General features: G+C 41.3%; 1 protein-coding gene across 3 annotated transcripts; it reads left to right on the plus strand.

Annotated features, from left to right (window-relative positions):
• The first annotated feature begins 4,742 nt into the window (after positions 1–4,742).
• Positions 4,743–113,191, plus strand: LOC124596530. Of its 3 annotated transcripts, none has more exons than XM_047135700.1 (8): positions 4,743–4,877; positions 14,237–15,227; positions 16,715–17,363; positions 31,158–31,507; positions 48,981–49,098; positions 64,816–65,037; positions 65,723–66,008; positions 107,121–113,191. In XM_047135700.1, the coding sequence occupies exons 2-8, from the start codon at positions 14,599–14,601 to the stop codon at positions 107,297–107,299; spliced, it is 2,433 nt and encodes an 810-aa protein (XP_046991656.1). In that variant the 5' UTR covers positions 4,743–4,877; positions 14,237–14,598; the 3' UTR covers positions 107,300–113,191. The 3 variants fall into 3 exon arrangements, with proteins under 3 accessions (XP_046991656.1, XP_046991657.1, XP_046991658.1); XM_047135701.1 differs by lacking the exon at positions 4,743–4,877 and adding an exon at positions 5,001–5,085; XM_047135702.1 differs by lacking the exon at positions 4,743–4,877 and adding an exon at positions 5,244–5,294.
• The last annotated feature ends 30,988 nt before the right edge of the window (positions 113,192–144,179 follow it).

Below are 144,179 nucleotides of genomic sequence, written 5' to 3' on the forward strand. Positions count from 1 at the left end.
CATACTCCGGAAGCCACCGTGGTGAATGGCGGAGGACACTTCTAGTCATTTCCTTTCCTGTTCAGCCGGCCGCGGTGGTCGAGCGGTTCTAGGCGCTTCAGTCCGGGACCGCGCGACTGCTACGGTCGCAGGTTCGAATCCTGCCTCGGGCACGGATGTGTGTGACGGCCTTAGGTTAGTTAGGTTTAAGTAGTTCTAAGTTCTAGGGGACTGATGACCTCCGATGTTAAGTCCCATAGTGCTCACAAGGCAACATCCCCATCGCACCCCCCTCAGATTTAGCTATAAGTTGGCACAGTGGATAGGCCTTGAAAAACTGAACACAGATCAATCGAGAAAACAGGAAGAAGTTGTGTGGAACTATGAAAAAATAAGCAAAATATACAAACTGGGCCGTCCATGCGTAAGATAGGCAATATTAAGGGCAATGTGAGGCGAGGAGCGCCGTGGTACCGTGGTTAGTGTGAACAGCTGCGGAACGAGAGGTCCTTGGTTCAAATCTGCCCTCGCGTGAAAATTTTGCTTTCTTTATTTTCGCAAAGTTATGATCTGTCCGTTCGTTCATTGACGTCTCTGTTCACTGTAATAAGTTTAGTGTCTGTGTTTTGCGACCGCACCGCAAAACCGTGTGATTAGTTGACGAAAGGACGTGCCTCTCCAATGGGAACCGAAAACATTTGATCGCAAGGTCATAGGTCAACCAATTCCTCCACAGGAAAACACGTCTGATATTTTGTATACGACACTGGTGACAGCATGTGCGTCACATGACAGGAATATGTTGTCGACCCACCTAACTAGTACACTTGACGAATGGGTGAAAAGATTCTTCTACCTTGCCCGATTTAGGTTTTCTTGTGGATGTAATAATCACTCCAAAAAAAGTGATGAAAACATAAGAGTTTTTCACGTAAACTGAAAATAAAAAGTTAAAATTTTCGGTCGAGGGAAGATTTGAACTTTTTTTCATTTTTTGTTTTTTTCTTATTTTTATCGTTTTTTTTTCTTTATTCCTTTTTTTTCTTTTTTCTATTTTTTTTAATAATTCTTGCAGTGGAACCGCATCCTATTACTCAGTTACTCTCTCTCTAACTTTCTTCGTTTTTTTCCCTTTTTTTCCCATATGATCATATGTATACTAGTTTATATGTAGGCATATTACAAGGATTGACCGATACATGGAGACTGATTTTGTTTCATCAACTGACGCTAACTATTTAGTTAGACTTATTTTTGCTAGACCAACATGTAAGACCCACGAATGAGTTTCAGGTACACGAATTATCAACACTCAATTGCGATACTAATTGGACAATTGGCAGAATTGAGAGGAGTTCGCACACATTTTAAAGTTGTTTTGCATACGCATGATGCAATGCAGCTGATAAGAAATTGGCAAAGTATTCATAGTGTTTTTCATTGTTTTTGATCTTAGCATATTCTTCCCAAAAGTAAGTCAAAAAGGTGAATGCATCGTGGATTTGCCGGTCGATAAGGGCGTAAAGAGTGTGGCCCAACAACCATACAGCAGTATTGTGTTTTGCACGCGGGATATATTTAAAATCGGGTACAATGACACTATCAACTGAGACGTGCGCCGGAGTAGTTCGCGTGATGAGAGCCACCATTACCTGGCAAGTCCTCCACACATCAGAAACAGCTTGACATTGCAGGCGGTGTTCTCTGGTGTCAAGCACGCCACACCTGCTACAGTTGGGGGAGGCGAGAAGCTGAATATCGGCTAAACGCTGATTGGTGGGCAGTGTGTTGTTGACTAGTTTGTGCCATAAGGCAGACACACCGGACGGCAGAATATTGTTATTGATATTTGACCACACTTGCTTCCAGTTTACGGTAGGTAAGCGGACTTCCAATTTATTAAGGGGAGGTTGTCCCATCAATTCAATATAGAGTTGCCGTGCTGTCCTGTGTGGATTCGTGGCCGTGCAGATGACGTAGCTTCTATTTAGGGTATACTCTCGTACAAAGGACATGCGGTAAGGGATGTTGGCCACCGATACTGGGGCGCTTTCAGATTCTGGCCGATAGATTTCTAGCAGGGATGCTGTCGATCCATCGGGAAAGCCGGCCTGCATTTCAGCGGTGCGGTTGACAAGCAACGCTGCACATTTGCGACTGAAGTCTACTAGCCCGAGTCCTCCATGTGACGAGTCCAAGACACAAACTGTTGCTCGCACTTTAAAAATTTCGTGACGCCAGAGTAGCCAGTATACTGCTTGAGGTATAGCGCGTCCTATTTGTTTTGGCACGCTAAGCAACTGCGCCATATACCACGCCTTAGAAAGTATAAAGGAATTGATTAGTTTGACTTTCTGGTGCAAGTTAAGGTGCCGGGTTGCGTGGCTTTTGCAGAGGCCCTTAATGGAGTTGAGAATTCTTCTCCAATTGAAGACCTCTCGTTCTGCAGCTGTTCACATTAACCACGGGACCACGGCGCTCCTCGTTTTATACCGACCTTAATATTGCCTATATTACACATGGACGACCCAGTTTGTATATTTTGCTTATTTTTTCATAGTTACACACAACTTCTTCCTGTTTTCTCGATCGATCTGTGTTCAGTTTTTCAAGGCCTATCCACTGTGCCAACTTATAACTAAATCTTAGGGGGGTGCGATGGGGATGTTCCCTTGTCAGAACCATTTGAACCTTTCCTCTTCACTCACAAATGGAGCGAGGGATAAACGAATGTCCTCCGTACGAGCCCTGATTTCTGTATCTTGTCTTCACGGTCCTTACGCGATATATACGTTAGTGGCAGTAGAATCGGTTTGCAGTCAGCTTTGAATTCCGGTTCTCTCTGTTGGTTGCACAAGACAACACAGACCTTATTATCCTTCCTTAACGATCTATCGTCTGGGTGCTAACCGTAAGGAATAATGAAAAGACGCACTTCAAGACATGCCAAACTGCCAGAGAACGGATTATTGTGCGTGACAGTATACACTCATTGCATTTTAAGGAATGCGATTGTAACTGTGCTTCAAGCAAGATGTCACAGTGTTTCAAGAATCACTAACCTTTCGGAAACGGAGAGCTTCATGTTGAAATTCTGCCATACAGGTTAAACTTTTCCGTGATTTCGAAAAGAAAGAACTCCATGCGAAAGCCATGGTGGATTTAATAAAGTCCTGGTGAATTCCTCATTATGTCCTTTTCCGCATCGATCTCTATATGGAGATGCTTTTAGCACTAACCTTCATTTCTCCTTTGCATATTTTATGCTGCGTCGACTCATTTAACGACGGTCATCACTGAACTACAAGGCTAAGGATTTTTGTTATAAAATAAAAGGTCTGTGTGAGACACTGAACGCTGACTCCACGTGTATAAGGAAGAATGAATGTTGAATTTCTTAATAAGTTCAAATGTTCAAATGTGTGTGAAATCTTATGGGACTTAGCTGCTAAGGTCATCAGTCCCTAAGCTTACGCACTACTTAATCTAAATTATCCTAAGAACAAACACACACACCCATGCCCGAGGGAGAACTCGAACATCCACCAGGACCGGTCTTAATAAGTCCTTTCGATGAAATTTTAAAATTTATTCGGTTTTGGATGTTTTTTATTGCACTTTGTCCATCGTTCATGAATGGAATTCTGTTTATTTATCAATTTTCATGTTAAGTATTCTTTTGAGGCAAATGTTTGCTGAAAATTTTACTTTTCTGAATTACATATTTCCAGTACAGATTGCTGTTACCAAGGGTTTCAGGCACTTATACAACGAATCGAGACAGTTGTAAGTACCGACATTAAAGTAACTGTACGTACTCGATCATTCTTCCAAAATAAATAGTTTTCAAATCACGAAACTGAAACAACAAGGTAAAAAATATCATCACTGGCATTAACAAAGTAAAAAAAAATCGTTTCACAAGGAATTCTGAAACGTAGGCTAGCAGATGAGTTTACAGCTAATTTCTGAAGTGACATTAGTATGGCAATAAGAACGTACTTGGATACAAACGAGGGAAAAAAAAGACTTCATTCAGTTATAGAAATCAGACACGACATGTAACTGAACAATTCCTTAGCGCTTTTTGCGATTGTCATGGATTTCTGGTTTTCTACAAAAGATTTTATAGCGTGTGGCAGACGTTTAGAAGAAATATTAACAACAGTTACATTAGCGTAGCTGCGGTAGATCTCTCACTTTACGACCTGGTGGTCTCACAAAAGCCACAATGAAAGGCGAAGAGTAAAAGATGTGGTGTCGTGAAGTACGAGGGATTCCAAGTGTTGCCCATGTGATGCAGGTTTGGTTTTCGGATTTTTCCGTAGAAGCCTGATTTGGAACATTAAAGTAAATTTTTCCGTTTATTGTGAATTGACAAACGACAGCAATGTTGGGACACAATAATTAAACCGTTGTGATAATGCTGTACAGAGTCTTCGGGTACAATTTCATGTAAAACTACATTATTGGATAAAGGTTCTTGTCTACATTGAATCCGGAACTGACTTCGACAATGCGAGGAATATAATCTTTATGTATACGATGCTGCTTATTTGATTCCGACAGCCACATCGTAGGTTTCAGATCCAGCATGATTCATTGCTTTGCATTCCCAATTTCTCAGTCTGCTACAGATGGAGAAGAAAATTAAACTGCAGCGCATTATTTCGTGGCGCGCCTGTAATCGAAGAATTAGTTCCACAAGTCACCGCAGAGGCTCCTACGCCAGCGATAGTACCGCCACGGCGACTTTTGCTAGCCGTCAGTCGTAACAACTGACACTGCTGCGTGAGTGATACTTCGTTGCTAGTTTCGAAGATAGGTGAGTGGTCTTTCACAAGAAAAACCGTCCTCAGCGTCAAGGGCAGCACACCTGCAGTTTGTGGATGAGCCACGTAAGTTATTGTCATCTTCATTAGCCTAAACTTAATTGTAGCAGTGTTTGAATGCTCCTGTTTGACTGCAACCCGCCTAGCCATCAACTGTAACCTCTTGATATGTGGTGTCTTTGAGAAAGGCTTTATGTGCATTCTTCTATAGCGAAAATTAGTGCTTTGTACGGTAATGAGTGTGATGAGAAACGTCAACAATGAAATGTTGCAGGTAAAGTTGCTTGAATCTATGAAGACTATCTCAAGGCATATTTTATCGTTTTTGTGAACATATCAACAATCTTGTGCTCTTACGAAACTAAGTTTCGAATCACTCTGTTATTGTTGTTGTTCTGTACTCTCAGAGATGCGCTGCGAAATATTTTGAATAGTACGCCCAGTATAGCTTTTCTTTCCGCATAGGAAATACATATTGCATCAGTAAGTAGCTAACATTTTATTCGAACTCTACGAAACTGACATTGTATTAATGTAACGTTTGTGATGTTGAGTTCCTCAGTGATGTCAGGACGGTAAACAAAACTGTTCGTAAACTGAAACTCAGCAGAGGAAAATGTGAGAAACTAAGTGACAGACATTATTTACTCAAGCGCACAAAGCGTCCTGGTTTTTAATAGTACCGTAGCAATGTTTATGTCAGTGGCTGCTCGGACGGATCTCAGCTCTGACACCTTGGTCAGGCTGACATACATTATTTTGCAATAACTATTTTTATTGTCTGTGATAACTCCATCCGGAGTATAATATCGGAGTGTATGCTACTTTTAATGAACAATTGATTTGTCTACTGTTGTGACTATTCTTTGAATTAGTTAATAATTTTCAGTTTCCCATTTTCTTTCATAATGCTTCATCTTATAATTTGGAAGTAGTGTAATGCAAACGTGAACTGTCGAGTGTGCGCTCTCTCTCTCTCTCTCTCTCTCTCTCTCTCTCTCTCTCCCTGTGTGTGTGTGTGTGTGTGTGTGTGTGTGTGTGTGAAATGAACATATTAATCTGTGTATGTTAGCTTTTATAAGAATGTTTATTTTGAAGTGTACCATGCACTTACTGTGAGCTGTGTGTTTGTAATGATACAAAGTTCTAACTTATCAGTCTACCAATGGTTTCTTTGGTTAGCCTCTATGTGTAAGGCTGGATCTCTGCAATGATGAGTATTGGATAGGTAATTAATTAATGTTGTATGTAAATTTGGTTGTTACATAAATAGTAATGTTTGTATTTTGTACCTGTGATGTTTGCTGTTGTTTATGCAATACAAAATTGACAGAAGATCTCAACTTTTGGCTAAAAAATGTCCATTATTTTTAAGGATATGTGCACATAAGATAGCGAGCCATGTTGGAATGATATTCATTAGGGTGATTTTCAGTTGTGGACTGGGGGAATTAGACATTGGAGCATAACCCATCATGGCAGTTGAGTATAGTACAAATTACTAAATAATTGGAAGCTAGTAATGTGTGGGCGTTAGTACAAACTTTCAACATAGTTGTGTAGTGAATGTCAATCACTGCTGCAAGTACCAGTATAAATGCATATGCTGTGTTGCTTTTATACATGGTTACATAGGAAAGATGGGATAATAAGGTAGTATAGATTTCTAATAATATAGAATACATTTGATGCACCTGACTGGTAATGACATTAATGGAATCACCAGGTGTGGTAGTAGGTTGCCCAAGTATGTTGTGCTTCTGAAATTACCTTTTGGTGCTCTATATTGGATATTTGCTTACCGACACTTTTTTAACAAATTCCTGGGGGTTAGTGAACAGCAGCCCATATTACTTGTTATCTACTCTCCTGCTGTTTATGGTCTTCCATCTACTTCTTTGTCACTACTACTACTTTCTTTTTACTATTTCTCCAACTTTCAAATTCAATTATATGCCACTCATTCATGTGTCTTAATTTGTTTTTGTGCAACAGATTTCAAAAATATAAGCTAATAACCTATCCACTATAATGCATTCCCCCTATTATTCTACAGTACTGAAAACTTTGGCATGTGGTGGTATGTGCTCAGCTGAACCTACAAATGCCAGATATTGGCTTTGTCTCATAATTTGATTATTGTGCTATGGGGTGTCATATGTGTACAAATAAAAAGAGAATAACACACTGTAAATATTTGTTTTGTGTCTGTGTTAGTTTTTGGCAAGTTAACAGCAATACTGATCTATACCATAGCCTGAGGTCTAGATTAGGTTGAAAAGCAAATGGTCAGTTGTCAGTAGTTGAAGTGGTATCAAACACTTCAGCTAATCTGTGCTGTGTGTGTACTTCAGATGTGTGTCTCTGTATTATTGAGTTTCTTCATAGTCCTGCTTTTTCTTCTATTCTTCTGATTTATTTCCTTTATGCAAAGGTTTAGCCTCTTGCTGTAAGTGCAGTGACCCTCTAATAAAAACTTACTCTATTCAGTTTCTCAGATAAAATTTGTTGTTCATTAGTTCATGTAGGATAACTTTGTGGACTTCTCAAGTATGAGTTAGCAACTTGCAGAATGGCTTGAACAAAAATTGTCTTGTTTTAATTCTCGTAGCTCTGAAAAGATGATTGAAGTAGATATGTGTTGTAGGTGTTGAAAAGCAGCTGAAATCGTTAAAACTGAACAACGCCCCAAGGCTCGATGGAATACCTGTCAGTGTCTGTATACCATTTTTTCCACTGATTTAGCCCTTTTGTTAACTTTAATCGCCTACGGATTTCTTGAACAAAAAACCCTGCCTAATAGTTGGGGGAAAAAAGCACAGGTCACACCTATGTACAAGAACAACAACAGAAGTGATCCTCAAAGCTACCATCCAGTATCTTTGAAATCCATTTGTTGTAGGATCTTAGAGCTGAGCTCAAGCATAGTGAGGTATCTGTAACACAATTACCTTCTCCATACCCAGAATGGATTGCAAAAATGTCGATCATATAAAACCTGACATGCATTTTTCTCATATGATATCCACGAAGCCATGGATCAAGACAGTCGGATAGATCCAATATTTCTTGATTTCTGGGGAAAAAGAAACCATGACTCAGTACAACATCTACGGTTCTTTTAAAAAATATGATTGTATGGGGTATCTAGTGAAATTTGTGACTGGATTAAAATATTTTGGTAGAGAGGATGCAGCAAATTATCTTGAATAGAGAATCTTGGATAGCTGTTGATGTAACTTCGGGTGTACCCAGGGAAGTGTGTTTGATCCATTGCTGAACCTCAGAACTTTTCACAGATGACACATTTATCTACAATGAAGTACATTCTGAAAATTGCACAGATATTCGGTCAGATTTGGTAGTCTTTCAAAGTGGTGCACAAATTGACAGTTTGCTTTAAATATTCAAAAGTGTAAAATTGTGCAATTCATCAATTCATAAAGAAAAAAAAAATCCTGTCACTACAGTATCGTCATGTCAGTTGGAATTGGCAAATGCGTACAAGTACCCGGGTTAACACTTTGTAGGACATGAAATGGAATGTTGATGTAGTCCATCGTGGGTGGAGCAGATAGCACAGGTTTAGTTGTAGAATACTAGGGAAATGCAATCAGTCTACAGAGGAGACTGCTTAAGATTCATTTGTGTGACAAATCCAGGCATGTAGTTAGTGTGGGGGACTGACAGGGGTATGGAATGTATATAGAGAAGAGCAGCATGGAAGGTCACAGGTTTGACTTGTTGGAGAATGTTGCAGAGATGTTCAAGTACTAAAATGGCACACAGTTGTACATAGATGTAAACTGTCCCGAAAAAGCCTACTTAACAAAGTTTCAAGAACCGACCTTAACTGATGGTTCTACAAATATACTACTACCCTCCTACAAGTCACTTCATATGGATCATGAGGACAAGATTATGTTACTTAACAGCACACACAGAGGCATTTAAACAGTGATTTTTCCAGTATTCCGTACGTGAATGGAACAGGGCAGGGGAACCTTATTAGTTCTAAGGGACGTAAGGTACCCTCTGCCATGCAATTCAGTGGTCTGTAGAGTATAGATGTAGATGTAGAATGCTTTATAATGCAGAATGGTATGAAGTAAAATGCTTTGCTATGGAGGGTTCTATTATAGGAGATTTGCTGTTGTCATTCTCCAATTTGTAGGACCTTATTGATTATGAACAATCACTGGAAGGAACCACATATATTAAAAATAGGCAGTTGTGCATGCAAAGTGATTTAAAATGGAACGACGACATAAAACTACTTACGGGTAAAGAAAATGTCAGACAAAGATTTGTTGAAAGGATCTTCAGGAAGTGTAGACCCATGACAAAAGGGGTAGGGCTAGGTTACAAAACCTTTCAACCAATTGCTTGCCGGTTTGGAGTCCACACCATATAGCACTGAAAGAGGAAACAGGGAAGATCCAAAGAAGTGCTGCAAGTTCTGTCCCAGTTTCATGTTGTAAGTGTGGAGTCAGGGAGGTGCTCTGCCAACTCTAGTGGCAGATGCTACAAGGGAGGTGTATCATGGTGTGGTTTACTGTTAAAATTCTTAGAACATATGTTTATAGAAGAGTCGGCATATATTGCTCCCTTCAGTGTATATCTCTCAAAAAGAGAGTGAATGTAAAATTAGAGATATTAGAGGTCACACAAAGGGTTTGCCAACATTTATTCTTCACTTGGACGGTTTGGGCCTGGAACAGAAAAAGGGACGGTAACAGTAGTCCACAAAGTACACTCCACCATACTCCATAATACAGCTTGTGGTGTATCTACGTAGGTGATAGCATACTCTACAAATTATTAGAAATTGCGTGAGTTTAAGATAGTGTCTGAACAGTTTGCAGGCTTTGCAGTAAATGATCCTGTGCACAAGCAGGCTCAGTGCATTTGCCAAATTATACGCTATTGAATTTTTTTTGTAAACCTGCATTTGTGATGCAGCAGTACGCACCACTTATAAAGTTTATATATGACAACTTTTCGGTGTGTATCATTCATTAGTCAAGTCTACATTAAAATAGTGGAAATCGAACAATGGAAAATCCAGGATGGAATGTAACAATATTAGAGAAGGAAAGTTGCTGGAGATGCTGAATCACGGATAGGCTCAACAAACATATTCTCACAATTATAGCTTTTGGCCATTTTTTAAGGCCTTTGTCAACAACATCAATTACCCCCCCCCCCCCCCCCCCCCACCACACACACACATACACACACACACACTTGGGTGCTAGCTTCTATCTTCTGCATCCCTCATCACTGTTTAAAATCTCAAGAAAATGTATGCATTCATGATACGTGGCATCACAGAGGAAATGCTCCTCCCTGTTAGGAAACTGTATCTGTAATGAACATGTATGCCATATTGAAACGGTGCTGTAGTTTGACTACAACAAAATGTTGTGGCTGTGAGCTGTTAAGCACATTTAGTATATGTTATGGCTTGACTGAATGTTTTACCTTTTCACTGTTTCCCATAAGTACCATTTAGTCGTCACAGGGATTCAACCACAATGATGGAGGACTAGCACTGTGGGGCGAAAGGTGTAATTGATATAATTCAGCCCAAAATAACATTGTGTTGAAGTTAAATTTACAGTGTTTTCCTTTCTCTCTGTATATGAAGTCTAGCAGTGAGACAGAAGATCCTCTGCGGACCTTCGAGAGTATGAGAGAAAAGTGACAAGTTGAAATTTGTCAGTCCATGAGACATGCACCTGTTGTGTAATTGGTAGTGCACTACCTCGGAAAGTTTTGAGTTCTGCTGAAATCCTAGTATGGCAAAAACAAAATATAAATAAGTAAAATAAAAGTCATAAATTATTCAGAGTTCAAGTAAATGAGACAGACAGGGATGGAAGACATATCTCTACCATTCTTGAGAATGTAAGCCTTAGGTGTGACAAGTTTCTCTATTCCAGCAATGTTATGGTGCTGATTGCTACAAATTATGCACCACTACTTGAAAAACAGTGCTTTCCCTGTACCTCAGTCAAAACAACAAAGTGATTGACAGCCAAGTGTGGTAGTGGTCGATGTTGTTGGTTTATATTTGTGTGCTGTATTAGCAGCCGATTGTCTTGTTCTGGTTACTTTCATGCACAGTGTGTTTACGTGCAGTGTTGAATTTGCTTTGAAGAGTAGTAATGGTCTTAAAACTTCTCTGCACACTATTGCAACTAGTATAGGACATCCATACTGCAAAATAGAGGTGTGAGCTTATAATGCCGAGAAATGGAGAAATTGTAAGGGAAATGTTGAAAGGAAACTATATTATTTCAAGGCAAGGGGAAGACAAAGATGATAAATAACTTGAGAAAAAGCATTGCAAAGTTGGGAATAGACAACAGGGGGAAAGGCAACTGGAGCTTTGTTGATGATACAAAAGACTGACTGACAGTGACATCCATTAATTAAATTGGTGTTCATGCAATGGTATGAATAACATTTGTGTTCCGTAACCATCTTGATTCCGTAACCATCCGACTAGAAGTAAAATTTTGAGACACTGTTAGTAGAACATAACCCTCTGGAGGAATAGTCAGAAAATTTAAAATTTCAAAATTTACCTTTTATATCAAGCAAAACTTATTATTTCAAAATTATTTTACCATTAGCATAGGTTCATTTCAAATTGCCATGAGGTGTGATACACTAAGTTACGGTGCTGCATTTCATCAGTGGGATGTTGGAAGTGTTTAGGGGTTGCATACTGCTTTCATAATAGCTCAGTGACAGTCGGTGCTGCTCAGCATTGATGGTGCAGTGGCCAAATCTGCACATTGCATATGTGCTGGGGACAAAATTGGGAAATTGGTAGCCCAAAGTTGCAATAATTGCTGTGCTGAAGATTAGCACCCACTTTCATGGGCCATCTGAACATTATCTAAATGTACTTCGTGATGGTGGCTATAACTTCATTGTGGCAATGATTATTGGAATATTCGCTTTTAGCACCTGCCAGTAAATTTATGGACTATAGTTAAGCGTGCATGAGATACTTACCGTCTCTAACTAGACCTTCAGGATGATGGCTGGTATCAGTGGACAGTGTGTGACCTCCAGTAATCTGTGGCAATAGTTGGTTAAAATTGACACTACATTCTATAGATGTAGAGCTATCACCACCTCAATGAGAAAACACACACACACACATATATATATATATAGAAAATGGAAGGAAACATTCCACGTGGGAAAAATTATATATAAAAACAAAGATGAGGTGACTTACCGAACAAAAGCGCTGGCAGGTCGATAGACACACAAACATACACACAAAATTCAAGCTTTCGCAACAAACTGTTGCCTCATCAGGAAAGAGGGAAGGAGAGGGGAAGACGAAAGGAAGTGGGTTTTAAGGGAGAGGGTAAGGAGTCATTCCAATCCCGGGAGCGGAAAGACTTACCTTAGGGGGAAAAAAGGAGGAAAAAAGGACAGGTATACACTCGCACACACGCACATATCCATCCAACATACAGACACAAGCAGACATATTTAAAGACCAAATATGTCTGCTTGTGTCTGTATGTGTGGATGGATATGTGCGTGTGTGCGAGTGTATACCTGTCCTTTTTTCCCCCTAAGGTAAGTCTTTCCGCTCCCGGGATTGGAATGACTCCTTACCCTCTCCCTTAAAACCCACTTCCTTTCGTCTTCCCCTCTCCTTCCCTCTTTCCTGATGAGGCAACAGTAAGTTGCGAAAGCTTGAATTTTGTGTGTATGTTTGTGTTTGTTTGTGTGTCTGTCGACCTGCCAGCGCTTTTGTTCGGTAAGTCACCTCATCTTTGTTTTTATATATAATTTTTCCCACGTGGAATGTTTCCTTCCATTATATATATATATAAAAACAAAGATGAGGTGACTTACCGAACAAAAGCGCTGGCAGGTCGATAGACACACAAACAAACACAAACATACACACAAAATTCAAGCTTTCGCAACAAACTGTTGCCTCATCAGGAAAGAGGGAAGGAGAGGGGAAGACGAAAGGAAGTGGGTTTTAAAGGAGAGGGTAAGGAGTCATTCCAATCCTGGGAGCGGAAAGACTTACCTTAGGGGGAAAGAAGGACAGGTATACACTCGCGCGCACACACACACATATCCATCCACACATACAGACACAAGCAAACATATTTCAATATGTCTGCTTGTGTCTGTATGTGTGGATGGATATGTGTGTGTGTGCGAGTGTATACCTGTCCTTCTTTCCCCCTAAGGTAAGTCTTTCCGCTCCCGGGATTGGAATGACTCCTTACCCTCTCCTTTAAAACCCACTTCCTTTCGTCTTCCTCTCTCCTTCCCTCTTTCCTGATGAGGCAACAGTTTGTTGCGAAAGCTTGAATTTTGTGTGTATGTTTGTGTTTGTTTGTGTGTCTATCGACCTGCCAGCGCTTTTGTTCGGTAAGTCACCTCATCTTTGTTTTTTTTGAGGCTGTAACTTACCAAACGATAAAGTAATGGTTGATAGACACACCTGTCCTTAACTGCAGCAGTGATCACCTGCATGTCAAAAAATATGTATGTTGAATTTAAATGTTGCACAAGTCTGTCATATCGCCATACCATGTTTGAAGCTTAATGTTACTTTGTATGCAAAAGAGGAACATATAAGACTGACTGTTAGGGCACCACCTTAAAACTTCACACTACTGTTAGTATCACTGTTGATACAGCAAAAAAATGTTTTAACATAGCTATGAACAGTAAACAAAGAATGGATAAAGGGGATTTATTTCATGTGCTGTTGTGCCGACAGAATCTGGAGAGAGTTTTGCGTTTCTTCTTGTGGTACAGAACTTGCGTAACTTTTGGTTTTGTAATGTTAGGTAGTCAGTTCATCAGCCGTTCTATGTGACACCCAGTGCCAATGGAAAAGCAATTTTTATTCGCATTACGGATTCTTAGATTTTCAATTACTAAAGCAACCTTGAGTAAGCATGTTGTGCTATTTAATTCGAGGACACTTCTGTGTCCCAGCAATTATTGAGGGTCTGTGTAACTATATTTTGAAAGTAGATCCATCGGCAAATCTGGCTTATTCCATGTTCAATCCTTACCGTCAGTAGATGAACTTGAATTAAATATTGCTGTGCTACACCAATTTGTGCCATTTATGTAGAACCATTGACATAAAATCACGCTTTAATAAGAACTAAAATTATTTTTTTCTGTTGACACTGGGTGTTGGATAAAACAAGCCTCTATTCAGGCTGAGTCCATACAAATTGCAAAAATAAATCCAAGAATTTCTTCTGTAACACTAGTGGAATGCCATATGACCACACATGGAGGAAACCTGATGAAGAGTTACAATGTTCGTAATTATACTACTTTGTGTAAGCATTTACACGTTAGTTTAAAAATTTCACACTTTAATGAAGATTGCTTTGTTCTTGCAGGTGTTGCCATTCAGAGACACACCGCATGGTGGCCACCAAAACTGTGAATTGCTCGCCTCACGTGCTCCTTGGACCACGCCAGTGGTCCTTTATGTGCTCTTGGCCACAGTTATTGGGCAAATGTTATCCTATTACGAAGTTACTGCAGGGCTGGCCCAGACAATGGACAGAAATGGTGTTCAAAATCCCTCTAAATTGACTTGGTGCTCCAATGGTGGAAACATTAGGGAATGGATTTAAACAAGAACATAGAATTACCATGATGCTACAAGTTACCAATAACTGATCTTATTTATTTGTTGTTTCAAAATTCCTTATTTTTAGTGCATTGAGAAATAAGTGTATAAACTACCCGCTTCGTTATGGTGACTCCACCATCAGAGGAAACACCTACAGATGCATCACACCAGAAACGGTTGTCAGTGGATTTGTCATTGCCAGCCCGTTGCCATGGTGTAGATATTGCTTTCGATGTGAGAGAAATAATTCCTCGTGACAAACTAAAACAGGAATTTAATGGTAAACTGGCTCAATATGACAACTTTCCAGATTTCAAAAACGATTTTAGAAATTCTTACCCATCTCAAGTGTCAGATACATCTCCAATCTTGGAGCCCATCTCCACCATTTCATTACACACTGACCAGAAAGCAATCAGTGACACAGCAAATTGTGCAGTTAAATTTGAAGAAGGTACAAAATCATCAGCAGACAAAAATTCAGAAAAGGATAGCATCTGCAGCAGTAGCCCCTCCAGCAAGGATCATTCAGAGAAGACCAAAGTGCCGGATGGAGGTTGGGGCTGGGTGGTTGTGATTGCATCACTTGTCATCAGCATGATTGCTGATGGTGTAAGTTTCTCCTTTGGGTTATTATTCATACAGTTGCTGGATCATTTTGGTGAGAGCAAGAGCAAAACATCTTGGATTGGAAGTCTGTTCATGGCAGTCCCACTTTTATCTGGACCGGTTGGAAGTGCTTTGGTAGACAGGTGAGCACAAATAAATTTCTTGAATATTGTTGGTACTATTCAGATATTATTTTCATCTCAATATTAATAGATTTTGAACAGTTAAAACACCTGGATCAGAATAACAGTGACAGCTAGTTGTTTATGGAACAGCTACCGTGGCAGCAACCAAAGCAAGAGTGTGTTCGTACCTCCTCCTGTCCCATGCACAGTCACGTCATATTGCTCTGCTATCTCAGCTGCAAGTTAAGTCAGTTATTGACAACAGTTGTGATTCATTACGTAATTGTTGTTTTGTTCTTGGATGCTTTGTTTGTGTGCGATATTTTTGTACTATAGAGTGTGTGAAACTAACTACAAAATTTCTTTAGAAAGTGATAAGACCTACAAAGTTAACTCAGTACGACACATTAACAGAAAACATATGAACGTGCTCAGTATGGAACTGCACAGCTGCTGCTACCGGAGCAATATTGCTCTTGCATGCTACGGCGAACCATAATCGTCTCCTGCCACCCCTTTCTGTGCTTATGTCAGTCATTCATTATTCTGATCCTGTTATAGTGTAAATATTTAATCTGAAATGTATGTGTGTGGAACTTAAATGTCTTAAAAGAAAGACCCCAGATGAATATCATCTAGAGAGTAATGACAGAAATTAATTGCGAGACTGGCAGTGTGTTTGTTATATTGGATAATTTGTAGTCAGTTCTGGCATTAATTTGCCGGTATCTTCTCACTACTCAGTACAGTTTGTTCCCATCTCTCAGAAGAAGCTTTGGTTTTTAACATCCACTTAACAGTGTGGTCAAATCTATATTTAATTCTGTTGGAATTCTGTGGCATTTGCTAATTTTGGAAAAAAGTAGCTCTTTTTCTGGGAATGTTATTTAAAAGTTTTCATCCGACATGGCAGCTATCACCACTTATTCTCTAGTTCTATTCACAGGAGCTGCAGAAAAGGCAATCATATGCGAAATTGTTAAATGTTACTGTATGATTTTGGAAGACAATTGTAGACTCATTAACAGTTAAGGAAAGAACAAAAAATGGAATTGTAGCTCGTTTTTGTGTAATATTAATAACTAAATAATGTTTGGGAGGAGGTCAGGAGGAGTATGTTATTTTTGTTGAGTGTTACTCTCTCAGCTTCTCCAGTGCCAATGTAGGAATTCCATGTAGCAGACTGTGATTATTGCTTTTTGATTTCTAAATGTTTCTTAATTTCAGGCTTTGTAACCTTTTATTTTTTTAAATTCTTGAAACAGGACATTTGGCTGCCTGAACTTAGATTTCATTTTACTGTTTTTCCTCTTAAGCAAGTGACTTAAGATACTTGCAGAAGCCCTTTCAGCTACAAAATTTGTCTAATTTTGCTGGAAGTATGTTGTAAAAAATATTTTTATAGACTAAATAAACTTACTTTTAGTAACAGTAACAATACATTTTCTTATTCTGACAATTCCAGTAATTTGTAAAATGTTTCTCATTGGCTGTTAACTTTTTAGGTATGGCTGCCGTTGGATGACCATTATAGGAGGCATTGTTTCTGGCATAGGTCTTACATTGAGTGCGTTTGCTGATTCTGTGGAGATGTTGTACATTACATTTGGTCTGATTGCTGGCTTGGGATTAGGACTGTGTTACGTGACAGCAATTGTTAGCATTGCTTACTGGTTTGATAAGAAGAGGACTTTGGCGACTGGTCTGGGCTCATGTGGCACTGGAATTGGTACCTTCATCTATGCACCAATGACGACTTACTTTATTGAAGAGTATGGATGGCGTGGGACGACGTTGCTCCTAGCTGGTACATTCTTCAACATGTGTGTATGTGGAGCACTGATGCGTGATCCAGATTGGTTGGTGCTTGAGCAGAGAAAGCAAGCCACAAGCCACTTGTACAAATCTGGACGAGCATCTTCAAGTTGTGCCTCTGTATCTGGCCGATCAGATAATGCTGGTGACTTCCCGGGTGTAGATGGGATCCGCAAAATGCTCTCAAGTGGCCATTCACCAGAATATGTGCTGACAACATTAGCTGCTAATTTGCAGGACACAGACTTACCCCCAGGAGAATCGGAGGTGGATGGTACAAAAACTCCAGCTTATAGTTCAGTTGTAAATCTCCCCACATTCATTCATAGAAGTGAGAAGGTATGTACTGAAACACTAATATGCAATCTTTCAAAAAATTGCCATAGTCGATAGGTTGCATGTGAACATGGAATAAATTCTTGTTACAAGGGCTAGTGCCATAATAATGGTGTTATTGGCTGTGTTAAAACATCCAATTAGCATTTTAACTGAAAGAGAGAATTCACCATCATTATGTTTCAGAAATGACTTGAATTAGTGTACCAGAGAATTGTCGGACAAACAGTATTAAAATTTAATAATTATAGAGATATCTTTCTACATTGTACAATCATGTGTGGTTATTTCACAAGTTTTCATCTTTCTTAAAATGTAACTTTGTGGGACAAGTATTTAGTTCTGCATATAACTTTATTTAAAAGTGTAGCTGTACCAACTGTATAGGAGAAAAGTATTGGCAGAGGGAGCCAGGGGTTTCTGTTTTCGTAAGTTGTGCGATATCACTCAATAGAACAAAATTTAATGTGACATGCTGAGAATCCTTTGAACATGTTTCAAAAGTTGATACCATATCAGTGAATGTTGAGTCTGTGTTTTGAGCTGCTCTAATAGAATGAGCTGCATTTTTACATTGTAGAGCAGCTACATTTTGATATTAAAATGGTTACACATTTTTAAAAATTACTTGCCATAAAAAACATAAGGAGATGAATTCTAAAAGTGGTGAATTCCCATAAACCACAAACATGTAATTCTTCAGAATTTTTGTAGTTGGAAATGTATATAATCCATGGCGCCCCCCTACACACACACACACACACACACACACACACACACACACACACACACACACACTCACTTTCTGGGGAAAATAAAATAATACTTTCGCAGAAAGAAAGGCTATTGGGCTGCTAACATGTAGAATTTAAGTGGAGAAAGAAAGAATGAGAATGTTTAATACTGTCACCACATAAATAACAGTAGTACCCCCGCTTTAACCTTCCCAGAATTAACATTTTCCCGTTGTTTATGACATTTTTTATCGGTCCCAACAAATTTCCTATGCCCACAATATTAATTTGCACCTGATTTTGCGTCAACATATTTATAATTTTCCCACGATTTATGCATTATGAAAAAATGTTTGTGGAGAAAATATGATGCTGGCATAATGTTGGCTGTCCAGTACGGTAGTGTTTACAAATATTAAGTGGTTAAGTTTCTTGACACCAGGGCACTTGATTCAGCGGATTTTAATGGGTAAACGAGCAAAAGTTGTAACAATTTGTGCCGTATCTCCCGCTGCTGCCAAGCTCTGTGGCGTGGTGGCTGGTGGGAGTATATAACGAGGTTCATTCGAATGAAGATATCATGGCCAATTACAAACATTTCCAAACTGTCTCTACTGCGCAAATGCAGTTCCGTGATTGTTGTGATCATTGTGACACCTTTGTCAAAGCGTATTTAGCGGTTTCGGCATATGGCCACGTGGAGCACTAGTTGGCACAGTCATTCACTTTGTGTTGCTGAAATGTTTTTAGTGTAAACACAGCGCTGGTTATGTATTGTATTCATGCTGAGCAAAACGTGTTTCAAGAATTTTTTCTTGTTGTCAAGTGAAGTATTTGCGTAAGTATTTTTTTGTGATGTTACATAAACCAACAATGTAAGTGTTTGTTTGTTTGTTTGTTTGTGTGTGTGTGTGTGTGTGTGTGTGTGTGTGTGTGTGTGTGTGTGTGTGTTCTTTCTACATAACTGATGAGGCACAGTACCTGGTAACCTTAAAAGACGAGTACAGTGCAAGAGACGCAGAATAACACATATTTAAACACAATACAAAATACTTATTTACATATTTGCACTTGACAACGAGAAAAAATTCCCAAAACACGTCGTGCTAAGCATGAAAAAGTACATAACTAGTGCAGTATTTCATTTAAGTAATGCATGACAGATGCAGGCTTTCCAAAAACATTGATTATGATGTTTGAAACTAAAAATTCTTGAAATGCGTCGTTAAGCATGACAAAATACGTAACTAGTGCAGTATTTCATTATTTAAATAATAAATGGCAGCTGCAAGCTTTCCAAAAACATCGATTATGATGTTTGAAATTAGGTCAAACGTTTCCACTTCCCAGACAGTTATCAATTCCAGTTACATCAGCAGTTTTTATTAGCTAATAGACCTTTATTAGATGATAAAAAAGTCACTGACAAATCTTTTGATGCCTGCTATGTACATACATCATACATAAAGTGCCAGGGGGTTGTTTATGGTGTCTGTAGAAAAAATTCTTATATTTACTATTTGTTATTGGATAGCTGATCAGTCGTGGATATGTCCTCTCTGGGCTTAACAAAAGTGTCATAAGCTCATGGAAATGATTTGTTCTGGTGTATTGTGCTTGCCAATATAAATTAAATTGTCTGTGGCTATGCAGCATTTCTTGAACAGCTCTTCCATTGTATGTCAACCCATAAGTGTTTGCTACAGTCAACCATAGCTGCAGAACTTATGCAAAATGACAATTGGACTGCTAACATGATTAACCAGAGGTATGTCACATATGTAACTTCACTAATCAAAAATAGTCTTTGGCTGGCTCAGTTGTTGGCAGTTGATTGAATTTTACATTGCTCATATATTGATGAGCTCTTCTATATGAGACCTCACTTACACATGTGGTGTACTCATAAATTTATGACCATGTGACTGCATTTCTGCCACCTTTCTGTTGTTCAAATGTTCTCCATATCAGACTCCAAAGGCTATCCTCAGATGCTACAATAGAGAATAGAAAAGCTTAAATTAATACCTAAAGCAAGTGCAGTTATTTTTGGTAGATCTTTACTGGTAAAGTTAGGAAAGTGGTACTAAAATGCACATGGTTCTTACCTGTGGATGGTATTTGATGAATAAGAGTTCATGAATTCTTAACTAAATATAAAATCAGAAATCAGGAAATTACGACATACAACCATGTATACTTCCCTTTTCCCACTCTTTGCACTAGTTGCATGTGTCCTTATAAGAAAAATCTCAGCAGTTTTACTGACAGTTACAAGAATATTTCATTCAGTTATCACAAATTGTGAAAGTAAATACATGTCATTAAAACAGTAAAATCTATTTACGACAAAATGAGGCCTTTTGAAATAAGAATAGCAATCTTTATGGTGTATTTTTTGGTTGTGGTGATGCTGTGCTTCAGGCTGCTAGATGTGTACACCACTGCACATAGGACGATGAGAGCAGTTTCTTATTGCAGCTCCCTGACACTCTTCTTCCAGCTGCACGGTGTTCATATTGGGTGGGTAGATGTTAGGAAGCGCAGACGTGACCCAGACAGCACAGTGTGGCACTCGTTCACAAGGTGGCTCATGACCAGCTGGAGGATGTGTGCAGGAATCGGCAACTAACTTGACTAAGTAAATTGTTACAAATGTTAAAATATGCATTAGGTACAAACACAGTTCATACATTGAGGAGTTTATCCAGTTCTTTGTGTTACATGGTGTAAATCTCCAGTTCTAAAAGGTTGTGGAGGAGGAAGAGGAGACGACAATGACGACTTGGGTTAAGGCTCCTCAGTTGCCCCTGTAGGTGCCAGATCCCCTCACACATTTGGATTCTTAACTGATGTTTGTGGATGTGATTCCATCCCCGCTGGTGGCGGGCAGTGAGCCTCCAGCGTGACTTGTGACTCTTTCGTGTTAACCTGCTTCAGTCAGGGTCATTCGGTGGAATTGTAATGGGTACTACTATCACCTCATGGACCACCACCACCTTATTTCCTCTTCTCCAGTTTTCATCGCTCTCCAGAAAAACTTTTCACTGATGACCATTCTCCTATGCTCCGTGGTTATTGTGTGTTCTGTTGCAACTGTGTCGGTCCCTAGAGGGCATATGGATGGTCTGTACTTTTCATACAGATGGCGTCAGCGATTGGATTCCCCTTCATACCTTGTTGGAGGCAGTAGCGGTGCGGGTGCAAACAAGCTTAATGTTACCTTTTAAATGTTTACATACCTCCAGGTGGGCTACTCACGTTGAATTGACTACATAAATCAAACAGCTTTTCTCCCATTTCTCCTGCTTGGGGACTTGAACACACACCACTGCGTGTGGCAGAGTACCACTTTGTCTGAGAGGGGCCTTCTAATTTACCAACGAGCCATCCCTTTTACGCCGTCTCAACTCTGTCCATCATCAGGGGATACGTCTTGCGACCGGGACATTGTATATTAGTCCCGTCGAGAGTCTTTATGCTGAAGCTGCCGAATTACCATTGACCTACAGGCGTGACATACTGCTTTGTCGGTATGCCTGCCGGCTGTTGTCAATGCCCGACCACCCTTCGTATCAGTCCTTCTTCGACGATTCTCTCGACTGTCAGTATAGGTTATATGTGTCTGCCCTGCTACCCACTGGAGTCCGCTTTCGTCGCCTGCTTCGACAATTGGATTTTGCCCTTCCTACCACCTTCAAAGAGGGTGAGAGCCCGACACCACCTTGGCTCCAGGCTCCGGTTCACATTCATCGTGACCTCAGCACGCCCCTGAAGGAGGGTACTCCAGATGCAGTGTATTGCTCACAGTTTGTCGAACTTTGTGCGCGACTCTCCAGTAACACCTTTATTTACACTGATGGTTCCAAAACTGACGATGGTGTCGGCTGTGCCTTTGTCGTCGGGGACGTCACCTTTAAATAGCGGCTCCTCGACCAGTGTTCCAGCTTTACGGCCGAGCTTTTTGCTCTCTATCAGGCCGTTCAGTATGTCCACCGCCACCGCCATTCTCCGTATGTACTCTGCTCTGATTCACTCAGTGCTCTTCAGAGAGTGCTCTTCAGAGCCTTGGAGCTCCATATCCAGTCCATCCCTTGGTGCAACGGATCCAGCAATGCCTCCATTCTTTTGCTGCTGATGGCTCTCCTGTTAGCTTTATGTGAGTTCCAGGCCATGTAGGAGTGCCTGGGAATGAAGCTGCTGATGATGCGGCCGAGGCTCCAGTCCTCCTGCCTCGGCCAGCCTCCCTTTGTGTCCCATCGTCTGACATTAGTGAGGTTGTTTGTAAGAGGTTTGTGTCACTTCAAGAAAATAAGCTCCGGGCCATAAAGCCGTTTCCAACAGCTTGGCGAGAGGAGGTCATTTTGGTCAGGTTGCGGATTTGGCGTTGCCGGTTTAGCCACCGCTACCTGCTATCCAGTAACCCTGCCCCGCAGTGCCCTTGTGGTCATGCATTGACAGTGCGCCATGTTTTATTGTCGTGTCCCCGTTTTAATCAATCTCGTGTTTTCCTGTCTCTGCCATCTGCCTTACAGGAAATTTTAGCTGATGACGCTCGAGCAGCTGCTCGTGTTCTTCGTTTTATTACTTTGACGGACTTGTCCAAAGACATCCAACTCTTTTAATTATTTTATCTGCATCTTTGTAAGAACTTTCTGGTGCCCCCACCCCCCCTCGCCTAGTTTTACCAGATTATATGTGCACTTACATTTGTGATTGGGCGCTAATGACCTTAGTAGTTGAGCGCCCTAAAACCCCACAAATAATAATAATAATAATAATAATAATAATAATAATAATAATAATAATAATAATAATAATAATAAGTGAGACAGAAGGATTCATGATTGCAATACAGGATCAAACAATAAACACCAGGTATTACAGCAAGCATATTATTAAAGATCCCAATACCACAACGGATAAATGCAGACTTTGTAAACAACAAATAGAAACAGTAGATCACATCACAAGCGGATGTACAATACTAGCAAATACAGAATACCCCAGAAGACATGACAATGTCGCAAAAATAATACATCAACAGCTTGCCTTACAACATAAACTTTTAAAACAACACGTTCCTACATACAAGTATACACCACAAAATGTACTGGAGAATGATGAATACAAATTATACTGGAACAGAACCATTATAACAGATAAAACAACGCCACATAACAAACCTGACATCATACTCACCAATAAAAAGAAGAAATTAACACAACTAATCGAAATATCCATACCCAATACAACAAATATACAAAAGAAAACAGGAGAAAAAATTGAAAAATACATCCAACTGGCTGAGGAAGTCAAAGACATGTGGCATCAGGATAAAGTTGACATCATACCAATTATACTATCAACTACAGGAGTCATACCACACAATACCCACCAGTACATCAATGCAATACAGCTACATCCAAACATATATATACAGCTACAGAAATCCGTAATTATTGATACATGTTCAATTACCCGAAAGTTCCTAAATGCAATATAACACATACCGTACAGTTAAAAGTTAGTGACGCTTGATCAAGGTCCGCGTCACTCCATTTTTAACCGGACTTAACGTCTGAGAAAGTGAAGAAAAAAATAATAATAATTTACCAACATCTCACAGACCATGATCTGTGACTCATAGGTGATAGTTCTACCCATTTCAGTGCTGTCCATGGCTCCGTTTCAACTATAGATCAAATGATCGCCTGTCCTAATCTTGCAGATTCACTATATTGTTCAATTCATGATAACCTGTGTGACAGGGACCACTTTCTGGCACTTCAGAGCAAACTGGTTTTTGTATGCCTCTGCTGTTACATTCACCACCTCTATCGTTTGATCGTATTGATGAGATGTGCAGTGCATCTGATGTGATCACTCGGACCGCTGGAACTACTTTTCCCCTTTCTACAAGTCCCCCTTAATGTTGTCCAGTGCTTTGGTGTAAAAGAGACATTGCTGTAGCTATTCAGGATCGCTGCCGAGCCCTGCAACAATTCAAACAATATCTTTTGCAGACCAACCTTATCACTTTTAATTGACTTCATGCTAAGGCACAATATTTAATCAAATGTAATAAGAAGGAATGCTGAGAGATGTGTATCTTCTCCCTGGGAACGTCTACCTCTTCATCTCAGATGTGGGTCAACCTCCAGGGTCTTATGAGCCACTACTGATGAACTACTGTTCTGGGTCTTGTCCCACAGGGTGGTTTCTGTACAGATTCATCAGTTCTTGCAGAACACCTGGCGACCCATTTTACGCCAGCATAGGTATCCTCTTCCTATCCTGCTACATTTCTACTGTTTAATTCTTCACCAGCTGATTCCGCAATGAACCATTCACTGACTGAGAACTACTTCAGGCTCGTGCCTCGACACATGACACAGCCCCAGGCTCTGATTAAATTCATAATCAGGTGATCCCTAAATGTTGCTAAAATCAGCATCTCCGCTAGGTCTTAAACTGTATGTGAATCCAATGTACCTTCCCCCTGCAGTGGCAAGATTGCATAGTTGTCCCAGTCCTTGAGCCAGGCAAGAACCAAATGTCCCTTGACAGTTACTGGTTGATTAGCATGACCAGTGTATTCTATAAGGTGTTGGAGAGGATGTTTCGCTCACACATTATGCTGGGTTCTTGAATGTTTGGGCCTTTTGTCCCCCTATAAGTGTGGTTTGTGGAAGGGGCGATCAACAACCGTCCATCTGCTTAGGTTTGAAGAAGCAATCTGATAGTCTCCTTCTAAATGCCAACATCTATCACAGTCTTCTTTTTGATCTGTTGACCTGCATAAGGTGTACAAGATTGCTTGGAGTCATCGCATTTTACTTACTCTCAATGCCCTCGATGACTGGTGCGTTTGAGACCCCCTACTGAATTTTATTAGTTACTTTTTATCCCACCGGTTGTTCCAGTTTAGAATTGGCACTTCACTGACCTCCTCGTGGGTCCAAGAGAGAGGCGTCCCACAGGGCTGTGTGTTGAGTGTTCTCTCTTCCTAATTGCCTTCTATGGGCTTGTGTCCTCAGTTGGGTGACTGGTCATCCCCTGCGTAGTACGTCGACTTTTGCGTTTAGTACAGCTCCCAGTCCATAGCCTCTGCAGCACCACCTTCAAAGCGCTACAGGGTGCTGCTGTCTTTTACACTGATGACTCTAAAACAGTGTATCAGACCAAATACATTTTTACGTCTCCTACTGGTATGGAACTACTGGGAACATGGAGTGTGTTCTTGGAAGAGCAGACAGCCGTTAGCACAGCCCTCTATTTTTTAAACATGCGGCCGTTGGCAATGTTTTACTATGTACTGATTCGGCGTAGTCTTTCCCCAAATGGACGATATTGAGGCGGAAAAGGGGCTTGTGTGTTTCCAACAAAATGGCGCCCTACCTCATTGCAACAACCATGTGTGTGCGGATCTTGATGCTCGCTTTCCTTGAAGGTGGATAGGCAGGGCTGGCCCAATACTTTGGCCAGCACGAAGCCCCGACTTAAGCCCAGTGGACTTTCTCTTTTAGGGCCACATGAAAAATGTTGTCTACAGTGAAAAGATCAGAGACATCAATCATTTACAGGAAAGAATCGCCACAGTGGTTGGGACAGTTAAACCTGAAATGTTGGTGAGTATGTGGCGACAAGTGGAATATTGTCTCAAGGGCAACAAATGGATCCCACATCGATACTCATTGATGTATTTTTTCATTAATTTCCCCATTAAATTTATGCTTAAAACCAGGGAGTTCTTTATCAAACACCCTGTATAACACATTTAGAAATTGCCACTCGTGGAAGTTGAACAGTGTACACAAAGAACTAGAAGTGGGAATTTGATAAAAGCTTTGAAATTGAGTGACCAGAGATGAATGCAGTGAATGGAATGGACAATAGCTCACTACTGGATAAAGTATGATGGAAATAGAAGAGTAATGAGTGACCACTGTAAAAAAGAACGAGGCAGAGAGAATTAGACCAAAGGAGGAATAAGGAATGCCAGAACTAAATGAGAAATTGTTGACCACCTGAAAAAGTATGTTACCAATCAAGGGAGACCAGTCTGAAGAGAACAGTGGAAAACAGTTCCGTAGATGTCATTCCTTGGCCTTTGCTCTGTTTTTACTAAACCTGTTGCTTTGGACCTGTTTCTTTGTAAACGACTGATCTCTAATGTGATGTGGACATTTACTTGCCATAGAACTGAGTAAAGACAGTGTTTAGCCAATTTGTAAGTAGTTTAAGGCTCTTTTTTTCAAGTCATCAATCTTCTGACTGGTTTGGTGCGGCCCGTCCCGAATTCCTCTCCTGTGCCAACCTTTTCATCTCAATAGTAGCAGTTGCAACCCAAGTCCACACCACATCTGAGGCTCCAATTCTATTCAGCTCTGGTTTTCTCACAGTCAGTGTTTCACTACCATACAATACTATGCTCCAAACGTACATTCTCATACATTTCTTCCAGAAATTAAGAGCTATGTTTCATACTAGTTGACTCTTGGGGAGGAAAGCTCTTTTTGCCAGTGCTAGTCTGCTTTTGATGTCCTCCTTGCTCCGTCCGTCATTGGTTAGTTTTCTGCCTAGGTAGCTGAATTCTTTAACTTCATCTACTTCATGACCATCAGTCCTGACGTTAAGTTTCTCGCTGTTGTCATTTCTGCTACTTCTCATTACTTTAGTGTTTCTTCGATTTACACTGCCCATATTCTGTACTCATTAGACTGTTCTTTCTATTCAGCTTATTCTTGTTAGCAATGCGTGAGCTGTTACGCTGATTGTTCGATAATTCTCTCACTTGTCAGCTCTTGCAGTCTTCAGAATTGTGTGGATGATATTTTTCCGTCAGTCAGATAGTATTTCGCCAGACGCATACATTCTACACACCAATGTGAATAGTCATTTCGTTGCCACTTCCCCCCAATGATTCTTGAAATTCTGGTGGAATGTTACCTATCCTTTCTGCGTTACTTGATCTTAAGTCCTCCAAAGCACTCGCAAATTCTGATTCTAATAGTGAATCTCCCATCTCTTCTAAATAGACTTTCGTTTCTTCTTCTGTCATATCAGACAAATCTTCCTCCTCATAGTCGTCCAATGTACTCTTTCCACCCGTCCGCTCTCTCCTCCACATTTAACAGTGGAATTCCCATTGCATTCGTAATGTTACCCCCTTGCTTTTAATTTCACCTAATGTTGTTTTAACTTTCCTATTTACTGAATCAGTCCTTCTGACAATGATTTCTTTTTTGATTTCTTCACATTTTTCATGCAGCCATTTCACCTTAGCTTTCCTGTACTTCATTAATCAGCGACTTGTATTTCTGTATTCCTGAATTTCCCTGAACATTTTTGTACTTTCTTCTTTCATTGATCAACTGAAGTATTTCTTATGTTACCCATGGTTTCTTTGCAGTTACCCTCTGTGATCGTCTTTCCAACTTCTGTGATTGCCCCTTTTATAGATGTTGATTCCTCTTCAACTGTACTGCCTACTGAGTGACTCCTTATTGCTGTATCTGTAGCCTTAGAGAACTTAAGTGTATATAGTCATTCCTTAGTACTTCTTTGCATATTGATTGTTCCTTTCTAATCTCTTATACTTGAGCCTAATCTTAATCACTACTGCATAGTGATTTGAGTCTGTATCTGCTCCTGTGGACACCTTACAATCCAGTATCTGATTTTGGAATCTATCTGACCATGTTGTAATGTAACTGCAATCTTCGTGTATCACTCAGCCTTTTCCAAGTATTCCTTCTCTTCTTGTGATTCTTGAACAGAGTATTTGCTATTACTAGCTGAAATTTATTACAGAACTCGATTAGTCTTTCTCCTCTCTCATTCCTTGTCCCAAGCCCATATTCTCCTATAGACTTCTTCTTCTATTCCTTCCCCTACAACTGCATTCCAGTCTCCCATGACTATTAGATTTTCATCTCCATTTATGTACTGTATTACCCTTTCAATATCCTCTTATACTTTCTCTGTCTCATCTTCAGTTTGTGATGTCAGCACCTATATCTGAACTATTGTTGTCGGTGTTAGTTTACTGTTGATTCTGATAACACAGTAACCCTATCACTGAACTGTTCACAGTAATACTCTTCTGCCCAATCTTCCTATTCATAACGAATCTTACTCCCATTATACTATTGTCTGCTGGTGTTAATATTACCCTATACTCATTTGACCAGAAAACCTTGTCTTCTTTCCATTTCACTTCACTGACCTCTACTATACCCAGATTGAGCTTCTGCATTTCGCTTTTCAGATTTTCTAGCTTCCGTACCACAACCAAGCTTCTGATGTTCCATACACCAACTCTTAGAATGTTATCCTTTTGTTGGGTGTAGAATATTTTTCTCATAGTCGGCTTTCCCTTGGCAACCCCCTCCTAGAGATCCAAATGGAGGACTATTCTGGAATCTTTTGCCGACGGAGAGATGATCATGACATGTTTTCAGTTACAGACTACATGTCCGATAGATACAGGTTGTGTGTGTGTAATGCTCCAGTAGTGCTCTGAATAGGTCATATAGACATGAATTCCATGTGAATCATGGTCAGTTTGTACAACCTAAGTGGAACTAATTTCTGTGGTCTCATTCTCTTGGTTACCTCCTTTAATAGTGTTAGGAGTGAAAAGTGTTAGTGTTTCATAATGTCACATAATAATACTGTATAGACCTCCTTCGGCCACAGCTTTGTATTGATCTATCACAAGGTCCGAAAGACTTGGTTCAGCCCGAGGCCCTCCACCAGCAGTTTTTTCCATCCCAGGGTTCAGAAGTAGTCTATACTGATAGCTTGATGGTTGTTGGTCATGTAGTCTTTGCTTGTGCTGAATTGTGCTCCTTGCCAGATACAGTGGCTGTAGTATTTTCCCTGTTGGGTTGGTAGCCATCTCTTGTGCTTTTGAGCGTATCCATTTGTGCACCGGTGAGTCCTTTCTCATCTTCTGCAACTCCTTGAACAGTTTTCAAGCTCTCAACTGGTTTTACCACCACCATCCCTTGGTCATGCTAATTTAGGATTCCCTATGTGCCCTTGAACAATGTGGATATCAGTGACCTGTGTCTGTTACCTGGGCCACGTTTGGATCCTGGGGAATAAACTCACTGATAGCAAAATTGGCTACCAGTATGCCGACTCTTGAGGTCAGTATTCTGTAAACAGACCTCCAATCGGTATTACGCCATCAAGTTTTAGAAACTGGAATGGCTCATTTCGACTTCACCAAACTAACTACGGGCGATAAAGGAGACTACGAATCTGTGGAGGTCCCGCAAGCAGGCATCTTGGGAAGACTGTCCTTTGCTGGCTCAGCATTGGCCACACTTTGATTACTCGTCATCTCCTCCATCATGAGGACCCACCCCACTGTTGTGGTGGTTCTCATTTGATGGTGGTCCACATTTTGCTGGTCTTTCCCAACATAGTCGCCCTGCGGCAGACTCTAGATCTCCCTTACCCACTACCCCTGGTGATAGGAGATGATGCCTCAGCAGCTGACTTACTTTTACATCTTATTAATTGGCAGAAAACTCTGTTGCCTCCTCTGCCTAGACCACGCTGTGGCTGTCTGGGCTTAGTGATCTACCCCAGCCATCACCCTACCTGCACTTCTGCTCTTCCTTCCCTCCTCTCGCATGATCTGTTCAATTTGTTCGTCTCATGTCTTTCTGTGCTTCTCTTGCCCTGTTTGTGTTGCTAGTCTTTCCTAGGCAATTTCTGAGTGCTGTACCTCTCGTAAGTGGTGGGTGATGTATGTTCTCTCATCGCAGTCTGCTTTCGAGGGCTTCCGGCTGCTCCCTAGATAGGACACCTTGCCGCCTTTCTTCCTGTATCCCCCCTTTCCTCATTTTTTTCCCCCCTTACCTAGCCTTTGTTGACCTTTGGTAGACCTTGGGGTTTTCTTCTCATTGGTTTTGCGCAGTAGGCCATCTCTGATGTTGAGACACGTTGACCTCTCTGTTCAAGGAAAAAGGGACTGATGACCTAGTAGTGTGCTCCCTTTAATCAACCAACCAACCTCCCGTGGCTTGATCAAAATGTTAACTTTATCTGCTTTGAGTATGTGGTATCCACATCTGCTCATAAGTCAAGGGTGGCTGCTCTCTCCATAGGTGAAATGTTATTGTAGGGTGACCCATGTAAACACTTGACAAAATTACCTACAAATTTTCTCTGATGCATCTGCTGTTATTAAATTACAAGAGAATTGCTGGATATCAGAAATTGCCTATCATATTTCAGCACAGTCTTCTGGTCACTGATAAAGTATTGTTAAGTTCCTCTATTAAGACCCTACTGGTACGTGTGTTGGGTACTTCTAAATCACTGCAGGAGTGTACTTGGGGAAAGTTCTCCTTATCAATATCAGGTGAATCAGATTCTGCAGAATCACAGCAAAACATTAGTGATGTGGAACGTGAAGTTTCCCAGTGACGGCATTCTAGGTTGTGTGCAGGTGGTAGTCATAATTTTGATGAATACAAGTTTTCTGGCAGTTGTATTACCACTGATTCAACAACATTGGAATTGCAGAAGTTTGTTGTATGTGCCACAGTGTTTGTTCCATTATAATCCATTGAATGACAGGAAACAGAAAATGTCTGGTACTTGAGAATTTGCTGCCTTGTGAAGGAATTGAATAGCTTCCAGTTGCCTGTTTGACTTATATAACACAGTGTATTTGTACGGTAATATTATATTCCTGTGCACATTTCCTGCTGAAGGATGCTTGTGTGTCAGATATATCAGTAGATAAATATTTTAATCATGTTAGCAGCTACATAAAGTAGATAATGAAAACTGTAGAACTTAATTGTGAGCTTGTTAGCTGCAAAGTTTTATGTGCACTATTTATGAGGTACATCTCATATTTAATGATTTGTTAAAATATTTTTTACATCTGTATCTTTTTTGAAAACATGACTTGTCACTATCTGAAACTGTTGTAGCCATAAATAATTGCGCAGCCAATCTTGTTCTGTTGCTACATAGTTTTACAGTTCAGGAATTAAAGTAATCATAAATAACACAGTTAACCGTTTTACAGGTTCCACTGGAAGTGCTGGAATCACTCTGCACTAAGAGGAGGGTGTTCAGTGTAATAATGGAAAATTATCCAAGCCTACTTTCGTGCAGAAGTATGTCAGATAAAGGTATCAACAAGCTTCCTGTAACATCACACTCAGTTTCTCACCGTATCCCAGTGTCAATGGAGGTGCACATTCCCAAGAAAGAAGAATCAATTCCAGCTTGCGAGTACGAAGGAAACGATGCAGAAAAACGTACTCAGCAGGCTACATCACCACTGCTGCCTAATGGAGGAGTGACACAGCCAATGAATATAATTCCACTGGCTACAGGGCCTTCAAACTACCTGAAAGGCATCCGTATGCACAGGTGATAAGTGTATGATTGCACAGATATGTTTTCTTGTTGTATATGAATGCAGGTGTGTGTGTGTGTGTGTGTGTGTGTGTGTGTGTGTGTGTGTTTAAATTCTGTAATGTTATATCCGTATTAGTTGTATCAGAAGTATGTGAATTTTGCGTGGAGGAGAATAGGCAAATGGGGAACCACATTATGTTTCCTGAATACATGCATTTCTCTTACTGGGAGTGAATGGCGATCTACGATCTGTACAGAAACCAGATGGCAGCTATACGAGTCGAGATGGCAAACAGTGATTGGGAAGGGAGTGAGACAGGGTTGTAGCCTATCCCCGATGTTATTCAATCTATATATTGAGCAAGCAGTAAAGGAAACAAAAGAAAAATTTGTAATAGGGATTAAAATCCATGGAGAAGAAATAAAAACTTTGAAGTTTGCCAATGCCATTGTAATTCTGTCAGAGTCAGCAAAGGACCCGGAAGAGCAGTTGAACGGAATGGACAGAGTCTTGGAAGGAGGATATAAGATGAACATCACAAAAGCAAAATTAGGATAATGGAATGTAGTCGAATTAAATCAGGTGATGCTGAGGGAATTGTATCAGGAAATGAGAGACTTAAAGTAGTAAATGAGTTTTGCTATCTGGGGTGCAAAATAACTGATAATGGTCAAAGTAGAGACGATATAAAATGTAGACTGCCAATTGCAAGGAAAGCGTTTCTGAAGAAGAGAAATTTGTTTACATCGAGTATAGATTTAAGTTCAGGAAGTCGTTTCTGAAAGTATTTGTATGGAAGTGAAACATGGATGATAAATAGTTTATACAAGAAGAGCGTAGAAGCTTTTGAAATGTGGTGCTACAGAAGAATGCTGAAGATCGGATGGGTAGATCACATAACTAATGAGGAGGTACTGAACAGAATTGGGGAGAAGAGGACTTCGTGGGACAGCTTGACTGGAAGGGATAGGTTGATAGGACATATTCTGAGGCATCAAGGGATCACCAATTTAGTACTGGAGGGCAGAGTGGAGGGTAAACATTGTAGAGGGAGACTAAAGAGATGAATACACTTTGCAGATTCAGAAGGATGTAGGTTGCAGTAGGTACTTGGAGATGAAGCTTGCACAGGATAGAGTAGCATGGAGAGCTACATCAGACCAGTCTCTCAACTGAAGACAACAGCAAAACAAATGTGTACATACCAACCAAGGGTGTGGATGATAGGGACATTGAAGAAACTCGTGATAATATCATTGACCTAACAAAATATGTTTAAAGATCTGATGGAATAGCCTTAAATTTGTTAAAAATGCAGCAGTAAAGGTACTAGTATTCAAAAAAACATTACGAATAATAGTTGAGATACTAGATTTAATATGTAATGAAAAAGTAAAAATGTTGAAAGTGAACGGGAAGAAGTCACCCAGAAATGAAATTAGCTGTATATATAGACATTCTAGAGAAGAGCTGATGGCAAATAGTTGTCAAAGATAAGTACTTACATTAAAGCATGGAACTGTAGATGCTTCACATAGGCTATTTAATAATAACCACAGGGATCACAGAATAAGGAGCATAATGATGAAAAAACGTTTAAGATAATTGGGTAGTGGAAATAGAAGAAACACTGGGGTAAACTTTAGAGTTGACCAGAAGAAATTCTCGATAGAAAAAGTTTGCTAAAATAATATGCAACTCTTATGGGCATCAGGCCATAGGACAAAGGAAGAATTATTGACTGGTAAGTTTTGGTAGAATTTAAATACTTTAAGGCATAAAGACCACTCACCAAAAAGCAGAAGTACTGCCTTAGATATACAAAACAAAGAATACATCAGAGCTTGCAGAGTAAATCCTTTCTTGAGCTAGAGTAAGAGTACACACGAAGAGATAGAGAGAGAGAGAGAGAGAGAGAGAGAGAGAGAGAGAGAGAGAGAGAGCGCGTACGCATGCACTCGCACTCGCACACGCACACGTACTTACATACACACAGTCCCCTACATCGTGTCGACTGGATGCACAATGCCAGGACTGCAGATACATGAAATAATGTAGGGTTAGGGAGGGTTGTGCTAGGTGGGGTGGGTAGAGAGGGGGAGGTGTAGAAGGCAGGAAGAGGGGTTTGGGTGGGTAGCTAGTGGCTCTGGGGGAGGTAGCTAGTTGGCTGGTAGGAATGTGGGAGGGACAGGTGCCAAGGTGCCATAGGCTAGGCATTTGATGCATAGATGTTGAAATCAGGAGGGGGCACACAATGAAGGTGACCAGGGGCACGAACTAGGAGGGGTTGGAAGGATGGAGGAAGGGGAAACTGTTGGGTGAATGGTGGGGGACAGTGGACAGGTTGTATATGCCCTGGGATGACTGGAAAATCTGGGAAAAACCCAGGAACTTTTTCATCTAGGAGAAAACTGGGAAAAACCTGGTAATTTTATGGAATTCTGGGAGTTTTTCACTGTTTCAGTCTTCAGTCAATTTTTTTTGTAATTTTGACTGGTAAGAACTGGTACTCTAGCAAAGAATATTACTGTATCCCACTACTGCAGAATAATACTGCAGCAGTAAACATAAATGAGAAAAAACCAAAATATAACTTGAATTGCAATGGAAATGCACCATTTACAACAACGAAACACAGTGCACACACTAGTGTGTGCTAACAGCAAAAAATGTCAAAGGCTTTAGGATGAAGACTGTGCGATACTTCATAACAACAAATGGCTTCCAATGAGTGTGATGACACAACTGTTTACATTAGGTTCATTTGAGCAGTTGCCAGCGGGCTTATGTGCTTGTGCTGTAGAGTCATGTATGAGCAGCACCTTCTTCTGCTTCTGGCTGCTTGAAGTGTTGCTGTTAGCTGTATTGGTAGTAGCAGCAAGTAGCTGGATGCTAACAGGAAAACATTTTATGGTGTGCCCAAGCTGCCAGATTTGTATATGCGCAGAGCAGTCTTGAGTAGTTGTTTGGGGGGGGGGGGGGTGGTAAGTCTGTTAGTCTCCATGTGATCCATGCTTACATTTAGTGATTTTGCTGTTTCCTCTTTTTTTACAGGTCTCACGTCAAATGAAAACAAAATAGATTTTTGTGGCTGGGAGCTATCAAGTGAATTAAAATACATTCACATAATTATGGAAGGTTAAAATATGTTATTAGTTCAGTTTTCTGATTTTATTTTATTTCCACGTTTCTGGCACTAATCGCCTTGCAAAACAATGAAGTTATTTATGTTTGTTGCTAAAGAAATTTGGCTGTTATTAATCTTTCTCACTGAGGCAATTAATTTATTTGAAACGAAGTGTTTCATTCAACAATACTGGCTTGTGTCAACTGTTGGCTGAATTTCAAATGCATGCTTTCATGTTCTTGCATGTGTAGCATTATGCCATAATAAAGAACCAAACATGAGACGATAAAGTACTTCTACTCCAAGAAAATTTACATCCTGAAAACCGCAATGAAAAACTTAATATCTGGTTGGGGTGTACTTCATTGGGAATCTGCACATACGACTGAGCACTGAAAACCAAATTGTGCATTTTGTGTCCTGTTTCTTTTAGACATAATGTAAGATCTCTTACTGCTTTATACTCATAAACATATATGCTTCCTCCCTCATCGTAGCTGTGCACGCACAGCAACGCCTGTTTTTTTTTTTGTGCTCTCTGGCAACTGCTGAAATGAACCTATTTCTAACAGGTCACAGGGAAATATTGTAAATGATGGTTTGAGAAGCATTACTGTAAAGTGAATCTCCTTTTACACAACATGAATTATGTTATGTATGAGAATTTGCGATGAATTTTTTATATCACAGAGCATTTGACTCTCATTTAAGACTTAATACTTTGAGGACCACCCACTTAGAAGAATTTCCATCCCAGAAGACCAGACATTTATGTTATCATTTTAAATTTCGTGGCACATTCGTGTGATACATTTTAACCCATTGAGTGCTGCACTGACGTGTGCGGCTGGCTGTGTCAAGCCTGCCCTTGGGACCGCCTAATTTGTGTACCTGCGGGGGGAACTTTTTTTACCATTTAACAGATTTACACACAGATGCAACAGAGTTTAATAGGATATCGTAGTGGTCTACTGCTCCCATATTTGCATTGTAATCAACAACACATTGCAGCTTCATTACTTTTTCGCCAGTCATCCTGTCTGTCCTTCCCGTGTCACGCATTTCTGTAGTGTTGCAGGTAATCAGCTTGAACACTTCTCTTGTCGCACCACTTGATGGCAAGCATTGCGTCAGTTGACATAAGCTCAACTACTCCTCGTTTGTTTCTTTTGTAGCTTTGGAAAGTTGTGCTTGTTCTTACGTACAGTACCGCATGCTGCTGTTCTGATTGTGAAGCCAGAGGAACAAGGCTGGTCTTGTATACCAATTGTCGACATACAGGGTAAGTCCACGTTCAAGGTATTGCTTCATTAGTGTTGCCACAATATCGCCAGAATTCTCCAAATTGTGGACTTCAATTTCTGTTGTTGTGCCTGTGAATACAATGAAATCAAAGATGTATCCAGTTCTACAGTCACAGAGCACGGATGTTTTGATTCCAAATCTACTTCGTTTTGAAGGAATGCATTGTTTAAAAAGATGAGACCTTTGAACAGTAATAGACTTTCATTGACATGAGTTTTTTATATGGATTAAATGCACTGTGGAACACCACACGAACTGTATCAGTTATTTTCCTAATTTTAAACAAACTGTCATCTCCATGATTGACCGAGTTGTCACTAAAATGCAACATTCTCAAAAGTAACATAAAACAGTCACGAGACATAACTTCGCCAAAAATTGGAGTACTCAGAAGTTCATCTCTGGACCAGTATTCCTTTATTCTCAACTTTTTAACACGAGCCATGAGAAGTCAAATACCAATGAAGCTATACATTTCCTCAAAACCTGTATCTTTCCAGGTGGATAGCCAAGAATGAACAGATTCAGACGAATTTGCCATGGTGAAAGTGAAAAATCGCTTCGTTTAAAGTGCTACAAATATCAACAGATATTTTGATAGAAATAGCATGAAAAAGGATAGAACGCTTGAATCAGGCGCTAGCTGGCATTTATGTCCTGAAGATGAGTCATCAGATGCATGAAGTACTGGACTGAAATCACGTTTGTGCCCATCAGACTTCTCATTCTCACTGTGGAGTGGCCTTTTACGGGTTGATTTGTCTTCACTTTCAGACTCTAAAGAAGAACTGTCCTGGCGAGCTCTGCTAGGTGAAGTACGAGGGGCATTTGAAAAGTCCGTGCAAAAATAAAAACTACGTACGTGTGTGGGGTAAACCTTTTTTATTTTTTGACATAGTCTCCTTTTAGACTTTTGCACTTTGTCCAGCGCTGTTCTAATTTGTTGATCCCTTCCGAATAATAGGAATTGTTAAAGTCTGGAAAATAGCTATTAGTTGCTGCAGTCACCTCCTCGTTTGAATAAAATCTATGTCCTGCCAGCCATTTCTTCAAATTGGGGAGCAAATAGTAGTCAGAGGGAGCTAAGTCTGAAGAATAGGGGGGATGTGAAACGAGTTGCAATCCTCTTTCCAATAATTGCGACCACAACTGCTGAGGTGTGTGCTGGTGCATTGTGATGGAAAAGGACTTTTTTGCGGTCCAATCGCTGGCGTTTTTCTTGCAGCTCGGTTTTCAGATGGTCCAATAACACTGAATAATATGCACCTGTATGGTCTTCACCTTTTCTGGTGCAGAATCTCCCTTGGTAACCCATTGTTTAGACAGTTGTTTCTTCTGAGTATAGTAATATATCCATGTTTCATCCACAGTGACGAAACTATGCTTAAAGTCCTGTGGATTCTTCCTGAGCAGCTGCAAATCATCCTTGAAACAAGTCACACGATTCCGTTTTTGGTCAAGTGTGAGCAATCGTGGAACCCATCTTGGGGATAGCTTTCTCATGTCCAAATGTGTATGCAAAATATTATGTACCCTTTCATTTGAGATGCCCACTGCACTGGCAATCTCACGCACCTTAACTCTTCTGTCATCCATCTTCATATCATGGATTTTATCAATGATTTCTCGAGTCATAACCTCCACTGGGTGCCCAGAACGTTCAGCATCACATGGGCCCATATGGCCATTCCTAAAATTTTGGAACAACTTATAAACTGTTCTAATCGAAGGTGCAGAGTCACTGCAATGTTTATCAAGCTTCTCTTTAGTCTCCTGAGGCATTTGCCTTTCATAAAGTAATGTTTAATCACCACACGATATTCTTTTTCGTCCATTTTTTGACACTGACTCGACTTCCTTGATTCACACGAACACCAAATACAAAGAAATAGACCAATATGGCTGAAACTTGGTGTTGTCTTTCCAAAGATGGTACTAACTAAACATGGGCTCGATACGCGCCGGTGGTGCCATCACTCAGACGCCACTCGTATGTGGAGGTTTATTACTACGAGATTCTTCTGATGAATCTTCATTGTCACTACATTCATTGAAGATGCTACACTCCCTGTCACTCCCTGTCAGTATCTCCAGTATCTGTTCGTCAGTGCAACGACGCTGATGTGCCATTTGTCTATGGAACTCAAAAGTGACAGCACTCTAAAAATCCTGATGAAATGGCAGATAGCTAAACGACACCACAGAAGAAGAATGCAGAAGATCACATGAATCCGCTAGCACGAATGTCGAATAGCAACTGCGGAATCCGTAGCAGAGTGTTTCTCATATAGCAGGGACAGTGGCACAGAACAACAAATAGGGTAAATCCATCCCAGGGAGTGCACGGGACAAAATAACTTGCGATGGGCCGGCATGTAGCCCTGAGCGGCTACTGACATCAGCAGGCCCACAGCCAGTGGAACCGACTGCGGTATAAGCCGTCATAGGACTCAAGTACTGGCCAGGCTGCGTGGCGAATGCCGTCTGCAGGGCCCATGGGAAAGCCCATTTCAGCAGCAAACAACGTCCACAGGCCCCGCGGCAAGGTGGAGTGCCACGGCATATCACATCTGCAGTACTCAAAGGGTTAAAGTGCAACACATAAAAATACATGTGAAAGCTTAGCATTTCTTGTTAGGTACATTGTGTACATTGATTTAAATCATTAACTTTTCATATTTGTGTGTTCATGTTACTTAACAGTGATGTTGCTATTGGCTGAGGCTAAATAAATCACATGTCATATGCTCTGAATATCTGCTGTCATTGGCAGAGAGGATCACGTGACATGAGCTATGATTGGCTTACAAAAGGGCATCACAATCTCTGGAATCAAATTTATACTTTCATAATACCGAAATATGCAGCATATTGTAATACAAAAATATGCAGCATACATGTTGCTGAACATCAAAGATCTTCCAAGATCATATTTTTGCAGGGTTTTGTTTTCTACAGTGCTGGAAAGTTCTATGCCGCTGTATAAAACCGTAGCCATTCATAGGGTTGATAAAATTCCAAGGGAAAGTATACTGTCTCTTAACACGGAAAAAGTGTATTTTGAACAGGGAACTCTGGAAAAAATCTGATTTTTCTTTTCCATTTTTTGTTAATTACTGAAGGTAGAGGCCAAGAAATGTTGTGGGAGCAAAGGATACGTTGCCAAGGTAATTCCCACCCGTGTAGCTCAGGAAAGATAGTGGCGGAGGGAGGACTCCAAATGGCCTGGGTTGTGAAGCAGCCACTGAAATTCAGCATGTTATGCTCAGCTGCATGTTGTGTGTGCAACCAGATGGTCAGCTTTGTTCTTGGCCACAGTTTGGCAGTGTGGATTTATCCCGATGCGTAGCTGTTTGGTTGTCTTACAGACATAAAAGCTGTGCAGTGATGACACAGAGTTGGTATACAACATGTCTGCTTTTACAAGTGTCCTGGCCTCCAGTAGGACAGGATAAGCCTATTAAAGGATGGCAGTGGGTTGTGATGAGTGGGTGGATTGGGCAGGTCCTGCATCAGTCTTTCACTGGGATGTGATCCCTATTGAAAGGGGTTGTGGATCAGAGTGGTTTAGGAATGGACTAGGATGTTGTGTAGGTTGGGTGGACGACAAAACACCACTTCAGAAGGAGTGGAAGGGTCTCTGGTAAGATGTCTCTCATTTCGTGGTGTGATGACAGATATGTAGGCGCCCTGGTGGTCCCGGTCGCCTACAGTGGACTGGATGGCCGAGCGGTGACCTCTCCAGTTGTCAGGATGCTAGGAAATGGCTGTAGAAGCGTCAGAAACGCCAAAGAAACATTATTAATTCATAACACCTTTATTCCTGCCGAGTAAAATGTGGCTTGGTGATATCAATGACCTTCCCCGAGTCCTCGGTGAGTCGTAGCGATGACACCAGATCCAGGCCGCGCAGTCTTGCTAGCGCAGCGCCGTGTGCTGTGACGTAGCGGAGGAATGTCCTTACTTCGGCCGCGCATGGCTGGCGGCGCCCGACTGGCCGGCCGGCTCGCGGCAGACAGCAGGCTGCTGCGCGTAGAGGCTCCGGGTTGGAGTCCCTGGCACTGTCGGCACTAGAAGTGTTCTCGTAGTGCGGAGTGTACTCTATCCCACCCCGTCTTCTTCCTTGCTCCTCCTGGTGGCTCGCCCATGGTGGACGGGCGAAACGTGCTGCAGTCCCCCAACATCGTCGGCTCACCCGGTTGTGACGGCAGATGCACAGGGCCTAGGCCCCGCATGATCTTGACGACAGCTCACTCATATGGTCAGCATTGGCGGCGAGCGAGTCTGCCGCGATGTCTGCTAATCCTGGGTTGATGATTGACAGCGGCAGCAGAGAGGACCAGAGCTGGTACTGTCCCCACACGTCTGCTGCTGGATGGGCCGCCCTTACTGCATCTCCTTAATAAAGATTAACATGTCGATCACCGAGCTGAGCGCTACGCAGCGACCCAGTAAACATCTAACTGTGAGTGCGAGTGCCTTGTTGCTATCAAAGCTGGCGTATTTAAAGGAAGCACGAGCAACGTCCTGACGTCATGCTCGTTTGTAATGACCGCACTCATTCCACTTATACTGCTGATTCATCTGTTGTATTTGCCCCTTAGGTGTTCTTGCGACAGAGTTACGTGTTGTTGCGGTAGACTTACGCGAAGTTGTGAAATGCAGTACAGCTGACGCTATACCTCTGTCTTGCACTCTACGAAAGTCTCCGTCTAACACGAACCCGCATGCTAAGAGATTCTCTCTCGCCTGCTGTGTGTAACCAGGCCATTGCCCTCCTGCGTGACAATACATTCCGATATATGTGCAATCCTCTTAGCTAACTTACTGCCTCTGGCTCTCGGCATAGGCAACGAAACTTTGACAATATTCCACTTTTCCAAGTCTTTACTATTCCGCGACACTACAGATAATCAAAGTGCTGACGAACAGTATGGCTCATTGTTCCAATCGAGGGGGACACTTGGTGACTTTTGGGGGGAGGATGGGGGGGGGGGGGGGGGTTGAACTCCTTAGTAGCTGATACTTGGGATAGTGGGAGCATTAGGGGTCTGTGAGGATGTGACACAGGGTGCTAGGTTTAGGGTTCAATGCCTCTATGAAGGCCTTTGTGAGGCCTTCAGCACACTGGGCAACGGAGCTCTTGCCACGGCAGAAAAACCATGCATGGGTCACCAGACTGTAAGGGAGGAATTTTTTAGTGTGGAGAAAAAACCAAAATATAACTTGAATTGCATTTGGAAATGCACCATTTACAACAACGAAACACAGTGCACATATGTGGATAGAGCCATCAGAGAGGTTGTCAGGATCTAGGAAGCTGGCATGTTGGGTTGAGGAGGACCATGTGAAGCAGGTGGGAGAACAGATCAGTCATGGAATCCTCCCCCCCCCCCCCCCCCCCCTTTCACGACAATATTCGCCTTTCAGATTTTGCCTGTCCCTTGTTGTGGTCTTCAGCCTGGTTTGATGCAGCTCTCCATGACTACTAGATCCTATCTGGGCCTCATTGTCTGCGAACAACTACTGCAATTTACATAATTCTGAATCTACTTTACTTTATTTCTCTCTTGCTCTCTCTAAGTCTCTAAGGCAGGCGCCCCCCCCCCCCCCCCCCACACACACACACACACACACACACTCTCTCTCTCCCCTTCAACACTAAATTGTGATCCCTAGATGCCTCGGAATGTATCCTATCAACCGATGATCCCTTCTTCTAGTCTGGTTGTGCCACAAATTTCTTGTCTCCCCAATTTTGTTCAGTTCCTCCTTGTTAGTTACGTGAGCAACCCACCTAATCTTCAGCATTCTTCTGTAGCACCACATTTGAAAAGCTTCTGTACTCCTCGTGTCCAAGCTGCTTTTCACCCACGTTTCACTTCCATACAAGGCCACCACAGAAATACTTTCAGGAAAGACTTCCAGCATGATGTTAACAAATTTCTCTTCTTCAGAAACACTTTCCTTGCCATTGGTAGTGTACCTTTGATATCCTCTCTACATAGCCCATCATCAGTTATTTTGCTGCACAAATAGCAACACTTATCTACTACTTTGTTTCTTGTTTCCTAATTTAATTCCCTCAGCATCACCCAATTTAATTAGACTACATTCAATTATTCTACTTTTGCTTTTGTTGATGTTCATCTTATATCCTCCTTTCAAGACACTGTCCATTCTGTTCAGCTGCACTTTAAGGTCCTTTGCTGTCTCTGATAAAATTAAGTCATCGCCAGTCACTCGCAAACCTGACACTTCAGAATCACTTCCTCACTACATACACAAAGTCTCCAAAATGGAAACCCTTACACTGGCCGCTGTGACCGAGCGGTTCTAGGCGCTTCAGTCTGGAACTGCTGCTACCGTCACAGGTTCAAATCCTGCCTCGGACATGGATGTGTGTGATGTCCTTAGGGTAGATAGGTTTAAGTAGTTCTAAGTCTAGGTGACTGATGACCTCAGATGTTAAGTTCCATAGTGCATAGAGCCATTTGAAACCCTTCCAGATGCCATTCCCATAAATTTTCCAACCTGTTGACATTCTGCTCCACCACTCATAGGATACAGATCTTGCTTAGCTGACCTTTTCCAGTTTACCACATCCGCCAAAACTCCCTCTCGACACTCCAAAAAATCCAGAACCCAGTCAGACCCACAAAGCACTGTTGTTAATCTTTCCACCAAAAACCTCAATCCCACATAATTCTCAGTCCTCTCCATAGGCTTCACTTTCAGATCCACACGGAAGTATAACCATGATGGACTTGTCAAAGACCCACTTTCCTTCTGCCATTCTGTCCAGTGGAAACGCCTGCCACCAACTCCTCCAAAGCTAACGTGAAGCCTCACACAGTTCATATCACCATCCAACTTTAATATTTCCATCTAACCATGCCGTAATCACCTTCCAGAAACTCCTTACATCCAACTTGGTGTCGTCATCCTTCCCCAAGTCCATTCCAAAGAACAAAAACCTTTCAGCAGACAAAAGGACAACCATACACAACCTCTCAACAGATCCTGGCCTAATAATGCTCCTTTGCAGACAAAGGCTCCACAACTGTCTTGATGAGCATGACAGAAGGCTTCTGCCAACTGTCTTGACTCCTTCAAATAAAAGTTCTACCATAATGATTCCATCCCTACTGAAATACTTCAGCCCATCCCAGAACCTCTTACCTACTTGCCCTGATGACATCCTACACACTCACCTTCTAGTTGCTGCCAAATGTGCAGACCAACACTACTTGATGCCCCACTGTAGCTGGTTATTGTGCTCCTCTAGAATTTTAGCTCTTGTTGACCAACACCTCCAACCAGTTCCCCAAACCCTATCTACCCACATTAGAGGTATTAACCACATCCTTCACCAACTCCCCACCATCCCTACCGCTGTATCTCCAGTATCCCACCTCGTCACTGCAGTAGTAGTAGTAGTAGTCACATTTCTATTCACCAACATCCCTCATGCCTGTAGCCTTGCTGCTACCGAACACTCCCCTCTCTTATTGTGCTTCAGGTTTCAAATCCCCTCATACAAACTGTAGCCTGACCCAAAACTACTACTTCTTTGAAGTGAAGGTATATAAACAAATCTGGCGCAGTCATGGGCACCTGCATGACACCCTCCTTGGTCAATCTATTTGTGGGCCATCTAGAGGGAACCTTCCTAGCCTTCCAAAACTCCAAATCCTGGTCTGGTTGAAGTTCAGTGATGATATCTTCATGATTTAGATTGAAAAGCAAGACACACTATCCTCCTTCCTTCGCAACCCCAACATGTACTCTCCCATCTGTTTCACCAGGTCCTCCTCAAGTCGAGGTGTCAACCTCCAGGAGTTGTGATGGCTCCAACCACACCTCTGTCCACATTACCGTATTTACTCGAATCTGAGCCGCACTTTTTTTTCCAGTTTTTGTAATCCAAAAAACTGCCTGCAGCTTAGAATCGAGTGCAAAGTAAGCGGAAGTTCTTAAAAATGTTGGTAGGTGCCACCACAACTAACTTCTGCTGTCGAATATATGTAGCGCTACACTGGCATGCTTTGCAGGCACAAAGATAAATACTGGCACCAAAACCTCTGCGTCAGTAAAAAAAAAAAAAAAAAAAAAAAAAAAAAAAAAAAAAAAATGGAAGACGAAATTTTTTTCTCCGCCCCGAGTTTTGACCACTGCATTTTCATACATTATCCAATGAAGTAAATACAAATTCCGTATTGTTCATCTTCGAAAGTAGCAGCATTTCAATGTACTACGAAAATCCAACGGGCAAGACTGTTTTGGATGTTTGTCAATATGGCCAACTCTATGTTCTGAATTTTTTCCTACCTGTGAGAAGAGATGGTTGCTAATAGGAACTTTTATGAATTGTGAATCACATGCAGTATTCTCTTAACCATAAGAATAATATGAATATAAACATTTTGCCATGTATTCTTTCGTGTTTGCTGCTATCTCATTTGAATCCTGTCTGCCTAATAAACTACGAAACTAGAGTGAGACAACAGCAAATGCGGAAGAATATACATATCGTGTCCTGTATATATTCGTATTATTCTTATGCCTAATACTGATACAGTCAGAAATGAAGCACGGCAATTGACTAGATTTTTAAATCTAAGATGACTCTAATTTCTGTGCAGAATGTAACGTACTAAAGAGGCGTCTGCAGAGATTTTCAAACAAAGAAAAATTTTCGCTAAACTCTCGTTCAGAACATCTTCTATCATACGCAGTCTATTATTTGGTTCTTGTTGATCATTATCAAAGAAAGCATCAGTGTAAGTAACAACAAATAGCAGTCTCTTGCCATTGTTTCGCCAATGAAGCGATTCCTCTCTTCTTTTTTTTTTATTGTAAGCAGCGGTAGCACGCACAAAAGCAAGCGATGCCGCGAGCGGTGACAGGTTGTAAACACTCATCAGAATGCAACAAACAATGCATGACCCAGTACAGTAATGAATTTTCAGCTTAGAGTGACGTAAACGCCTATAACAAAGAAAACGGCACTTATCAGATCAAAGAAAAATAAGCAATCAATTCAAATCAAACGAAGCACGTGAAAAAGGAAGGGTACCCGTATAAATACGGACGGAGCGCCTGACGCATAGCAATGGCTACCTGATAAAGCTAAACTGCTAAGCTTACGACTCAAACCAAACTACTGTATCGTCATTCATTCGACCTAAATTGTGTCTCATATTACAATGGACCAACTTTGTTTAGATTTGGAGGTGCGGCCTAAAACTTTTCTCTCCCCTTGAATTTCGAGTCTCAAATTTCAGGTGCGGCTTAGATTCGGGAAAAATTTTTTTTCCTTGATTTCGAGTCTCATTTTTCAGGTGTGGCTTAGATTCGAGTAAATACGGTAAACCCGCCAAGCACCAACAGTTCCTGCATCTTGACAGCTGCCATATGAAAGAAATCCCTTCCATGGACAGTGTATTTGCAGTGACAAGAACTCCCTTGTCCAGTACACCGAAGGCCTCAAGCGGATGTTCACAGACAAGCACTACCCCATAAACCCACTCGGCAAACGGATTTCCCATGCCATATTCTCGCACATCATCGTCACACAGTATGACACTCGGCTGGAACTACTGAACCCTATCTTCCCAAGATCCTTCCCACTTCTCCTAAAGTGGTGTTTTGTTACATACCCAACATGCACAACATCCTAGTCCATCTCTATGCCACTTCTGCACCCAACCCTTTGCCACGGGGATCAGATATCTGTTGAAGACCCACGTGCAAGACCTGTCCAGTTCAGGCACCCAAAACTGCGTGCTCCAGTTCTGTAACAGTCTTATCCTGTCCTATTGGAGGTCAGGACACATGTGAAAGCAGCCATGTCGTATAGCAACTCTTGGAAATCTCTGCACAGCTTTTCATGTTGGTATCCCAACCAAACAGGTGTTGACTAGGATGAATGGTAAACTGCCAAACAGGCCAAGAACAAAGTTGACTACATGACTGCACAACATACAGCTTGATCATAACATGCTAGACTTAAGTGGTTGCTTCATAGCCCAGGTCACCTGGATTCTTCTCTCCACCACAACAAGCTTTAATGAACTACACAGATGTGATTTATTCTTGCAGTATATCCTTCACTGTCACAACCCTTCAGGCCTCTGTCTCAGGTCCCCACAACCTGCATCCATTAGTTTCCCCTTCCTCTGTCCCATCATCCCCTCCCAGTCCACATCTCCTGGTCTCCTTCATTGTGCAGCCCTTCCCAGTGGCCTCAACATCAGTGCATCACAGGCTTCGCCCTTGCACTTGCCACATGTCCCTGTTGCATTACCCTCTCACTGCCTCCCACCTTTTCCCTCAGTCCACCCCACCCCACCCGACAGCCCCCACCTCAACTTGTTCCACATCTCAGTCTGCAGTTGTGGCATTGTGTGTCCAGCTGACACAGGTGTGTGTGTGTGTGTGTGTGTGTGTGTGTCTGTGTGTGTGTGTGTGTGTGTGTGCGCGCGCGTGTGTGTAAACAGAATGTGATTCTGAAAAGAATGTAACTGTTACACTTTCAAAGAAAGCTTAAGTGGATAGATACCTACCACATAATATGTCTAGTGCGTATAACAAGTGTTAATTCTCAAACACAATTCTATCCAATGAATGGATGCAAAAATGATTGTATGGAGAGCTGCAGTGTAGTTCCATGAGAAGTAGGAGATACAAAAATACTGGGCGTAGTGACAGAACAGACTTAGAAAAAACAAGAAAATGTACAGTACATTATTGGTTTAGAGAAGGCGATTATATTGAACAAAGTAAAATATCTTCCATTCGTAGGCAGTGGGGTATCTACTGTAAGGCTGTAAGTATACTCCCATCTCCTTATGTGAAGGAGATTGGATTAATTAGCACTGATGGAATGATAAGAGACCAAAATCAGTTAAAGTATGAGGCAGGGTTTCTGTGTTACCACTGATATTTAATTTGTATTTAGAAGAGTCAATTGATGAAATTTAAGACCATCTGGTTTTGGGGCTCATCTTTCCGTGGACAGAAAAGATGCAGTTTGCTGCTGAAATATGGCAGCAGTTGTTTGGAATGAATAGGAACTTAGTTGGAGACTTAATGAAATGCAGTAGAATGCTAACAAGTGAATGCTCCATCTTGTAATGTTTTCAACCCAGTTTGATTTTTTTTATTTCACTGTTAGTCAGCCTTGCAAAACTTCATTAAGCAAACTTCTATGTGCCAACATGATCTAGGTGTTTGCTATGGAAAGTGTGAATTAGAACATCTTTCTCATGGCTTCCACACTTGAAACTACCTGCACTTTGTTAGTGCTTTCATGTCACTACGTACATTGATTTGCGAGGAGACTGTTGTATCACATCTTGAAAGATAATTGTATATTTGTGGAGAACTATCTCAAATTTTACCCATTATGTTCTTTTCAAAGTAGTAAGGAGTATAGACAAATAAACACAAGATTTCTATAATCTCAGCATTATTTTTTTTCTCAGAACTACTGCAAAAGTGTGAAATATTGATGCAGTTAACTGTGAACATGCAGTGAAAGCAATCCGACAATAATTTTAGTTGCAGACTGACTTTAATCATTTACTGTGTCAGAGTTAACAATGAATGTAGTCTAACGTACACACATTTTAAGAACTAGCGCATATACATTTAATCAGGTTTTGAAACTGAGTAGAGGAAAACCTCTAATGTACTAGTGATGGAGCCTTAAGGATATTATAGACTGGAAATTGCAGTGATATATCCACAAACTTGTCTTTTAAGATTCTGTGAAATGCCTTACAGTGGTGGAAAATTTCTCAAGCTAACAGTTGAAATACAGTAGTTTTATCAGATGGAATAAGTTATTCTACTAAGTTGTCAGGATAAGTTTGAAATATATCTGATGGCTCAGAATTTTTAAGACCTGGCAAAGAATCTATGAAAAGAAGATATGCTCCCACAAAACAGATGCAGAGCTTGGTGTATGAAAAAGATGAAGTGTTGCTTTGCCATTTTACCAGCCTTCAGTGAGATCACCACAACAGTTAAAGTACGGAATATGTGCTCCAAAGTTCCCCATCGCTTCTTGAAGACAAACATGTAACACAGATAACAGTGAAATATGCAGATTGATTCCAGGCATCATAGTAATAATGGGTCAGTGCAGGTATGGAATGCACTGTCACCACTGGATGTTCATTCCCTTTGAATGAAGGCATACTTTTAGTGTGTATTTCTGTTTCAAGGTTACACTGATCTGCATTGCCACTTGTAGAATTTAATAAAATTAGTGATATGGTTACTTCAGTTTCTATCACTTCTTTACCAACACATTTCTTTTAAAAAAATCTTATTGCCTTTCCAAGATGCTTTTCCGTGAGATTTAGCGGTATACGAAGCGTAATCAAACATCTTGGTGTCGCCTCCACAATGACTTTGGTCTAGCTTCAGAGGAAAGTTCAAAAAGTCAGGCATATGATGTCACAGTAGTGTACAAAACACTTAGCAGAAATTAAAGGCCAGAGCTGCGAAGGAATTAATATTAACTACCATTTTTAACAAAGCCTTGAAGTGAAATTTCTCATAGATGTCCACAGTGCTGATAACAAGGCAGTAACACTCCACATATCACATGCACTTTGCCCTCCATAATGGCTAGTGCCATGCAGAGGTACCCACACCCTCCCCTCCTTACTTGCAAGTGCCAAGCCAGGAAATAAAACACTTCCAGTAGTGGCAGCAGCTCTCTCTTCTTTCTCTTTTCACGTTGTAAATGATAGGAAGATTTGGGGCATTCCATTTTGCAAACAGTGCTACTCATACAGGTCATTTTTAAAGACAGATCAAATGGGAGCATTGTTTACATAGTGGCATGATTTCCTTTTCTTTGTGAATTTCAATTTATAAGGTGGCTTAAGTGATAGGAGATTTGGAAATGATAATTTGAGATACTGCTAAATAAAAGTTAATTATTTTTTATTGGTTTGAGCATATAAATGAATATTTGAGAAATTAAATTAGTTGTGCAACAATGAAATTCTCATTTTCCTTGTTGATTGTTGCAGGAATTCTGTAATGTACAGAGGTGCCATGTTGAAAATACACAAGTATCGGTTGAGAGCGTCATCCTGCCCTGATATCTATCGTAACTCTATGACCACCATAGCAAAGGAAACAGAGGAGGTGAGTGTTATGTACTGATATTGTAATATTGTATGCTACTGGTTAGAATGCTTCCATAGGGATGTAGCTTTTTGTAGTTGTTACTGCTGCCCTCCTCCTGGTTCTTTCATGAATTTGTGCATGGGTCTCCAAACTATTGTAGCTCAGTCTTCCTTCCTGGGCTACTTTTCCTTCCCTGTGCCCCTCCCTTCCCATCCTCACTCCTTCCCACTGCCCCCTCCTCCTACTCTCTCGGTGTTCTTGCTTATGTTGACCTAGCTATCCACCTGGCTTCCTCTTCCTTCCTTCCTTTTTGATGTTTCTGGTCCCCTGTGGGGTTTGACCTCCATTTCTAAATTTTTTGTCTGTAGTGTGAGCTATTTGGGGAAGAACTCCCTCTCTGGTGTCGCTCCCTCCCTCGTTCCCTCCCTGCCATAGCCCCTCTCCACCCGCTAGGTCACCAGCACGTGTAGAGGTTGTTAGGCACCCATCTGGCTGAGCCTCTTGACAACACAGGAATCACACTTCTGATACCTGGCTGTTGCCCCCCATTCCCCTCACCCACATGTGTGGCTAGGAATGGTTACTTGTCATTGCAGAGCAACGGAACTCTGGAAATGGCTGCTGTGCCAGATGGCCCTTGCGGTGGCTGGGTTGTGCCCATGGGGAGAGCCCCTGAATGGAGTTGGTGGTATCAGGGTGGACGTTTTTTGCAGTAAGCATACAAAGCTCCATTCTCATGTGGCCTTCACTTTCCTGGCTACTTCCTGGGAGGATGGCCAGACTTGCAGGCTTGGGGTGAAACACTTTCCCCAGTATCTTGTCTGTACTAGGAAGGATGGGGACACCCCAGCACAAGCTCGTTATATTTTGTTCAAAATATCAGACAAGTTTGGCGAAGAGAAGTCTCTCAGTAGGATGTGGTTCAGTTCTCTGTTGATCAAAACTACTGCTGCCAAATCTGCAGCTCTTCCTGCTTTTGATCATCTTGGCGACATTCTGGTGTTCATTACAATTCACTAGTCTTTGAATATGATCCAGGGAGTCATTTTCATTATGGACTGCCTTCAAAGTGATGAGGAACTAGGGGCCAATCTGGAACGACGGGGCGTTCATTATGTTCGGCATTTGCCGAAAGGTCGTAAGGACAACCGCACTGATACTGACACCTTTATTCTCGCTTCCAAGGGAGATACCCTCCCAGAGAAGGTCAAGATGTATCAATGTGATGTGAAGCCGTATTTCCAAACACCCATTAGTTGCTTTCGGTGCTTGCGTTTCACACCAGTGTTTTCCTGCTGTATGGCGGAATCCGTATGTGGTGACTGTGGACACCCATTCCATTTGGGGAGCCCCTGTGTTAGGTCACCAGTGTTTTTAAGTTGTCCTGACCATCTGTGCTCACCGTATTGCCCGGCTTATAAGAAAGAAAAGAAGATGCAAGAGTAGAAGTCCCTGGATCATTTATCTTACATTGAGGCTCATCAGAAATTTGAGCGACTTCAACGTTGGTGATGACTTCTACTTTTGCCTCTGGTTATGTCCTTTCCCACTCCTCCCTCTTCCTTATAACACTCCCCTCACCCTCTCCTCTCCTCCTGCGATTCCCATCCCTTCCCTTCAGGGTGGCGCTCCCCCTCCCTGGCTGTAGATGTGCCCTCCTCCTTCAGTGCCTGCCAGTGATGGGTCCCCCTCCTGGGTCCCCTCTCCCCTCCCAGTGTCTCTCAGGCTGGAAGCCTGCTAGCATACCACAGCCAGGGGACACACAGTCTGTGTGCCCCAAGGTCGCTTCCCCTCTTTAGGTTCTGGATTGTGCAGAAACCTGCTCCCCCAACATGCCCCACCCTCCTCAGCATATGAAAGAGGAGGAGGAAAAACGTAAGTCCTTGGACAAGTCCCAGTGCCCCTGGAGGTGCCGTCTCCCCCCTCACAACCTGAGTCTGACATTTATGGATATCACCGCGCCGTCTTTGGTAATGGATGGTGACCCAGCAGTGTGACTGGCTCCATCCCTTTCGCCTGCCATTCGGATATCTGCTCCATTGTCATTCAGTGGAACTGTAATGGATACTACCATCAGCTCCCAGTGTTGCAATCCTTTATTGCCTTTCACTCAATAGCTTGTCTTTCTCCAGGAATGTCATTTCACTGATGCTTATTCACAGACCCTTCGTGATTTCTGTGCTTTGTTGGAACTGGGTCACCCTTCTAGCACTTCCAGTGATGTCTGCACCTTGCTCCCTATGGATATTATTAGTACACAGATCCCACTTCATACCCCATTGGAAGCAATTGCTGTTTGCGTCTACATAGACTCTGCCGTCACAGTTAGCAGTCTCTGTCTCCCCCCTACATCTGCTCCCCTAACTGTCCCCTTCAGAGACTCCCACTTCCCTTCCTACTCCTTGGAGAGTTTAATGCCTATCACCTTTTGTAGGGCAGTGCCTCTTCATCTAGTTGGGGGCTCTTAATTGATCAATTTCTTGCAGCCTATGACCTGTTCCTTCTTAGTGATAGTTCCCCTACCCATTTTAATGCTACATATGACACTTTTTCTGCTACTGATCTTTCACTCTCTTCCCCTCACCTTTTTTCCTTCTGTACACTAGGCGCCACACCATGACCTCTGTGATAGTAACCACTTCCTGTTGATTTCTCATGTTCCCTTCCTGCCTCTTCCAGACAAGGTTAACCTGCTGGGCTTTCCATCATGTTGATTGTCCTCTATATACCTCCCAGGTCATGTTTCCACCTTCTTTGTCAGGTTGGGAAGTCATTAGTGATCGGTGTGCTAAAATAATCCGCACTGCCAGCCTTGCCATTGCCCACTTGATGGGCCCCTTTCGCCATCTTCCAGTTCCGTGATGGAGCATGGCCATTGCCACTGCTACATGTGATTGTTGTCATCGTGCCTAATAACATCTGAAGCGGCACCTGTTCTCTGCCGGTCTTATTACCATTTAACATCTTCACGCCAAAGCCTGTTAACTTAATCAGACATGGCAAATGGTTGTGTTGACAATGCTTTGTCTCCTCTCTAGTTTGTTGTGTCCATTCCTCGGGTGTGGGCTACACTCCACTCCCTCCAAAATTGTCAGCAGCGGCCTTCCGTTCCAGGCCTTGCCTCCAGTTGGCATTTGTACAGATCCACCAGATGTTGCAGAACACCTGGTGGCATCAGCTTCAGGCCCCTATCCAGCTGCCTTCCACCCCCCAGAAACAGTGAGCTGAACCTACCTGCTTATGTTTCACCCATGTCAGGCGGGATCCTACAGTGAACCTCTTACTGAGTAGGAGTTTCTTCTGGCCCTCTCTTCTTCCAGCGATTCAGCTCCTGGCTCTGATTCCATCCATAACAAATTGCTTCAACACCTCAATCATTCACAGTATCAATATCCCCTCCAGATGTTTAACTGTATTAGGCTCAGAGGCAATTTTCCCTCTCAATTGGGAATGATGTGTGTATTTGGGCTAGCTCCCACTTGGTGGCCCCTGCAGAACGACATCTCCAGGATGCCATCCAAAATGCTTCCATGTCGACACTTTTTGCACGGTTTTCAGTTCTCTCCCCTTAAGTCGAGGGTGGTGCATTTTTGCTGCTGTACTACAGTCTACCCTGATGTGGAGCTATTTGGAGCTCTACCTCGATGCCCAACACCTGACCTTGGTCCCTCAGTTCTTTTTCTTGGTTCTTCTTTTTGACAACAAGCTTACTTGGTTACCCCATATCTGTTATCCGAAGATTGGCTGTTTGTGTAAATTCAGTGCCCTTAGCTTCCTCTTGGGATGTGGATCATTCTATCCTTCTCCGTCATTACCGGGCATTAATTCTGTCTCACCTGGGCTGTTGCTGTCAAGTTTATGGATCAGCTACCTCTTCCATGCCGCTCCTCTTGGACCCAGTTCACCATCATGGTGTCCATTTAGCCACCAGTGCATTTCACACTAGTCCTGTCTATAATCTTCTGGGGGACTCTGGGATCCCTCCACTTTAGATTTGGCAGTCCCAGTTCCTAGTTTCCTGTGCCCTCACTATCCGCTCTTCTGCTGCTCGCCTTTCCTATTCTTTTGCAGCTTTGAGCTGTCAACCACCTACTGCCTGTCCTTGAGTGGGGTTATGGGTTGGGCTCCATCTCCCTTCTTTCCACCTTGCTTTCCATCTCTCCTCCTAGTCCTCATCCCCACGTTCTCTTCCTACCAAACCACTTCCTCACCCCCCCCCCCCCCCCCTCGTCTCCACAACCCTATGATCAGTTCCTCATCACAGATTCAGATGGATCTCTGCTGGGGCTCGAAAGTCTCCATCTCTCCAGTGCTGTTCCGTTGTTTGTTTTGAATGCTCTTAGAGGAGTTTAGGATGTTCCTTCTTCTTTCGCTTATGCCTTTGTCCCACAATTCCAGCAGGGTCAGTGTTGTTGCAATAGGATTTGGCATGGTTAGTTTGAAGGGGTGGCCGGATGTCTTCGTGCTGCCACCCCATACCTCCTGGGATGGAATCAGTGTACCTCAACTGTCTGCATCTAGTGTAAATCGTGAAATAGTGCAAACGTGTGTCAAATGTCTGCGAGTTGTGTAACTGAGGCTGAATGTGGGGACCAGCCCGGTATTCACCTAGGGGATGTGGAAAACTGCATAAAAACCACATCCAGGCTGGCCGGCACACCGCTCCTCTTCGTTAATCTGCAGGGCGTCAATCCAGGGCCGGCGCGCCTACCTGAGTCCAGGAAGCAGTGCATTAATGCTGTCGGCTAACCTCTCAGGCACAGGAGTTGAGGGTGACATTGTTTTTTACATTGATTGCTCTGAATCTGCTAATCATGTGGCACAGGCCTTCATATCTTCTTTTGGCATGCCTGCCATGTCTGGGTGGTCACTGCAGAATTAATGTCCATCTGTCTGGTCCTCTGTTTTATTAAACGGTTGTCCCTCACATGAGTTTTGTTATGAACAGATTCAATCAGTGGCCTTTAGGCTATCGCTTGGTGCTTTTCCTGCCATCCCTTAGTCTCTGCCAGCCACGGGCTTCTGGCTGATCATAATGATGCTGCTTATTTGGTTGACTTTTTTTGGGTTCCTGGCCATGTAAGTATCGCAGGTAATGAACTTGCTTATCATCTGCTGGGTTGGTGCCATCTAACCCCATTATCTGTAAACCCCTCCGGTGCCAGATTTGTGGCTTTACATCAAATCCCTTCTTGCCCAGTTGTGGGCCTACTCCTAGGAGGCTCCCACGATGTGGTGTTCTTCCCTCTGCCTCTCCCAGTGGGAATTTACCATCCTTTACTCTCTGTATATTGACCATACTAGTGGGCCCATGGGGGGTACTGCAGAAAGAGTCCCCCACCCCCTCATCCTTGTAGTTGCGGGGCTCTGCTAGTGGTGATCCATATTTTGCTGGACTGCCTTGCGTTTCTGGCCCTTCACGCTAAATATGCTCTCCCACCTTGTCTCGGGTCCTAGAGGACGACCCTCACATGGTTACGTCTGTCCTTGGTTTTCTTTGTGAAAGTGGTTTGTACTCTCAGGTGTAAGTTCTTGAATTTCCCCCTGGAGTTTGAGTCACTCAGTTAGCGTAGGTGTTAGTTAAGGAGGCCCTGACTTGCCTTCACACCCACTGGGTTCTCTCTACTTTTCCCTACATTTTTATCTGTTCTGTTCTGTTACGCTGCTTTGTCTGCCCTTTTTCTTGTATTTTCTCCCCCTGGTGTGGTGTGGTGTCAGGACAGTTCAGGGGTGGTGGTGCTGGTGCTGTGCCACACACAATGTGGCTGGGGCATCCCCGCTCTCCCCATTTCCATCCACACCGCTCCTGTTCTTTTACCTTCTTGCTACCCTTACGTCCCTTTTCCCCTCTTCGTTTTGCATATTATCCTTTCCCCTTGAGTGGACTGTGCTGTTCGTGGTGTTTGTCCCTCGGTTTCTGCCATCCTGGATCATGGGAGTGATGACCTTGCTGTTTGGTCCCCTCCCATATACCACCACCACCACCACCACCACCACCACTGGTATACTTCCTAACGGAAGATTGAAGTAGCATCATGAAGTTGCTTTCTTTGGCGACTTGAGAGTCCAATGCGAGAACCTACTTGGTGCCCATAGGTGGGGCAAATGTGTACCCCACCGAAGAAATGGTTCATCAGAGGCCGCTTCTTGTCTACACACTTGTTTTGTAGCAATTTGTCAAACAGACCCTATCGTGGAACTTGCTACCATCTTAGACGAGTTTCTTCTGTCTACTGAGGTCTTTGGCTAGCTTCTCCCGTTTGTTACAATTGATATTGAATACATGCATATCATGCTTACCGTGATCTTCAAAGCACAAAATAGGTCTTCCAAGGGGTTTCTTGGCATGTGCTGCCATGCTACCACACTAAGTAGTGTGCGTCGGGAAAACGGAGTAGTCTGTACAACATAAATGTCCTAACCACCAAAGGCAACATCCCCTGAGAGTGGTGGTGATTTTTGATACATTCACAGCATTCAGGACCATCTCATTTGCCACATAGTCCTTCCATGTTAGGCCTAGAATGTTTTGTAAGCACCACAGGTGGAAGGTGTTGGGCTTACGCTCTTGTTTCGTGTAAGATGCCCAGGCATCAGCACTATACATGAGGGTGCCCAGCATGCATGGTTGATAGGCAGGCATTTTTGTGGTGACTGTAAGGTGCTTGTGTCCCATATTCTTGTGTGGAGCTTTCCAAAAGTATTTGCACGTTGCCAGTTCTTGCACCTCTTTTGTTATGTAGAGAAACAACTGTAATGTAGTCTAAATTCACCAAATCACCTTTCAGTGTTTGACAGAGTACTCCTGGTAATACTATTACACCCTTCCCTGTTCCAGATCTAAATAATAAATGAGGGTTGACTTTCAGTAAGTCTCCTTATGGGCTTGCTTGAGTTCTCTGATTTTTTTCTCTCATAGTCATTTGGGAGATATACATGTGGGAAAGTAATATGGTTTTAGTCTCCTCTTCAAACATACACTTTGAGGAATTTAACAGCTAACTTTTCTGCCATGTACCATGCCTCTTTTGTAGAGTCTGCCTTTAGAGATGGATGAGCATCTGTGCGATGTTCTCACTCTTACCAAACGATGCTGCAACAGAAAGTTGTTGCCTTTCTGGGCTCTTCTGTCACTTCATATTACCTGTAATGGGGTCAGATTGAGGAGCAGTACCAAAGATCTGCTTAACAAGCTGCTATGTTCACGGATAAATTAAATTTCCTTAGCATTCTTCCAATGGATGTGTGTGGCTTCTGTGTTTATTCCTCCTCTCTGCCGCCCATTCTTCATCTCATCTCCCTTATATCTCACTCCCCATCCTTCAAAACAAATCTTAACTGTCGTGAATGATAAACTTCCAGTAACAGATGAAAGTTAAGAAATTGTGGTTTTTAACAGATTGCTACTTGCTTAGACATGTTAAGTTGCAGAAAGGCACAATTAAGATACTTGATGTAACTCTTCAGGCTTTCCCGGCGATCTAATGACATCTTGGGTTGTCGGGTGTTCTGCCGGATATCAGCATCGTACTTGCACGATATTTCGGTCACATAGCTCTCAGGTCGCACCTGATGAAGGTGATCTTATTACTGTCATTTTATCAAAGACTTATGTATCAAAGCCAGGCCACGCCAAGAGTTGTTTGAAGCCGGTGCTAAATTTATCTGGGATGGTGCTCAACAAGATTCTTTCGATGTGCTGCGAAAATCTCTGATGATTGACCTTGTACTTGGTCTGTATGATGAAAGAGCACTTACAGAACTACACACAGATACCAGTGGGTATGGGATCGGTGCTGTTCTGGTGCAGATTTCAGATTTCGGATGTAAAAGAGAAGGTTATAGTCTATGCTTCTTGGACACTTACAAAAGCTGAAACTACTCACCTACAGAAAGAGAATGTCTTGCTGTGATCTGTGCCATGTGCAAATTTAGACAGTATATCTATGGAAGGCCATTCACAGTTGTTACAGACCATCATTCACTTTGTTGGTTGACGGGTCTTGAGGATTAGACAGGATGACTCGCCAGGAGGGCACTACGTTTTCAATAGTATGACATTACCATAGTGTACAAAAGTGGAAGAAAACACCAAGATGCTGACTGTCTCTCAAGAAACTCTGTGCAAGAACATCAAGACTTTGAAGAAGATAGTGACTGTCTCGCTGCACTCCAGGATCTCTCTGCTGAGCAGGAGAAGGATGCCAATATATCTCAAATTATGCTTGCCTGAAATCGGTCAGAGGACAATTTAAGGTAGTTAATTCATTACTTTGCAAGAAAAACTTTGATCCGTTTGGAAAGAGGTGGCTGCTAGTGATTTCTAAACACATGCGCTTAGATGTTCTACAGAAATTCCATGAGACACCCGAGGCCGGACATTTAGGATTTATTAAGACATGTGATAGGATCCGCAAAAGATTTTTCTGGCCAGGTTTATTTAGGGTTGTCAGTCACTGTGTGTCGCACTGTCGAGAGTGCCAGACAAGAAAGGCAGTTCCTCAGAAACCACCTGGCCGACTCGTACCAATTCCACCAGCCGAAACGCCTTTCCAGTGTGTTGGGATTGACCTCCTTGGACAATTTCAAACGTCTGCTAGTGGCAATAGATGGATTATTGTTTGCACTGATTGTCTGACGTGCTATGCTATTACAAAAGCTGTAAAACAGCTGAAGCATTTGAGGTAACCCAATTCATCGTAGAAGACATTGCATTAAAACACAGTGCCCCAAGGTCGTTAATTACGGGTAGAGGGAAAGTTTTTCAATTGAATCTTGTGACAGAGATAAACCGTTGCTGCAACATTGTTCATCACATGACTACTGCCTACCATCCGCAAACTAACAGGTGTACTGAACGCCTTAATAAGACCTTGGCCGACACACTATCGATGTTCGTCATTGTTGAGCAGAGCAACTGGGATGAGGTGCTACCTTTTGTGATGTTTGTCTACAACACCACCAAACAAGACGCCACAGGATTTATGCCATTTTTCCTGGTGCATGGGTGGGAGGCGACGACCACAATGGAACTGTGTTTGTTACATCCTGATGACGTGGACAACGACTACATTGGCCAGATGTCAACCAGAACAGAGGAAGCTTGGCAGTTAGCTCAACTCCACAAACCGCAGGCTCGAGAAAATGATTGCTGAAGGTATGATGTGAGCCACTGCTCTGTCGTCTACCAGCTTGGTGACCTCATCTGGATCTTCACTCCTATTCGGAAGGTTGGTCTCTCTGAGAAGCTCCTCAGGCGCTACTGTGAACCTTATAGGTTGTAAGACAGTTGCCTGATGTTACTTATCAAGTTGAAGATTTCGGCCCCGACACAAGATGACGAAAGATCAGAGATATGGTCCATGTCCTTCGAATGAAGCCCTATAAGGATCCTGCAACCCAGGGTAAATTTGAAGCTCCAGCGACCGGCAACAAGCAGAAAGGTAATGAAGAACGTAGTGGCGAGGGAAGTACTAAGATGATCACCGCCAGGACGAACATCAGTCATTGGAAGTCGGAGTATGCAGGACCGATGACTCGTTCTTGGGCTAGGAGGATGTAACACCGAGGAGCTGTTCTCTTAAGGAGGGAGCAGTGTCACAGAAGACGTCGAGTAGCGCAGCCGCCGTAGTGTAGTGGTTATGATTTTAGATAGTTGCATGCAGGGTCGTGAGTTCAAAACTCACCTGAACTGAGACATTTTAATTTCTGTCTTCGGTTTGAGTACATACTCGAGAAATATCCACAAATGGCAAGAATCATTGTACTGGAATGTTCTGTAGCTGTATATGTACTGTATATGTTCTGACCAGAGGCAGTTCGCTCCACGCTATTGTATGTGCAAGTGCTGAATAAACCTTTGTTAAGTGAAGTTAATGTTCGTCATTCATCTGCTTACACCTTCCTCTACGTGACAATATAGTGTTAATTCACAGTAGTCCTAACCATTGGCATGCTTCTCTGTACGTCTGGCTTAGCTAACCATCAACGGTCTTGAGATCTGTGAAACTTGTTGGTCCCTGTATTTTGTGTAGCAACATCCGGAGATAGAAACATTTAGCATTGTTCGGATGTACCAAATCTGACATGCTCATCCTGAACTGACCATTGAATGTCTTCAATGAAACATTCATTCGCCTAGAAGATAAATGTTTAGCAATAAACAAACAGCTCTTAGTACAACTTGGGATGCAAGCACCCGAAAAGATGCTATCAGTGGGGTAAACTTTGAAATAACAAAAGAAAAACCCAAATCATCAACAAACTACTTCAGTACATTGCTCACAACAAACCATTCCTCAGTGACAATCAAAAGGATATTTGCAACGTTATCAGGGAGCGGATCGACAACAGCACTGCCTTCGACTTATATATCCAATAATGATACTTGGAAATTTCAACTTATCAAAACTGTGTAATGGAACAAGGATGATTGTCAAACAGCTATCAAATAACATCATCGAAGCTGAACTTGCGACTGGAAATTACAAAGGACACATACTATTTATTCCCAGAATACCACTGATGTCTACTAAACTGCCATTCCAATTTAAAAGACTGCAATTTACAGTCACATTAGCCTACAGCTTTACAAGTGACAAAAGCACAAGGACAAACTTTAAAATGTTGTGACGTCAACCTCAAAGACTCCTGCTTCTCTCATGCTCGTATCTTGCTCTTGAGTAAGAAATTCGAAAAATTTGTACGTATATACTCCTGATAACAAAATGAAAAATGTTGTTTGTAAACAAATATTGTAAATAATTACAATATGTTTTGAGTAAAAATTTATCTCTTAAGCTTTTTAAGTGTATCCTCTTACTCCTACTACCACAAATCTCTTATCAACTCCCTGAGTGAAGCCAGGTACCCCAGCTAGTTCATAAAAAGAAGGGGTGCGAAATTTTTGGTAAGGCACTGGCGATCTTCAGCCCAACATGAAGTGCATTTCTTCATGTAACATCCTTCTTGGGCTACTTACATGGAGTTCTTATTTTTGTCTCATTATGTTGGTGCAGGTCACAGTTTAACCTGGTTGCATTGTTTTTGCAAGGAACATTGCTTTAAAATATATACACTTGGGTTGGTGAGCACACCTGATTTTGGAAGGTCAAGTGTACACCTCCTATTTCTATGGCACGGGTGAAATTGGATGACAGTTTTTAACGCATACATATCTTTGTATGTTGATCACATTTTTGGTAACTTGTTTTTAGGTTTTTTACAGGTAAAGGAGTCTGTGTTGCTATTTCCCAGTTCAGATTATCTTTGATTGTGGTTCCCAGTAATTTTGTCCAGTTCTTTTTTGCAGTATCATTTCATATGGATAAAAATATATATTGAACTCCATTATTGCAGTCTTTGTAGTACAAATTTAGATATCATTTACTAAAATCTGCAGCATTCCATTGGTAATACATCAAAGTACCTCAAGTATTTGCATACAGTATTTTTAAGACTTCGGAGAACAGTGTATTACATTATAAAGAAATAAACAAGAGAAAGTGTCCCAACATAGAACCTAAGGGTATTCCATATTTGGAATGGCCCACTGTTAGTTTTAAGCAATACAAATTCGTCCCTTGTTTGCATAACATTTTGTGAATTGTAATCTGTTCCTCTAACAACCTGGTTCCATAGCTTGTGAAGCAATTTGGTAATGTTAACACTAAAGCTTCATGATCTGGACCTAGGCCCAAGACACTATCCTTGTTCCTTCAGACTCGGCACCTTTTGACATGAATTTGCTCATGTTGAGGAATAGAAGGAATGATCTGTTTTACTCGGTAGCACACTTAACAGTAACAAGAACACACAAATTTGTCTTTATTTCGGTTTCGACTTGTATAACTGCCATCTTCTGGTCTTCGGAAAATGTTTATTACTAAATGCGTTCATTGCGACTTACAGCCTCATGTGATGTCATTATGGTGGGAAAAATATAGTGCTTCATACAAAGGTTTGTCAAAAATAAAACATTTACTGTTAGAAAGCACCTTGTGCACATGGCCGTGTCTATGTAAGTAGTGCTCATAGATGATTGTTATTTCTAAAGAACCACATAGTTGCATCATATACCTTATCGAAGGTGGATCCTCAGTGTGTGGAACAAGTCAAACAAATCTAAACAGAAGGGCAAATATGCGTCTTTCTGTATATTGTGATTATTGAGAATTAACAATTGTCTGCAAGTGCTAAGTATAAGAACATGGCCATGCGCACAAGGAGCCTTTTAATTGCAAATGTTTTATTCCTGACAAGCCTATGTATGAAGTGCTGTATTTTAACCGCCGTAATGACAGCATGGCATGAGGCTCTATCTTGCAATGAATACTTTTAGTAACAAACAATTTTTGAAGGCCAGAAGATGACAGTGATATCCATTGAAATTGTCAAAAATAAAAGATGAATTTGTGCTACCTTGGCTACTGAAAGTTTATCAACACCTTTTCTCTCGTTTGCTTCACCTGTGCTGCCTCTGCCAAATGTGCAACAGTCCTAGATATTGACTCTATTGACTCCCTCTCTGATGGACACATCCATACCTCGGTCCATATCAAACTCGCTCAACCAACAGTACCTACATTTTTATAGCTGCCATCCCTTACACCAAAAATTCACTCCCTTACAATCTGACCACCTGTGGATGCCACATCTGCATTGGCAAAATTTCCCTTGCCCAACAAACTGAAAATATTGCTAAGGCCCTCACAGACAGGTACTATACTCCAAAATTAGTCTGCAGATAAATTTCCTGCAATTTATCTTCACACCCCCTTTAATTGTCGTCTGCGTACCGCCAAGGATCAGTTGCAAAGGAGCACCCCATCATCACTCTTGTTTCATTCCAGACTAGAACAAATGGACCATATTGTTTAACTATTTACCATTTGCTTAGAGATGAGGAATGTCCTACCTACAACCCTTCCCACTCCTTCCAAAGTGGTGTGGCATTGCCGTCCCAACTTATGCAGTATCCTAGTCCATATGCCACACTCACTCCCAGCGCCATGCTACATGGGTGATACAGTTGTGGAAGACCCATGTGAAAGATCACCAAATGAGCACATTCTGCTCCAGTCCTGTCAAAGGTTTATCTTATCCCATCAGGGGCCTGGCCATAAACGAAAGCAGTGTTGTCACATACCAACTCTGGTGCAGTTTGTAAGCATGTAACTGCCACATTGGGTGAGTGTTTAATAGGAGAGACACACCGAATGTATGGGCGTGACATTCCAGAGATATGGCACTACCTGTAATTGGCTTCTGTCTAGTCATCAGAATAAATTGTTCTGTCAAATGTGACCAAGATAATAGCTGACCACAGGCTGCTGAGCACAACATGCTAGGTTTCAGTTGCAGCATCACAACCTGTGCCATCTATGTCCTTTGCCCTAATGCCAGCTTCTCTGAACTATGAATAGGTACATGTCCTTCCAGAATATTCTGTCATGAATAATCCTCCTGCCCTGAATCTGTTAGCCTCCTGCCCCAGGACTCCCCCTCCCCCCTCTCACCCCCTCTCCCCCCCCCCCCCCAATTTGTGTGTGTGTGTGTGTGTGTGTGTGTGTGTTGGGGGGGGGAGGGGTGGAGAGGGGCACTCACATTAAACATATTCCCTTTAGCAGAGATATTTAATTTTCTTTATTCACTTGAGAACTGGTTTCAGGCTGGGATCCATTTTCAGATCATTGCAAGATAGTCAAAAATGGTACTTCTGAATATGCAGAAACACATCAAAAATGTGCAAAAAAAAAGTTACCATTCATTTGCACATTTGTAACATGTTTTTGCATTTTAGAAAATACCATTTTTAACTATGTTACAATGATCTGAAAATGGGTCCCAGCCCAGAAATAGACAGAGTGAACTCGTTTTTTGCTGTACCGATTAACAGAAGTTGCTGATCCACAGCTACTCCAGCTTGCTGGAAGTTCATAGACAATTAAGTTTTTTGAAAAAGACTTTCAGACAGAACATTTTTGGACTACACATCTGTTGTGGTCACAGTGCAATTTCTTGATAGAGCTAAAATTTTGCTGAGATCTTTTTTGATTGGAAAAATATAAGGGGGTGAAAGGTAAACAATTAGAAAGTTGAAAAATAAATTCCACCCTAGTGGACATACAGTAGCACGAGACTGGAAAATTTATAAGAGGAGGTATGACACTAATAGTAATGGAATGATATCAAATCAAATAGCTCTCATTTAATTGTTGCTACAGTTCATGTAAACACTCAAAATTTCTTAACTGGTCTTGCTTCCCTTGGTTATTCTGTGGACTGAAACAGCCAATTTTCCACATTATGGTGATAAAATATTTCAAGCAGTCATTAGTAAACCCAAATGACATTTGCCTGTAACATCTGTGCTGGATTGGTTGGTGATGCTCATAGAAATCATCCCATCGCATTAAACCATTCTGTGGTCATCTTTATGTACAGCATTCAGAGGATATACCAACTGTTTTGTTGGAAAACTTGGATTTATAAACATATTAGAGTATTTGGACGAACACAATAGAGCCCTCCGTCATTTATGGTGGCAGCTTGTAAGCATGTAACTGCCACATTGGGTGAGTGTTTAATAGGAGAGACACACCGAATGTATGAGCGTGACATTCCAGAGATATGGCACTACCTGTAATTGGCTTCTGTCTAGTCATCTCAAACCTCAGTTGGCACAGGTGCTGAATTTTACATCTGGATTACTGCTGGCACCTGCTATTCTTTGCAACATTCCAGACATCTTCAGCTGCATCTTTTAATTGGTGGTACATCTCTGTCAAGTGTAATTACACTGGTGGTTGTTTTTGTTGATGGAAGCTCTGAAATGCACCATGGCCATTCTTACTTGTATATTTGCGTGCATGTGTGCACACAAACATGTTAGGTAACCAAGTGCATCCTTACTATGCTTTGCTGGTTCTCACTGTTTGCATGGGTGTCACATGATTTTGTAGTGCGTGCATTAATACATTAGTTGTCTTAAAATACAATAAAATGCTACAGAAACATTATTTATAGTGTGGCTCTCACACCTCATGCGGACTGTCAGTTAACGCAATTTTGTGTGTAGATTGGCATTTGTATCTTTAGATCAGCACCACCCAGTAGTGTGAACATGGAGACTGAGTTCTTATTATGCTAATAAACAGACACTTTTACCCTCCTGAAATTGTCATTTCTTGGATCGAGTCTGTGTATAACTGAATACTAGAAGAAGAATTTTTATGTTACGTTAAATCCAGAGCCCACCATGCTGTGTCTTGTATTTAACATCGTAAGAAAACATTTGTAACTCTATAGTATTCTGAAATTGGCTGTGAGAAACAAATACTGAATTGTGGAAATAGAAAACAGTAATTTATTTTTTAGATATTTCAGAGGTTTGATTTCTGCAGTCAAACTTGAACAGTACTTACCTGTCAAAATGGAAACAGAGGAGCATATAATTTGTCTATGATGTAGGTTTTAGTTCCTCAGCAAAATATGGATTGAGATGTGTGTTGTATCTGTGGTCTGAACAGTGAAAATCTTTAGAAGTTAGTAAAGATAAATCAAAGTGGATCGCTTAGAGCTACAGTTAACATTTAAGGCTTTTCAGATTGAAAGAGAGTTTTCTGAAAACTTGAAACATTTGTCACCATTCAACTTTTATCAGTATTTACATATAAATAAATTTGATGTTACTCTACCATCTGCCATAATCCATATTTGTTTTATGTTTTACAGAAATGGTATTCTGATATACTGGACCTTTTGAGGGACATTGTGGACTTCTCAATGTTCTTGGAACTGCATTTCCTGTTTACATCACTTTCAACTATCCTGCTTTTTACATGGTTTATCGTCCCATACTTCTATTTGGCTGATTACATGATGCTCTATGGATACACTGAAAATGAAGCATCACTCCTGCTCAGTATTATTGGCCTCACTAACTGCATTGGAATGGTACGTCAGTTGAAAGTACAATAAATGTGTTTGTTGTAAGAAAAGTTTTATCAACATGTAAATAATTTAGGAGTAAAGGAGGCAATTCAACTCATTGAACAATAGAAGTGTGGAAACATCGACAACCACATAAAAAGAATAAATTGGCTACCCTTTAGATAAACCCTTTGAACTCTAGGTGCCTCTTTTGTGTACTTGTCGGCAACTCAGTTTCTACCATAGGATATGTTGTCTCTTTTACACCTAAATTATTTCAATAATTTGTAAATTTCATAGAGCTTTGCATACCAGTTGATTGAGGGTTTTGGGCTGCGAATGGACAGGTCATTGTAGCTCAAAGATTGGAATGTCCAGTCTTCTGTCTGCCTCCTCCCCATCTCTCTCCTCTCTGTCTCCCTCCTGCCCCTTCACTCCCATCTCCTCTTCCCCTGTGAATATCCACTTCGAAGTAAAGTATGATAATGGCTAAATAATGTGGTTCTGAAATAGCTAGAGTAAGTTTGTTGATTTCCAGAATTGATTATTGTTTTGTGGAAGTAATTTACTGAAATGGGTCGAAAGCATTTTGAATGGAAATTACCTACTATAAGTGCTGTCTGTTAAAACTTTTAAAATTAAGAGTAGAAGTTTTGTTACTGTTAATGGCCTTCTGTACATCAATTTCTCTGATGCTTGCCTTTTTCAGATTGCTCTTGGATGGGCTGGTGACAAACCCTGGGTGAATGTAACCAAGTCATATGCTTTGTGCTTAGTGATGTGTGGTGTGGCAACTGGATTAATGCCACTAGTCATTACTTCATACTGGATGTTGGCATTACTTTCAGCTCTATTTGGTTTATTTTTTGCATCTTCATTTTCATTTACTCCAGCCATTTTGGTGCAGCTAATACCTCTTGACCGTTTCACAACAGCTTATGGACTGATGCTGCTTTGTGAAGGAATTGGAAATCTTCTTGGCCCACCATTAGGAGGTAAGTGTAAAAGTACAGTCTGTAAGGTTGCTGAAGTCATTTGACAGTGTCCATAAAGTTCTGTGATTTACACTAAACTTAATTATGTAATAATTTTTCTTAAAGTATACTTAGTCAGTCACTTTGCAATTTTTAGCAACAAATTTGCTTTGTGGTTTAAAGTGAAGCTCACTTTTATACCATTTCAATTTTTTGGACACATTTATTTAGCCTACTTTGTTCAATATTAATTTTATATGAATGTGAATTCTTTTCCAGTATTTCGTATTTTGCTTACCTATCTTCCCATTGTAATAAAATGGAAAGACTATCACATTTTTGAGCAAAAAAAGAAAGAAAAATCACAATTAAAGTTATATATTAAGGAGGCTGATGCACAGAAAAATTTGACACCTTCCTAAAGTTAATGATTTTTTTTCCTAGGGAACTCTTAGATTGTTCAGAAGTTCTAACACAAATCAGTTGACTTTATTGCTACTCCACAGTGATTGGAGAGCTGTTGTCAATTGACAAAACATTTACGTTAATACATGCTTATCATAATTTCAGTCAAATTAAGAAACTTCTCAGTAGAAGTCATGAGTGAAATGGTGAAATAAATGATCTAGATGAAGTGAATACCAGAATGAATTAGGGGGTAGTGATTTTCTCCAAAAATGTTGACTTGCCTAGTGAATGCAGTGAAGTGCTGGCACACTGGTGAAAGTTGCATGAAATAGTGATAATATTGACATACTAAACAAATTTCCATGTTTTGCATGTGGTTCTTAGTTGCAAAAAATTGGACAACATGCTGACCATTGTGTGTAGAATGTTTGAAGAAATGAATGTAAAGGCATTGCTAACAGTTTTGCGGTTGACTGTGAACATGATTGTCACTCCAAAACTTATTCATATTCACACAGATATGTTACATAGAAGTATTGTTTTGGCAAATGAACTGCAGAAGAAACACTGACGTGAGAGAACCTGTGCAAAGCAATTTGTCTGTTGCACTTTGGTAGAGAAGGAAATAATATGAAAATAAAAGGAAAGTTAAGTATGTACTTATCACTAAGACAAATCAGTAATGTTATCTGGGTGCCAGGTAGAGACATTTGTAGTGTTGAGTAGACATTATGATGCTGATGGCAGGCAACACACACCAGTGTCTGTGTAATGATTCATAGACAGAGTAGCTGCAGCACACATGAGAACAATGGATATTCTTAACAGAGCTGATCATTTAGTCAGTCATATCACTGAAATAGTGAGGTTTTTTTTTTTTTTTTTGCTTGCTGTGCAAAAAGTACAAAAAGACAAGGAAGTTAATACCCACACCTCCAATACAGAAAGAGAAAAAAATAATTTAGAACCTTGTTTCTCAGATTTAAAGCTACACGCTGAAAAGAACTGACAGTGTACAATGTACAGATACTGAAGCAAGACTGTGAACCAGCAAGCAACACTTCATTACTGCTTTTGACAAAAAGATCAAACATTGTATGGGATGCTGTGATGCAAAGATTAGAGGAACATTCAAACATTTTCTGAAAGATACACTCACGAAATAGATGATTTTGTATTTTTGACTGTTTTAAAATGTTCTACATGCAATAAAACAATGGAAAATCCAGACTGGAATATCAACAATATTATGAAAAGGGTAGAATGCTACTCACTGTAAAGATTACACTTCTAAGTTGCAGACAGGCAAAATAGAAAGATGGTTACATATAAGTTTTCAGCCAAATCCTTCTTCAGAAAAAGAGGAAAATAAACACACACACACACACACACACACACACACTATAACACAAGCAAGCCCACCTCACACACACACACATTGTGCTACTCCCTGCCAGATTGCAACAGAAATGCATTGAACGGCAGCAACAATTTGGAGAAGGGTTGTTCAGGGAAAGGAGAGGAATAGCAGATTGAGGAACAAGAATCAGTGCTGCCTGGTGAAGCATGTGGGGATTAAGGGTGACAGGATAGGGCTGACAAGCACAGCGTCAGGAGGCTGTGGGTAATGGAGAGGAGGTGGAAGAATGGGGAGCGGAAAGGAGACGAGCATAATAGAAAAAGACACAGGTGGATGTACTGGCAGAGAGCAGCGGACAACGAGGGTGATGGGAGGTGAATGGTGAGAAGGTGACAGGACAAAGGGAGGCAAGAATGATTGGATGGAGGATGTGAGGAAGTAGGTTATCATAGGTTGAGGCCAGGTTGATTTTGGGAGTGGAGAATGTATTGCAACAGTAACTCCTGTCTGTGCAGTTCAGAAAAGCTGGTGGTGGAGAGGAGGATCAAGATGACTCAGATTGTGAAGTAGCCATTGAAAAAATGTATGAGCAGCTGCATGATGTGCCAAAGGGTGGTGCACATTGCTCTTGGCGACTGTTTGATGGTGTACATTCAGTCTCGTGTGCAGCTGGTTGGGAGTCATACCAACATAAAAGGCTGAACAGTGATTGCAGCAGAGCTGGAGTATACCATGGCTGCTTTCACAGGTGGCCCAACCTCTGATGATATTGGATAACCTTGTGACAGGACTAGAGTAGAAAGTGTTGGATGGAGGGATTGGGCAGGTCTTGCTGGTGGGTCTTTGATGGGGATATGATCCCTGTGACAAGGGGTTGGGATATGGAGGGGTATGGGGATAGATGAGGACTTTGTGGAGGTTGGGTGGGCAATGGATCACCACTTTAGGAGGAGAGGGAAGAATCCTGTGTAGGATGTTTCTAATTTCAGCTGTTGAAATGCAAATACTGTTGGTGGTTGTTGGGTTAAATGTCGAGACAGGTGTGGATGGAGCCATTGGAGAGGTGGTGATAAATGTCTAGGAAGATGGCACAATGGGTTGAGAAGGCCCAAGTGAAGGGGTTGGAAACAAGGTGCTAAGGTTGTGAAAGAATGAGGACAGGGTGTCCTGGCCATGGGTCCAGAGCCTGAAGATATTGTCAATGAACCCAAACCAGACCAGGGGTTTTGGGTTTTGGGAGGCTGGCAAGGTTTCCTCTCAGACAACCCGTAAACAGGTTGGCATAGGAGGGCGGCATGTTTGTGCCCGTGGCTGTGCCACAGATTTGTTTGCATACCTTTCCTACAAAGGAATAGTTGGGGTGCGTCAGGAATGAAGGTAGTGGGTTTGGAGTCCGAAGGACATTGGGAGACGTAGTGTTCCATGGTGCAAGACCATGAGCATGAGGGATGTTGGTGTAAGATGGTGTAAGGGGAAGTAGTGTCAACAGTAATGAGCAGGGATATAGGAGGTAAAAGTTGTGGAGTTGGAGGAGCCAGTGGCGGAAGTGGTTGGTATCATTGATGTGGGAGGCTAGGTTTTGTTCAACAGTAGGTTGGAGGTGGTGTTCAATTAGGACTGTAATTATTTCAGTGTTAGAACAATAACCAGCTGCAATGGGACGCCCAGTGTAGTTAGTTTGTGGATTTCGGGAGCATGTAGAAGGTGGATGTGCAGAGTGTCATAGGAGTGAGGAGGGAAATGGATTCAGGGAGGGGGTTCTTTGAAGTACTTAGGGCTTTTAAGCAGGGGTTGGAGGTTAAGTTTGACTTATGGTAAGGGGTCACTCTGGCAGAGTTTATAGGTCGAGATGTCAGACAATTGGTGGAGGCCTTCCACCAATTAGTCACTGCAGTTCATAATGACAGTTGTGGTACCTTTGTCTGCAACTTGGATAAGGTTGGGATCTGTTTTGAGGTTGTGTATGATTGTCTTTTCTTCTGCTGGGTAGTTCATGTACTAAGGAATGGACTTGGAGAATGATCATGAGGCCAAGTTGGAGTTAAGAAATTCCTGGAAAGTTACCAGGGGGTGGTTGGGGGAGAAGGGGGAGGGGAGGGGGAGGGACGATAATAGCTGGATGGTGGTGTAAAGTGGGAGAGGCAGGGTTCAATGTTGGAACAAATAAGTTTCATTTGGAGGAGTCAGGAGAAGGAGACTAGGTCTTTTAAGTCCATTATTGTTAAATTTAGGTGAAGGGGTGAAGGTGAGGCCTTTGGACACAACTGAAACTTCCCTGTGACTGTGGATTTTGGTAGAAAGGTTAACAACAGTGTTTAGGCTCTGGGTTTAGTGGAGTGTTGGAAGGAAATTTAGGGGGATGTGGCAAGGCGACGTCATCTAGGCATCTCCTCCACCTCCACCCCTCCCATCTGACCACCATCTGGTTACCTTCCAGTAATTCCTTAATTACAACTTGGCCTCATCATCCTTCCCCAGGTCTCTTTCTAAGAACACTAACCTTTCAGCAGACACAAGGACAACTGTACACAACCTCAAAACAGATCCTGACCTTATCGTCCTAGCTGCAGATAAAGGTTCCACCACTGTCGTTATGCATCGTACTGACCAACTGATGGAAGACCTGTGCTAATTGTCTGACACCTCCACCTGTAAACACTACCCCCTTCCCAGAATCTCTCTCCTGAATTCATTTCCCTCCTCAGTCCTCTGACATGCCAGGTACCCACCTTATACATGCTCCCCAAAATCCACAAACACACTGCCATGGATGCCCCATTGTAGCTAGATGTAGTGATATCACTGAAAGAATTTTGGTCCTCATTGATCAATACCGCCAAACTATTGCCCAAAACAGAACCTCCCACTTCAAAGATACCAACCAACTCCCCACTATCTCCACCTCTTTACTTCCTGGATACGTACTTGTCACTGTTGATGCCACTTCCCGATACACCAACATTGCACTTGTCCATGGTCTTGATGCTATTCAACACCACTTCTCCCAGTGTCCTTCAGACTCCAAACACACTACCTGATTCCTCATATGTCATACTATTTCCTAACATTCTACCACTTCTCTATGAAGAGAAGGTATACAAAGAAATTAGCAGCACAGCCATGGGCACCTGCATTACACCCTCCTATGCCTACCTGTTTGTGGGCTATTTAGAGGAAGATCCTGGTGCACGACCTGCCCAATCCACACACATAGTGCTTCGTGTGGGCCACCTATGAAAGCAGCTATGGTATACACCAGCTCTGCTGCAATCATTGTCAGCTTTTTATACTGGTATGACTACCAAATAGCAGTCCAGGCAAAGTGAGGGCATGCGGGGACCAAGCAGCAGTCGGTATTGTAATTGTAAACTGTCCAAGCTGCATTGGTAAAGTATCGGAACTTCAAGCGCTGATAGAAAGCACCAAAGCTGAAATCATTATAGATACGGAAAGCTGGCTGAAGCCAGAGATAAATTCTGCCGAATTTTTTACAAAGGCACAGACAGTATTTAGAAAGGATAGATTGCATGCAACCGGTGGTGGCGTGTTTGTCGCTGTTAGTGGCAGTTTATCCTGTAGTGAATAGAAGTGGATAGTTCTTGTGAATTATTGTGGGTGGAGGTTATACTCAACAACCGAGCTAGGTAAATAATTGGCACCTTTTACTGACCTCCTGACTCAGCAATATTATTGGCAGAACAACTGAGAGAAAATTTGGAATACATTTCACATAAATTTCCTCAGCATGTTATAGTCTTTGGTGGAGATTTCAATTTACCAGATATAGACTGGGACACTCAGATGTTTAGGACGTGTGGTAGGGACAGAGCATCGAGTGACATTATACTGAGTGCACTATCCGAAAATTACCTCGAGCAGTTAAACAGACTCGTGGAGATAACATCTTGGACCTACTGATAACAAACAGACCCGAACTTTTCGACTCTTTAAGTGCAGAACAGGGAATCAGTGATCATAAGGCCGTTGCAGCATCCCTGAATATGGAAGTTAATAGGAATATAAAAAAAGGGAGGGAGGTTTATCTGTTTAGCAAGAGTAATAGAAGGCAGATTTCAGACTACCTAACAGATCAAAACGAAAATTTCTGTTCCGACACTGACAGTGTTGAGTGTTTATGGAAAAAGTTCAAGGCAATCGTAAAATGCGTTTTAGACAGGTACGTGCCAAGTAAAACTGTGAGGGACGGGAAAAACCCACCGTGGTTCAACAACAAAGTTAGGAAACTACTGTGCGAAAGCAAAGAGAGCTTCACTGCAAGTTTAAACGCAGCCAAAATCCCTCAGACAAACAGAAAATAAATGATGTCAAAGTTAGTGTAAGGAGGGCTATGCATGAAGCATCAGTGAATTCAAAAGTAAAATTCTATGTACCGACTTGACAGAGAATCCTAGGAAGTTCTGGTCTTATGTTAAATCAGTAAGTGGATCGAAACAGCATATCCAGACACTCTGGGATGATGATGGCATTGAAACAGAGGATGACACGCGTAAAGCTGAAATACTGAACACCTTTTTCCAAAGCTGTTTCACAGAGGAAGACTGCACTGCAGTTCCTTCTCTAAATCACCGCACGAATGAAAAAATGGCTGACATCGAAATAAGTGTCCAAGGAATAGAAAAGCACTTGAAATCACTCAACAGAGGAAAGTCCACTGGACCTGACGGGATACCAATTCGATTTTACACAGAGTACGCGAAAGAACTTGCCCCCTTCTAACAGCCGTGTACCTCAAGTCTCTTGAAGAACTGCAGGTTCCAAATGATTGGAAAAGAGCACAGGTAGTCCCAGTTTTCAAGAAGGGTCATCGAGCAGATGCGCAAAACTATAGGCCTATATCTCTGACATCGATCTGTTGTAGACTTTTAGAACATGTTTTTTGCTCGCGTATCACGTCGTTTCTGGAAACCCAGAATGTACTCTGTAGGAATCAACATGGATTCCAGAAACAGCGAACGTGTGAGACCCAACTCACTTTATTTGTTCATGAGACCCAGAAAATATTAGATACAGGCTCTCAGGTAGATGCCATTTTCCTAGACTTCCGGAAGGCGTTTGATACAGTTCCGCACTGTCGCCTGATAAAGTAAGAGCCTACGGAATATCAGATCAGCTGTGTGGCCGGATTGAAGAGTTTTTAGCAAACAGAACACAGCATGTTGTTCTTAATGGAGAGATGTCTACAGACATTAAAGTAACCTCTGGCGTACCACAGGGGAGTGTTATGGGACCATTGCTTTTCACTATACAGGGTGATTCAGAAAGAATACCACAACTTTAAAAATGTGTATTTAATGAAAGAAACATAATATAACCTTCTGTTATACATCATTACAAAGAGTATTTAAAAAGGTTTTTTTTCACTCAAAAACAAGTTCAGAGATGTTCAATATGGCCCCCTCCAGACACTCGAGCAATATAAACCCGATACTCCAACTCGTTCCGCACTCTCTGTAGCATATCAGGCATAACAGTTTGGATAGCTGCTGTTATTTCTCGTTTCAAATCATCAATGGTGGCTGGGAGAGGTGGCCGAAACACCATATCCTTAACATACCCCCATAAGAAAAAATCGCAGGGGGTAAGATCAGGGCTTCTTGGAGGCCAGTGATGAAGTGCTCTGTCACGGGCTGCCTGGCGGTGCACAAACACCCATTCTCTGTAAACTGTTTATACCAACGTTTAATACACCACCTATCAGGAGGTTTAACACCATACTTCGTTCGAAATGCACGTTGAACAACTGTCGTCGATTCACTTCTGCCGTACTCAATCACACAAAAAGCTTTCTGTTGAGCGGTCGCCATCTTAGCACCAACTGACTCTGATGCCTAGTCAACAGCGCCTCAAGCGAACAAATGTACAACTAAATGAAACTTTATAGCTCCCTTAATTCGCCGACAGATAGTGCTTAGCTCTGCCTTTTGTCGTTGCAGAGTTTTAAATTCCTAAAGTTGTGGTATTCTTTTTGAATCACCCTGTGTGTGTGTGTGTGTGTGTGTGTGTGTGTGTGTGTATATATATATATATATATATATATATATATATATATATATATATATATATATATATATAAAGTTTTGGTATTCTTTTTGAATCACCCTGTGTGTATATATAAAAACAAAGATGATGTGACTTACCAAATTTAAGTGCTGGCAGGTCAACAGACACACAAACATACACACAAAATTCAAGCTTTCGCAACAAACTGTTGCCTCATCAGGAAAGAGGGAAGGAGAGGGAAAGACGAAAGGATGTGGGTTTTAAGGGAGAGGGTATGGAGTCATTCCAATCCCGGGAGCGGAAAGACTTACCTTATATACAGACACCATGTATATGTGTGGATGGATATGTGTGTGTGTGTGTGTGCGTGAGTGTATACCCGTCCTTTTTTCCCCCCTAAGGTAAGTCTTTCCGCTCCCGGGATTGGAATGACTCCTTACCCTCTCCCTTAAAACCCACATCCTTTCGTCTTTCCCTCTCCTTCCCTCTTTCCTGATGAGGCAACAGTTTGTTGCGAAAGCTTGAATTTTGTGTGTATGTTTGTGTTAGTTTGTGTGTCTGTCGACCTGCCAGCACTTTCATTTGGTAAGTCACATCATCTTTGTTTTTAGATATATTTTTCCTAAGTGGAATGTTTCCCTCTAGTATAGTAGATAGTGTTGGAAGTTCCATGCGGCTTTTCGCAGATGATGCTGTAGTATACAGAGAAGTTGCAGCATTAGAAAATTGCAGTGAAATGCAGGAAGATCTGCAGCGGATAGGCACTTAGTGCAGGGAGTGGCAGCTGACCCTTAACATAAACAAATGTAATGTATTGCGAATACGTAGAAAGAAGAATCCTTTATTGTATGAGTATATGATAGCGGAACAAACACTGGTAGCAGTTACTTCTGTAAAATATCTGGGAGTATGCATACGGAACGATTTGAAGTGGAATGATCATTTAAAATTAGTTGTTGGTAAGGTGGGTGCCAGGTTGAGATTCATTGGGAGAGTCCTTAGAAAATGTAGTCCATCAACAAAGGAGGTGGCTTACAAAACACTCGTTCGACCTATACTTGAGTATTGCTCATCAGTGTGGGATCCGTACCAGATCGGTTTGACGGAGGAGATAGAGCGCGTTTCGTCACAGGGTTATTTGGTAACTGTGATAGTGTTACGGAAGTGTTTAATAAACTCAAGTGGCAGACTCTGCAAGAGAGGCGCTCTGCATCGCGGTGTAGCTTGCCGTCCAGGTTTCGAGAGGGTGCGTTTCTGGATGAGGTATCGAATATATTGCTTCCCCCTACTTATACCTCCGGACTGATGACCATAGATGTTAAGTCCCATAGTGCTCAGAGCCAACTTATACCTCCCGAGGAGATCACGAATGTAAAATTAGAGAGATTTGAGCGTGCACGGAGGCTTTCCGGCAGTCGTTCTTCCCGCGAACCATACGCGGCTGGAACAGGAAAGGGAGGTAATGACAGTGGCACGTAAAGTGCCCTCCGCTACACACAGTTGGGTGGCTTGTGGAGTATAAATGTATATGTAGATGTCATCATAGTGACTATGGTTATGAAAGTTAATAAATCTGCCAAGAGGGCTAGGAGAGTGTTTCTAGTAGAAAGAGCAGAGAAGCAGTTGTTAGCATCTCACTTAGACAGTGAACTTCAGTTATTCAGTTCCAGAATGACGGACATTGAGGAATTATGGATTAAGTTTCAACAGATTGTAAATTGTGCTCTGGACAAGTATATGCCTAGTAAGTGGATAAAGGATGGAAAGGACCCACCGTGGTTTAATAACGAAATTCGGAAAATGGTGAGGAAGCAAAGGCTGCCACACTCTCTGTTCAGAAGAGAACGAGCAAATGACGACAGACAAAGATAAGCAGATATTCATGTGTCTGTGAAAAGATCTATGCACAAATCATACAACAGCTGCCAGTGTCATATGTTGGCTAAAGATCTGGCTGATAACCTAAAAAAAATTCTTATCCTATGTAAAGTCAGTAAACGGCTGTAAGGCTTCCATCCAGTCACTTGTAGCCCAGTCAGGTTTAGCAATAAAAGATAGTGAAAGGAAGGCTGAAGTTTTAAATTCCACATTTAAGAAATCATTTGTGCAAGAGAAATGTTCAAACATAGTCATTGACAATCACGCAGAGTCCCTTATGGATGACATAGAGACTGGATTATGTGCATCATGAAAACCTTAAAATATGCATGAAAAGTGTTGAAATATGCAAGATCAAATAGTAAAAAAAACATGGTAGTTAGTCCGTGCATTTTATCTGACGAAGTCGAACCTGTGCATATCAGTTACGAGGAAGAGCGCCGGCCATGCGAAAAATCGATACATTTAAAATGCTGTTATCCTGTTCTGAATACTTTCTGTTAGAGGTTAGGAATGGAGCATTTCTGGGATTATTTTCTAAAAACTTGCAAAATGGGGACGCATACCGTGTTTCAAGAATTGTTCTTTCTTTGCTGTTGTCAGCAACGAGCAGGTGCGATGCGAGTGAGTCGCAGCTTAACAAAAAATATGTACAGGACCAACTTCAAGATACGTTGCACGCAGAGGGACATGCTAAAAAATTTTATTTAGAAAACAGCATACAGCCATGAATTTTTTCGAACAGAATTAACTTATAATTAATACTATAGGCCCAAAGCATCATTTACAATTTATTTTACATTTTTCTGCTATTGTAAACATAAACTACCAAGTACTATTCCAAATGTTCGGTAGTAAGATTGTGTCTTCGATCACTCAAAACATTTTTATAAGCAGAAAAGGACAATTCTACATCAGCTGAGGTACCTGGGCGGTATTTGAATTTGAGTACTATGTTGGCACTTATTGTTTCTGGTTAAAGTTCACCTGTCCCATTAACAGAACTCAATTTGGCAGAAGGATTGAAAGCCTGGGTTATGGTTTAAAATGTTTTCAAACTTTTAAGTTTTCTTGGGAGTATCTCTGGCAATGAGGAGTTCACTGGAATAATTTTATTCACTAACTGAAAAGATTCATTCTCCACCAGACCTAGGGTTTCAATCTTTTTAGTACTTGCAGGTATATTGAAAAAAATGAATACTAATCACAGCAATGTCTTTTTTTAATACCGGAATCACTAAAAGCTTCCTTGCACTGGCAAACTGCCAAAGCCTCTGCACTATTGAAGTTGTTTACTACCCCTCTTAATGGCCTCGGAATGTTCTTTGTAAAACACAACTTTGACCCACATACCCCAACGAGTTACCACTGGTTCTGGAGGTAAAGGCACATTTGGTAGTTTTTCTTTGTAGGTCTTGATGTGAGGAGGAGCCTTTAGAAACACTTTCTTTGTGGATGAAATCAGTTTATTTACATTCACAAACATGAGACATACTTCTTCAGCAAGGTGGTGTAATCCATGAGCAAAGCACATCAAATGAATCAAATTGGGATAAAATGCTCAGAGGGTTTTTCCTGCTTTGGTCATATAGGGAGCAACACCTGAAATAAACACAAACACCCTTTCATCTGCAGAAGATTCTGGAAATGTTTTCTAATACCCTCATTCACAAATCTGGCAATTGTAGAATGATTTACTTCAAGTTCTTTGCAGGCTGCTAAATAGGAAGAAAAAGGCTTTTCTTTTAAAGCACCAACAATTGAATTGCAATGTAACAGCCACATGTGTTTGTAGTTTTGTCAACTGAAATCCAGATAATGCTGTCCTTGAGTTCATTGCGTATTTCTTCCACAGCATTTGCGTAAATTGTCGGTATGTAATTTTTTTGCAATGTTGATTCATCTGGTACATTTTGATTTAAGCAATATTTGTGCAGGAAGCCTTTGAGGATAGGGTTTGTAAGTTTGTGAAGAAGAATGTTGCTTGCAATGAATACTTCACATAGATCCATGTTAAACTTGCATTTTTGGATACTTTAGGACAGATCCCTGCTACTGCAACTTGCTGTTGTCAGAAGTTGTTGTTGTGGTCCTTTCTTCTGGATTCCTGCGATATGAAGACTTTTCTTGACATGCTGGTTTATTTGAAACTTTTTTGCATGAAACGTTTTTCTCGGTAACTCGACAGTATAAAACAATTAAGTCATATGTAAATGTTCCAAGATGGTCAGCTATCCATGAAATGACATTTCTTTTTTTTTGGATGGCATGGCACACGACACATTACGCACTTCATGTCGTAAACCTGTTTAACTGTGTACAAGCTAAATTTAAACAATGGACGTGCGACTAATAGCTTGCGTAGTTTAATTTAATTGTTGCCGATGTGTATGGCATGACAGCAGAGGGGATTAACCGGGGATGCAGGTGCAGGAGCATTGATTGACTGACTGCCTGTTCGTGTTCCTCTCCTGTAATGATTTCGCTAGGCAATGGCCTCTTGGTCAGCAATTGCACACACTTCTAGGTTGTGGTCAATCTGAGAGACATCAAAACTAGATCGAGTTAAATACTGCCCATCTAATTTTTTAAAATATTGTAAACATAGAGCAAAAATATGCATTGTCGCTAGTTTTTAGTTAAAATATGCAATAACCGGTGAAAAGTTGCCAAATATGCAAATGCATATGCAACGTGCAAATGCATATAATCCGGTTTCTAAAAATAAGCATCCCTGGCATAGAGAAGCAACTGAAAGAGTTCAAAACAAATAAGTCACCATGTCCAGATGGAATCCTAGTTCGGTTTTACAAAGAGTACTCACATAATTGGACCCTTATTTAGTTTGAATTTATTGCAAATCTCGTGACCAGTGCCAAGTGACTGGAAAAGAGTGCAGGTGACTGCTTTACATAACAAGGTGAAAAATGGATCCACAGAATTACATACCAGTATCCTTAACATCTGTTGATGCGGAATTCTAATAGCATATTCTGAGTTCAAAAATAATAAATTTCATGGAGACCGAAAAGCTGATTCCCACAAATCAGCATGGTTTCAGAAAGAATCACTAGTGCAAAACCTAGCTTGCTCTTTTTTCACATGATATACTGTGGATGAAAAGCAGCAGGCAGATTCCATATTTTTAGATTTCCAAAAAGCATTCGATGGAGTACCTGTTGACTGTTGATGAAGGAGGGTTCATGCATATGAGATAGGCTCCCACATATGTGATTGGGTCAAAGACTTCGTAAGTAATAGAACACAGTATATTGTCCTGTATGGCGAGTGTGTTCATCACAGGCAGGCATGGCATCAGGAGTGCCTTAGGGAGGTGTTATAGAACTGTTACTATTTCCTGTACACATAAATGATCTGGCAGACAGGGTGGGAAACAATCTGCAGTTGTTAGCTGATGGTGCTGTTGTGTACAGGAAGGTGTCAAAGATAAGTGACTGAAGGTTGATACAAGATGGTCTAGACGAAATTTCTAATTAGTATGGTGAATGGCAGCTGGCTCTTAATGTAGAAAAATGTGAGTTAATGCGGATGAGTAGGAAAAACAAACCCTTAATGCAGCATTAGTAGTGTCCTGCTTGACACAGTCATGTTGATTAAATATCTGGGTGTAACATTGCTAAGTGATACGCAATGGAACGAGCATGTGAGTATTGTGGTAGGGAAGGTGAATAGTCTTCTTTGATTTGTTGGGAGAATTTTAGGAAAGTGTGGTTCATCTGTAAAGGAGACTGCTTGTAGGACACTGGTGCAACCAATTCTTGAGTACTGCTCAAGTGTTTGGGATTTGCACCAGGTTAGATTGAAAGGAGACCTGGAAGCAATTCCGTGGAGAGTGGTCGGAGTGGGTGGCATCAGGGCGGATGACACACGATGAAGTGTAGTCCATCATCTCTTGCTGGTGGTGTAACACCAGCAGTCTCTAAGTGTTCACAAGCTCAATTCAATGCTCAGAAGTACGACCCCAAATGGTTCCCTCCCTGGCCACACCTTGGGAGGAACGTCAGGCTAAGGATGGCAGCGGATCTTATTCGCCCTGGTACCTTGTATGTTAGAGAGCTGATGGGGAATCTTTCATGATGATGAAGCCTCACTTTTTTGTTTAGCATTTAGAGGACAAATTCGGGGAGGTGGAGGGCTTGTCCAAAATGACATCTGGGTCACTCTTGATCAAAACAGCATCCTCTGTCCAGTCATGGGAGTTACTCGCTTGTGACAAGCTGGGGGATGTTTCTGTAACCATCACACCCCATAAGAGCTTAAGTATGGTCCAGGGTGTCATATTTCACAGAGACCTCCTTTTGCAGTCCAACGATGATCTCGCGCCAATTTAGAGCAGCGAGGTGTACATTTCATGTGGCGTGTCCACCAGGGTCCGAAGGATAATCAGGTTGCCACCAGTGCTTTCATCTTGGCCTTTGAGGGTGATACATTGCACGAGAAGGTCAAGGTGGTGGTCTACTGGTGCGGTCAAGGTGGTGGTCTACTGGTGCGATGTAAAGCCCTATATCCCTCCCCCGATGCGGTGCTTTAGGTGCCGGAAGTTTGGCCATATGTCTTCCCGCTGTATTTCCAGCGTCACTTGCCGAGATTGTGGATGCCCATAACATCCCAATACTCCATGTGCCCCGCCTCCCATCTGTGTCAACTGCGGAGAGCACCATTCGCCTTGCTCACCTGACGGCAGGATTCTCCAGAAAGCAGTTCTGGCACCATGAGCTCCGCCAACCCAGCTCACCTCTCAAGAGCCAGAAGACTATACCTGCCCCCTTGATGATGGGGGGCATTTCCCTCCCTGTTGCTCCTGCACCACCTACTTTGGGAGCAACACCCCCCCCCCCCCCCCCCCCCCACCACGCCCTCCCCCCAAATCATCGGTGACGTCTGTCCCCACTTCTAAGCTGGAGAAGTGTAAGTATTCTTCGGCTTCTCTCACTAGGAAGGGGTCCCTTGGGTCACTCCCTTCCCAGGTTTCTTCTAGTGGGAGAGACGACACCTGCCAGTTGCTGAAGAGCCCAAAAGCAGCTGGTCATAGGGCTTCACGCTCATCCTCTGTTCCGCAGACAGAGCCAGTGAAGTCCTCCCAGCCAAGGAAACCCAAGGGGCAGCGAGAGAAATCAAAAAAAAAAAAAAAAAACACCCCTAAGACCAAGGAAATTGCTGTGGCACCAACGCCACCTCTACCTACAACCCCTGTGGCTGACGATGGGGTGGAGATTTTGGCCGACTGCCGAGGACCTAGATCTCGCCAGACCCTCAGGCACAATGAATATAGACTGCTCAGGCAACAAATCAGAGGCAGCAGGTGACTCTGACGCATAAACTGCCTTATCGTGAGACTGAGAAGGCATGGAACATTCAATGTCATCCTCCAGTGGAATTGCGGCAGTTTTTTCCACCGCCTGGCTGAGCTATGGCAACTGTTAAGCTTTACACCTGCTCTCTGCATTGCCCTCCAGGAAACCTGGTTCGCGGCAGTGTGGACCCCTGCCCTCTGCGGCTATAAGCAATATTACAGGAACTGTAGTGACTATAATAGAGTGTTAGGTGGAGTTTGTGTTTATGTCCTAAACTCTGTCTGTAATGATCATGTGCACCTTCGAACCCCTCTTGAATGTACTAGCTGCACTGATAGATCAACTCCCTGAACCTTTCCTACATCTGGGAGATTTTAATGCCCATATCCCCTTGTGGGGTGGTACCATGCTTACTGGCCAAGGCAGAGATGTCGAAACTTCACTGTCTCAGTTTGACCTCTGCCTCTTAAATATTGGGGCCGCCACACAATTCGGTGTGGCTCATGGTAGTTACTCGGCCATTGATTTATCACTTTGTAGCCTCAGACTTCTCCCATCTATCCACCGGAGAGCACATGACTACCTGTCTGGTAGTGACCACTTCCCCATCTTCCTGTCACTGCCCCAGCTTCAGGCCTGTGGACGCCATCCAAGATGGGCTTCGGACAAGGGGAACTGAGGAACTTTCACCTCTGCTGTCACCGCTGAATCTCCCCCACATGGTAACATCGATGTGATGGTTGAGCAGGTGACTAGCACAATTGTTTCTGCGGCAGAAAACGCGATCCCTCACTCTTTAGGGTGTCAGAGGCGTAAGGCAGTCCCTTGGTGGTAGTTGCTGAAGCAATTAAGGAGCGTTGGCGAGCTCTACGGCGGCATAAGCAGCACCCTTTCCTGGAGCGCCTCATAGCCTTTAAACGGCTCCGTGCCCGTGTTCGTTACCTTATCAAACAACGGTAGAAGGAGTGTTGGGAGAGACATGTCTCCACCATTGGGTGTCACGTGGAACTTTCCCAAGTCTGGGCAAAGATCAACGTCTTTTCGGGTACCAGTCCCCAACAGCTGCCCCTGGTGTTACCATAAATGGTGAGTTATGTACTGACACAAACGCGATTGCTGAGCACTTTGCTCGAGCCTCTGCATCGGAGAATTAACACCGAGCCTTTCGCACAATACAACACGGCAGCCGGAAGGGAATATCCTTTCATTCACTACACGCTGCAGTGAATCCTATAACACCCCATTTACAGAGTGGGAGCTCCTCAGTGCCCTCGCACATTGCTGCGACATAGCTCCTGGGTCTGATCACTTCCACAGCCAGATGATTAAACATCTCTCATCTGACAACAAGTGTCATCTCCTTGTCGTCTTCAACTGGATCTGGTGTGATGGCATCTTTCCATCGCAATGACAGGAGGGCACCATCATTCCGGTGCTCAAACCCGGTAAAAACCCACTTGATGTGGATAGCTATCGGCCCATCAGCCTCACCAGCATTCTTTGTAAGCTGCTGTAACGTATGATATGTCGGTGTTTGGGTTGGGTCCTGGAGTCACGTGGCTTGCTGCCTCCATGTCACTTGTGGCTTCTGCGAGGGTCACTCTACCACTGATAATCTTGTGTCCATCGAGTCTGCCATCCGAACAGCCTTTTCCAGAGGGCAACACCTGAGTGCCGTTTCTTTGACTTACGTAAAGCATATGACATGTACTTTCTGTGTCCAAGTTGGTGACTCCCATAGTTCCATCCATATCCAGGAGAATGGAGTCCTGCAGGGCTCTGTATTGAGTGTCTCTCTCTATTTTTAGTGGTCATTGATGGTCTACCAGCAGCTGTTTGGCACTCTGTCTCACCTTCTCTGTATGCAGATGGCTTCTGAATTTCGTACTGCTGCTCCAGTACTGTTGTTGCTGAGCAATGCCTCCAGGGAGCCATCCACAAGGCGCAGTCATGGGCTCTAGCCCACGGCCTCCAATTTTCAGCCGCAAAGTCGTGTGTCGTCTGTCAGCATCATACTGTTCATCCGGAACCTGCACTTTACCATAATGACGATCCACTCACTGTAGTGGAGACATATCAGTTCCTAGGATTGGTTTTCAATGCTCGATTGACTTGGCTCCCTCATCTTCATCAGCCTAAGCAGATGTGCTGGCAGCACCTCAGTGCCGTCCGTTGCCTGAGCAACACCAATTGGGGTGCAGATCATTCTATGCTGCTGCAGCTCTACAGAGCCCTTGTCCAATCCCGAATTGACTATGGAAGTGTGTTTTATGGTTTAGCAGTGCCTTCAGCATTGTATTTACTCAGCCCTGTGCACTACTGTGGGGTTGGATTAGCGACAATAGCTTTTAGGAAGAGTCTGGTGACCGTACTGGTGTCCCTCTGCTGCAGATCAGACGTGCGCAACTGCTCGCCATTTACACGGCACACATTCATAGTTCCCCTGAGCATCTGAATTACGGTCTCCTTTTCCCACCCTCGGCCGTCCATCTCCCACGCCGGCAGCCCAGATTGAGGCTAACGATTGCGGTTCGTATGCGGACCCTTCTCTTCAAACTGGAGTTCTTCCCTTTACCACCTCTATTTGCGGTTCATTCACATACGCCTCGGCCGCAGCTTCGTCTGGACCTTTTGCATGACCCTAAGGGCTCCGTTAACCCCGCCACTCTCCGCTGTCACTTCCTCTCGATTCCTTACGTGTTCCTGGGCTATGAAGTGGTTTACAGCGACGGCTCAGTGGCTGATGGTCATGTAGGCTTCGCATATGTTCGGGGAGGACATATTGAGCAGCACTCATGCCAGTTGGCTGCAGTGTTTTCACTACAAAGCTGGCGGCCATATCTCGTGCTCTTGAGTACATCCACTCATGCCCTGGCCAGTCATATCTCCTGTGTACTGACTCATTGAGCAGCCCACAACTTATCGACCAGTGCTACCCTCGCCACCCTCTGGTAGCGTCCATTCAGGAGTCCATCTATGCCCTGGAACAGTCCTTGCCTTTCTGTGGTGTTTGTGTGGACCCCAGGACACGTCGTAATCCCCGGCAATGAACTTGCCGACAGGCTGGCCAAACAGGTGACGCGGAAACAGTTTCTGGAGATAGGCACCTCCAAAACTGACCTGCGTTCTGTCTTACACCGTAGGGTTTTCCGGCTTTGGGAGGCGGAATGGCACAACAGTACGCACAACAATCTGTGTGTCATTAAGGAGACTATGAATGTGTGGAAGTCTTCCATGCAGGCCCCTCGCATGGAATCAGTTGTCCTCTGCCAGCTCCGCATTGGCAATATGTGGCTAACGCGTGGTTATATACTCCATCGCGAGGGCCCACCTCAGTGTCGCTGTGGCTCCCAAATGACAGTCGTCCACCTCTTCCTATACTGCCCACTTTCAGCTGCTCTCCGGCAAACTTTTAACTTTCTCAGCACTCTGCCTTTGGTGTTGGGCAACAGTGCCTCCACAGCATCTTTAGTTTTACATTTTATGCGTGAGACTGGGTTTTATACTACTATCTAGGTTTTAGCACATGTCCTTTGTCCCTCTGTGTCCTCCACCTTAGTGCTTTTAGGGTGGAGGTTTTAATGTATTGCGTTGTGGCTGGCTTTCCCTTTTTATTCTCGTGGTTGGCCACACTGTAATCTGCTTTCATGTTTTACTCTCTTCTGTTTCTAGCGTCTCTGTGTTGTTTTATTGTCCTTTTTTGTTCCTGGGGCATTGTTTTATTAGGACCAAGAGACCGATGACCTTGTAGTTTGGTCCCTTCTCCCGCCCCTAAACAAACCAACCAACCAATCAACCAACCATAACCTCCTAACACTGTGCTTGTCAGCCCCATGCTGTCACCTCTAGTATTTGCGTGTTCCACCAAGCTGTGCTGATTCCTCTTCCCCAACCTGCTATCCCTCCCCTTTCCCTGCCTCACCCTGCTTTGAATTGTTGCTCCTGTTACATGTGTTTCTGTTGCTGTCTGGCTTCAGGTAGCAGTAATTTGCATGTGATGTGTGCTTATCTGTGAATGTGTGTGTGTGTGTGTGTGTGTGTGTGTGTGTGTGTGTGTGTGTGTGGTGTTTTTCCTATTTTTTGAAGGAAGCTTTGGCTGAAGGTGTATATGTAAATGTCCTTTCACTGTGTGTCTCTGCAACTCAGTGTCGTCCTTACGGTGAATTGCGTTCTACCCTTTTCGTGATATTGTACATGCCATAAACGTAAATGGAACATCTTCAGTTTTCTAACTTTATTTTAGCAATACCTTAAGAAACCTAGAGGCTTGCATTTGTTGATGTAACTACATCTATGTGCTGGAAAATAGGTCAGAAAAGGTTAACGAAAAATGTAAAGCTAGTAAAATCAGTTGTTTTCACACAGGTAAAAGCTTAAGATCTTCCTTTGTGGAGATTTTGGATGTATTCCAGTCTCATGTCTTTGTGTACAGTTTTTGCTCTCTACAGCCCCCTCTAGTACCATGGAAGTCATTCCCTAATGTCTTAACAGATGTCCTATCATCCTGTCCCTTCTCCTTGTCAGTGTTTTCTAAATATTGCTTTCCTCTCTGATTCTGTGCAGAACCTTGTCATTCCTTATCTTCTCAGTCCACCTAATATTAAACATTTGTCTGTAGCACCACATCTCAAATGCTTCGATTATCTTCTGTTTCGGTTTTCCCACAGTCCATGTTCCACTGCCATACTATGCTGTACTCCATACGTACATTCTCAGAAATTTATTCCTTAAATTGAGGCCTATATTTGATACTAGCCAACTTCACTTGGCCAGGAAAGCCCTTTCTGCCAGTACTAGTCAGCTTTTGATGACGTTCTTCATCCGTCCATCATGGGCTAACTTGTTGCCTAGGTAGTAGAATTCCTTAACTTCATCTGCTTCGTGACCATCAATCGTGTTGTTAAGTTTCTCACTGTTCTCATTTCTGCTAATTCTCATTACTTTCGTCCCCCTTCGATTTACTCTCAATCCATACTCTCTATACATTAGACCAGGGGCAGCCAACCACAACGCCTTCACGATCTACTATTTCATACCTGCATATCGAAGTAATCTACTTTTAAAAATTCAGTTGTTACATTTTTAATTTTTGGATACTGGTACTGTAAAACACCTGTTTAAAATAAAAGTTTTAAATCTTCACTATTTATTTGAAACATAATAATTTTATTTCATAATATTCTCAAGTATATTCTTACATTAATAACACATGAATTATTTTACATTTAATGTGAAATCTGAGTAGCTGTTTTGTCAACAGTGTCCATCATATTTAGTGTATAACTTATGAATATAATAGAGGGAAACATTCCACGTGGGAAAAACATATCTAAAAACAAAGGTGATGTAACTTACCAAACGAAAGTGTTGGTATGTTGATAGACACGCAAACAAACACAAACACACACCCAAAATTAAAGCTTTCGTAACCCACGGTTGCTTCATCAGGAAAGAGGGAAGGAGAGGGAAAGACGAAAGGATGTGGGTTTTAAGGGAGAGGGTAAGGAGTCATCCCAATCCCGGGAGTGGAAAGACTTATCTTACGGGGAAAAAAAGGACAGATATACACTCTCTCTCGCTCGCGCGCCCACACACACACACACACACACACACACACACACACACACACACACACACACACACACACATATCCATCTGCACATATACAGACACAAGCAGACATATGTAAAGGCAAAGAGTTTGGGCAGAGATGTCAGTCGAGGCGGAAGTATAGAGGCAAAGAAGTTGTTGAATGACAGGTGAGGTATGAGTGGCAGCAACTTGAAATTAGCGGAGGTTGAGGCCTGGTGGGTAACGGAAAGAGAGGATATATTGAAGGGCAAGTTCCCATCTCCGGAGTTCTGATAGGTTGGTGTTAGTGGGAAGTGTCCAGATAACCCGGACGGTGTAACACTGTGCCAAGATGTGCTGGCCGTGCACCAAGGCATGTTTAGCCACAGGATGATCCTCATTACCAACAAACACTGTCTGCCTGTGTCCATTCATGCGAATGGACAGTTTGTTGCTGGTCATTCCCACATAAAAAGCTTCACAGTATAGGCAGGTCTGTTGGTAAATCACGTGGGTGCTTTCACACGTGGCTCTGCCTTTGATCGTGTACACCTTCCGGGTTACAGGACTGGAGTAGGTGGTGGTGGTGGGAGGGTGCATGGAACAGGTTTTACACCGGGGGCGGTTACAAGGGTAGGAGCCAGAGGGTAGGGAAGGTGGTTTGGGGATTTCATAGGGATGTACCAAGAGGTTACGAAGGTTAGGTGGATGGCGGAAAGACACTCTTCGTGGAGTGGGGAGGATTTCATGAAGGATAGATCTCATTTCAGGGCAGGATTTGAGGAAGTTGTATCACTGCTGGAGAGCCACATTCAGAGTCTGATCCAGTCCTGGGAAGTATCCTGTCACAAGTGGGGCACTTTTGGGGTTCTTCTGTGGGAGGTTCTGGGTTTGAGGGGATGAGTAAGTGGCTGTGGTAATTTGCTTCTGTACCAGGTCGGGAGGGTAGTTGCGGAATGCGAAAGCTGTTTTCAGGTTGTTGGTGTAATGGTTCAGGGATTCAGGACTGGAGCAGATTCGTTTGCCACGAAGACCTAGGCTGTAAGGAAGGGACCGTTTGATGTGGAATGGGTGGCAGCTGTCATAATGGCGGTACTGTTGCTTGTTGGTGGGTTTGATGTGGACGAATGTGTGAAGCTGGCCCTTGGACTGATGGAGGTCAACGTCAAGGAAAGTGGCATGGGATTTGGAGTAGGACCAGGTGAATCTGATTGAGGTTGGAGAGAACCAAAGGAGTTGAGGTTGGAGAGGAAAGAACTCCAGAATTTCCTCTCCACAGTTCGATACCCAGTAAAAGCTTGTGGTAATGTTGCAGCACTTTTCCCTTGCTGAGCCAATGCACTTCAATGTGGAGCAGTAAATCTCCATACTGTAGTTGTAGTTCATTTGCCAAATCTTTGAAAAGTCTTCTTGAAAGTGAGTGAGTGCTAATTTTGTTGATTATCTTTACAACCATATTCATAGTTTCATTCAAGTTTAAAAACTTTCCACACAGAGACTGCTGGTGTAAAATACAGTTTTATTTTACAAACAGTGGAAAACTTTCATCGCACTGAGTAATAAAACCACTTTCAGAACCTCTCAAGGCTTGGGGTCCATCTGTGGTCATGCTTACAAGCATAGGTATTTTCTCTGATAGAATGAGTTGCTTCATGGCAAAAAATATATCTTCTCTTATATGGCCTAAATAATAAGAGGTTTCAGATAGATTATATAATGATAAGACAGAGATTTAGGAATCAGATTTTAAATTGTAAGACATTTCCAAGGGCAGATGTGGACTCTGACCGCAATCTATTGGTTATGAACTGTAGATTGAAACTGAAGAAACTGCAAAAAGGTGGGAATTTAAGGAGATGGGACCTGGATAAACTGAAAGAACGAAAGGTTGTAGAGAGTTTCAGGGAGAGCATAAGGGAACAATTGACAGGAATGGGGGAAAGAAATACAGTAGAAGAAGAATGGGTAGCTCTGAGGGATGAAGTAGTGAAGGCAGCAGAGGATCAAGTAGGTAAAAAGACGAGGGCTAATAGAAATCCTTGGGTAACAGAAGAGATACTGAACTTAATTGATGAAAGGAGAAAATATAAAAATGCAGTAAGTGAAACAGGCAAAAAGGAATACAAACGTCTCAAAAATGAGATCGACAGGAAGTGCAAAATGGCTAAGCAGGGATGGCTAGAGGACAAATGTAAGGATGTAGAGGCCTATCTCACTAGGGGTAAGATAGATACCGCCTACAGGAAAATTAAAGAGACCTTTGGAGATAAGAGAACGACTTGTATGAATATCAAGAGCTCAGACGGAAACCCAGTTCTAAGCAAAGAAGGGAAAGCAGAAAGGTGGAAGGAGTATATAGAGGGCCTATGCAGGGGCGATGTTCTTCAGGACAATATTATGGAAATGGAAGAGGAGGTAGATGAAGATGAAATGGGAGATACGATACTGCGTGAAGAGTTTGATAGAGCACTGAAAGACCCAAGTCGAAACAAGGCTCTGAGAGTAGACAACATTCCATTAAAACTACTGATAGCCTTGGGAGAGCCAGGCCTAACAAAACTCTACCATCTGGTGAGCAAGATGTATGAGACAGGCGAAATACCCTCAGACTTCAAAAAGAATATAGTAATTCCAATCCCAAAGAAAGCTGGTGTTGACAGATGTGAAAATTACTGAACTATCAGTTTAATAAGACACAGCTGCAAAATACTAACGCAAATTCTTTACAGACGAATGGAAAAACTGGTAGAAGCTGACTTTGGGGAAGATCAGTTTGGATTCCGTAGAAATGTTGGAACACGTGAGGCAATACTGACCCTACGACTTATCTTAGAAGAAAGATTAAGGAAAGGCAAACCTATGTTTCTAGCATTTGTAAACTTAGAGAAGCTTTTGACAGTTTTGACTGGAATACTCTCTTTCAAATTCTGAAGGTGGCAGGGGTAAAATCCATGGAGCGAAAGGCTATTTACAATTTGTACAGAAACCAGATGGCAGTTGTAAGAGTCGAGGGGCATGAAAGAGAAGCAGTGGTTGGGAAGGGAGTGAGACAGGGTTGTAGCCTCTCCCGATGCTATTCAATCTGTATATTGAGCAAGCAGTGAAGGAAACAAAAAAGTTCGGAGTAGGTATTAAAATCCATAGAGAAGAAATAAAAACTTTGAGGTTTGCCGATGACATTGTAATTCTGTCAGAGACAGCAAAGGACTTGGAAGAGCAGTTGAACGGGATGGACAGAGTCTTGAAAGGAGGGTATAAGATGAACATCAACAAAAGCAAAACGAGGATAATGGAATGTAGTCAAATTAAGTCGGACGATGCTGAGGGAATTAGATTAGGAAATGAGGCACATAAAGTAGTAAAGGAGGTTTGCTATTTGGGGAGCAAAATAACTGATGATGGTCGAAGTAGAGAGTATATAAAATGTAGACCAGCAATGGCAAGGAAAGCGTTTCTGAAGAATAGAAATTTGTTAACATCGAGTATTGATTTAAGTGTCAGGAAGTCATTTCTGAAAGTATTTGTATGGAGCATAGCAATGTATGGAAGTGAAACATGGACGATAAATAGTTTAGACAAGAAGAGAATAGAAGCTTTCGAAATATGGTGCTGCAGAAGAATGCTGAAGATTAGATGGGTAGATCACATAACTAATGATGAGGTATTGAATAGAATTGGGGAGCAGAGGAGTTTGTGGCACAATTTCACTAGAAGAAGGGATCGGTTGGTAGGACATATTCTGAGGCATCAAGAGATCACAAATTTAGCATTGGAGGGCAGCGTGGAGGGTAAAAATCATAGAGGGAGACCAAGAGATGAATGCACTAAGCAGATTCAGAAGGATGTAGGCTGCAGTAGGTACTGGGAGATGAAGAAGCTTGCACAGGATAAAGTCGCATGGAGAGCTGCATCAAACCAGTCTCAGGACTGAAGACCACAAAAACAATAATATGGCCTTTCAAAGAAATTACTTTCAAAAATTCTTCCTTGACAGTAAAGTTATTAAACATCATCCTTACAAAAACTGGCACCTGAGCAGGACCTGTTGCATCAATGGACTCATCTAATTGCATTGAAAAATAACAGCACACATCTAAATCTGTTTTCAGCTGAGAGAAAGCATCATTGGACATATTTTCAACTCTCCTTGTGACCGTTCTTGATGAAAGTTGATGGGATTCTATGCCAGCAACTATTTCAGACTTGTTCATGAAATTATGAAACAACTCGTCAGCAGCGTCTCGAAATGCTTCTTTTACAAATTTGCCATCTTCGAAGGGTTTCTTCCTGTTCGCCAATACATTCGAAACACGATAGGGAGTAAGAGAGGCAGCAACAATTTTGTCTACTAGTTTCGTAAACATGCTTTGTTGAACACTTAATTGCTTTCAAGTTTCTTGATTTTCTCTTTTCTTAGTTCAGAGTTTCCTGTAAACTCGGTGTTAACACGTGGGTTTGTGTTTTTCACAAATGCAATCTTTGCGTCACACAATAAACAAATGCATGTGCCATTTCTTTCTGTTACAGAAAAATTCGTGTTCCCATTCAGAATGAAAATGATAAATTATACTATATATGTAGACACACACACAACTCATTATGCGTTAAGTCGCTGAGCTACTCGTACATTCTCAAAAAGTGTCAACAAGGTATGCAACTACTCATGTTCAATGCTGACTACTGACGGCACAAAAAAGTTCTACCTATGTCCTTTCCACACTCTGTTACATCACAGAAGTTGGTAGTACACGGCACAAAACTCACTACCTTCTCCTGACATGTATTGAACACATTTCACAAAGATGAGTGACACAGTGCAGCAACGAGTGGCGCGCAGGTGGCGGCTGATGTAATTAATGAGGCAAAAAATTTGAGAGGTTCAAGGTAGATGTTGTTACCAGTTCCACACTGTTATTATCAAAGAAAACAACTTGTGTTGAAAGAGCACGCATTTTTACTGCTATGGAAAACAATTGAAGATTTTATTCAACAATTTTTCTTTTGCACTCTCAGTACTCACACGATCTACCAAATAAGCACTCGCGATCTACCAGTAGATCGCGATTGGCGTGTTGCCGACCCCTGCATTAGACTGTTCATTCCATTAGGGAGATTACTTTCACTCAGAATAGCAATGTTGTCAGTAAAAACAAACAATGCAAAATCCAGGATGGAATGTAACAATATTAGAGAGGTAAGTTGCTTCTCACCATATAGCAGAGATGCTGAGTCGCGATAGGCACAACAAAAAGATTCTCACGACTATAGCTTTCGGCCATTAAGGCCTTTGTCAGCAAGACACACACACACACACACACACACACACACACACACACACACACACACACACGTCTGCAGTATCAGACAACTGGTTGCATCTGTGTGTGTTGATGAAGGCCTTTCTGGCCGAAAGCTTAATTTGTGACAGTCTTTATGCTGTGCCTAACCTGTGGCTCAGCATCTCCGCTATATGGTGAGTAGCAACTTCTACATCTACTACATCTACATTTATACTCCACAAGCCACCCAACGGTGTGTGGCGGAGGGCACTTCACGTGCCACTGTCATTACCTCCCTTTCCTGTTCCAGTCGCATACGGTTCACGGGAAGAACGACTGTCTGAAAGCCTCCGTGCGCGCTCTAATCTCTGTAATTATACATTCGTGATCTCCTCGGGAGGTATAAGTAGGGGGAAGCAATATATTCGATACCTCATCCAGAAATGCACCCTCTCGAAACCTGGCGAGCAATCTACACCGCGATGCAGAGCGCCTCTCTTGCAGAGTCTGCCACTTGAGTTTATTAAACATCACCGTAACACTATCACGGTTACCAAATAACCCTGTGACGAAACGCGCCGCTCTTCTTTGGATCTTCTCTATCTCCTCCGTCAAACCGATCTGGTACGGATCCCACACTGATGAGCAATACTCAAGTATAGGTCGAACGAGTGTTTTGTAAGCCACCTCCTTTGTTGATGGACTACATTTTCTAAGCACTCTCCCAATGAATCTCAACCTGGTACCCGCCTTACCAACAATTAATTTTATTTGATCATTCCACTTCAAATCGTTCCGCACGCATACTCCCAGATATTTTACAGAAGTAACTGCTACCAGTGTTTGTTCCGCTATCATATAATCATACAATAAAGGATCCTTCTTTCTATGTATTCGCAATACATTACATTTGTCTATGTTAAGGGACAGTTGCCACTCCCTGCACCAAGTGCCTATCCGCTGCAGATCTTCCTGCATTTCGCTACAATTTTCTAATGCTGCAACTTCTCTGTATACTACAGCATCATCCGCGAAAAGCCGCATGGAACTTCCGACACTATCTACTAGGTCATTTATATATATTGTGAAAAGCAATGGTCCCATAACACTCCCCTGTGGCACGCCAGAGGTTACTTTAACGTATGTAGACGTCTCTCCATTGATAACAACATGCTGTGTTCTGTTTGCTAAAAACTCTTCAATCCAGCCACACAGCTGGTCTGATATTCTGTAGGCTCTTACTTTATCAGGCGACAGTGCGGAACTGTATTGAACGCCTTCCGGAAGTCAAGAAAAATAGCATCTACCTGGGAGCCTGTATCTAATATTTTCTGGGTCTCATGAACAAATAAAGCGAGTTGGGTCTCTCACGATCGCTGTTTCCGGAATCCATGTTGATTCCTACATAGTAGATTCTGGGCTTCCAAAAACGACATGATACTCGAGCAAAAAACATGTTCTAAAAGTCTACAACAGATCGACGTCAGAGATATAGGTCTATAGTTTTGCGCATCTGCTCGACGACCTTTCTTGAAGACTGGGACTACCTGTGCTCTTTTCCAATCATTTGGAACCCTCCGTTCCTCTAGAGACTTGCGGTACACGGCTGTTAGAAGGGGGGGCAAGTTCTTTCGCGTACTCTGTGTAGAATCGAATTGGTATCCCATCAGGTCCAGTGGACTTTCCTCTATTGAGTGATTCCAGTTGCTTTTCCATTCCTTGGACACTTATTTCGATGCCAGCCATTTTTTCGTTTGTGCGAGGATTTAGAGAAGGAACTGCAGTGCGGTCTTCCTCTGTGAAACAGCTTTGGAAAAAGGTGTTTAGTATTTCAGCTTTACGAGTGTCATCCTCTGTTTCAATGCCATCATCATCCCGGAGTGTCTGGATATGCTGTTTCGAGCCACTTACTGATTTAACGTAAGACCAGAACTTCCTAGGATTTTCTGTCAAGTTGGTACATAGAATTTTACTTTCGAATTCACTGAACGCTTCACGCATAGCCCTCCTTACGCTAACTTTGACATCGTTTAGCTTCTGTTTGTCTGAGAGGTTTTGGCTGCGTTTAAACTTGGAGTGAAGCTCTCTTTGCTTTTGCAGTAGTTTCCTAACTTTGTTGTTGTACCACGGTCGTTTTTCCCGTCCCTCACAGTTTTACTCGGCACGTACCTGTCTAAAACGCATTTTACGATTGCCTTGAACTTTTTCCATAAACACTCAACATTGTCAGTGTCGGAACAGAAATTTTCGTTTTGATCTGTTAGGTAGTCTGAAATCTGCCTTCTATTACTCTTGCTAAACAGATAAACCTTCCTCCCTTTTTTTATATTCCTATTAACTTCCATATTCAGGGATGCTGCAACGGCCTTATGATCACTGATTCCCTGTTCTGCACTTAAAGAGTCGAAAAGTTCGGGTCTGTTTGTTATCAGTAGGTCCAAGATGTTATCTCCACGAGTCGGTTCTCTGTTTAATTGCTCGAGGTAATTTTCGGATAGTGCACTCAGTATAATGTCACTCGATGCTCTGTCCCTACCACCCGTCCTAAACATCTGAGTGTCCCAGTCTATATCTGGTAAATTGAAATCTCTACCTAAGACTATAACATGCTGAGAAAATTTATGTGAAATGTATTCCAAATTTTCTCTCAGTTGTTCTGCCACTAATGCTGCTGAGTCGGGAGGTCGGTAAAAGGAGCCAATTATTAACCTAGCTCGGTTGTTGAGTGTAACCTCCACCCATAATAATTCACAGGAACTATCCACTTCTACTTCACTACAGGATAAACTACTACTAACAGCGACGAACACTCCACCACCGGTTGCATGCAATCTATCCTTTCTAAACACCATCTGTACCTTTGTAATAATTTCGGCAGAATTTATCTCTGGCTTAAGCCAGCTTTCCGTACCTATAACGATTTCAGCTTCGGTGCTTTCTATCAGCGCTTGAAGTTCTGGTACTTTACCAACGCAGCTTCGACAGTTGACAATTACAATACCGATTGCTGCTTGGTCCCCGCATGTCCTGACTTTGCCCCGCACCCGTTGAGGCTGTTGCCCTTTCTGTACTTGCCCAGGGCCATCTAACCTAAAAAACCGCCCAGCCCACGCCACACAACCCCTGCTACTCGTGTAGCCGCTTGTTGCGTGTAGTGGACTCCTGACCTATCCAGCGGAACCCGAAACCCCACCACCCTATGGCGCAAGTCGAGGAATCTGCAGCCCACACGGTCGCAGAACCGTCTCAGCCTCTGATTCAGACCCTCCACTCGGCTCTGTACCAAAGGTCCGCAGTCAGTCCTGTCGACGATGCTGCAGATGGTGAGCTCTGCTTTCATCCCGATAGCGAGACTGGCAGTCTTCACCAAATCAGATAGCCGCCGGAAGCCAGAGAGGATTTCCCCCGATCCATAGCGACACACATCATTGGTGCCGACATGAGCGACCACTTGCAGATGGGTGCACCCTGTACCCTTCATGGCATCCGGAAGGACCCTATCCACATCTGGAATGACTCCCCCCGGTATGCACACGGAGTGCACATTGGTTTTCTTCCCCTCTCTTGCTGCCATTTCCCTAAGGGGCCCCATTACGCGCCTGACGTTGGAGCTCCAACTACCAGTAAGCCCACCCTCTGCGACCGCCCGGATCTTGCAGACTGAGGGGCAACCTCTGGTACAGAACAAGCAGCCATGTCAGGCCGAAGATCAGTATCAGCCTGAGACAGAGCCTGAAACCGGTTCGTCAGACAAACTGGAGAGGCCTTCCGTTCAGCCCTCCGGAATGTCTTTCGCCTCCTGCCACACCTTGAGACGACCTCCCACTCTACCACAGGTGAGGGAACAGCCTCAATGTGGGCAGTATCCCGGGCAACCGCAGTCGTCGTCCGATCGGGGGATGCGTGGGACGAGCTGGCCGTCCCCGACAAACCCCCATCCGGACCCCCACAGTGATGCCCATTGGCAACAGCCTCAAGCTGTGTGACCGAAGCCAACACTGCCTGAAGCTGGGAGCGAAGGGATGCCAACTCAGCCTGCATCCGAACACAGCAGTTGCAGTCCCTATCCATGCTAAAAACTGTTTTGCAAAGAACGTCTGAACTAATCTACAGAGAGCGCAAACAAATCGACAAAATTTAAACGGTTATTAAAATACAAGATTGCCTAGTAAATGCAGTAATGCTGCTACTTGCGCACTGCTGACACTGCTCAGCGGCGGAAGGAGACTACGCGAATTTACACTATTCAGGTACTAAAACGTGATGCTGCAACTCTCAAATACTATAATACGCCCGAAATTTATGAATTAAACAATGCAAGTACCAAAAACACACAAAGAAATTAAGAATTAAACTATGTAACAAATGAGTGAGCTAGGAGTATACGACTTGCCGCTGCAGCTGCTTATGCAACGGCGGCAGGGAGCACACTTATCTTTGATGTAATGTATAGGACATTACTGGAGGCTCTACTGCATAATATTAGGATTGTGATGGTTAATCGTCAGTACAAACATGCTTCACATTCCTCTCACAGGTCAGACACTATGCAATATGAACTACACTATGGCTAATACACAGACCACTAAAAACCTGAAATCCTAATTCAGAACTAGGTAACCCAGTACTCAAGGAAATATTTACAAAGAGTAAAATTATGTAGCCATCTTTGTACATGTTTTCAGAGAGGTAAGAGAATCATTTGTTTGATTGTGGGGTACCTAGCTAGTCGCATACCTGAAATACAGTGTGACACAGACTAACGGGAATGTTTGAAATGAGTAGTGGCAGCCATGGACTGGTGGCAGCACTGCGGGTTCGTGACAGTGAGTGAACAGTCTGCCATTTCAGTAATCATGGATGAATGGAACAGACAACAGCGTGCGTTAGCCATAAAAAAAATGTTTTATAAAAACAATGATAGTTTGGTAGCGGCGCATAGGGAGTTTCAACATTTTTGTAATTTAGGATGGCATGATGCTGTTCCATCAAAACACAGATAAAATGTTGGATTAATAACTTAAGAGACCAACAGGACCACCAAGAAGTGTGCATTCTCCAGCGAACGTTGATGTTGTATGCGAGTCTGCCTTACGGAGCCCATGGCATACAATTTGTAAGCAAGCAGCAGTGGTTGGAATGTCTCTGGAGAGTGTTCATATAATTTTTCGTCTTGATTTAAAATTTCATCCGTACAAACTACAGATGGTGCAACAATTGAAGGACAACGATTACCAGTTACGATTAGGATTCTGTCAACAAATGATAGCAAAAGTAAACAATGGCAGTGAATTTCTAAACAAGTTGCAGATGTCAGATGAGGCATATTTTCATCTCGTAGGTTATGTGAATAAACAGAACTACCGTTACTGGGCAGACACAAATCCTAGTGACGTTCATGAGCACCCTTTAGAGGCTAGTAAAGTGACAGTATGATGCGGTGTTTCATCACATGGGATTATTGGACCGTATTTCTTAGCAAATGAACAGGGAAACACAGTAACTGTCAATGCTGATCTTTACGTGGAGATGTTACGAACTTCCGTTACACGTGCATTGAACAGCTTTTCCAGTTGTTCAAGAAGCCTTGTTTCAACAGAATGGAGTGAAATTACCCACTACATGGCAATCGATGGCATATGTGCGAGAATTGTTTGGCAACCGTGTGATCTCAAGATTTGGTAACATTTCCTGGCCCCCTAGATTGCCAGATTTATCCGTGTGTTCTTTTGAGATAGCCTCACAAGAAAAAAATCGAAGTCTACACGACTCAACCAAGATCTTAGCTGAGTTAAAATGGAGAATTTGGGATGCAGTTCACAGTATCCCAGCTTAGATGTTGCAGTGGTCAATGGGGAATCTCAACAGCAGATTTCATGAATGTAGTAATTTTTAAAAAATGGTAAATGCCATCAATGTTTTGTTAATGGCAAAGATGTAAGGTTTCAATTACTATGAATGCAATTTCTTTCCTCCGTCACGTCTTGTTGTGTTGGATTGTGGAAATTTTCCTGTTTTTCTGTGTCACTTTGTATTTGATATCAGCTGAATCAAAAATAAGCTGAGCTTAAGTTAACTATTGCTTAACTTTTAGGAAAGCAATGTTATTGGTAGAAGAGGAATGAGTTAATGTTCCAGAAAATAATGCGACACTGATATTCAGAAGAATCTGACAAGTTCTACATCTACATACGTACCCTGCAAACTACCGTACCACTACTAGTTATTTCCTTCTCTGTTTCACTTGCAAATAGTGAGGGAAAAACTACTGAATGCTTCCATATGAGCCCTCATCTCTCTAATCTTACGTTTATGGTCCTTACACGAAATGTATGTTGGCGGTAGTAGAATCACTCTCCAGTCAGCCTCAAATAACAGTTCTCTAAATTTTCTCAGTGGTGCTCCTCAAGGAGGAGGTCACCATCCCACCAGTGCTTCCCATTTAAGTCCCTGAAGCGTCTCCATAATACTTGGGTGTTGTTTAAACCTGCTGGTAACAAATGCAGCAGCACACCTCTGAATTTCCTGTGTTCCCAATGATGTCTTCTGGACTTCAGTCACTTAATGTGAATTTTAGAATTACACAAAACAAAACTCTATAAACTCGACTGACTGACTGACTGACTGACAGACTGACAGACAGACAGACTGGCAGACAGAGAGAGAGAGAGAGAGAGAGAGAGAGAGAGAGAGAGAGCTTAGAAACTCCTTACTGTGCAGCTGAATTTTTGATGGACAACTGTTCAGTATCAGTATTAGTGGAATATTTTGCAATGACTTTGTGATGTCCTTCATTAATCCTTACTGAATGTTGTGAAATTTTATGAAAGTTAATAAATGATGTCACTTCAAACCTTATTAAATGTGGGGTCTGGTTTATGTTCTTTAGTGTTAATCCAACGGAAAAATATAATAGAGAAGTAGTTAAAATTCATTTGTTGAAGTGAATTAACATCACTTACCTTTGCTCTCATTGTTCATTGTAGGTCCTTTGTCATTTAGGTAGCTGTGTCAGTAGCCAAGTGAAATCAGAATCGTATTCTAAGGTCCACTTAAGTTCCGTTTACGTGATTTATCTCAACATATTTGTCAAAGTTGCTCATAAAAAAAAATTATTCAGTTTTGCAGTAGCCCAACACCTAGTATAGCAACTTCACATTTACATAGTACAGTAAAACCCCTTTTTAACGGATCTGTAGGGACCCAAATATTTTCTCCTTAAATATGGGTTATTCTTAATTGGGGATTTTGTCAGAGTACATGGAAAGAGTTACCCAGAATCATAATTAAAGCTTGTTTGAGTGACACAGTTGCTATTTAATTAAAAATTACCAATATCCTGTGCTACAAATTTAAATGCAGTAAATATACAATTACTACACTTCTGACAGAACACAGCCTTTATTTATTTTTTTAAAAAAATAAGTAGTTTTGTTTGTTTTGTCGTCTTGCCAGACATCGGTTTACCTTCTATAAATGCCAATAACTGTGATGGAGACAGAGCAATCGCAAAAGAAGACTGTTTGCTGCTCTCATTTTGACTTGGAACTGATAAGTGGATGGAAATGGTCATTCATTTGATGTGTTTACCAATTCTTTACGGACGCATGTCTCACGATATGGTCCACATCTTACGGCTTGTCCTTAGTTGAATTGTTTGCCATGGCTTCTTTCACTGAGTGAGTGGAATCATTTTATTACTACTAGCTGCATTATTTGCACTGTCCAGATTGAAATTGGTGTGGTATGGAGGAGGCAGTATTACACTGTGCCTTTCTGCTTTAGCCAGTTTTATTTAGGATCTATTGGGTGCTACAGCATCAGAGTTCCATTAAATCATACCACGTCTGATTTTGATCATTATATAACATTATCTCTACATGCTGTTGTGCACAGCATTGACATTGCTAACTAATGCAGTGGATTCTTTGGGGTGTTGTCAATCACTGCAGTTTAATTTGGACAGATATTTTGGAATAGAAAATCAGAAAATCATTCTGTGACAACTCTGGCATGGATTTTTTTCTATGATAGTCCCATTACTTACGGGAACAAGACAGTTTGGAATGAAGCCATAAAGAAAGCCAACAAGGAGGACTCTGATTTTGTTGTTGTTGTGCTGTACTGTATACTTGGCATAAGTCAACATGTGAAACGTACTAACCCATGTCTCATTGAGGGTAATAATAATAATAATAATAATAATAATAATAATAATAATAATAATAATAATAATCAGCCCCCGGAAAAGAATAGGCCTCCGGTATGTTCTGCCAGTCGTAAAAGGCGACGAAAAGAACAAACCACTAATAGGGCTAACCCCCCTTTTAGTGTGATTACTTGGTTCGGGACAGAACTAAAGAAGCCTCGGACAAGCGCCGTCATAGTCGGGGACGACGCTTGAACCCTATGCCCGCCCACAATGGTAACGACACTACTAGCCACACGGAAAATGATTTAAATCCAAATAGAGGTGTTTTGCAGGATATGCTTCCTGCAACCACCCTAGAAGGAAAACAAAGACAGAGGATGAGATGGTCAGATGAAGTCAATCGACACCTCATGTTCTGTTATTACCAAGCAACAAACCTAGGAACCAACACAACTGGATACGGATCACAAGTATACACAACATTTATTACCAGATACCCAGAATTAAAATTTTTAACAGAACAACGTCTAGCTGATCAGATTCGTGTAATAATAAAAAATAACAGGATACCCCAGTCAGAATTAGAAAACATCAAACAACAAGTACAACAAATACTGGAACAAAATAATGTGCAGTTAGAAGAAGAAGAAAATACAGTAATGGACTCAAACATCCCAGAGCAAACAAACAAAGAACAACACGCATCAATTAAACAATAAGAGGAAAAAGAAATCATAAGACAGTCACCAACACAAGCACAAATAGAACATGAAGTGACACACATGTTAGATATAGAAGGAAAATTTCAGTTGACATATATAGAATACAAAGACACAAATACAGACATTAGACCATTCTTGCATAGACCACCAAATAGCCCACAAGTCGAAACAACAATAAAAACTATCAACACAATCATACACAACAAAATAAATGAATACACAACTATGGAAGAGTTACAATTACTGGTTTATGTAGGAGCACTCACTACACTAAATATACACACTAGACAGAGATCAGAACGAACCAACACACAGAAGAAACCCACAACACCAGCATGGCAACACAGGCTACAGATCAGAATAGAAAAACTGAGAAAAGACATCGGACAGCTAACACAATTTATAAGAAATGAAATATCAGACAAAAAAGGAAAAAGGTTAGGTAAAATCTCACAACAAGAAGCAATAGAGCAGTTGGACGAAAAGAAGCAGAAATTACAAGCCTGGGCCAAACGACTTAGAAGATACAAAAAAAGTGAAAATAGAAGGAAACAAAACCAAACATTCAACACCAACCAAAAGAAATTTTACCAAACAATAGATAACACACACATAAAAATAGACAATCCACCAAACATAACAGACATGGAACACTTCTGGAGCAGCATATGGTCAAACCCGGTACAACATAACAGGCATGCACGGTGGATACAAGCAGAAACAGACACATACAAGATGATACCACAAATGCCTGAAGTGATATTTTGCAACATGAAGTCACCCAAGCAATTAATTCTACCCACAATTGGAAAGCCCCTGGAAAAGATAAAATAGCAAATTTCTGGCTAAAGAAGTTCACCTCAACACATTCACATCTAACTAAATTATTTAACAGTTACATTGCAGACCCATACACATTCCCTGATACACTTGCACATGGAATAACCTATCTGAAACCTAAAGATCAAGCAGACACAGCAAACCCAGCAAAATATCGCCCCATAACATGCCTACCAACAATATACAAAATATTAACTTCAGTCATTACACAGAAATTAATGACACATACAACACAGAACAAAATTATCAATGAAGAACAAAAAGGCTGTTGCAAAGGAGCACGAGGATGTAAAGAGCAACTGATAATAGATACAGAGGTGACATATCAAGCTAAAACTAAACAAAGGTCACTACACTACGCATACATTGATTACCAAAAAGCTTTTGATAGTGTACCCCACTCATGGTTACTACAAATATTGGAAATATACAAAGTAGATCCTAAATTGATACAGTTCCTAAACATAGTAATGAAAAATTGGAAAACCACACTTAATATCCAAACAAATTCAAATAATATCACATCACAGCCAATACAGATTAAGCGTGGAATATACCAAGGAGACTCATTAAGTCCTTTCTGGTTCTGCCTTGCCCTGAACCCACTATCCAACATGCTAAATAATACAAATTATGGATACAATATTACTGGAACATACCCACACAAAATCACACATTTGCTATACATGGATGATCTAAAACTACTGGCAGCAACAAATCAACAACTCAACCAATTACTAAAGATAACAGAAGTATTCAGCAATGATATAAATATGGCTTTTGGAACAGACAAATGTAAGAAAAATAGCATAGTCAAGGGAAAACACACTAAACAAGAAGATTACATACTAGATAACCACAGCGACTGCATAGAAGCGATGGAAAAAACAGATGCCTATAAATATCTAGGATACAGACAAAAAATAGGAATAGATAATACAAATATTAAAGAAGAACTAAAAGAAAAATATAGACAAAGACTAACAAAAATACTGAAAACAGAATTGACAGCAAGAAACAAGACAAAAGCTGTAAATACTTACGCCATACCAATATTGACCTACTCATTTGGAGTAGTGAAATGGAGTAACACAGACCTAGAAGCACTCAATACACTTACACGATCACAATGCCACAAATATAGAATACATCACATACATTCAGCAACAGAAAGATTCACATTAAGCAGAAAGGAAGGAGGAAGGGGATTTATCGACATAAAAAACCTACATTATGGACAGATAGACAATTTAAGAAAATTCTTTCTAGAACGAGCAGAAACTAGCAAAATACACAAAGCAATCACCCACATAAATACATCGGCTACACCACTACAATTTCATAACCACCTCTACAACCCTTTAGATCACATAACATCAACAGATACAAAGAAAGTAAATTGGAAAAAGAAAACACGACATGGCAAGCACCCGTATCATCTAACACAGCCACACATCGATCAAGACGCATCCAACACATGGCTAAGAAGAGGCAATATATACAGTGAGACGGATGGATTCATGATTGCAATACAGGATCAAACAATAAACACCAGATATTACAGCAAGCATATTATTAAAGATCCCAATACCACAACAGATAAATGCAGACTTTGCAAACAACAAATAGAAACAGTAGATCACATCACAAGCGGATGTACAATACTAGCAAATACAGAATACCCCAGAAGACATGCCAATGTAGCAAAAATAATACATCAACAACTTGCCATACAACATAAACTAATAAAACAACATGTTCCCACATACAAGTATGCACCACAAAATGTACTGGAGAATGATGAATACAAATTATACTGGAACAGAACCATTATAACAGATAAAACAACGCCACATAACAAACCTGACATCATACTCACCAATAAAAAGAAGAAATTAACACAACTAATTGAAATATCCATACCCAATACAGCAAATATACAGAAGAAAACAGGAGAAAAAATTGAAAAATACATCCAACTGGCTGAGGAAGTCAAGGACATGTGGCATCAGGATAAAGTTGACATTATACCAATTATACTTTCAACTACAGGAGTCATACCACGCAATATCCACCAGTACATCAATGCAATACAGCTACATCCAAACTTATATATACAACTTCAGAAATCCGTAATTATTGATACATGTTCAATTACCCGAAAGTTCTTAAACGCAATGTAACATATACCGTACAGTTAAAAGGAAGTGACGCTTGATCAAGGTCCGCGTCACTTTCATTCCGAACCAGACCTAAGGTCTGAGAAAGGAAAGATAATAATAATAATGCCTTGAAATTAAATGTGGCACTCATGACAGGCATCTAGTGGGACCTCCTGGGCTGTACATCACACCACTTGGTGATAAATGCCAATGACATAATTCCTGTAATGGAAATAGCACGTGAAGACAAATTTGAAGTGTCGACTGATATCCATTTAATAACTTCATATCTATGAGACTGAGAGGAAGTTTCTTTAATGTAATGTATTCATTGCATTGATAATACCCATATGTATCGGCATATTGTGTTCTGCTGAAATGTGTCCATCTTTTATACTCATTCTTCTTGACTAAGGACTGGACAATATAGCGTCTATTTCTGGCAAAATTTGCATGTATTTTGTGCAAAATTCACATCTGTGTCACGTGCTGCAAATTTAAATACAGTATACACAAACAGGGGGACAATTATTGAACTATATGAAACAAAATTGTCAAGACTTCTGAACAGTTTGCATTAGAACATTCAAACTGCATGGTTGGCCGTGGGGCATTACGGGAATTAGTATGCACATTCATGGTTGGGTTTAGTGACGACGTCCGCTTTCATATGGATGGGTTCCCCAATAAGAAAAATTTGCACATTTGGGAGACAGAATCCGCCGTTTGTGCTGTAGTAGTCCCTTCACCCCCAGTGGGTGATTGCGTGGTGTGCAGTGTCCAGTCACAGAATAATCTGTGCATTATTCCTTGATGCCACAGTAACTACCGAACGGAACACGAAGGTTTTGGAAGATGAATTCATCTCCATTATCCAGGGTAACCCCGATTTCGACAAGATGTGGTTCATGAAAGATGTGGTTCATGAAAGATGTGGTTCATGAAAGATGTGGTTCATGAAAGATGTGGTTCATGAAAGATGTGGTTCATGAAAGATGGAACTCAATCCCATCGAAGCAGGAGAGTGTTTGATGTCCTGGAGGAGCACTTTAGGGACCACATTCTGGCTCTGGGGTACCCAGAGGCCACTGGCATGGGCCTCGATTGGCTGCCATATTCTCTGGGTCTGAACACAAGTGACTCCTTTTTGTGTGACCATATTAAAGAAAAGATGTACAGCAATAACCCTAAAACCATTGTTGAGCCGAAAACAGCCATTCAGGAGGTTATCGATGGCATCTATGTTCTGGCACTTCGGTAGGTTATGCAGAATTTCACAATTCGTGTGCACCACTTTACCGCCAATGATGGCAGACATATCAAACTATCATAAGTCCAAATATCTGTAGTGACGTTTACATGCTGAATAAAGTGTGCACACACTGCAGTTTGTAACTAATTTATGTTTTTTGTATAGTTACATAATTGTTACCCTGTATATCACATTTTTGCAGAACACACTCTTTGTGTTTTAGGAAAATTCAAGACAACTTGTTTGCTTTCTCCTGCCATCACACTGTAATGACAGAAGTTGTCACTCCACTTGGTTGATGTCGGTTGTAATGGACTAGTCTACAGTAAAAGACGAAATCTCGTCCCTGACAGTCTCAGGTCCTTGTACAGCACCTGTGAAACTTGATGCAACAGCTGCCTTCTCCTCCTCTTACTTCTCTAGTACATGATCGTTGGTGCCACCTCACCTCACAGTGTTCCTTCACTAGAATTGCACACCTCAGTCACGTTCATCTCCAGTGTAGAAGTGAAGACATCGTCGTCACAAAAACAAAGTACTGGAATGTCACATATTTAAGAACATCTGTGATTTCCTGTGGAACAATGTCATCTTCATCAGCAACTGATGTACCACAGCTAGCCTTTGCAAAACAATTTAACACAGCCTTTGCATTACACAGTTCGATGCAGCAATAAACATGCGCATGGCCTACAAAATGTTAAGTCTCATCACTTCCTTTCTCTCAAGGAATGTAATTGATTTCTAGATGGCTGTTATCTTGTATTTGGCCACTGGACTCGCATTCGGGAGGACGACGGTTCAATCCCGCGTCCGGCCATCCTGATTTAGGTTTTCCGTGATTTCCCTAAATCACTCCAGGCAAATGCCGGGATGGTTCCTGTGAAAGGGCACGGCCGACTTCCTTCCCCATCCTTCCCTAATCCGATGAGACCGATGACCACGCTGTCTGGTCTCCTTCCCCAAAACCAACCAACCAACCTTGTATTTGGCATTAATGGAGTGTATTATGCCCAGGTCCAGAGGCTGCAGATGATTTCTGCAGTCTGGTGGAAGAAACACAGCATTAATATTTCTCATAAATGTTGTTTACTTTGGATGTACAGGCATCGATCAATCAGTAGTACTATTTTCCTACCTGCTGTACTCATTTTGGCATCTAAATGCCTGAGAAATCTTGTAAATATTCGTGATGTCATCTAGGCATTGCAGTACAAGGTACTGTCTTAATGTTTTAAAACACATGAGAATTTTTAAAACAAGTGTTTTAATTTCCTTATTATCAATAGTGGCAACTTCTCACTCCCATCCCTATTTGCAGCATTATACTGTTTCTCCAGTGGCTTAAATTTTCTGTGTCCAGAGCCTCACTGTCTCCTCTTACACACTTAAATGAAAGACTGACATTTCTCAAAATGATCTAACTATTCGTTTGACACACTGAAATTTTCAACACAGGTCTGCAGGGAATTTTTCTGAGCTTTCAGTTGTTGAATTGTTCCACTTACAGGAATGCTGCCATTTTGCATCCTTGAAACCATTTTAAAAGAATAGTTTCCACATCACTGATTGTAGAGCTGCAAATGTTCCTCCTTTTGCAGTCAGAGGAACTGCAAGCTTTGATATTTAATACTGCTTAGTTTTTTTTTTTTTTTAAAAGGTGTGGTGCAGTGAAGACTGTGCCAAATCATACTTTTTTTCCATGTCTGAAAGTTTTATGTTGAGATTGACTTTGACATCGTGGATGAACATCAGGTTTTGCTCAATTGTAAGATTCCTGTGTTTGCAGGCCATAATTCCACAAAAGCATAAAACCTATGAACTCAACTACAACAAAGATAACACTTAAAAAAAGAACAGTACTTGGCTAATATTGACTCACAAGAAGTTAAGGATGAGAAAGGAAAATGAGCATTATCATTTGTGATATGTTATGTTGAGACTGTCTTACTTAATATTTGTTCTTGTATTTATGAACTATTTAAGTTAGAGAATGATGCGTTTGTTTGAACAAGTCAGAGCTATATTTTGTATTGCAGTGTCATTAAGTTTATGGTACTGCTGAAGCTTTATGTGAAATGAAAATTAATTAGTACATAGAGCACAGTTAAAATTAATTAGTGTTTAGCTTCTCATTGTACTGCTTTATTTATGTGTTTTGTAATGCCTACAGGTTTGGTTTTTGATCTGACTGGTTATTGGGATCTTTCCTTCTACTTAGCTGGTGTTTGGATTGTTTTATCAGGCATTCTCATTGCCCTGATACCCATCACGAAGAATCAAGTTATATGTGGCAAAGGAACACTTGAATTGGAAAAAGAACAAGATCAGGACTCTGTTGATGTACCATAAAACTTCTTACGGAAAAAAAATCATTTTCGTGGAAAATGAGCCATCTTGATTCATGTTTGAGGCATATAAGAACCTCAGCGTCCTGTAATACTCTTATTAGGTTGTGACACCAATCTAAAAAAAGCTGTTGGGTTAATGTTATGTATGTGAAACTTGTTTGTTGCAATTGTAATAAATAGCTTTAATATCTTCAGTGACTGACGACCTAATGATAAACTGGCTTAATATACACAATTTCCATCAGAGGAACTTCACTTTAATAGATTTTCACAGCCTGATTATCAGTTGGGAGGAATGATAAATAGGTTATGTTCAATTATTAATTGTATATTTGTGTATAATGTTTAATTTTGTCTTATAATAAGCACAATCAATATGAACAGAGACTGACCATAACTGGAGAGGTTCTTACTGGATTTGATAGTATTTGGTTTCTCTTACGGATAAGAACACTTACAACCACGTTCATGATTGCAGAGCTCCAGGATTGTCAAAATAGCTATTTTGTATCCAATAAGTTAGTGTAAAGTGTCAGAGGTTGATGTTCACAAGAGGATAATGTGCTAACAGCTCTGATTATAATATGCAGTTATGGTCTAGGCAACACCAAAACACTGACAGTAATTTAGTAGTGACAACACGAATTCTTTGAATCATTTTAGTATTTGAAATCATAACCACAGAAATAAAAGCAAAATCTTTTGACATACCGTGTCTAGTTGAGTAGAATGTATTGGATATTATTGTGTTCATACAGCATGTGAAACACATTTGACAATTATACAGAGTGTCTTAAACAGATTGAGACTATGCTCTTACAAATGCAGGTAGCATTAATATTAATCCTTTAAATTGCTTGCCTATAGTTAAAAAATTAATATACTCCTTCTTTTTACAAAGAAAGAATTATAGAAGTTCCTGAACTTTTTGTGAATGAATGTTGTAGTTGCACAATTAAGTGGAAAAAATTAGTAGCAGATCTACTTCTCTCCTACACACATTCTTAGCTTTGCATAGCATAACAGTTATTGCTCCAAGTTTGACAGTTATTTTATTTTCATTGATAAAAAGTTATTGTTATCTAAATTAGTTGCACTTAAGTGTTAGATACGAGCAGTTAAAGTTAAAATGATCTGAGTGAGGAACAATTCCATAAATTCCCCAGAAAATGTGTGCAGGCCTTAAATAAAAAGAGTGACTTCCTTAATTGGTTTAATTACATATACAGTTGTCACACCACAACCTACCGGAATCAGTTTTCTATTCTATGACTACTTATACCACATATATGCGAATAATATATTTCACCAAATAATCTGCGCACCCAAATTTTAAGGGGGGGGGGGGGGGGAGAAAGAGACTGGTTTTAATTTGTCTTTGTTTGTACATTGTGTATCTTCCTGTTTAAGTGCAGCTTTGAATGGCTAATATATATAAAAAAAACACATATCGAGTTGTTGCAGGATGGATGTTATGCATCCAGGGGTAATTACAGCTAATTTTCCCCTTTTTGTAACTTGTCTCGCACTTCCTCAATTATATGTCTGTAAAAGCTGCCCAGGACTGACATGGTACATAAATTCAGTAATGCTACAAGGTGACATCGCCAAACATGCCACCCAGTCAACCGCGAGGTCATTGTCCATCCGCCCCTTCAGGTTCACTGTCACCAATATGGCTTTCAGTGATCTTTTTGCAATAGTTTCTTTTACATTTTACGTTAGGTGGTAACTTTCATCCATTGCCAGTTACACACATCACTGTACACCTTTGCCACTCATTGCTGCCAGTTCGTATCATGACGCTGGAGTCCCTTTGGATCTGTATTAACAACTTGCAATAATATAAAGGAATGTTTGCAGTGCAAATTTATCACTTAGTGATGAAAATTCACTACTTTTCCTCCAATCATCTGGCAGCTATTGAGCAATGGTAGTTTTGCTCTGGAAGCCTAATCCATTGTGATGGAAAAATCTTGATAGCCAGCCCTAGCTAACATTGAAACCGGTGATGCTTAGTTCTTTGGCTGAAGCCAACGCTTTGATTTGGCACCTTTCACTTGTCACTGGGCATCCACATTGTCACTTCTCGCCCACATAGTTGCAGAGCCTTTTTTCGAGGTCCATATGCTTTGCTTTTTGGCTGTGAAATCCCTGGCGATTACGGTTTGTTTCTTGAAGGCGCATTTTGTTTTTTCACCATTCGCAAATAAAACACTTGCTCACATCCTACTTTATTCCCACTGCACGGTTTACAATGTTCTCTGCTCCTTCAATAATTTAAGTTTTTTTTAGCTGTGTACGAGCAGTATTGAGAACATCCATAATTAATTAGTGGTTAATGTGTCACTTCTAATGTGCTATTGATGTCACAGACTGAGGCCACGACAACACTACAGTATAATGGGATCTATTGTTGTAGGTGGACAGTACCAACCTTATTACAATTAATCTACACAACCCAGCATTTCATCCTTAAATTCGGGGTAAAAACGAAGCACAGACTATTCATGTCTGTACGGTATTTGAACTCTTTGATTTTGTGCTGAGATTGATTTTTAGATTCCTTATTCTAGTGAACATATAGCAGTAAGAGTACAAAGTGTATTTGGAATGGGATGTTGCATTCATTTGTCGTAGATAATTTTCTGAATGTTTTCCATTTGAGAATCCCTAACACAGTACTTGAAAGTCTGCTACAGTTTTTCTATAATATCTTCTGTTTTCATCAGTGTGGAATCAAACTATTCTTTACCCAAGTCTTTTTCGTATGTAAGGATGATTTTTATCTTAGAATCAGTAAAAGACTCATCCTAGGGCTGTGAAGAAAAATCTGTTAGAACAACCATTACAGTGGTAGAAAATTATTTATTTCGTTTGACTGTTGTTGCAATTTGAAATGCAGCAGCTGGTTTGGCATTGTTATACTTTTTCTTTGGTTCTTTTTTACTTATGGAGAAAATTTTAAATTATCCATGGAAAAATATTTTAAAACATTGTGTTTGGAATATAGTGTGACTTGTGGCTCCCAGTTTTGCAATAGAATTGAGAAAGATGTAATAGGATCTGTCTGATTAATTGATTTTTCCCTCCTCTGCATTTCCTGAAATGGTTGATTGTATTAAAAGTGACATTTAAGACTGTGAGCTATCAGTGAGTTATTGAGTTATCAAGTGAGTTATTGAGTTATCAAGACAATGAAAATCTCAAATGCACATACTCATCAGTGGAAATTCACTTGAGAAACTGAATTAGTGGAAATAAGAGGTGAAATGAGCTTCATGTATGATAACAATATCTTAATGTCCATGAGTAAGGCATATGTTGAACAGAAGTAGTAGCTAACTGGTGGCTACTTGTCTCTAAATTACTGATGTAGTAAAATATGACTTTAACAATTGGATGTCAATGTTAACCATTGTGATTAGAACTTCACAAGTGTATAGTAAATTCTGAAGCTACATCTACAATAAATCCTTTTGGATCTTCTGAATCTGTAACGACATTTTGATTTCTTTTCTCAAGACACGAAATTTGAAGGATGTAGCAAAGAATTCTGCATCTTTGTCAATCATCCAGTTGAAAATTTGCCTCCTGCGTAGGAGGCTTTTAGCAAGTTAGACATTTCTGGATGTGATGTTTCTGGGTGTCCAGTCATATACTTCATTTAACTTATTTTTGAATGTCCTGTTGTAAGCATAATAAATTTGTTGTTAACTTTTGCATACAATAATTATTACACGCCATGCTGAATGACAGAATAGTGGTTTGCATCCTTGTGGCCTACAACGAACCACCCCAGTATATTGATGCCCTTTCTCTGTGCAGTACAGGTGTAACAGTTTGTACATACATAATTGTACACGATGACAATGTATTCATTCCAGCCTTTGCTGGAGATAATGAATGTGAATTTCCACAGCATTAGAATTTCAAACTTTCCACAAAAAGTTATAATCATGCATGAAGTTTCTGATACAATTGATTAGTATCCTATTTGACAGGGCAGATTTTTTTAAACATCGCATAATTTTGGACTATTGATAAATGGTAGTATTGCACAAAATGATTTTTTTGAAATCTGGAGATGATCAGAATTCCTTTAGACTGGTTACTCTCCTTCCTTGTGCTTCTAAAATTATTAGTCTGTGGTAGCCTTAATTTCAGTTTATTGTGATCTTAACAGATTAATATATTAGCATTTATACAAGGAAATTTGTAATTTTGATAGCATAGTTTGTCAAGTTGGTTATTGAAAGTGCATGAAGTTAACAGAGAAAGTTTGATGCTGTATTGAAGAAATAGATCTTGTGCCTTTTCTTGTCTATATAGTGTATTGATTGATCTGTCTTCACCAGTCATCATTCACATTTCATTGTTAAAATTAAAATTAATGTATTTACATAAGCAAATTGTTGTTTGTAGTATTCTCAGGACCATAATTGTATCCATTAGCTTTTTCATAGTGTCCTCAATTTATATGAAATGAGACATTACTTTTACAAATTTATTCTCAGAACTGTTCTAAAATTATTGCACTCAAATGTAGTGCTTCGTTGAATTTTGTAAAGTCTAAACTAAAGCAATAATGTTTATTCTACTAGCTATAATTATTTTTGTGTGTAATATCTTTCATATGCTCTTATGGCATGTGATACATAGTGGTATTAATTAGGAAAGCTCAGAAAAAGTAATTACTTGTGAAGATTTCATTTGATTTCCCAACTCTGTTTGAAATTACACTTGACATGTACATAATCTGTGTCTTTTCAAGTGAAGTGAAGTGCTATATCTTTTAATTGTATTTATCTTGCTACAGTTTATCTCAATTTCATATTAAGAGTAGAGGAAGAGAGAAATTGAGACGAGGAAACCTTCATGCATGGAAATAAGATTCTCTCTCCCCTACATTACGGGTTATCAGACTGTTTATTTTTGGTAATCATGCAGTTATATTCTCTGCATTTGGTTAATACTGATCAGATGCTGTAAAGCCAAAGTGATATTATTTTACAGATGACATATTTCTTTATTTGATGAAGAGTCAGTGAAGTATTTATGATCAAACATTATTACGCCTACTTTGAAATGTAAATACATACTGAAATTTTGTTCTGATACAAAATTCAGCGACTGAAAATATTGTGGTTGTAATAATTATATATATCACTGAAATCATTTTTTTTTTTAATTGTTCATATCATCTGCCGTGTTCCTCTCACTAAGTGTTAGGCAGACTAGGCTGTGATTGTGAAGTATTGTTTGGTTTGTTGTAGAAAGTTTCTCTTTATTTCTGTCAAAGTACAACTTACATTACCAAAGTCCTGCTCAGTATTTTAAGTAGATTCTATTGAAAGTACTAATGTAAGTACTCACAATTTAAAGACTGTAGTAGTATCGTAATTATACATTTATTATTAATTCATTTAGTAAAAAAGAATTTATCTTGTAATTTGTTAAACACAAATTAAAGGGGGCTGTCAAGTTTATTGGGTGTAATGTAGTGCCTTTCAAAATGAAAATTTTAGAAATACAGGTTTATTGTGAGACTGATCTCTTGTCTTTTTTTGTGAAATAGTATTCATTGGTATTGACTTGTTTAAAATTACAAGAACTCTGATTGTGTATGTCACATTTTTGCCAAGACATAAATTTCTCAAATGTAAGTAGTTACAGTAAATGACTGGTAAAATTACTAACAACAGGTTTCATTGTCTCAGAGATCATTATAGTTACAAATGAAGTAATAATGTTAAAAATTTACATATCAAAAATTTTTGATTGCCAGTTTGTACATATTTTTCTGTCCTCAGTGGAGCAGATGTGTTGAGTCCACAAGTAAAACAAGCAGCTACTGCAGGCCAGTTGCCTGGCCTCATAGAGTTTAATCGTACTTTCTGGGCATTTTATTTCTATTCCATTCAAAATTCCAAACAGTATGTTAAATTTTAAACCCTTTCCCTGAGGCCAAAAAGCACTGTGAAGCATTGTCTGTTGGTCCATTATGGCTTGAGGAACTTCGGCTGGTACGTATTTCTTGATTCAAAAACCTTTGCCAACACGAGTAAGGTAGTATCTTTGACCACGTTTTGAGGACTGTATGTAGGCTCAGTCAGTGTCACCCATTCACAGGAATCTGTTGTGTAACGATCGGATTTATGATACCAGTTTTAAGGCACCATTCGATAAGGTGGTTAATACGATAATAGGGTATGGGGCCTGAAGGTGGCAATATTGAGCTGCCGAAACTGGTACCATATAAAATAAAATAAACGAAAACATACGGCTGTTGGTAAGGTTTTTTTAATCAAGAAATAAAGCATTGTGGTTTTCTTAACTCTATTTTGCATTAATAGGTGCATCATAATTATGAATTGGCTACAGTTACACAATCACATTATTTTCTGTGTGGCATGAAGGCATTTAGTGAAAACTCTGTAATGGGTAATTGGAAATCTGTGAAAGTTAGCAATATTGAAGAAATTTTAAAAGAAATTTATTGACTGCATGGTTATTTAATACTGTTAAGACTGGAACCTGCCTCCTTGCCTTTTGCAGACAGAACTTTTACATTGGGCTTCCAGCAATGTGTGCAGCAGAGATTTTGTTAAATTTGGAAAGTAGGAATGAGGTACTGGCAGAATTGAAGCTGTGATAGTGGAATACTTAGTAAGTAAAAATATTGCCTGCAAAAATCAAGGTGAAAATAATTTACTCAGAGCCAGAAAACTGACATTATTGAAGTCTTCCAGTTATCCAGATGATCTTAAATTTCTCTTCCGTCCCACTCTCAAATAGTGCATTTAAATCTTTCCAGTTCAGCTCCAATTTTTCTTATTTAATTACAGTGAGCAACTCTCCCTTTGTATGTGGGCTCCCCCTTTGTAGATAGGCACCAACAAAATATTTTCGCATTCAGAAGGGAAATTTAGAGGTTGATATTCCTTGAGAAGTCCTGCCACAATGAGTAGTGTCATCATTTAATGGGTGCCACATTAACTTGCATATTATATCCACAGTGCTCAACCCCACCTCACCCCGCCCCGCCCCACCCCACACCACCCCACCCCGCCACCCGGATGTGGACAGATAAGCGTATAGTGTAGATAGTCTCTTTAGTAGTCTGTTGCATCTTCTAAGTGTTCTGTCAATAAATTGCAATCTTAGCTAGCTTCCCCCAACAGCATTATCTATATGATTGTTCCAGTTTAAGTTGCTCGTAATTTTAATCCCTATGAATTCAGTTGACTTCACAGCCTTCAGATTTGTGTGGTTTGTTGTGTAACAGAAATTTAGCAGATTTCTTCTATTACTCACGTAAATGACTTCACAATTCCATTGTTTACAGTCAGTTGCCACTGTTCATCATACAGATATTTTGTCTGAATTATTTTGCAATCGCTTTCGATCATCTGATGATTTTACGAGATAGTAAATGACAGCATCATCTGCAACAGTCCTAAGAGAGCTGCTCAGATTGTCTCCCAAATCATTTACATAGATCAGGAACAGCAGAGGACCTATATCACTTCCTGGGAGAGCACCATATATTACTTCTGATATACTCGATAATTTTCTGTTGGTTACTGTGAACTCCAATGTTTTGACAGGAAATTATGACTCTAGTCACACAACTGAGATGATACCCTGTAGACACACAATTTGATCAGAAGTTGCTTGTGAGGGATGGGGAAGAGGTCTCCTGAAAACATGAAAATATATCAGTTTGAGATCCCTTACTTCGCGAGAATAAAGAGCTAATTTTATTTCAGAAGAAAGATATTGTCTGAATGCATATTGGCTATTTATCAGTAATCTGTTTTCTTCAAAGTAATTCATAATGTTCAAACGCAGTATACGTTCCAAAATCGTACTGCAAATGTAGGTTAGTGATGTGTAATTAAGTGGATTACTCCTATTTCCTTTCTTGAGTATTAATGTGATCTGTGCAGCTTTCCAGTCGTGATCCATGGACCTTCTGTTGAGTTAGTGGATATATATGATTGTCCAGTATGGAGCTATTGCATCAATGTACTCTGAAAGGAACCTAAGTGGTTTACAATCTGGATGAGAGATGTTTATTTTTTTGACCCTTTCCAGCCCAGTGGTTTCAACCTGAAAGTGTGTTTTTGCTTTGCTTCTATATGTGGACCGCTGGTTTTATCTCGAAGACAGCACACACACTGATTATTCACACCTAGCGTCCATGCTGACAGCTACTTGCAGCAGAAAAGTGATTATTGAAGGTTACCTGTGTTTTTAGTGTAGTGTTGCACAGATTACTGGGACATGCAGCCCAAACTTACTTACACACTCAATTTGTGACGTCTCTACAGCAGACTTTTGGAATTTCAGGTAGTGCTTTGTTGTTATGCTTCATTTAACAGTCTTTGGAAGATGTTTTAGTAATAAATTATTAGTAGTAGTTTCATTTCTCACAAAAATACTGATGGTTTCAGTTTGAAACCTGTGGGATGTAACAACTTCCATATGGTAAGTCTGTATGCAGGCTTTTTTCTTTATAGAGAGTCAGTATGGATAGTAAACCACTGCCAAGAGGAAACCAATGATTTAGAATTCATTACCTCAGCACTGGTGTGCTAACGAACATACTGAAATTCCAGGTGATCCAGAGTCAGCTGCTGTGGGTATCAAAAGTGAATGTGACAAAATTGATCAGCAGTCACAACTTCACCTGAAAAGAACATTGTTGAGCTTTGAGCGGATGTGGGTAAGTGTTGGTGTTGAAAGTGATGGTGATGTGTGTAATGACAACAGAGAACTACTGGAGCGTATCGAATGGGTGCAAGAGATACTTACATAAGAAACTATTGAATTTTCACATAGTTATGGCTCAAATATCCTTCCTGACAAACCCAACTCCATTGACATATTTGGCTGCTTACTTGGTGATTTACTAGACAGACCGACAACTTGGCAAAATGAAGAAATTTAGTGCCATCAATTTATTAATGGTTGTCAAGAAATATCCTCCATATAGGGATTATTGGTCTTCTCACCCAGCTCTTTGTAATCACTATATTTCAGTTCTCATGCCTTGGAACAGATTTTTGTGGTTGCTGGGGCATATACATGTGAATAATGATCAGCAGCCGAAAACAGGGCAGAAAGGCTACGATAAACTGTTAAAGGTGCCCCCGCTACTGGATTATCTTAGAAAGAGCTATTCTGAAAGTTAGAAGCCAAGTTTCAGCCCTGTACTGGGGAAATTGGCCAGGATATAGAAAAGTGTTTCGGTTCCAGAGTTGTAAAACACTTCAGTTTATAATTTGCAGGAAAATATCACAAAATGTACTTGATAATTAATTTGCTCCTGTACCCCTCATGCTCGATCTGAGGAAATGGATCATATGCTTGTGGGGCAGTGAGGAAAAGGAGAGCTGAGAGTTGGGTTCCCAAAATACTTTGAGAATCAAAAGAACATGTTTTGGAGAGAATTCCAGTTTTGATGTAGCAGCCAGGGTATCACAGCAATCAGTAAAGTTTCTTTCAAATTTCCAGTGTTGAAAACAAGCACATCTCGGAAATGTAAAGTTCCTGTGTAGAAAGTTGTCCAGAAATTGTAAAGGATTACAATGCCTATATTAGACTTGTAAGACATCAGAATGGTAGAAAAAGGAATATGTGGTGACAGAATTTTCTGGCACTTTTGTCACTGTTGCAAATGCCTTCATCATTTATAAGGAACATTGCGGTCACATGCAAATATCCTTAAGACAGTTTAGACTCACTGTAACTGCTGACCTAGTCGGAGCATCTTTATCTTCTTCTAACCACAAGAGGTCTCGGATCGAGCAGAACAGATTCAAGCCATTCGTTGCACCAGATAACTGCTTTGACAATGCATCTCATTAGCCAGGAAGAGGACTGTCTCAAAGGTCTGCACACTGTAATATTGCCAAAATACCGATCAGATTAGATCAACCTGGTATGTGAATGCGTGTTTTAATGAAAACAAAGAACTGTTTCACTGAATTTTGCAAAAAAAATGTTTTATTATGAAATTCAAATGTATTATATTATTGGTTTTTGTAATCCTAACAGAAACCTTCCTGATGGACAACTGGCAACATAAAGATTTCCACAATTTTCACCTAATGGCAAAGAAGGGAGAAAGAGGACGACCCATGCGAGGAATATCTATCTTACTGAAACCCTGGATGACCCCCACAAAAAAAAAAAGAAGTCATAAAACTACAAAATAGTACGCTAGTAGAAGCAGCAAACATAAATATAATCGCAGCCTATTTTAAACCGCACACAAATGCTGTAGAAATAATTGACGAAATAGTCACACTCATCAGACAATATGACAACAAACCCAACATTATTGCAGGCGATCTCGACTGCAGAATAGACGCAGAGACTATAAAACAAGACTATTCATTGAAACCCTAGAAGAAGATGGTTTCACCCTACTGAACGATAGACGGATACCTACACATATATACCGAAATGGGAAAAGCAGCATTGACATCGCATTAACAAGAGGAGAAATAAAAGGACGTATTAAATCAATGGCGTGACTCAATCATGCCTATACAAAAGCACATTCCAATGAAGATAAAAATAAATAACGTCGCGTCACCACCGGCAAGAAAGACCCACCAAGTCACACAAAGAAAAATAGATAAAGAAAAATTAACAAACCAGCAAGAACAAATAACACAAATAGAAACTTTAATAAAGGAAGAAGACCTTGAAAAACCAACAGGCAAAAGAGGAGACCAGTGATACAAACAAACCCAAAAACAAGGACAGCCAAAAGATGGTTCGATGCTGAATGCTACAGCAAAAGGAACACTGTTCTAAGAACAGATTGAGAAACAAGCATGACGAGGAAACATGCAAACTATACGCAGAAGAGAGGAGAATCTACAAAAAACTAATAGAAGAGAAGAAAAAAGAATACATAGAAAGAGAGGAAAAAAGAGAGGCGGATGAAGTAGAGAAAGACCTATACACAGCTGCAAGACCAAGAATACTGGCTCATACACCAAATATAGACATGAAGGAATGGGAAGACCACTTCAGTAAGATACTGAACAAACGAGGAATCAAAACACCCCCAAAGAAAGAGAAACATCAGACAAAGGTAAAAGACAATGTGTGGGAACCTCTAAATGAGGAAAATGTAAAAAAACGATTGAACACATGCCTGGAACTTCGAAGAATTTCAACCCAACGGACACAAACAAGTACAGAGGCATAGCCCTGGAAAATATTCAGTTCAAGATGTTTATGAAGACAATTACACAAAAAATCAAAGCCTGTGTGGACAGTCACATCCCAGAACGACAAATGGGCTTCAGATTTGGAAGATCAACACTACAGCAGTCAGGCTGCTTCTAAACAACATCAACAAAGTGCTACAAAAGAAACAAATGTTCTACACAGTGTTCATAGACTTTACCAAAGCCTTTGACCTATTGGAAAGAGGTCTCATAGTCCGAAAACTGGAAAACACAATGGGAGAAGATAGCGTATGGGCAAGAATAATCAAGTCAATCCTTGAACACAACTTAATCACAATATCAGACAACCTCTCTTTTTCGAACCTCATTCTGCAATTGAACGGGGTCTTACAAGATGACCCAATGAGCCCTTTGCTGTACATTCTTGCCACTGAAGAAGTACTGCAGACTGGAGAAAATGATGATGATGTATACATATACACTGACATCATAGCCTTACGTTCAACACATATACAGAAGCTGCAGGATATCATTGAGAAAATAGACAAATGGTGCAGTGAACACAAACTACACATAAAAATAACAGAAATTGTGATTTTCAGAAAAGGAGACAAAACACCCAAGATCAACTGTAGAGGACAAAAAATAAAAATGTCATCAGACTTTAAATACCTAGGGGTGACATTGCAACCAACAGCCAAATGCTTCACAAAACACAACAGAATGTGCAGCCCAAGCAATAATAGCAATACAGGACATCAGAAACATCTGCCTACTCAGTCTAGAAACGGCCATGAAATTACTCAGCACAAAAATATTGCAAATCCTGGCCTATGGGATGGAAGTTGTATGGGACCAACTGTCAGAAAAAAATCTAGATACACTAGAAAAGGTTAAATCGACTTATCTAAAAAGAGCACTAGATGTCTCAAAGACGACAAGATCTAGTCTAGTGTAACTGCTAGTGAGGGAGACATTCCTAATTGAAGACATCAAACTTTGATATATGATGCCACACACCAAGGCTTCCAGAAATCAACTGAAGATCATGGAGGATAAATGAGAAAAAGTATGGCCGGAGTTCTGTGGTTCCGAAGCAATGATGAACCGCTCATGGACAGCACCAAATTTCGAACTGCGACATGTTGTAATTAGATTTTCTACTCACAGTTTTCATCACCTAATTTGAAAAAAAACAAGACTTATCATGACCCAACCACAACATGTGTGTGTGAAATTTGTAACAAAGCCTGTGAATGATATCACATAGAACTGTGCAGTAAAAGAGTGAAATCTATTAATGAATATGTAAATGTAAAATGTTGAGCGAAGTAACTGCATATGGCTATTTGGCTGCAATTTTATTAAATAATTTTTGTGATAGAAGGGATAGATTTATAAAGAAATATTTATTCGTGGGCTGCAAAGCATGATTTAAGTTGCTTTTCTTCACACATAATATCTCACATTGACAGTTGTTCTCGATTTGAATTGTGGAAAATGTACTTGAACTTCTGTAGTGAAGTAATTTGAGAAAGCCATGTTCGCTAACTCTGCTTTAGTGGCACTGTTATCATTAACTTTACCTTTGCTGTTGCCCAGTTAGGCAATGATTGTGTTTCACCATTGGTGTATTTTACATACAGCCAAACTCTTTTATTTTCTGCTGGATTTCATTTTGTGAACTATTGGAAGCATCTCACACTGAAGTTGGCACTAAGTTTCGAGCTATGGTGAAATGTTGCCAGCGTTGATTTTGTATTTTTTTAAATTTGGCGTACCTTTCTTGTTGCTTCCATAACAGTGTTCTGACCTGTTTTGTACCATGGTGTATCAGCACCATCTCTTATTTTATTTGGTATATACCTCTCAATTGCTGTGAATAGTATTTCTTTAAATGTAAACATTTGGTCTGCACTTACACAGTCAGACAGGGAGTGGAGAGTGTCTCACAGGAAGGTATCTACCAAATTTTTTATCTCTTTCAAACCACATTTATTTTGTGTTTATTTTTGGTGAATTTGAACCTTAAGGTATTCAGCCTTGTTACAACCACCTTGGGGTCACTAATCCCCACATGCATCAAGATGCCCTGTGTTTGTCCAGGATTATTTGTTGCTAAGGGATAAAGTATGTTTTTGAAACCATTTACACTTCAAATGGTCTCCACTCCTGAACTAATTATTCAAAATATTTTTTGGAGAAACCATGTAATAAGATTTTATGCCTACCACAGCCTTTAAACATGTATTTTTGCCAACATATTGAGAATAGAGTGAAGTCGTCACTAGCTGTATCTGTATGAGCGGGTTACCTATTTGAAATGAGACTCAAGTTTTCTTTGAACTGTTGAGCAACTGAATTTATCAGGCAGGGGATAAGTAAAGTGAATCAGTTATTAATTTATTCCAGTTAAGTATAATCACCATCAATACTAACAGGATCTATCTACTTCAATTTCAATACAAAGTAAACTGTTTCTGATAGTAATAAACACTCCACTACCATCTGTGTAATATCAAATTGTAGTATTGGCTGCCAGACATGAATACTGTCAACTTACATGACATTGAGGAATGAAAATAGGGGTATCCAGTTTACAAACATAGCAGAGTTTCAAAAGCTGCTGAAATATTAAAGTATGTTAGTATTGTGAGGAAGAAGTCTTTTATGACGGCTCTAATATGTAAAACATTCTCCGTTTTCTTGCTGCATCAATTTGGGATAAAATCTCGAGCTTTCAATGATAGCCTCCGTTGTCTTCATCAGGAGCAACTGACTGTCTTCACTGCTGCTGTGGTGGCCTTATATAGCCTATGGACAGTGTCTTCACTGCTGCTGTGGTGGCTTTATATAGCCTATGGACAGCTTCTGATCGGTCAGCGATTATGTACTGCTGTCGCAGATGCTGTCAGTGTCTGCGCTGGTGGCGCCACTTCTGTGGTAATGTAAACACTGCAAGGATTTCTCTGCATCGAGTGCTTGTTTCTGTGCACTGCTCAGACAATATCCACTATCACGGTTAAAGTTCTTCTTGCTTATTCTTATTTCAACAGCCTTCTTAATAACAGAATCCCAGTATGTGGAGGCATGGGACAAAATTTTTGTTTCATCAAACAGTATTTTATGTTTATTAGTGTGGCTGTGCTCCGCAATTGCCGATTTCTTTACTTCTGTATTTTTTATATGTCATTGGTATTCTGCACAGTGGTCGGAAATGGTATGAATGGTGTGACCTATATGATTGCTTCCACACTCACAGGGGATATTATAAATTCCAGGGACCCTGAGGCCGAGACTGTTCTTAACAGAGCACATCATCTCCTTAATTTTCTTAGGAGGATGAAAAATTGGTCTTACACCCCGTCTACCCAGGACTCTTCCTATTTTACTGGATATAGCGCCACAGAAAGTGTGTGTTCTGAAAGAATGGCTAGGAGCACATGACATAAAGGCAGTGTTCTTCAAGAAAAGGAAATGTAAAAATGCTGGACACTCACAGGATGGACCACCGATTGCCTGCTCCTCGGTCGGGGAGGACATTCTCTTCTCTGGCTTCTGCTGGGGATGGGGCTCTGTCTTAGAGCACCCCTTCCTGGTGATCTCAGGACAGGGAGCTTGCACCCTCAGGCCGGAGGAGAGACCTGTGCTCTTAGGGCCCCAAAGCCACCTGCTCTCTGTCGGATCACGGTATCACTGCCACCAATTCGCTTATTGATAATGCCTTCTCCTCACTCCAAGGGAGAAGAAGAAGCAGCACAAGTCAAAGGATGAGGCTTCCCTGGCTTCCTAGGAGGCTTCACCCCCTCCACCTTATCCTGAATCAAGATCCAGTTTTCATGGATGTCATCCCATCCCTGTTGGTGACGACCACTGACCAAGTGACATGACCTCCCCTCGGCTTCTTTTTGTCTCACGACACCATAATCCAGTGGAATTGGAATGGATATTATCATCACCTCCCAGAAATACAACGCCTTGTTTCCTCCTACTCTTTGTTCTGTCTTGTTCTTCAAGAAACGCACTTTCCTGATGACCACTCTCCAACATTTCATGTTATTGGGCATACTGTTGGAACCATGCTGATCAAGGCATAGCGTCTGGAGGGCTCTGCACTTTGGTTTGCACCGATGTCATTAGTGACTGGCTCCCCCTTCATACCAACCTGGAAATAATAGCGGTTAGAGTGCAGACGACTCTGGCAATCACCGTTTGCAATATCTACCTCTCTCCAGGTAACTATCTACCTTAATACAGCAACTCTGGCCCCTGCACCTTCTACTTGGGGACTTCAATGCACACCACCCTTACTACATACTTCGATTTGTGTCTCCTCAATGACTGTTTCCCGCAACTATCTACCTTAATACAGCAACTCCGGCCCCTGCATCTTCTACTTGGGGACTTCAATGCACACCACCCTTACTACATACTTAGTTTTGTGTCTCCTCAATGACTGTTTCCCTACACACATCAGTGCCACTTATGGAACCTTTACTGCTATTGACCTCACAATCTCCACCCCTGCTCTTGTGGCTTGCCTGTAGTCATCTTTGTGATAGTGACCACTTTCCGTTGATTCTGTCATTCCCCTGCAGCCACCAGGCAAACAGGCCCTCATGCTGAGCATTCCACAAGGCCACTTGGCATTTATATACGTCTGCTGTGCGCTTTGATACACCTCTTTTGAATTGCATTGATGTGGTCGTACAGGGCATCTCTGCCACTATTTTTCATGCTGCTGGCACTGCTGTCCGCCTATCCACAGGTCACCCTCTTCGTCGACTGGTACCGTGGTGGACCAAGGATGTAGCAGTCGCTATACAGCCAATGTGTGCTGCAGTGATTAAAATGACATGCTTCACAGACCAGCCTCCTTGCTTTTAAACATCTCCATGCTAAAGCTCATTACCTTATTAAGTGCAGTAAAAAGGAATACTGAGAGTGCTATGTTTTCTCCCTGGAGATGTATGGCTCTTCATCGCAGGTTTGTTCTAAGCTCTGTGATCTTCTGGGCCGCCAGCGACAGTCAACTCTCCAGGGCCTTATCCTCATCCTCCAAGATGCTGTGTCTACTGATCCATTGGTCCAACACATCGCAACATGCTTTGCAACAGCAGCGGCATCCCCTTCCTATTCTGCAATCTTTCTCCAGCACAAACACAGATCGAACAGACCCCCCCCCCCCTCCCCCCTCCCATCCCTCTGTTTCAACCCTCACAGAGCTGAACGCTATACTGAACCCTACACTGAATAGGAATTCTTTACATGACACTGCCCAAGGCCCGGATTCCATCCAGAACCAGATGATCCAACACTTGGAAATTACACAAGGGCACTATCTACTCAGAGTCTTCAACTGCATTTGGCTCAAGGGTGCCTCAGAATGGCGAGATAGTATAGTTATCCCTGTCCTTAAGCCTGGGAAGAACCTAACGTCTCTCGACAGCTACCACCCAATTAGTCTGATGAATGTATTTTGTAAATTGCTTGAGGGGGTGGTAGCTTTCAATTATGTTGGGTACTCGAACCTCAGGGCCTTTTGTCCCTGTATCAGTGTGGCTTCTGGGAAGGACGATCTCCAACTGACTATTTACTTAGATTGGAAACTGCAATCCGACAGGCTTTTACTAAGCATCAGCAACATATCATGATCTTCTTTGACCTACGTAAGGCATACGACATGGCCTCTCACCATCACATTTTAGTACACCCCAATCCAGAACTTTATGTAGGCAACCAGCTCCTCAGTGTTGCAGCACAGTCCCATTTCTTGCGTACCTGACGTGCTTACCACACATTCACCACCTACAGACTACATGCATGCGGAAGCTTAATGCCCTCTACCTCCTGGCTCACACATCTTGGGGTGCAGACAATGCTACTTGTCCATCTTTACTGTACACCCTGGTCTTGTTCAGACTAGAATATGGAATCACAAGCTGCGACATCATCGCGAAAAAACGCAGTGACCCGTATATGTAATAAGTTTCTTTAATTTACGCCTATGGTCACAATCTTTTTTGTTTGACAGGTCATTAAAGACCGAAACCGGTAATCTGTTAAACAAAAAAGATTGTGACCATAGACGTAAATTAAAGAAACTTAGAGTATGGAAGTCAGGTTTATGGCACAGCGGCTCCTTCCACTCTGAAAATACTTTATCCCATTCACCATTGTTGGGTGTGTCTGGGTATTGGTGCCTTTCACACTAGGCCTGTTGAGAGACCTCTCACAGAAGCAGGGATTCCCGCTCTACAAATACGTTGAAGCTGACACCTGGTTTCTTATGCAGTCGCCATTCGCAGATTCCGTGACCATCCCATGTATCCTGTCCTCTTTACAAGCGAGGGACGTCTCCCTCCTGATCACTGCCCACAGGTGGGATTGCCGGTTGGAATGCGTCTCACTTCCTGCTGTCGGAATCTCTATTGTCACTCAGTGAAATGCGTCCCATGTATTTCCTCTCATCCCCCCCCCCCCCCCCCCCCCTCTCTTGTATGGTGCCTAGACCACGAATTAGGACCGACCTATTCCAGGGCCCTAAGGTCTCTGTCTCCCTATGGTCTTCCAGTATCTTGTACATTCTATCCTTGCTATCATCTTCTACATTGATGGTTCTAAGATGATAGATAAACTGGGATACACTTTCAGGTCTCCTACTGGCTTAGAGCACAATTTATTGCTGGAATCATGTAGTGTGTTCACAGTAGAGCTGCTAGCTGTTACCAATTAATCAAATTGATAGTACTCACCTTAAACAACACTGTATCAAAAGTCAAGTTCAGGGTGGGGGTGGGGGTGGGGGGGGGTGGGGGGTGGGGGGGGTGGGGGAGAACTCTCTGAGCCATTCACCATAAAAACAGGTTTAGGACAAGGAGATTGCTTGGCACCCCTGCTGTTCGACTGTGCTTTAGAATACATAATGAGGGAATGGTACAAGGTTAACCCAAAGAACATCCAAATTGGAAGATCCAAAGACAACATATGTTTAAATTGTCTGGGATTTGCTGATGACCTTGCTCTCATGTCCAGCAGTATTCAGGAAACCAAACAAAAACTTATCTCACTACAGGAAATAGCACAGAAAATTGGTCTTGGAATGTCCTTTGAAAAAACAGTCATGTTAACTTACCCACCACTCATAAACAAAATTGCCATAGCAACCCAAGAAATGAAAATTGAAGATAAATGTAAATATCTGGCAGAAATCATAACATATAACCTCAATGAAAAGCCAACATGGAATAACAGAATAAACAAATTGACTAGAGCACGGTATATCACCAAGAACACCTACAACAAAAAGAGCCTGTCAATAGCAACAAAATTAAAACACTACAAAAGAGTCAATCAACCAGAAATAACAAACACAAGTGAAACCATCTTCAAAACAACTAACACTGCACAAATAGACAAAATACTCAAAATAGAGAGAAGTATCATCAGAACGTGCAAGAACAAATTGTATCAGAAAGATGAACACTGGAGAGTAGCTACAAATCAAACAGTGTAAAAGAAATAGAACCGGTAATGAGTACAATCAGGAAGAAATGCATTTCATTTTTTGGATGTCTAATCAGGACACCAGAGAACAGGATCATCAGGAGAATAATAAAAAAATTGTGGAATAGTAAGTGCAACATTAAGTGGATAACAGAAATCACGGAAGATATGGATGAGCTACAGATTACGTTGGAAGACCTAAGAAACGAAGCTGGCAAAATCAGGAAACTCGCAGACAAACAAACCAGACTGCAAATGAGAATAAACAGACAGACAACAGGAAGGATGGTTTCCGATGAAGAAAGAAAGATGAGATCTGAGAGAGTGAAGAAGTACTGGGCTGACAGGAAACTGAAAAATTCTTTGTGTGAAGTTGGCTAGAGTGGTCCAATGAATGCCATAAAATGTAAATAATAATAATAATAATAATAATAATAATAATAATAATATGACTTAACAGGCAGCCTGCTACTCTCGTCATCCTTTGGTCTCTGCTACCCACGACCTTATGTCCTCCCTTGGCTGTGGTGCTTGCTCAGTCTTCTTTCTCTTGGCCCTGGCTGACCATTTGGCTAGAGAAACTGATACTCACCTTCCATTCCCTTTCATAACTCCAGCTGTAGATATGCTGATCTATGTCAAATCTTTCTTTGCCCAAAAGTGGAATGACATCTGGTGCACTACTGCTCTCAGTAACAAACTCCTCACAATCGAGGAGACTACTGTGCTTTGGTGCTCTTCCTTCTGATTCTCCCGGAAGGAGTCCACTGCATTATGCCATCTACCAGGCTCTGTCTACCAGGCTTACTGATTGTTTCCTCCTGCACAACAAACCATCCCCACAATATGGTTGTGGAGCCAGACTGACGGTATCCCACATATTGGTGGAATGTCCCCTTCTTTTGCTCCTTCACGCGAAGTATAGACTTCCTTAAGTTTAATAACAGCAGACAATTGATGGATGGTTGAACTAGTCCCCAGTGTCCTCCATGAAAATGGTTATTTCCAGATATAAGGTTTTGCTCCCCCCCCCATGAACCATGGACCTTACCGTTGTTGGGGAGGCTTGCGTGCCTCAGCGATACAGATAGCCGTACCGTAGGTACAACCACAATGGAGGGGTATCTGTTGAGAGGCCAGACAAACGTGTGGTTCCTGAAGAGGGGCAGCAGCCTTTTCAGTAGTTGCAAGGGCAACAGTCTGGATGATTGACTGATCTGGCCTTTTAACAGTAACCAAAACGGCCTTTGCTGGTACTGCGAACAGCTGAAAGCAAGGGGAAACTACGGCCGTAATTTTTCCCGAGGGCATGCAGCTTTACTGTATGATTAAATGATGATGTCGTCCTCTTGGGTAAAATATTCCGGAGGTAAAATATTCCCCCATTCGGATCTCCGGGCGGGGACTACTCAAGAGGATGTCGTTATCAGGAGAAAGAAAACTGGCGTTCTACGGATCGGAGCGTGGAATGTCAGATCCCTTAATCGGGCAGGTAGCTTAGAAAATTTAAAAAGGGAAATGGATAGGTTAAAGTTAGATATAGTGGGAATTAGTGAAGTTCGGTGGCAGGAGGAACAAGACTTCTGGTCAGGTGACTACAGGGTTATAAACACAAAACCAAATAGGGGTAATGCAGGAATAGGTTTAATAATGAATAGGAAAATAGGAATGCGGGTAAGCTACTACAAACAGCATAGTGAATGCATTATTGTGGCGAAGATAGATACGAAGCCCACACCTACTACAGTAGTACAAGTTTATATGCCAACTAGCTCTGCAGATGACGAAGAAATTGAAGAAATGTATCATGAAATAAAAGAAATTATTCAGACAGTGAAGGGAGACGAAAATTTAATAGTCATGGATGACTGGAATTCGAGTGTAGGAAAAGGGAGAGAAGGAAACATAGTAGGTGAATATGGATTGGGGCTAAGAAATGAAAGGGGAAGCCGCCTCGTAGAATTTTGCACAGAGCACAACTTAATCATAGCTAACACTTGGTTTAAGAATCATGAAAGAAGGTTGTATACATGGAAGAACCCTGGAGATACTAAAAGGTATCAGATATATTATATAATGGTAAGACAGAGATTTAGGAACCAGGTTTTAAATTGTAAGACATTTCCAGGGGCAGATGTGGATTCTGACCACAATCTATTGGTTATGACCTGTAGATTAAAACTGAAGAAACTGCAAAAAGATCGGAATTTAAGGAGATGGGACCTGGATAAACTGAAAGAACCAGAGGTTGTACAGGGTTTCAGGGAGAGCATAAGGGAACAATTGACAGGAATGGGGGAAAGAAATACAGTAGAGGAAGAATGGGTAGCTTTGAGGGATGAAGTAGTGAAGGCAGCAGAGGATCTAGTAGGTAAAAAGACGAGGGCTAGTAGAAATCCTTGGGTAACAGAAGAAATATTGACTTTAATTGATGAAAGGAAAAATATAAAAATGCAGTAAATGAAGCAGGCAAAAAGGAATACAAACATCTCAAAAATGAGATTGACAGGAAGTGCAAAATGGCTAAGCAGGGATAGCTAGAGCACAAATGTACGGATGTAGAGGCTTATCTCACTAGGGGTAAGATAGATACTGCCTACAGGAAAATTAGAGAGACCTTTGGAGATAAGAGAACCACTTGTATGAACATCAAGAGCTCAGATGGAAACCCAGTTCCAAGCAAAGAAGGGAAAGCAGAAAGGTGGAAGGGGTATATAGAGGGTTTATACAAGGGCGATGTACTTGAGGACAATATTATGGAAATGGAGGAGGATGTAGATGAAAATGAAATGGGAGATACGATACTGCGTGAAGAGTTTGACAGAGCACTGAAAGACCCAAGTCGAAACAAGGCCCCTGGAGTAGACAACATTCCATTGGAACTACTGACGGCCTTGGGAGAGCCAGTCCTGACTAAACTCTACCATCTGGTGAGCAAGATGTATGAAACAAGCGAAATACCCCCAGACTTCAAGAAGAATATAATAATTCCAATCCCAAAGAAAGCAGGTGTTGACAGATGTGAAAATTACCGAACAATCAGTTTAATAAGTCACCGCTGCAAAATACTAACACAAATTCTTTACAGACGAATGGAAAAACTAGTAGAAGCCGACCTCGGGGAAGATCAGTTTGGATTCCGTAGAAATACTGGAACACGTGAGGCAATACTGACCTTACGACTTACCTTAGAAGAAAGATTAAGGAAAGGCAAACGTACGTTTCTAGTATTTGTAGACTCAGAGAAAGCTTTTGACAATGTTGACTGGAATACTCTCTTTCAAATTCTAAAGGTGTCAGGGGTAAAATACAGGGAACGAAAGGCTATTTACAATTTGTACAGAAACCAGATAGCAGTTATAAGAGTCGAGGGACATGAAAGGGAAGCAGTGGTTGGGAAGGGAGTAAGACAGGGTTGTCGCCTCTCCCCGATGTTATTCAATCTGTATATTGAGCAAGCAGTAAAGGAAACAAAAGAAAAATTCGGAGTAGGTATTAAAATCCATGGAGAAGAAATAAAAACTTTGAGGTTCGCCGATGACATTGTAATTCTGTCAGAGACAGCAAAGGACTTGGAAGAGCAGTTGAATGGAATGGACAGTGTTTTGAAAGGAGGGTATAAGGTGAACATCAACAAAAGCAAAACAAGGATAATGGAATGTAGTCGAATTAAGTTGGGTGATGCTAAGGGAATTAGATTAGGAAATGAGACACTTAAAGTAGTAAAGGAGTTTTACTATTTGGGGAGCAAAATAACTGATGATGGTCAAATTAGAGAGGATATAAAATGTAGACTGGCAACGGCAAGGAAAGCGTTTCTGAAGAAGAGAAATTTGTTAACATCAAGTATAGTTTTAAGTGTCAGGAAGTCGTTTCTGAAAGTATTTGTATGGAGTGTAGCCATGTATGGAAGTGAAACATGGACGATAAATAGTTTGGACAAGAAGAGAATAGAAGCTTTCGAAATGTGGTGCTACAGAAGAATGCTGAATATTAGATGGGTAGATCACATAACTAATGAGGAAGTATTGAATAGGATTGAGGAGAAGAGAAGTTTGTGGCACAACTTGACCAGAAGAAGGGATCGTCTGGTAGGACATGTTCTGAGGCATCAAGGGATCACCAATTTAGTATTGGAGGGCAGCGTGGAGGGTAAAAATCGTAGAGGGAGGCCAAGAGATGAATACACTAAGCAGATTCAGAAGGATGTAGGCTGCAGTAGATACTGGGAGATGAAGAAGCTTGCACAGGATAGAGTAGCATGGAGAGCTGCGTCAAACCAGTCTCAGGACTGAAGACCACAACAACAACAACAACAACAACAACAACAAGGTTTTGCTTTACTCCTGGAGCAGGGGCAGTGTGTTTGTGGCTGCGGCCTCTCGTCATGTTTTCTTCATCTGGGACCCCGTGACCACTCCCCTGTGGAATGACTGCTCTTTTTTTTCGAATTTTTAGATTTGGTCTCACCTTTCATACATATTACTGTTTGTGTGTGTTTTTTAACTTCCTTGTTTTATAGTTTGACTCCCCTGACTGAATCCATCCACTTTTAGCGGGTCCTCTTTATTCTGTGAGTATATTTGGAATTGCGGGGATGATGACTTCGCCAGTTGGTCCCATAAACCCTCTCAATTAATTAATCAATCAATGCCAAAATTTGTCAGGGAAAAATGCAAGAATTTGTCTAGAAATCAGGGAAATATCAGGGAACTTCACTTGGGGAAATTTGTGGCAACCCTGATTATCTTAACCTACTGATTTGGTGTGTAGACAGTATCTTGCTTTCTTTTATTCAACACTATATATGAGGAAAATCGCAGTAACAATTCAGGTATGAGTGGCACAATTTCATGGACCAGTGCTGTTATGAATATCACTGACACTAAACAATACATTTATGTTGAGAATTTTGTGCTCTTCTGATTGTCAGTGGTTTACATAGTGCAAATACACTGATACCAATAATATGTGTAACGCCAAAAGGTTGACTTGTACTGTTTTGGACTGTTGGCTTCAATTATCTGTTATCACTTTCTGTGGTCAATTATTTTTTCCGTCTTTCCTTCAAAATATTTCTGCTTTGTTTCTGAAATGGCGCAGCCAGCAGGGCATTGGAAGTGTTGAGGTGCTGGGATGTAAAACTTGACATTTGAACAAGAAAAGACATTTATTTGAAAACATCAGTAAAAATTAATTACCATAAAAATTCAGATATTCCACTAAGCATTTTGTAACAAAGCACTTGCTTGCAGCAGTAGCAGCAGCCCAGGGAATTAAAAAAAGAATTGAAAGATTGATAATGCTAGTTAGTGAGTAAAATAATAATTTAGCAAAGAGATTCTCTATTCAAAGAGTATTTTAGCAAATGAGGAACAATTTAAAAAGATTGAGAAATCAATTAACATAATTACAGGTGGTGTGTAAGGTGAAACATTTACTTGGTTGTAATCACTGCTGCTCCTGGTTAAATCTGTATCAGACAAACCATACTAAAACAGAGAAAAGAATTTGCAATTGACATATGCAAGAAGTAAAGCTAAATGGCAATTACTGGCCAAATAAAATTTATACACAGAATTGTTTTTCCTTTGTATTTAAACAGTACTAAAACAAATGAACAATTGATTTAAAAAAAGCATGGAAAAAGGCTGAAAGACTCAGCTGGCTTATGCATCACAAAACCATGTCATCTTGTTCAGCTCTCATAAATGTGGCCAACAAAGACCAGTTCACTGGGGAGGGGAATATCATGAGGGAACTTGAGCTTACTCCTGCATTACAACATGTGGCAGATACTTGTTGAACTCATAAAGACCAAAAGGCAAGTGCTGCAGTTGCATGTTTGCAAGAGAACCGAACAACACCACTACTGGTACATCTCCATTGGAAGGGGGTACACTTAGACACTGAGAATAAGCATGCCACAGGACCAGGCAAGATTCTCACCAAGCAAATCCACGTGTGTCTGCTGCTCCATTCCTTCCATATACCCATGGACCAAACACAAAGGCAAACCAGGGCTGTGTTGGAACTTGTGTGTCATGTTTCTCAGAGAAGTGAGCTTAGCAATCCGAGACCCGCTTACAAGATGGGAGAATACCTTGAAACCTTTGACAGTTTGCACAGAATGACCAGTTATAGCTGCTGAGGAACTTCCTTCTCCAGCTAGCAGCAAGATGGAACTGACAAAGAGCCCAAGCAGTTCAGTGTCAAGTCACTGTGGTTAGTTGAGCATGCCCTCTTGCAAGACACCAGGAAAGAGGTTGCTTAGTGACTGCCAAAGATGTAGCCCTGCACTGTCAGTGAGGAACAAAATTTGTGGGGGGATACACAGAAAGGTACCCTTCCTTTTCAACCACCTTTGATTGCCAGGCAAGTCTCACCCAAGGCACTCATCTTCACTTGACTAACATGCAATTGATGTATTTTACTGTTAGTGACATTTTTAACCATGAGACATATTTGAGTGTGCATCTCCAGAACCTCATATGGATCAACAAAGTGTGACATGAGTGTAGCAGTGAGCTCAGTGGCACCCTTGTTGTGAGCCCAAAAATCCTATATAAAAACCCAGTCACGGACCCTTAATGAGACAGGCTGCCTAACCTCTTCATATCTATGAGCCTCTTTCCTGTGTCAGAAGAGAATGTGTGTATCACCTTGCTCCAGTTCTTCTCAGTGATATCAGCATCAATTTTCTTTGCCAAGAGATCGTTGATGAACCAAAGATTGGAAATTGGAAAGTTAATTAGATAAGGAATCACCAGTTTCGCAATAGTAGTCTCATTAGCTTCATGCACCACAGAACTGACAACAAAATTGAGCCAGAGACTTGTCCCAGCCCTTCTGAGAGTGACTGCGATAGATAATAAGAGCTGATTTAAGATTCTGATTAACATGTTTGGCAAACAGATAACAGATAAAAGTAGCAGCATTGTTGCTGGCTAGTACCTGTGCGGCACCATAGAATGAGAATATTTTATCCAATTGATCAATGGTTAGAGAGGTTGTTGTTCCCCTACTTTGGACAAGCCAGATAAAGCAAGTAAATGCATCCACTACTGAGAAGATGTTATTTCCACCCTTAGTTTGAGGAAGTGGCCCTAAATAGTCCACAAAAAATTTATCCATTGGCCTCTCTTTCCAACTAGAGTGCAATAACCATGAATGAATATTGGGGTTTTTCTTTGCTGACTGGCATTCCTGACACTGGAATTTAGAGATGGCCATATCAGGTGCTCTTTGATTTTCATAGTAGTCTTAGCACTGTGGCATATGATTTTCACTGCAGTGGACATCTCTCAGTGATCACTCTTGTGACCTTTTCAATAACTCATGAGGCTACAAATGCATGTGAGATACAACACCAGTAGGTACTGCCCACTGCAGTGGACTGTGTACATTTTCAGCCTCAGGACTGATTGAAAATGCCACAGAAATGACCATTAGCAGCTGTCCACTATACTGTGTAGGTAGCCAAAGGCTTTGACTCTTTGGGTAAAAGCTTTTGATGGTAAGCTTGGTTCAGGTCCAAAACAGTGAGATAGCACACTCTACATACCACGTAAAATGTGTGAAGATAAGGAAAGGGCACCAACTCCAGAATAACCTTCTGATTTAAAACACTGTAGTCAATCAGAGGCCTATCCCCTTTACCATTCCCCTTTGGAAGCAAAAACATTGGTGAGGCGTACAGTGATGGTCCAATTTCTCATTCTGCAAGCAACTTGTCAACAATTTGCGTAGTTCTAGGATCTTGGGTGGCAACGAATGGTAGGGAGACAGATGGACTGGGGTCTGGTCAGTGAGTTGGATCTCGTACTCAACCTTATCTGTAACTCCCAACTGGCCTGTCAGCACTTCGGGAAACTGACCTACCCAATGTAATAACAACTAGGGTACATTTGCCTGAATGTCCAATATCAAACAGGAAATCAGTCGAGTCCACATTATTAATGGCAGAATGTTGGCCATGACCACACAACTGATACTCTCCTTTAGGATGAACTTTCTCAGAGTAGTCTAAAGCACAACCTGACTCGTCCGTAAAATCACAACCCAACGATAATTCATCAGACAGCTGTTTGGCAACAGTATCCTGACCAAACATGAGAATTGCCGAACTCTTAAATTATTTTGTTTCTCACCTAACAAGGGCAAGGTCTGGCCATTAATTTTGAAGTTTAGAAATATGCTGATTCATGTTATACCAAGAGTAATTCAATAAGGAATACTACTGCCGGAATCCAGCAGTCCACAAACCAGTTCATGCTTCAAGCAGCACAAATAAAGGGGAGAGAGGAGTTATTAACTCTGCGTAACTCATTGCAAGCCACACGCGGTCAACCTGCTCAACTCCTCCAACCCCACTTACGAAAGCACCATCTTCCATTAACTTTTCTGTGACCTAGCAGACACTGTCTAGCAAAATAACATGATTTATTACACATGAAGCAGCTCTTGAAATTTTTCCAGATTGCTTACTCCCATGAGTTTTGAGTCATCGGTCTTCTAACTGGCTTGATGCAGCCCACCACGAATTCCTCATCTCGGAGTAGCACTTGCAACCTACATCCTCCTCAATTATTTGCTAGAGGTATTTCAATCTCTTTCTCCCTCTCCTACAGCTTCCTCTGATATCATATAAGTTATTCCCTGATGTCTTAGATGTTCTACCACCCTGTCCCTTCTACTTTTTAGTGTTTCCCATATATTCCTTTCCCCGCTGATTCTCTGGAGAATGGCCTCATTCCTTACCTTATCAGTCCACCTTATTTTTAACATTCTTCCATAGCTCCACATCTCAAATGCTTTGATTCTCTTGTATTCTGTTTTTGCCACAGTCCATGTTTCACTACCATACAGTGCTGCGCCCCAAATGTACATTCTCAGAAATTTCTTTCTCAAATTAAGGCTTATGTTTGATACTAGTATACTTCTCTTGGGCAGGATGCCCTTTTTGCCAGTGCTAGTCTGCTTTTGATGTCATCATTGCTCTGACCCTGACCGTCATGGGTTATTTCGCTGCCTAGCTATCAGAAATCCATAACTTCATCTACTTCGTGATCACTGTTCTCATTTCTGCTGCTTCTCATTACTTTTGTCTTTCTTCAATTTATTCTTGATCCATATTCTGTACTCATCAAAATGTTCATTCAGCAGATCCTGTAATTCTTCTTCACTTTCACTCAGTATAGCAATGTCATCAGTGAATCATATCATTGATACCCTTTCACCTTGAATTTTAATTGCGCTCCTGAACCTTTCTTTTAGTTCCATCATTGCTTCTTCAGTGTACAGATTGAACAGTAGGGGTGAATGACTACATCCCTGTCTTACACCATTTTTAATTTGAACACTTTGTTCTTAGTCTCCCACTCTTATGATTCCCTCTTCAGTCTACATTCTACATATTGTATATCACCAGTCTTTTCCTATAGCTTACCCCTACTTTTCTGAGAATTTCAAACATATTGCGCCATTTAATGTTGTTGACTGATTTTTATAGGTCGACAAACCCTATGAACACGTCTTGATTTTTCTTTAGTCTTGCTCCCATTATCAACCGCAACATCAGAATTGCCTCTCTGGTGCCTTCATCTTTTCTAAAGCCAAACTGATAGTCATCTAACACATCCTTAATTTTCCATTCTTCTATATGCTATTCTGGTCAGCAACTTGTATGCATGAGCTGTTAAGCTGATTCTGACACTTGTCATCTCTTGCAGTCTTTGGAATTTGGTGGATGATGTTTTTCTGAAAGTCAGACGGTATATCATCAGACTCTTACATTCTACACACCAATGTGAATAGTTATCTTGTTGCCATTTCGCCCCAATGATTTTAGAAATTCTGATGGAATATTGTCATAAGTCTTCTAAAGCTCTTTTGAATTCGGATTCTAATACTGGATACCCTAGCTCTTCTATATCGACTCCTGTATATACTCCTATCATGTCATCAGACACGTGTTCCCCCCTAACAGAGGCCTTCAGTGTACTCCTTCCCTCCACCTGCTCTCTCTCTCTCTCTCTCTCTCTCTCTCTCTCTCTCTCTCTCTCTCTCTCCTGTGCACTTTTTTGTGCAAACTGCACCATAAGTTTACTTTATATGAATTTTTTTTGTGATCACATAAATATGCATTCAATGCACATACAGTTAACATTTATAAGAATTAAGTAAATGATTAATCAAACTTACATCTGCACTATATCCAATGGTTTTATTTTCAAACAATACTTTAAGTAAAGAACTCCTTTCCTTGTAGTAAACTGTTCCATTTCCATCATTGAACCACAGGATAAATTAATCACTTGTATACAGTTGGCAATGCATCGATCTTATGAAATAGTCTTTTAGAATCTTTAGTATTCCTCACACCAATGCACTAATCCACAATAGGCTAGTTAGTTTTCAAAGCTTGAAAATATTCATGTTGAAAGTTATTTTAGTCTTGCATATAAATATAGGTTGTTGATAAATGTAATGACAGTAGCAGGAGCTATTAGATTTCAAGCAGTACCTTGCTATTGCTCACAAAACAGCCTTCATCTGGATAGTTGTGAAACATAAGTTTTCTTTTCTGTCTTCATATACATTTCTTAACCATTTCCATAACTAAAAAGAATAGCGCCACATTAGTATGGTAGGTGATATTTGTCTTCAGGTAGGTGAAAGTAACCTTCTGATGATTAAAAAAGTCTTATTGTAGAAAATAATGATGGTTCCTTGCCAAATAAAGTAAAATATAAGAAACAGTAATATTAATGTAGGATAGTTCTGTTGAAACATGATAGTCAAGAGAAGGCAGGATTCGGTTACAATTGTGGATGGGGCCGTGACCAGTTACAATTGGTTGCCTTTTACAGTTACACACGTTTATTTTTAAAACAGTAATTCCAGACTCAACAACAAATAAGAAATACCACACAATATCAATGGAGGAATAAACAACTGTGTAAATAATAGTGTTTTCAGTGTGTTACAATTTAGCAAATCACTATAAAATGCAGATAGAGATAATGTTTAAAAAAACATAAAAGAGATTCAAAAATAAGGAAGGAAAATTACCACCACCACTTTTGCCCCAAAAAAAAAAAAAAAAAAAAAAAAAAAAACCAACTTCAGGCATTTGCCCCTATCTAATCCTACTCTCAGTACAACTAACCTAAAGCTATGAGAGTCAAAGGCCTGGCTAAGGTCCAGCGATGACAAGGCACCACAGAGACACTGGTGATGAGCAAATGCTATCATGTCCTGGTAACACAAAGGGCCGTACAGATATTGTCCTCATCTCCTAGGGAAGTCTGGTTGCTGGAGGTGATGTAACATGTGACCATCTTGAGCCAGCGGCCATGTAAATATTTTCACATCACTATTGAGCAACGTCATTGATAGATAGATAATCATGGACGCTCAGTCGCCCATGCAGTTTGTGAACGGGTACAATGATGGCCTCTAGAAAGGTGTTAGGGACCACTGTCATCAGGGACATCAGCTCTTGTGCGATGGTCATCCATGTGGAAGCCAACAAAGAGTTAAAACTTTTTAAAAAATCGATGGGGATACTACAGGGCCCTGTGGATGTGTTATGATCTCGCCTTGATAGCATCAAGTACTTCATCTGTGGTCACTTCTTCTTGGAGTTCATAGCATCAAGTACTTCATCTGTGGTCACATCTTCTTGGAGTTCATATGCTACCTCAACCATGAGAGAGCTCTGTGATCAGTTCCACAGAATGCGGTACAGCTGCATACAATCCCATGAAATGATTGTGGAGAGCATGGCCTATGGTTTCTTGGGTCTCATGCTGGTTGTCTTCTGCATAAGTGAGGACGTGGACCAGAGCCCTGCATTGTCATTGTCTTCGCTGGAGCAGGTTGTGCATCGATGGATGTTCTTGAGCTATACGATTAGAAGTCTGAGATTGGACTACAGTGCCTTCCAGGTGATGGCAAGTGATCAAGGAGATATGCGAATTTTTTCGGTGTACCAGCATCTGTCTCGCTGGTGAAAAAGGCATTGTTGCACAGTCACAAAGAATTGAATAATAAAAGTGGAAGTTATTGGTATGCCATGCCTTGGCTTCCTTACCATAGCTCATCAATATTTTATGGAGGGTCCGCTTTCCACAGGACAGCCACCAAGATAAGGCGGAGTCACAGGCGTTACGATGACGCCAGTATCATGCCCTTGCATCCTCAACAACATGGCGACAATCTGGGAGGTTAGGTGGGCGACATTGAATTTCCACAGACCACAGTCGTGCTGCACACACTGTCGGGGGAGGGTGACATCGCAGATGTATGCTTTATTGTCTGAAAAGGCCATGGGCCAGACTTCTGCATGGTGGGTGCCATCAGCAAGCAGGCAGGTGAGGAAGATGCAGTCCACGTGGCTTGATGAGTGACTGATGTAAAATGTGTAACTCGGTTGGGTTCTGTGGAGCTTTGTCCAGGTGTCAATGAGTCGCAATCGATCGATGACCATCGATAGAGCAGCACAAGGTGAATGCTGTGGGAGCTAGTCAGCAGGCCTTTGTGTCGAGCTGAAGTCCCCACTGAGCACCAAATCATCTTGTGGACCTGTGAAGAGTGGAGTGACCTCCTGAGCAAAGAATGTATGTCGGTCATGAAGGTGGCCAGAACCAGATAGTGCTTACGTTAATGATACGCTCGCCAAACAGGATTAGAGCCATACCCTGTGCAGTTGGGAGGTATGCGACATCCTCTGCAGGGATCCTCTCATGTAGGCCGATGGCGGCACCACTACCAGTGTCAGAGGCATGAGAAACATAGCCTACATACCTGATGGGCACTGGAAAGTCAGTGACCAACACCTCCTTTAGGAGTGCAATATCAACATCTGCAGAGTAGACGGTGTCTTGGAACATGGCCATTTTGTGAGGGGCGCAGATGGTGGCAAGATTCATTGTGGCGACACGATATTGCTGCGTACGGTCCCTTGCAGTCGATGCAGAATATGTGCGGAAAGCACCCTGCGGGTGTAGACTTGCTGGATCTGTCGCAGTGGTCGCGATTACTGGCAGGGCGATGGCTCAGGCGCCTCCATGGGATGCTCTCGCTCTGACATGCTCGTGGTCTGATTTGCATCTTCTTCAACATCATCAGCCCAGGATGCTGATGTCGAAGGCATGTGACAGTGATTTACTGTCAGAGTGGGGGAAGCAGGCATTGCGACAGTAGCTTTGGGGAATCTGTCGTCTTCAAGTAGTTGCAACATTGAGTTAGTGTTCTGGATTGAGAGAGGATTCATCACAGGAGGGGCATCAGGAGTGGTCACACCATGTGACTCGACACAATATGGAAGGTTGCCATCGGATATCTGGTCATCATCTTGCGAAGCCGTCTGAAGGAGGGTGTCATCGGAGGGTGTTCTTCCTGGATGACTGCTGTTTCCTGATGTGTTATTCCGAATCAGAATATGGTCGCCCATCATCTGACGCTACATCCATCTGGATAAAGTCTGCAGTTGGCATGACGTCTAGTTCGACATTTGTGGTTTGAGCAGGGTCGTCTGCACGGTCCTGAGATTGGATGGTCCCAGTGCAGGTACTGGGGGGAATGCTATGCTGGTCTCATTGGCGTTTTGTTGCGTGGTGGGTGGTGTTGACGAGGCTTCAGGTGTATCCTGAAGTGGCGTGGCACGGTTCTGTACTGCCTTTGTGTAGGTGACGGGGAGGGGCGTGAATGTCGATGCTGGGGTCACTTCACGCAGAGGTGTCTGTATCTAATGTCAGCGTGAACATTTGGACCAGACATCAGACATGTCATCCCTGGCCACATCTGGAGCATGTTCATGGCTGGCCCACACACCGCCAATCATCAGGTATGATGGAACGTGTTTTGTCACCTCAATTTTGCTCTGCTGGACGCCTTTAACATTGGGTAGGTCAAAAATGTTTGCCACTTCTCCGCGAGACAACCTAAGACATTTCCATATGGCTAGGAAGCGGCATTGACCACTTCTTGAGGTATCTAGAATGGGAGCTCAAACAGCCGCAGAGTTTGGAGGTCGAATCCCACAAGGCCCACATGTCACTGCACCTACATTGTCCATCAGAGTGTTTAAGCTTTAGTTAAGTGGCATGTCGCTGGACAACTTCAGCGCAAAGGGCTTCTGTTGACGTCTTGATGTATACAACACTTCTTGTGATGGGAAAATGAATTCTGATCACATCCAGAGGGTTGAAACCAAACCCCCTCTTATGAAATGTTCAACTACAAAGGCTCTGGGTCGTAAATGTTCGGCCTGCAACGTTACTTTGATCGTCGCACAGTGGTAAATGTGCGCCAGGATGTACGGTAGTAGCGGACTCTTAAAAACAATACTGCGACGCGGAAGTAAACAACACCAAGAGCGGAGCGCTGGCTGGCACCCGGGGCAGTTCCGCACGCTGCCAATTATCCGTGATAATTTGCATTCAAAATTTTTGCGGTGGTGGTATTTGAACCAGGGACAGAGGATGCTACCATCAATCAAAGACGCAATCCCCCCCCCCCCCCTTTTTTTTTGTTCTCACTATGTTCGTTCGGGGCGGACATCCCATGACGCTTGTTCAAGTTTATCGTTGACCCATTAACTCAGTTTTTTTATTACAGAGGGCAGCTAATCCTCTGACCGAACATGCTGAGCTACTGTGCTAGACTATAGGTACAGCTCACATCATATTCATGAGAAAAGGCTCCAGATTAAGTGTTTTCATAGTCAATAAGAAATCTTCTCTTATCAGTAAAACTCATACGATGTATTTCTCATGACACTTGACCTAAGTCGCCAAAGGTGCTAGGTGTAATAGAGACGATCTCTTGCGAATGGTCTTCCATCCAGGTACAGGATGAGTCAAAACAACTTTGTAATGATATAGTAATTTATTAAGATAACCTACAGAGTCGGTAGATGTGTCATTTTGTAGCAAACAACTTCAACTTTGATTCACGTAGTGCATCGGTATCCCATTCTGACACCAGGAGCGCCAGTGTAGTGCACACCTAAAATGGCTACTTTCACTGGTGAGGAGCGTGCTCACTGTGTGTTTTGATTTCAACAAAGGAACTCTGCAACAACTGTTCAACATAAATTTTTCACCAAATATGTTAAAGAACCTCCAAGCAGGCCTACAATTTACTCTTGACACAAGAACTTCGATGAGACTGACTGTTTACAAGCTATGCCCGATTTGCTGCAACGAGTGTGGGAACAAATTGATTATCGGTGGGATGTTTGCCACATCACAAATGGTAGTCACATGGAACCAAAATGACACTTGACACTTTTGTGGTTGTTCGCTTGAAAATGACTGACAGTCTTCTAACCCTATCGGTTCATCATGACTTTCTTTCTACTACAGTAAATTAGTGCGACATTGTAGTTCCCTAGCTCTATCTTGCAACTATCTAAAATTCTGCGCCTTGTTTAGTATCGGCGTAAACTTTACACAAGTCTTGTATCCGATTGCTTAAATGATCAAGATGGACCTGCACTCAAAATAACTGTAACTAGGTAAGAACACTAACACACACACACACACACACACACACACACACACACACACACACACACACACACACACAAAAACACAACTCATACACACATGATTACATTCTCTGGCTGCTGAGGCCTCAGCAACATCTCCGCTGTATGGCGAGTAGCAACTATCCTTCTCATAATATTGTCACATTCCCTCCTGGATTTTGCATTGTTTAATGTATTAAGAAGATTTATAAAGAAGATGTTCCTTCTTCAGCACGGCTTTTTATTTTTTATTTATTTATTTATTTTATTTTTTTGCATGGAGACACCAACTGGTGTCTTTTGCAAACGTCATAGCATTTTTTTACAAGTTTGGTACAGTCATATACACATATGTGATTACATATACATGATACAAATGTACCATTGTACCTAATAAGGCACAACATTGGGTGTTACATCGTACATATTACAAATATTCAGATTTTACACAACCATATATATATATATATATATATATATATATATATATACAATAAGATATGGTTATAATAGAGGGAAACATTCCACGTAGGAAAAATATATCTAAAAACAAAGATGATGTGACTTACCAAATGAAAGTACTGGCAGGTCGACAGACACACAAACAAACACAAACATACACACAAAATTCAAGCTTTCACAACAAACTGTTGCCTCATCAGGAAAGAGGGAAGGAGAGGGAAAGACGAAAGGATGTGGGTTTTAAGGGAGAGTGTAAGGAGTCATTCCAATGTCTGCTTGTGTCTGTATATGTGTGGATGGATGTGTGTGTGTGTGCGAGTGTATACCCGTCCTTTTTTCCCCCTAAGGTAAGTCTTTCCACTCCCGGGATTGGAATGACTCCTTACCCTGTCCCTTAAAACCCACATCTTTTCGTCTTTCCCTCTCCTTCCCTCTTTCCTGATGAGGCAACAGTTTGTTGCGAAAGCTTGAATTTTGTGTGTATGTTTGTGTTTGTTTGTGTGTCTGTCGACCTGCCAGTACTTTCATTTGGTGAGTCACATCATCTTTGTTTTTAGATATATATACAATAATTTATTTTAGTTTAATAGTAATATTCACTTTAAGAATATAAACACTTGTCAACAAGAAATATTTCAGTTTCACTTGGAATAAGTTCCCTTTGTGGCACCTTATAGAGCTCGGTAATCTGTTGTACCATATTTGACCACTAATGCATGGACTATGGTCTGTTGTTTTTAATTTTGTTCTTTGTCTGTAGTAGCAGTCTTTATTTCTTGTATTATAGGCATGCATATCAGAGCACTTTGTTGCTTTGTTTTGATGTGTCACAAAAAATATAATTAATTTGTAAAGATACAGTGAGTAGACTGTGAGGTATTTATGATGAACAAAGATTTCCCTGCATGAATCTCTATACCCTAATCCATGGATAATTCTGATTGCTCTTTTCTGTAGGGTTAATATTCTGTTCATATGTATGTCGGCAGCACAACCCCATATCTCTATCCCGTAATTAATCTGTGCAAAAATGGTTCCATAATAAATTGTTTTTAATGTCTGATGTGGGACTACTTTTGATAACTGGCTGATTAGATGTAATGAACTGCTGATTTTATTGCATAAAAATTTGATATGGTTTACCCATCTTAGATTTTCAGCTAGGTGAATACCTAGAAATCTGCAGCCTTCTGTGTTCACTACTTCAATTCCACCTATGTTACTGATAGAGGTTTGGTGTGAGTTTGTAAGTTCAAATGGCAATAACTGAGATTTACTGATATTAACTTTCAAACCTTGATCTTGGAAATAAGTAGTTATTTGACGTAGTCCCTCAGTTGCTACCAACGTTAACTCATCATTCTGTTTACCAAGAAATAACAGTGAGGTATTGTCTGTATAGGTTACCAATTGGGAGTTGAAAGGTTACTCTATATCATTTATGTACACTAGAAAAAGGAAAGGGCCCAAAATTGAGCCCTGGGGTACACCTTGTGTGACTGTCTCATATTTGGACTGGAAATTAATGATCTGATTATTGATTTTGTAAGTCAGCTTTGTACACTGCATGTGGTTAAATAAATATGTAGCCAGCAATTGCATGGATGCAGCATTTACATTGTATGACTCAAGTTTACTTAAAAGTAACTCATGGTTTACCGAGTCGAAGGCTTTAGTGAGGTCTAGAAATATGCCAGCTGTTTGCATTCCTTGATCAAGGGCACCATACATTTTGTGAAGAAATTCCGTAATTGCTGTGATAGTACTATGATCTTTTCGGAATCCATGTTGTGTCTCTGTTAGGAATTTATTTTTCAAGAAATAGTCACTAAGTTGTGTCAGCAGCACAACTTCAAATACTTTGCTGAAGACAGGTATTAATGATATGGGCCTGAAATTTGAAACCTCTTCCTTGGATCCTTTTTTATGCACTAGTTTAACTGTGCTCCATTTCAATACATTTGGAAATGTATGTTCTCTAATACAGCAGTTTACCAGGTGGGTGATTATTTTAACTAATTCCTTATTACATTTTTTAATCACAGTACTACTCAAACCATCCCATCCAGATGAGAACTTATTCTTTAGGTTATTTATTATCCTGCCTATTTCTTTTTCACTTATTTGTTTGAATTCAAAAGGTGGCTCTTCAAAGGGGC

The sequence above is a fragment of the Schistocerca americana genome, chromosome 2 (assembly GCF_021461395.2).
Source record: "Schistocerca americana isolate TAMUIC-IGC-003095 chromosome 2, iqSchAmer2.1, whole genome shotgun sequence".
Classification (NCBI taxonomy): Eukaryota; Metazoa; Arthropoda; class Insecta; order Orthoptera; family Acrididae; genus Schistocerca; species Schistocerca americana.

Coding starts and splice junctions, on each gene's coding strand:
- LOC124596530 (XM_047135700.1), top strand. CDS start 14,599: ATGGTGACTCCACCATCAGAGGAAACACCTACAGATGCATCACACCAG. Junction 15,228..16,714: donor GGAAGTGCTTTGGTAGACAG/GTGAGCACAAAT, acceptor TTAACTTTTTAG/GTATGGCTGCCGTTGGATGA. Junction 65,038..65,722: donor TCACTAACTGCATTGGAATG/GTACGTCAGTTG, acceptor TGCCTTTTTCAG/ATTGCTCTTGGATGGGCTGG.